The sequence below is a fragment of the Wyeomyia smithii genome, chromosome 3 (assembly GCF_029784165.1).
Source record: "Wyeomyia smithii strain HCP4-BCI-WySm-NY-G18 chromosome 3, ASM2978416v1, whole genome shotgun sequence".
Taxonomy (NCBI): domain Eukaryota; kingdom Metazoa; phylum Arthropoda; class Insecta; order Diptera; family Culicidae; genus Wyeomyia; species Wyeomyia smithii.
In genome coordinates, this window is record NC_073696.1 from 9,134,796 (window position 1) to 9,265,811 (window position 131,016).

Below are 131,016 nucleotides of genomic sequence, written 5' to 3' on the forward strand. Positions count from 1 at the left end.
ATTACGGTTTCGCGCGCGACTTCGCATTTGAAGTGTCAAGCCTTCACATGGCTCTCGTTTGCGGTGTCCGATCAACAGAATCTGCTATCAGCTTTTTGTTTGAAGTAAGGGATGAGTTACTTACTTTACTTTGTTGGCTAACGGACCGTTCACCGGTCTAGGGCTGAACGAATTAGAGATGACCAGCTTCTTCTGTCCTGGGCAGCCGTTCTCCAGTCTCCTCGTATACCAGCAGATCGTGCATCTTCTTATACCGCACACCAGTGGCGTAGCGTGACCGGGTGACACCCGGGGCGGAAAATCCCTGGGTGTCACCCCCACCAGGTTGCAGCGAAATCATATTGTTATCAAAAATTGTGAGAGTTAGCACACTCGTTTTCAATTGCACTAAATCTACTCATTTTTTAAAATTTGGTTGAAACTATACTCTGGGGCAAATTTATAGTTTTCGAGGGTTTCACCTCGACCTCCTATCTCACGAAAGGAAGGAAGGTGGAAGGTGACACGTATGAAAATTTTCCTCATGGACCGCCCCCCACGCTACGCCAGTGCCGCGCACATGCACCGCGTGCGAGGCCTACCACAGAGTCGACACCCTCTTCCTGGTTCTCTACTGAAGATAGTTTTGGCGGCACTCTCGTCAGGCATTCTGGCTACATGTCCAGCCCACTGAAGCCGGCCCCGCTGTATTACCTTCACTATATCAGCATGTTTGTATACCTGGTACAATTCATGCGTCTGCGCCACACTCCATCTTTCAATTTACCGACAAGTATCGACCGCAAAACTTTACGCTCAAAAACTCCGAGCACTCGTCGATCAGCTTCATATCGTAAAGGGCCACCGGGAGTATCAGCGCTTGTTTTGGGCGAGTTTGTAAACTACGGGATCTTAGCTGGTTACGTAGTCCGTAGAAGGCCCCGTTTGCAGCTGCAACTCGTCGTTTCAATTCACGGTTCATATCATTGTAACATGTCACAAGCGTACCAAGATAAATGAATTCATCAACCACTTAAAATCGTTCCCCATCTATCTCCACCTCAGCACCAACACCACGGAAACTCCCCCGCTCCTTACCAGCTACCATGTACTTTGTTTTGGTAGACTTAATGACGTGTCTCAATCTCGCACGAAGGCCTTCTCCACGGCCCTACGGTCGATACCGATTAGGGATGGGAAACCTATCGATAATTATCGATAGTATCGATAGTTGCCGGCTATCGATAGAATCGTTAAGCTTTCCGCGTTATCGATAGTTATTGATATTTTCCTCGCATTACTCCACAATGATGCCAGAACTGGCATAATATATTGGCCTAGACTTTGTTTAAAGAGAATTCGATGATTGTTTGCTTTCACATGAAATCCTCTTTAAAATTGTTTGAAAATTGAGGGATACTCATTTTCGCTCACTCTACCTTATACGGACATCGACAAGATTTCGCCTAAGTGCGAATTATGTGTGCGAATAAACTTTTAAATATTGTGCCTGTCCACAACGGGAGCTACATTTTGTTGTTTTCTTCATCTAGTTCTAGTTGTCGAACTATCGATAATTATCGATAGTTATCGATGGTACTAGGGAATTTATCGATAATTATCGATAGCCATTTTAGTCGATATTTCCCATCCCTAATACCGATGAGATCAATGTCGTCCTCAAAACCAAGAAGCATGTGAGATTTAGTGATGATCGTACCGTTTCTTTACACGTTTGTTCTTCGTACTGCACCTTCAAGGGCGATATAGAACAGTAAGTTAGAGAGAGAGCATCCCTCTGCTTTAGTCCATCAAATGTTACGAACGCAGCTGATGTCTGATGTCAGCGTTATACGAATCAGCCTAATTAATTTCGTTGGAAAGCCGTGTTCCAGCATTATCTGCCACAGCTCGTTTCTTTTCACTGAATCGTATGCCGCCCTAAAATCTATAAACAGATGATGGGTCTGCAGGTTATACTCCCGGAATTTATCGAGGATAAAAATTTTATTCATCGTGGAACGCCCCTGTCGAAAACCAGCCTGGTATTCGTTAACGGTCTCAATCTGAAAAACAGGATACGGAAGAGCACCTTACAGGCGAAGTTGAGCAACGTAATGCCTCGATAGTCAAGCCAATCCAATCGATGATCCTTCTTATAGATAGGGCATATGGGGCTTTCCAACCAGTCGTTCGGCATTTGTTTATCCACCCAGATCCTTAGTATTATCTGGTGGATCGCATAGTACAGTCACTCGCTTTCCGCCTTCAGAAGTTCAGCCGGGACACCGGCCGATAAATTACTTACTTACTTTGAAAAACCAGGATTGCCCGTCTCTAGAATCCACTGCTCCTACCTCCATGATCTCGGTTGTAGTTTTTCAGGTAGGTGTGCCTACCTAATAAAAATGCTTGTTTTAGAGTAAAATAACGGCTTTCCGGAGGGGTAAGAAAGATGTTTTTGTTACGTAACGCTGGTTCTACCTCCTTCATCCCCTATGTTATACTTCGTAACGCTCGAAGATACCCTCCCTCCCCTTATGAGCGTTACGTAATTTATGGATGCCTCCCTAAACTTTTTTTACACCCCTCAGATATTTAAGTTGAATTTGTTCATCTTTTGGATTTGCGTTTCTAATTATAAATTACTTTTCCATTGATTTCTTCATCAACCTTTTCGAATTGTTTGACGTAGAACTACGTCTCACAAATTTTTGCTACGAAACGCAAATTTTTGCATAACTCAAAAACCAATCAAGCAAATTGAACCAAATTTGGCATGAGGAGGTTTTGGGAAGCAACAAAAATATTTCTATAATGATTTGATATCCCTCTCTCCTTTGACAGACAGGGCTCTCATACAAATCAATCACAAATTTATGCACAACTCGAAATCAATTTAGAATGTTTAAAATTATTTAAATAAAGAAAATAAATGAGCGAGACGATGTTTGCCTGGTCAGCTAGTAAGTAATATACAAGAGCTCATTTTATGGAAATTTTAAATTAAAATGAAATCTGCTGCACCCGATGGCACTTCTCGGTATCGTGTCCGGAATGAAAATCGAGTGATCCGCTGCACCTGATAAATGACTTGTGATCAGCTCCCTGTTTTTACCCATGCTGAGCAACCTTATGCTGGACAGCTAAAGCCCTTGGTCTCCCCGGGACCGCCGTTAGGCATTACTTCAGGGAGAGGGCCAGTCGTGCTTTTTAGCACTTACCTCTACGGGTAGCAGAGCAACCTATTCAGGCCAGTTAGCTAACTACTAACTAACTGGGGCATGTCGATGATTTATCGCCAATTGGTGCCTTGCAAAATGTTTACGATCTGTGATGCAGCCTTGATGACCGCACTCCAGATTTCCCTATTCTAGCACATCCTACGCACAATATTCTCTGGCGTGGTGTCCGTCCCACTTATTGCCAGCATTTCGTGCCTTATCCGCTCGAAACGCGAACATGTGAACAACACATGCTCCCTGCTTCAGATGAAGTGTACAAGTGACGACAAATTATTCGTATTAGGCCACACCAAAAAAACACAAGACATGTTGATTTAAACGTCTATATTGATAGTAAAACAACAGTTGCGATTCAAATCGTAAATGTGGTTGTACTCTGATTGCAAAATCAAAACTTTAAAACGATGAACCGAAAACAACTAAGGTAGTTGGAAGCCAAGTCAAACAATAACGTCAGTTCTCACCTCTCTCTGCATGACGCATGTGGGTGAGTGTTTTTATACTTCCGATTTTTAAGTACCTAACATGTTTATGTAGTAATAAATGCCTGCCTCAAGCCGGCCGATTATCACTGCCTAGTAACAATTAATCTAATTCTACATTGGATGGAAGCATTTGAGTTTTCGAGCTAAGGGGCGCCAATAAAATCGCAGTGCTGACCTACTACGGCTGAGTTCAAGGTCCATCCCGGCTATACGTCACGAGATCCCATATGTAGAATACGCGGGAATCGCGATGTAAACAATATTGCACTACCAGCAAGTGGCCTCAAACCCCACCGAAACCTGTGTCGTCCAGTTTGGTGACGATTGCTAGAATGCGAATGTGTGTAAGCAACGAACGACAAAAACAAGTGATAACACTTTCTGGCTGAATCTTATCAGCCGCCTCAGTTACAGCGTAAAAAATACTAAATCCCCTCCGCAGGTCACAGACCGAATCCGACAGTACGTCTAGCCGGCGCCGCCGCCTCAATCAACATCTAACTAATCGTCCGGTTTTTGTTTTTGTCCGTTTTTTTTTTTGCCAGGCTAGCAACACCACTGCCGAAGAGAGTCAATCGAGCGTATCAAGCGAAAACGACACCAAAAGACATCAGTCGCAAGCGATCGCGAACGATGAGCCGGGTACGCACTACGAAGGAGCACGGTTCCTCTGCGAACAGTACGATCGCGACCTATTTGCGTCTATCTTGCTCTGTTCCACGGAGGCTAACAATTGCGGAACGACAGCAGAAGTTCGGGCGAGTCTGGATTTCAAAGCTTTTCGGCAGCTAGTCTTGGAGGGTGTCCAAGCTGCGGAACAATACACCTTCATCAACTTATTGGATAGAGCAATAAGACACAAGTGGCCCCTTCTAGCGATTCTGGCTGGCACGGTATCCCATACCAACCGCAAATACTGCTGGCTCAGCTGGTTGATGATATCGGTCGACTATCCTTTCCAAGACAGAATTGTCAGCTTTCGGCAGATTGAGTTCATGCGCGATTTGCTACAGCACTGCATCCAGCTGGGCTACGTCCAAACACTGCACGATAGTTTGGCCGTGTTTTACCCGGAAACCAATTTCTACAGCTTCGCTAAATATCTGGTCGAAACGACCGCCGGTAACTTTACTCAAGCTACTACCGATTGTTTGCGACAATTCCTACAACACGTCACCGATTGTCGTCTGTTGGAGTTGGAAAAACACGAACTGATCGCGCTTTGTGTTAAACTTCTAACTCTTCATCTAGATCATAACTTCAGTTCGCTGCATCATCAGATCGAGTTGCTGGAATCGTTGGTTGCGTCAGATATTGGCTGCTTTACACAACTGATTGATTTTGCGCTGCTGCTTAAGATAAGTAACATTATCAGAAGCTCCACCGTGAGGGTGATTTATATGAACTATTTTGATCGATCGCCGGTCGACATCCGGCAGGAGTACGAAATTATTTGCGAGAATTTGGTAGCGGCGAAGTTCAACCAGGAAGCCATCCATTATGCCGATTTGTTGGATCTTCCCAAGGAGAGCATTATTTTTGAACACTGGGTTAGCGGGTTCGAAAGTAGTGGCACTTGTTCATTCGAACAGTATAAAAGTGACTTGTTGAGGTATAACTTTGAACCTGAATTGTTGTTGAATTTCTACATTCACATCGCAAATAGACTAGAATACAGTGATGTTTTAAAGTATACCATACTCAAGAAAGCGCTTGAGCTGATTAAAGATTGGGGACTCTACCCGAGTGAGATGTTCGACCGAGATCGTCTAGAGTACGAGTTGGTTCTAGCTTATGTGCGATGTTCGGAAGAGCCATCGAGTCTGGAACTGTATCATTCGTATTTCTACACTAACATCTACCGGCGCGATCGCTACGTTCTTCATCACACTTTTCTGGAACTCAAGGAAGTTGCTGGCATCGATGATTTGACCGTATCCAACTTACCCCTCAGTGAACCGGAGGAGATAATTCATCTGGACTGCTTAATCAATCGTTTGTTGGAGCGAGGGGACATCGTGCAGGCACTTCGTTACCAAGCAATCTTCGAGCAACGCCCGGTTGACCTTCATTTTATTGTATTCTGTATGGCACTAGCCGAATCGATTGTCAGTCTGTACAATCTGTCCAAGGAGGAGCGTCTGATGCTGAACGAAGACTACAAACGAGCGGCGAATCGTTTTCACCGTAGAACGCTACGTTCCAGCCGAATCAGTCAAAGCTCAACCAACACCTCGCTTTGTTCACCACTGAAGCCTACGAACAACGACTCTTCCGATACGAGCGCGGGGGCTTCGGAGTTCGAGGAAGTACCGCCTCGGGAGAAACAAGACATCTTCGAAGCAATTAATGTGAGTAACTAAATACGTGTAGTCTAGCTAACATTTCTTACTAATTTCCTTTCTTCTCTCAGACCCTCGGTGCCAAAATTAAACACGGCCAGGAACTAGCCCAGCGCATCGTTCTCACGTATCGCGTTGCCATGTACCTGGACAAGGAGTACAACGAAGTGCTGAAAGTTCGCGACCCAGGCGGTCTGCTGACCGAAATCATCCAGGAGGAGTGTATTCAAAAGCTGGAAGTCATCAGCGATATCATGACCGCTCACCGGTTGGACGATGGCACGGTTTCGGAGTTTCTTGCGAACGAAATCGTAACTGCTGTCGTATCCTCGAAGTTCTATCTGCTGCAGCACACTTCGACGAGTGTTAAACCGATCGACGAACAGCTCTGGGGATACAACATCGATCGGGAGTTTCATCTTTTCCTAGAGTTAGCTCCAATCACGACATTGCTGGGAAATTTATTGCTGCGATACTGCGATGCCATCAAGCACTATAAGAGGCTCGAAAAATCTCCCGATCGAAGTTCTCTCTCCGAGTCAGTCACTGAAGAAATCGACTTGGAACTGCTAGAGCAGCTGAGAACAATTTTCAAAGACCAAATTCTGTCTCTCAAGAAGCAAAACACAATCATCGTAGCCCTGTTGATCAAGGCTCACGATTGCTTCGTTCACGAGTGTTCCGTCGAGGGCATTGTGGAAGTTCTGCGACGCTGCAAAGCCCTGAACACCACGCTAACAGGAGCGAAGTCCTGGAGTTTAATAGTTAAACTGCTGGTCGGTATTGGCCGTTACCGAGAGATGTACTATTGCTTCGAAACACTCATTAAAAACGATCAATTCGAGTCACTGCTGGGTCAGTTCGACGAGAAGCACACCAATGGCCTTAAAACAGCCATCATCACATATCTACACGAACACTGTCCGGACCAGAAGGAGTATTTCAAGCTGACCGCGCTCCACTTTTTGATGTACAAGGAAACAGCGGAAATGTACGAAACAGAGGCAAAATCTACCATCGCCAGAGTTCTGTCGACGCATGAGAACCCGTACAGCGCAGCGGCTAGCCCAAAAGTGGCAATCGCCCGGTTAGAATGCACTTCTCTTGTACTGTCAGAGTTGAATTCTGCCATGGAAGCATACATGCATGCAGCGGAAAACTACCTGCTGGACAATAAAATGAATCTCGCCCAGAAAGCGGCAAGCAGTGCCGAGTTAGTGGCACTTCAGATTTTTCTGGCTAATAAGGCGCTGATAGAAAAAAGTGAGGAGTCCAGTTCTTGTATTTCTATACTGAACATCAAAAAGGACGAAAAGGGACTCAATCTGGCTTATTGTATCAACAGTGTTTTAAGGTAAGTTTCTTGTAGACTTCTTTTAAATCAGATGACTTATTCTTTCCCTCCCTACAGTGTCCCTCAAGCGTTGATCATAGCCCGCAACTACGACTACGAAATCAGCTGGACAACGGCCCTGTACCAGCATTACGTTGTTCGAGGGGAAACTCACTATCTGGAAGACTTCCTCGATCGGATGCCGCTAACGGACGGAATGGTGGAGAATCTGGTGAAAACATTCCAGCTGGAGCCGTGCATAACACCGGAAATGGAACGCTCTATTGCCGGTCTGGTTGAGATGGTAGAATCCGTTACACTCAAGTACCGTCTGGCGTCGTTGCTCGGTTTGAAGCGAACACTGCACGAGCTTATCAACCAGAACAGCTTGTACTACCTGAAGGATTGCGATTACGGGCGGAAAGAACAGGGCGGTCAGAGTGGTAGCTGAGGGATATTGCAGCCAAACTGGATTGGGATCGATGTTTTACAAGTATTCTGTACTACGAATTATTGTTATATCGAAATAAAAGTAGTTGCTAGGAATTGTGTGCGTAGCTATGTATCGGAAATAACGGAATATATTTACAATAAAGAATTCAAAGCAGTGCTTTTTTAAAAACCAATTCACCCATTTTTTTGAAAATACAATAAATTTCGACAGAACTGAGCCCTTTAACGAAGAAATTCAAATCACTCTGGAAATGTTAAGCTGGCAGTTTTTTCGTCCCATAATTATCCTTTTCAAATGGAAAAGTAATAGAATAAGTCAACAAATAAGGGGCAAGAAATGATGGGGAAAATTTTGTTTGAAAATTCATCTGACAGTTGGCGAATGATTTGCATGCAGATCTAAAAAACCAACAGTGATATTGACATTTTTACGTAATTTTTTTGCTAATCGGCTTTCATTTGTTAGGTGATTAGGTGGTATAGGTAAAAGCGTTTCGTAGAAGTTCTTATTTTAAATAAGAATGTTTTCGCAAGTTTGTGTGATTTGCCAGGAAGAACTCTGAGTCATTCATTATTTTCATATCAACACTGATGTGCATATGGAAGCCAACCTGCTTGTGCTTGGTTGATGGTCCAACTCTGTTTTAACTACCTTTTTTATTATGCCGACAGATTTGTCTATTGCTATATTATATAATAATTTTAACCTTAAGTCGCTGAGGGCAAGGTGAGCGTGATTGTTGATACAGGTTTGTATGTCTACTTCAATTTTCGTTCTATTTTGTGCAGCTAATCTTGGAAGAATCAGCATAGTTTTTTACTGCACATATGGGGAAACATTATAAGCGACATTACCTTACTTTGTATTTCACGTAACTGTCAGTTGCCTTTATTCAATTAGGAGGCGAATATTGTGTTCTTTCTCGCAATCTGATTCAGATCTAGGCTCGGTTAGACACCGTCATCTATTTGAAAAGCTAAAAAATCCTGCCTGCCTCTGAATGCCACCACGGTCTACAGGAGGGTCTAAACATAAACCCCTTGAAAACAGTTCTAATCCCATTCAGTAGACGAAGGAAGATCTCCATCACTCCTCCAGCACTGAAAGGAGTTAGACTGGGCTTCATCAATGAAGTCAAATACCTCGGAATTATTCTGGATAAGAAACTGAACTGGTCTGCACAACTGGATCATGCCGCTAAGGAAGCGACCTTGGCGATCTGGACCTGCGGAACTCTGTTCGGTAAGACCTGGGGACTGAAACCAGACTTGGCACTCTGGTCTTACAAGACCATTGCCCGACCAAGAATCACCTATGCTGCCCTAATGTGGTGGCCTTTTTTTTTTTTTTTTTTTTTTTTAAAGGTGGCGGGGAAATCTGCAAACAGACACCTGAGAAGAGAACTCAGGGTGTGGGGATGAGACTAGGGGAGAGATGCTGGGGTAGTTACACTCCCCCAGACACCTACTTATCCCTGTCCCGGCCCACTAAAACCCCTCCAGTCTCCAGCCCTGGTCTTCCCGGAACGACGGTTAAGTATTACGTCGGGAAGTGGCTTTTGTGCGTGATGCACCCTCTTTACTCTTATAACCTCCTAGCTAACTACCTGGAGACTGGTAATTAGCTACCACTGGCGTGTTGGTGGTTGACCCGCCACACACGTTGCAGCTCCAGAACAATCTGAGAGGCGGCCGCACAGACCGCGTTCCAGATGTCCGGGTCGTCGCACATCCTCCGGACTAGATTGTCCGGAGTAGTGCCAGGCCCGCTCACAGCCATCATGTTGCTCCTCGCTCTTACGAAACGGGGGCATACGAAGAAGACGTGCTCAGCAGTCTCCTCCTCCTCCACGCACTCGGGACACATGGGGGACACCGCGTGTCCGAACCTGTGCAGATATTGCCTGAAACAACCATGGCCTGACAGGATTTGTGTCAGGTGGAAGTTCACTTCGCCATGTCGTCTCCCGACCCAGCCGGATATCTCCGGTATGAGTCGGTGCGTCCATCTGCCCTTTGTGGAATTAGACCATTCCCTCTGCCAACGGAGCATCGAGAATGACCTTCTGGTACCTCGTATGCCCCTTGTGTCACGTTGGTCGAAACACTCTCTGTCCTCCTTGATGGCGATGCTGATAGGCATCATGCCGGACAAGACACATATTGCATCGTATGACACCGTACGATACGCACTCGCAACTCTCAGGCACATGAGCCTGTAGGTACTTTCCAGTTTGCCACGGTAACTGTTAGTACCTAGCGCTCTGGACCACACTGGCCCACCATACCTAAGTATGGACGAAACCACGCTGGCAAGAAGTCTTCGCTTGCTGCCATAAACCGCTGAGCTATTGGACATCATACGAGATAGTGCTGCAATAGCCGATGAGGCCCTCTTACAGGCATAGTCGACGTGACTCCCGAACGTGAGCTTGTCGTCCACCATAACCCCCAAGAGCTTCAGGGATCGCTTCGAGGTGATGGTGCAGTCTCCGACTCTGACCACCGCCTGTTGCTCCGATTTACGGTTGTTCACAACCATGACCTCCGTCTTATGATGCGCGAGCTCCAGTTTCCTGGAGCGCATCCAGTCCTCGACCTTGCGTATACAGTGCGCGGCCGTCAACTCGACCTCCTCGATAGACTCGCCGTAAACCTCCAGCGTTATGTCGTCTGCAAAGCCGACGATCACAACCCCTACAGGGAACTTGAGTTTTAACACTCCGTCATACATGACATTTCACAACACCGGGCCCAGGATAGAACCTTGCGGAACTCCTGCGGTAATTGGGACGCACTTCTGACCCTCCTCTGTGTCGTAAACAAGTACTCGATTCTGGAAATAATTTTCCAGAATCTTGTACAGCGACACCGGTACATGGATGCTCCTGAGCGCGAGCGCTATGGAGTCCCAACTGGCACTATTGAACGCATTCTTCACGTCGAGCGTGACGATTGCGCAGTAGCGTATTCCCCTTCTCTTGCGCTGGATTGCTACCTCCGCCGTCTTGATGACGGAAGAGATTGCGTCCAGCGTGGACCTGCCCTTCCGGAAGCCGAACTGGTTACTTGCCAGACCGTGTACACCCTCCGTGTACCTCACCAGTCTGTTGAGGATGATCCTCTCAAGCACCTTGCCCGCGGTGTCCAGCAGGCAGATAGGCCTATATGCCGATGGGTCCCCTGGCGGTTTCCCAGCCTTCGGCAATAAGACCAGTCTCTGCCGCTTCCACCTGTCCGGAAAGAGACAGTCATCCAGGCACCTCTGCATGACTGCCCTGAACAGCCCGGGGGCCGTTTTTATCGCCAGCCTGATCGCCAGGTTAGGGATACCATCCGGTCCCGGTGCCTTGCTCACCTTTAGGGATTTGGCGATCACGATGAGTTCCTCATTCGTAACCCTTGCCTCCTCCCCTGCCTCGACACGGCTGTCGTCGCTCACGGATTGGATGCTCGGCAGGTTGGCCGACCATCTCTGGTCTATGTCTGAGATACTGAAACGTCGGACGTGAGACTCGACCGCCGGAGGCCAAGGACTTGGCTCGTGGCGTGGAAAGAGTCCCTCGATGATACGCTCCAGCATCGCTGGTGATCGCTCTGCAGGCGCCAGCGCGCCTTTAGTCTTGGCCATTACGATCCTGTAGGCGTCACCCCACGGATTTGTATTGGCACTCGCACATAGCCTATCAAAGCAGGCCCTCTTGCTGGCCTTTATCGCACTCTTTAGCATCGATCTTGCCGAACTGAATGCTGCGCGGCGCTCTGTCCTCTCTTCTTCGTTTCGCGCACGCTGCATCCTCCGTCTTGCACGGAGGCACGCACTGCGAAGGTCGGCTATCGCGTCCGTCCACCAGTAAACCGGTGGCTTTCCATTCCTAGGTTGGCGAGTCCTAGGCATGGTGGCGTCGCACGCCCGCGATAGCATAGCAACTAGTTGGTCAGTAGTCGGGCGAAGCCAACTGTCCCCCTCGCGCTCCCTTCTCATTGCCTCTTCGAATACCTCGGCATCAAAGTGCGATGTCTTCCACCCGCGAACGGTCGGAGTGTTGGCTCTACCCGTCGCTTGCCCCCTCTCGTTGTTGTCTACACTAAAACAGACCGCCTGGTGGTCGCTATTAGTGTAGCCATCGTCTACCCTCCAGTTCTTGATCAGTCCTGGGCTGGAGAACGTCACGTCGATGATCGACTCCGCACCATTTCTGCTAAATGTACTTTTGTTCCCAACGTTGGCCAGATCTAGGTTGAGCTTTGCAAAAGCCTCCAACAGGATCTGGCCCCTCTGGTTCGTGAAGCAACTTCCCCACTCAACAGCCCAAGCGTTGAAGTCGCCCGCCACCACCAACGGCGTTAGGCCCGTTAGCTCCATGGATAGGAGGTCGACCATCTGGATGAACCTTTCGGTAGACCAACGTGGCGGAGCATAGCAACTGCAGTAGAACACTCCGTTCACCTTAGCAACTACGTACCCTTCTTCTGAGGTTGAGACAACCTCCTGAACCGGGAACTTGCTCGTCGTACATATGGCCGCCAATCTGGACTTATCCGCAACCCAGTTACCGTTTCCGGGAGGGATGCGGTAGGGGTCCGATATGACGGCGATGTCCGACAACGACTCAGTGGCTGCTTGGTGTAGCAGCTGCTGAGCCGCGAAGCAATGGTTCAGGTTCAGTTGCGTCACCCTTACGCCCGTGGTTTCGCAGCCGGCTTACCGGCTGGGCACCTGGGGCCTCCCATAAAGTGTTTGGCGTCCCGTTTCCCGGAACATACCATGCACTTGGGAGACTCCCCGCAGTCCTTTGCTTTATGGCCTGCACCTCCACATCGCCTGCACAGCTGGCTCCTATCGGGCCCCTTGCAGGTCCAGGACTTATGTCCGCCCTCGAAGCACCGGAAGCAAATGTCTGGTTGCTGTAGTATGCCCAGAGGACATACCGACCAGCCGACCTTCAACTTGCCCTCTTTCAGGGCCAGGTTAGCGTCCGCCGACGGTAGTCGGAAGGTAGCTACCTGGGTCCCCGCCGGACCTTTGCGGAGGCGGATTGACTCCTTAGCCACCTCCACCCCGCACTTCGCTTTAAGGGCTTGTGCAATGTCGCACCCCTCAGTGATTTCGTCCAGGTTTTTAAGCTGGAGAGTCACTTCTGAGGTGAGTGCCCGCACTTGCACCTCCTTCCCTAGGACCTTTTCGGCTACCGTTTTGTAGGTAGCCCCCTTGTTCTTGGCGTCCTTCCGGAGCTCAAGTATCATCTCGCCAGTGCGAGATCGGCGGATACTCCGCACATCCGCCCCCAGATCCTTGAGCTGGGTTTCCCCCCTCATCTTCTTCAAGACTTCTGAGTACTTCGACCCAACCGTCTTGAGTATGAGGGCATCACCCCTACTCCGCGCCTTTTTGACCTTTTTTGGTCCTCTGGCTGCTCCGCCATCATGACGCGTCGCACCTTCCCGACGCTTCCTACCCTCTACGGTAGTCCAAGGATTGCCCGTAGCCTCCACCTGTGCCTTTTCCGCGGTGGACCTTGAACCGGTTGGCGTGTGTTCCCGTGGGAGTAGCACGACCAATCGTTTCTTGGTGTTCCCGGGGGCCGTTTCCCCCGGGGACTGCCTCGTTCGCTTAGCGACCTGCCCCGTGGAGCAGACCGACGCGAACGAGGGGGCGTCTGTCTGCACCTCTTTAGATGCAGTCGCCCTCCCGGTCCTGGCCGCTTTCTCGGCCGCCTTCACCCGAGCTACGAGTTCTTCGTGCTCCTTTCTGGCTTCATCAATGGTGCTCCGAAGCAGGAGGAGGCTCTGCTTCAGGTCGCCAGCGATGTTTCGCCTGTTCGCCGAGAACTCGATTATGGCATCGAGTTGTTCAGACAGCGCCGCCACTCTTGGCCGCGTGTCCATGCACCTTTCGACGGCCTTGACTAGCAAGGGACCGTCCACCGAGATGTCTGGTGTGGACACCGACGGATTCGCCGTTTTTCCACCTCCAGACTTCGCCGCATCCGTCTCCGCCTTCTTCTGCGGAGACCGCTGGATGCCACCTCGTGCGAAGGGATTTGGTAACCCCTCCGCACCCGTCTCTTTTTGGTTCTTCGAGCTCATTTTTGTTAATTGGGTCCCCCTTCCAGCCGCTATCCTTGTCCATAGATGAGAAGTCGCTTGTATGGTCCCATGGTAATCTATGCCGAAGCAGTGAGGCCATGGGTAAGGGGGTGTGGTGGCCTAAGGTGAACGAAGTGACTGCGCAAGCCAAACTCAAAAAAGTTCAAAGTCTTGCATGTCTTTCGGTTACCAGCGCTATGCGAACAACTCCAACTGCAGCCATGAAAGCAATGTTCTCCCTACTGCCTCTGCATCTTCTTGTGAAAAAAGAAGCAAAACTTGGCGCTCTAAGGTTGCAAAGGAGGAAAACTATACTCGAAGAGGATCAAATCGGCCACCTTCGCATACTTAGGGAGTTCAAACTAACTCCGCTATTAACTACAGTCTCCGACTGGATGGACGTTAGGACCAACAGGTCCAATTCCGCTATCAAAAGCGAACTACTAATTTGGGAAAGGCTAGAAATAACATCCCAATGGCAACAGGTACAGGGTTGTAGACAAGCCAAACAGTTTATCTATCCAAACCCTGGAACCGCCAAAAAGTTACTTTCGTTCGATTATCGTAGTGAACTACGGATAATCACGGAATTCCTTACCGGACACTGTCCTGCTTTTCATCATTTAAAGAAAATTGGTGTAGTGTTTAACGACACCTGCCGATTCTACAAATCTGAACTACAGAGTTCAGAGCGTTTGCTTTGCTCTTGCTTCCTCTAGGTACAACTTCTTAGGAAGCTACCTTTTAACTCCATACCAAATATGGAGCTCTAATCCCAAGCAGGTCATTAGTTTCATCAACTATATTGTACCTTACTGGGGAACAGGTTTACAACAAAACAGTTCTACTCCATCAATGAGTACGAGCAATCCGTAACCTGTGCACAGCAATCGGGGCTAGCCACAAAAGACAATCAGCAAGACTGTCGCAGTGGCATTTCAGTACCCAGTGCCCTTCAGGCATACAGGAATAATCCTGCCGGGTACTGCTGAATCGCTATCTCTATCGCCCGTTTTTTTTTTTGCTGCTGCGCTCAGCCAGAAATTCTGGTTGTATCTCTCTTGCATTAGTTTTGCGTCACCTAGGCTTAGAAGGTGCTATGTGAACGTTATTGGGCTTACGGTGTGATGTAACACCATATCCTTGATCTCCTTCAAAGATGGAGTAAATTCTGATGTTCAAATGATGGCATTACTGGGGCTTATTACGGGAGTCACTTCACGGTGAGAACGAAGTGAAAAGAAAATCTCACGGTGAAAAAAGACGCGTGCAAAGCAAATGGGAATCACTTTCACCGTGCCTATTACGGTTGTGACCTATTACAGAAGTGACTCCCGTGATAAGCCCCACTGTCATTGACCTGGCCGAAAGAAGTCCGTGAGTTCAGGAATAATCGGACTAGCGCAAATTTTGGGAACCCCTCAAGACACCGAATCAGGACAGTTGTAGTTTAATCCATCTGCTACGGAAGAAGCATACCGCGAGGCACACTGGAAAGCAATATAGAGACCTCTACTCAGATAGGAACAGTCTGACCATATGCAGTCAGCAATCATCATAGCTCTCGCGGGCCTGTTATTGTCGATACTGTAGTCGATGTCCTCAAGACTTTTTTTAGGTAAGTATTTTCGTTATGTTAACCTTTCTCTTGCTGATGGCTCTTTCATTTCCAGTGCCTGACCGTTTATGAACGCTGATTTGTCTAGCTCAGTCGTACTGCCTACTGTTATCGATCCAACAGTGTTTTCTCGTTCCTAACACTAAACCCGTCAGGACCCAGAGTATAGGGCTAAAAATAGGATCTTCCATTCATTCAGGGCCTATCATGACAAGTATCTTATCGATAGCAACTCCTAATGGGTCTTTACCTCCTACTACTGGATATCCTAGAGGTAAAGCCGCCGAAGCATCGTTAAAAGTCTGATGAATTCGGAACCGGCCATATGCAGCCAGCAACGTCGGTGCGGTTTTCTTTAGGAGTACTAACTGGCATTCAGCTACGGTTGCTTTAACGTCTACGATTTGGCAGAAACGTGGCTCACCGCTAACATGGTATCAAATCGATGCATGATACTTCGTTTAGCGCCAAGACCGGTCACATAAACAAAGCCTTGGTGTTTCATTCCGATTCAGAACTCGAACTTCTGTTTAATTATACACAGACTTCGCAGCCAACTGTTTAGTATACAGGACAATTGCGGGGCTAGTGCTACGATCCTACTGACGATAACAGTCTTTTTCGAGACGAGACTCGAACCCATGACGACTGGCTTGTTAGGCCAACATCGTACCTCGAGACCAACTGGAAGGCCGTGTCAATTGAATATGTTGAAGCGGGCCACTCTAAAGCTAACCCCCTAAACTAATACCGTATTGAAATTGACTAGATCAATAATTTGTTATTTTTGTCCGGACGGATTTTTAGTCTTCTTAAACTCTATTATTTGTAATTTGAAATCGGATTAACTGTTTCGGAGACATGACTAAAATAGTGCCAAAATATATATTAATAATTGAAGTTAAATAAAGGACACACGATTAATCATCTGATTCTGAACCAGATTGTGATTCATCAGGTTCTGACTCAGATGAGTCGACCTCTGAATCTACGTCTGTTTTTTCTTTCGCTTCATTTTTCAATAATTGCTTCACTTCTAAATGAAGCACTTGATATTGCTTTAAAGTTGGTTCAAGATGCTGGGAAATTAGAAGATTGTGATCAGCAACCTGTTCACGATGGTGTTTATTACGGGAGTCACTTCACGGTGAAATATATTTCACTCTCACGCTCACTTCACTTTTTTAGACCTATTCCCGATTCCACCTCAGGTAATGTGACAAAAATCACCTCCGTGGAGTGAGATTGACAGTGAAGTGAAATTGAGAATAGGACAAGTGAAATGAGATTGTTTACCAGCTCAAAAATCTCTAAGTCCCAGAAAGTCGTTTTTTCCCGTTTTTTTAGATTACACCAGATCTTGACGTGTTCTGCATTTCTAAGACATTCGGCATCAAATAAAAATGTTTTTTTCGGTATCGAAAATTTCCTGAACTAGTTTGCATTTTTTTCATCGGGCAAAAAAATGAAAAATTGACCGCTTTAAGGCACGGATCAAACTCTGATTCGCTTCGTTACCGAAGAATAAATCCAATATTTACCATTAGATCACAAATCAATCAACTTTAAGACTTATGGCAGCTTCGTGAAATCATTTCACCGTTCAAAATGGTCGTGAAATAATTCCACGCGAAACGTCGCTTTTTCCGTTCTCACTTCACTGATATGACACTCATAATAACCCAGATCCACGGCAGATGTCACTTCGCGACGTTTTTCTGACTTACGTGAGTCCCGTAATAGGATTTTGTTCACTTCACTCTGATTTCACCGTGAAGTGACTCCCGTAATAAAACCGATGTTTCGGTTTTTGTTTTCTCGACTGTTTTTCGTTGCAAAATTGTTGCGGATGGTTTAATGGTTTTGTTGCTCCGTTCTTGGGCCAACATCCTTCTCATGGGAAGAATAGATTTCTCAGTAATTTGGTGGCCATGGATAATTTCTTATGTAAAGCTGTGGGCATATTATACCACCAATATAACTCCACGTGCGTCCCAGCTGGTCTCGAGGTACGATGCTGGCCTAACAAGCCAGTCGTCGTATGTTCGAGTCCCGGCTCGGGAGAGAATGTTAGTGTCAGTAGGATCGTAGCGCTAGCCCCGCAATTGTCCTGTACATTTAAAAGTCGGCTGCGAAGTCTGTGTATAGTGAAACAGAAGGTCGAATTCCGATACGGAATGTAGCACAAAGGCTTTGCTTTATAACTCCACGTATAGCTCTGCTGCTTCCAAGCAATAAGCTTTGAAAGCCTCAGTATTCAGTTAGCTGCAGCAAGAAACAGGTATTCTGATTTCATGTCCTTTCTATCAGATCGTTGATCTACACCTGAGTTCGTTTTGGATCTGCAAATAAACGACGTGCGGTGTTTCCATTATTTAAATTGCCGGAGCTATAAGGCTTGGGTCTATCGATAAGCAGACCCACTCGAGTTCGAAAATCGTCCTGAATCCGGTTTTTTTAAGTTCCTTATTTCCTCAATGTTTTAAAATCAAATCGGTATCCGATGTGTATATAACATTCAAAGCTTCAGATCCACGCGTAGAGTGAAGACATACCAAAATTCAATGACTCTCCAATGACTGGTATAGACAACATCAACTCTAGCTCATTGAATTACGAATATGTGGTCTTGCAAATATGACAGCACAACGCCGACGTTGTCTCGTTCAACACATTCGTTAACTTACCGTCCACCATGGTCAAATAGAGCTGATACCAAACAATGATCCTTTTACCACCGATTTTCGTATCAAAAGGCTTCTTATTTCAATCTCTGCTTCCATGCGTTCGTATTCCTCCTCAATCACCTAATAAAAATATATATGATTTAAAATTCAAACCAAAATTAGCAGTATATAACAAAACTGTATGTTTATAGGACAACACGAATATGGTGACCCGGAATGCTCGTTATCCCTAAAAATATCTGCGTCTCTTTCACTGCCTGATAGATGTAATGGTACCAACGAAGTAAAAAACACGTGAGCCTTTATTTTCTGAATTAGAGCCCTGATGCTCTCGCATCGCAGCCCCTTTCGATGGTAAAAAAAGAGCTTTCAGTATTGCGTCAGCATAATAGATTTGCGCCAAACCTTAATATCAACTTCTCTGTTTTTATCTAAAAGTGCTGGTAGCGAACCGCAACGTGCGAACTCGGACTTCGTCGACTTCAAATGCCTCTTCCGGAAGATGATATTAGCACTTTATGGTATGAGAAATACTGATCTTTAAGAGGTTCTCGTACAAAAAGATATGCTTGCTTGCTTACCCTGATTTGAACTATTGTTGATGGAGATATTGCTTGCGCCTGTCCAGAAATTTTGACGGCTTGCCTAATTGAAGTGGCATTATCTTTTTTTCTCATGCTCATTTCGCAACAAATGATAGCTACTCGAAAGTATATAATGCAACGAAAGACAATCGACTGAACATATTCAGTCTTTTTTCTTTTCGTTTGCATGCTGAATTCTTCGAAAGGATTTTTGGGCCGTCCACCTTCCAGTGTTATACTATCGTCCAGCCATGGTTGAAACCTTACCTCGAAGTATTCCGCCTTTTTTGAAGCCTGGTTAAAACTCTTGGTGAAAGATTTCCAAAATAATGTAGAACCTGAAAAATGTAGAAAAATTCCAGGCTTTTGAAAAAAAAACACGTGCCTATTTTTTCTTCGTGACAGAGCATCTTTGATTCTCTTTAAAAATTACTTGTCTTTTTATGCGTGTTTCTATAAAAATAATATAAGAATAGCGTTATTCGATGGTACTTTTTATAGTCATTTAAAAGATTGTTCAAGCTTACCATTACCCATTTGGGATTCTTGGTTGTGTGCACTAGGAAAAAGAATCAGCGGCTACACTTAAACGTTGTGGTCTTCACGTTGTTTATATTCGAAACAGCCGTTCGTGGAGCACGTGTTCCATGCCTACTACGGTTGCATGAAGCGTATGTACCTGATACGCAATCAGGATAATTTGTGTAAAAATGTCTTCTTGGACATATGTTAACAGTTTCTCTGAAGACGTCGATCACTTATGTACGTGCATCCTGTAAAGCTACAAGATGGTCTCAAGTTATGTAAAGCGTAAAGCATGCGATCAGCAACCTTTATTGTAGGTTAATTGAAGGTAATTGAAGGTTAATAATTTTCTGGCATCAACACCAGCAGACATTCTGTGCGGGATGCAATCAAATTCTGTTGTAGTTGTCTAATTTTTACCTCATTGAGTTAACCCCCCACTGCAGAGCAGCGCAAAGGCTGTGATCAGCATAACCGATTTTGAATAACAAACTGCCCTATTAGAACGCATTCACAAAAGCAGTTAGTTCGACTATGTAGAGCTCATATGAAGTCGATTCAATCAATCAGCATGAACAGAATTTCGTCGTCTCCCAGCTGCCAAGTTGCAACATGATGCAACACGCAACAGCGAGCAAACAAAATCGCTTGATGTTACAAGCCGCAATACGGTTAGGGGTTAAATCGTTGCGTGTGTGAGAGCACCATCGGTGTTTATTCGCTGGATACAAAAATCGATTGTGAATTGTGGAATAATTCGTCTAAAGAACATTACAAAATGGTAAAACTGAACAGAAAGGCGTGGCCTATTTCGTAGCACCCTTCGACTATAAAAGAGTGTTTCTGGAAAAACTAGCTACATTCATTAGTCGAAAGGTGAACTGGATGGACCGTCCACAACGTTGACAGCAGTAGCAGCAGATATCAGCACTCAGCAGTAACAGAGGATAGCAGCGGGTTGCGCCTGTGGCTGCCTTCAAATTAAACAAATCACTTGCCCTGTGGTTGGTCACCACGTCTTAAGCCTCTGCCAGGCTGAACGCCAACGCGAGCGACCGGGCGAGATTTTTGCCGTATATCAGCCAACACTTCCTCTAATGGAAAAGTTGGATTCTTCTGTTCAGAAGAATATTACTGTCGGTAATATTACAGAGATGCGATTGCATTATATCTGTTATGGAATTGAACAATTGTTCTTTTGAGGACAAATAAAACACTTAATTTTTAGAAGTAATAGCTTTGGGTACCAGAGTAGCAGTATGGTAACAGCCTCAGCGGTAGGTGCAGCCGGTACTTCCATGAGGCCGATGTTATAAGGAAGTAAATGAAAGCGGCACGGCGAAACAGTTCGGGTGTGCTTAGACGCGCGTCATTTATCGTTGTTGATATTATTCCCCACATGAAACGACGCGCTTTCGTACGATAGCGGCGGTATTAGCGGTAGATGCATTTGCCAACACTTACTTCATTAACGCCGTGTCTAATATTCAATGTGAAAACACCTTTCTATTGTGTTGGCCGTGCGCATTAGGCCTCTGCCAGGCTAAACGCGAAAAGCAGCGTGAACCAATTCGCCCGGCCGTACGTTAATGTACAGCCGCAAGTAGAGCTATACATTAACCTACGGCTGGGTGAATAGAATAGAATCCCTAACTACGATGCCGTTCCTGAATGCGAAACCACTATTTTCCTGCTATCGGAGCATCCTTACCGGTTGAGGGTTTCGGCCTTTCTCCGGTGAAGCTCTGCCTTTTTGACGTAGAACTACGTTTTTCTTTAGCCTACCACATAGGGAACTATTACCGAAAAGGGGACGAAAAATGTCCCTTTTTAAATGCTTATAAATCGGTTTGTTTTCAACCGATTTCCTTCATTTTTGCAGCAATTGTTTAGAAAATTATACACGCATCCACCAAAATGTAGAAAATTGTTGATTGATTATGCAAACTATTGTACTATTGATAATTGTCAAGCCTTGTTTAAACAAAAATTACGTCCTCTGATTGGTCGTTATATGATTGCTTCCCAAGCACGGTCGACAGAATCATATACCTTGCAATTGAAAACATGCTATTTGGCCTGTTTCAGCCGAAGCCGCTCATAATAGTACTAGACAGCCACAACAGCAGTCGTCCTCCCGCAGCAGCAGCACTAGCCCTCTGGTTGGTCACCACGTCTCAGGAGCAGCGCGGTTCTTCTCAGCGTGCCTCGCCAGACTGCCATTATTCCCCCGTGTTAGGGCAGCATGAAGATCGTCATCACCAAATCCAATTTTGAACAGCAAAATGCCTTTTTTCAAGGCAAATAAACAAGTCATTGAAAGTTAATAATTTTTGACAACGTAAGCAAGCATTCTGTGCGGATTCTAACAGTTACATCTGTCGCGGCCGTCTAATTTACAGAAGGTGAAATAGCTTCCACAGTGCATGTTGTCCGTGTATCTTAACTCCCCCACTGTTGGGGCACAAAGGTTGCGATTAGCAACCAATTTTGAACAGCAAAATGCCCTTTTTCAAGGCAAATAAACAAGTAATTGAAGGGTGAAAATTTCCTAGCATCAACACAAGCAAACATTCTTCGCGGGATCCTAGCAATCAAATTCTGTTGTAGTTTATTTAGTTAATACCCCCACTGTTGGGACAGCACAAAGGCTGCGATCAACATAACCGATTTTGAATAACAAACTGCCCTGTTAGAGCGCATTCACAAAGGCAGTTAATTCGAATATGCAGAGCTAATATTAAGTCGATTCAATCAATCAGCATTAACAGAATTTCGTCGTCTCCCAGCTGCCAAGTTGCAACATGATGCAACACGCAACAACGAGCAAACGAAATCGCTTGATGTTACAAACCGCAATAAAATACGGGTTAAAACCGTTGCGTGTGTGAGAGCACCATCGGTGTTTATTCGCTGGAAACAAATATGGAATGCGAATTGTGGAATAATTCGTCTAAAGAATATTAGAGAATTAAACAACTGAAAAGAAGGGCGTGGCCTATTACGTAGCACCCTTCGGCTATAAAAGAGTGTTTCTGGGAAAACTAGCTACATTCATTAGTCAGAAGGTGAGCTGGATGGACCGGACCGTCCACAACGTTGACAGCAGTAGAAGCAGATACAGCACTCAGAAGTAACAGCGGGTTGCGCCTGTGGCTGCCTTCAAATTAAATAAACCACTTGCGCTATGGTTGGTCACCATGTCTCAGTTGCAGCGCGGTTCTTCTCAGCGTGCCTCGCCAGACTGCCATCATTCCCCCACTGTTGGGGCAGCATAGAGATCGTCATCACCAAATCCAATTTTGAACAGCAAAATGCCTTTTTTCAAGGCAAATAAGAAAGTCATTGAAAGTTAATAATTTTTGACAACGTAAGCAAGCATTCTGTGCGGATTCTAGTAGTTACATCTGTCGCGGCCGTCTAACTTACAGAAGGTGAAATAGCTTCCACAGTGCATGTTGTCCGTGTATCGTAACTTCCCCACTGTTGGGGCAGCACAAAGGTTGCGATCAGCAACCGATTTTGAACAGTAAAATGCTTTTTTCAAGACAAAAAAAAAACAAAAAATATTGTGAATACTATGGGGATTTATGCCGTGGTGACGATTTGGGATATTGCTTAGTTGAAATGATGGGATAATAGATAAATGGGTTGATGGATTTGGGATTTCCCATAACCACGTGAAGGTTCCCGACCACAGACATAAATTTCGTACTCAGCACGGCACAAAATGTGAAAATTGTCTTTTACTCCAAGTAGTGCAGTATTACTTTGTAGTGTTGTATTATTCTCGTACGATAGACTCCCAGCCTTTATTGAGAAATCAATCAAAAGTTTAGTAGTGAAATAAGATGTCAAAGTATATGAACACCAAAAACAAGCGTGATGCTCGGAAACGCGCGAAGAACCTGCAAAGGGGAAGTGCGTCGAAGAAACCAAGAACCAGTACTGAGCGTTCTCGGTCCCTGCGAGCCAGAGTGGCAGCAGACGGCGGTGAAGCGAGTTCAACCACTGGTTGGGACGCCGGTGAAGGGCCTTCTACTCGAGGTAGGAGGAATTTAACAATTTTTATAAAGCATCAACTTTTATCGAATACTTTTGTGTACTTATACTTGGAAGAACCAAAAAAAAAATATCGAATCTGAAAAATCACTTCATTTCCGCATCTTTGTTAAAGTAAAAAATGGTGACGTTTAATATCAGTGGGAGAGAGTAGTGTTAGCTTTTTGTAATATACGAATGGCATACCATAAATTAATGTTCTGAAGAGATATGGACCTACAGAATTTTTCAATTTTTAATAAACAATAAATATACTGTTTCAATATATTTATGAATGAAGAGATTTTGGCGTACACATTAGGGCTGATCTTGCAGTATAATCTTCAATATTGGATTGGGGAGTAACTTTAAATGTTAACAGAACTAGTGGGAGTTTGTCCTGCTGCACAAGTTTAGTAAATGATAATTCTAACAGTGTTTGTTAACTTTTGCAGTTAATCTTTTTTATGATTATTATATTGAAATTTTTAAGTAAACAAAAGTGGAATTAAATAAATATTTATAATAATAAATATAATAATAAATATTAATAATGATTAAATAACGGGATATTATTCTTGACGTAGAACTACGTTTTACTTTAGCATACCACACAGGGATGCAAACTGAAAAACTGGGACGAAATTTGTCCCTTTTCAAATGCTTATAGGTCGGTTGGTTTTCAACCGATTCTCTTCATTCTTGCAGCAATCGATTGGAAAATTATACATGCATCTGCCCAAATGCAGAAAAATGTTTGAATCTACGAACTATTGCACTATTGAAAATTGTCAAGCCACGTTGAAATAAAAATAACGTCCTCTGATTGGTCGCTTGCTTGCTGTGTGTATGATATGGTATGATGATAGAGTATGATGTGTGTGTGTGTATGATATGATATGATGTGTGTGTGTCTCTATGATATGATATGATGTGTATGCGTCTGTATTATATGGTATGATGTGTGTGTGTCTATGATATGGTATGATTTGTGTGTGTAACAGCAACAATATCGCACGCTTAGCCTGGGGGCTAATAGCGGTCTCGATCAACTCGATTTCACTTGAGAGAATTCGTTATCGATGTTGTTTTCGGCACATTTTGTATGTGTAGGATGAGTACAACGATACACCGTGCCCCAGTGCTGAGTCGAGAAAATTTCCAGCTCGAAAAGAGCTCCTCGACTCGATCGGGAATCGAACCCGATATCACAACCGTGTTGAAGAGCTAGCCGACCGACATCGCTAACCACAGAGCCATGGGGACCACACTGTATGTGCTGTGTATGGTTTTTAACTCGGCACGTTCTGCTAACTGCTGAATCCGGTTCACGAGATTCACAACCCTTCATTAGTAGACATTATAACTCATTACCCAAGTAAAAATATTGGTTTCATCAAAGTTTTATAGCGCTCAATACAGCCAAAAAAAGCGCTATGAAACTTTGATAAAACCAGTTGTGTTACTAGGGTAATGAAACACTCAATGCATTTGTTAATAGTGTACGTAGTTCTACGTCATTTATGCGGTCGTGTCTTGGATACAACCTCCTACTTTTTTGGCAACTACACAAGCATTCTGAATTTTGGCATTCGAAACTTCTGCTGGCTGTCTGATTTTCAGTGTGAAAACAGCCTTTAACTTTGTTATCTGAGTGCCTGACTACGATTAGGTAATATTGTTTGAATTAAATGTTTACAAAATTTTACAATATTCCTTTTTCTCCCATTCAATAAAACAGGTAATAAGATGCCTTCGTCATACGCAAGTTCACCATAACTCCCGCTATCGGCGTAACACAGAGATGCAATCATCGTCATATTCGATTTTAACTTCAACAACAAACTGTCCTTTTTAGGACTACCAAACAAATAAATTGAAGATTTAATATTTTCTCGTTCTGAGCTTTAACCAAAAGTTCTTAATTTGAATTCGCATGTACATAAACTTTGACTGTTGAAACTTGTTTGCGCCGCAAAGAGTTTGTACTTTTCCTGTTCAGTGAGGTCGTATTTATACGTGCAAACTGAAATTGAGTAGTACTTCTACTTCATTTGCACAGAATTTTACTGCCAATGAGCGGTCAACATTTATTTACTAGGGAAAATGACTGACACGCAAGCAGCCAGGTTATCTCTCTTGTGAAAGTATTCTACTTCAACCTTGCGGTCGTGGCTTTGCACACAACCCTCCTGTGATTTTTTTTCTCCCCGATTACCTCTCGCTCTTTCGTTGGCCAGACGTCACGTAAAATACTTAATACGTATTCCATCGCTGGTCTGAAACAGATGAGTGGTAGCCTTGACTAAAAGCTCACAACAACGTTCCCACGATATTGCCGAGAGCATCCACTTCGGCATCGCTGTTCAAAAAAGGCTGTAAGCGAATCATCTCGAATTATCACGATATAGCTGCGTTAAGTTCTACCTCTTAACTGTTCGAGCTGCCAATTCTACACTTGCTGGCTCAGAGATGTGTACAATACATATCGCCTGATCAGCACGGTTTTATGTCTAAACGTTTGACGACACCAACTCAACCTGCTTCATATCGTTCATAATTCGTCAACTAGAAAATGATCAATAAGTTGATGCTATTGCAACCATTTCTGCTTGGTCCGGCGATTCTCAGGGAAATCATCTTGGATTATTTCTATTTTTGTTGTACGTGAACAATGTCTTCTTCTCGTGAACATTATTCTAGCGTGCTCTGAACTATCCCATGCCGATGACTTGACGCATTGTTCTTGCAACAGCAACTAGAAGCCTTCGATGACTGTTATCAACTAGACCGGATGTCGAACGTATCCAAATATTTAGTCATTTCATAAACACACCCCCGGTTCAATTTCGGATCAAAGACAGGTTTCACACTCTTTTCAACGTTTCATTGTTCCATCCGACATATATTTTTTTCTCTATACATGCTTTTTTTTACTGTTTTTGCTTATAATATAGTTCACTTTCTTGCAATCATTGCTAACTTATAATGTCTCTCATTTTTCTGTTTTGTTTTTTGCCGCAACAACGTGTAAGTATTATCGTGTGCTCTTTTGTTGCCCGTTTCATATTTGCTGCAATTTTCTCTTTTCCAATTGAGGTCTACAACAGTGGTTCAAGTCAAATGTTACCCATTCCACTACGTTTTATTTTTTGTTCATACTATATACAAGTAACCCTTGTATAATGCTTGGTTATAAAGTTTATAATTTTTCACTATCATCGAATCAATGGTTCAAGGGAAGAAGTCTAACCAAAGGAGCAACGCTTGGTTCCGTTATTTCTACCATCGCTGAGTATTTTAAAGTTTTTAATTTTCATTTTTTTGTAATATGCGCTGCCCACCGAAACTTTAGTTTCCGGATCGTCTTTACAAGAGAAAGAGAGAGTGAAAAAAAAACGCCAGAAACCGAGAAAATTCGTCATGTCCAAACTGTTGCAACCTATGTTGTAAAACGCATGGAAGCTGGCCGAACTATGGTAGCAGGATACGTTAGTTTGTTTATATTATCTACAAATATCTGTTTACTTATAAGTTTACCTTCACTAGTAATACAGTCCATTTGTTATGTTGTTTTCACAATTTTTTGTTTATGGTATAGTGTCATATTTGTTCGCAGTTTATTCGCCCAGCAGAAACGCAATTGAAGGAACGAACCTAGGGCTAAACTACAAATGTGTTGTGGGTGCTTGTGTATGTGCTGTTGGAAAATTCACAACGTTTAGGTTTGTGTGCTTGGGTGTTTGAATAAAGAAATGAAACTGATCACGAAACTGTGCGTTCGAACGAAGGATCTTAGAAAAAAAATTACCAGCATTAATTTACCTGTCCATTGACCAAACGGAATAGAATAGGTACTTAACTTTGTCTCTCAAAATCGGTTGTGTTTCTGTTAGTAGGTAGCGCTACTTCCCGGCCCGTTATAGGAAAAAAATTGAACAAACAAATGAAAGTATGAAATTGCAATATATTTTTAGCAATAAATTGCTCTATTCATTTTTTTTATAAAAAGTTGATTGTATACAAGTGGTAATACAGCTACAAATATTCTAGAGTGTGTGTGTATGGCTGGTTATTTCGAATATTGAAAGTTTTAGATGATAGCTAATGTCGGGGACTAAGCATCCTTTCTTTCGTTGGGGTCGTGGTGTACGAGAATGTGTATAGAGATGTGGCATTGATTATTTCTTACTAGCTTAGACTGACATTCCCTATCCTTTCATCCTACATTGACGAAATCTATGACGGTGACGGCGGCTACACAATTCAGTATGACTGTTAATGACGGTAATTGTGACGTTTTGTGTGTGACAATGAATCATTTTCCACTAGTGATCTTATATATTGGCAGTTTGTTTCGCTTAGTTTTACGTTTGTTTTTTCTTTCTTCCAAATTGATCTTTGACTTCCCCTCTGCTTCTGCATCGTCTACATTTTTTTCGATTTTATTCTCATACTACTCGTGGAAAACAGTCCCAATAAATGCGCATTGTAAAAGTGCATAAATGATTTTTAGACTCTATGGCGCTCGTGCATTTACAGTTGGTGAAATTAGTTCAGGGTAGGAATTTGTACACGCAGAGAAGTCGACTGGCAGCAAATTTTTATCCGGATGTTGCTGAATAATGTTCATTCTAGTTAAATTATCGAAAGCTTTTCAATGCGTGTTCCTGTCTATGAATGTTTGTGTTTCTTCTCTAAGGTAATGTGTCAAGGAGCGATTGAATATATCAGCCATTGTTTCTCGTCTATGATTAAAAGCTTCTTTTTATCTTCTTTCCGAATAATAGACAGTTATCAAGATTCCCTAAAATGTATTCTCACAACATGTTCTTTGTATCCGTTACGTAATGTCTAATGTGTATCAGTTTATGCCTGTTGCAGCGACTTAGCCGATGAAATGAAATTGATTAATGTAACTAGTGTTTTTTTTCTCCAGGCGCGTGCCGCGCACTAAACAGAGTTTACTTTTTAAGCATTTATAGGCCACCAATTCTAGTACAAATTACAGTTTCAACGGAACACAACTCATCAATGGAAATTTCAAATCGACTAAACATGGGTGATTGATGTGAGATCATAAATGGGATTGAACACTAGCGCCTTACACAAAATAGCTAAATAAAGTAACCTACGCAGTTTTGTTCTACTGTAGAGAGCAAAATGCACTCTAACCTATCGAATGCTTCAGCTTGGTTGCAGGTGGCAGCGGCAGTAAAGAAGAGAATGCAGAAATTTGCGGAATTTTGCCTAGAAAAGTGCATTCTGTGTTGTAGTTGTGAGTGTTAATCCTGGTCTATTCCCGTCCTAAATTGCTCGCAGCAAATGCAGCAGCTGTACTCATGTTTGATTAGTTGGTGCAGTCGATATGCGCGCTTTAACAGCCTTATTTTTTTTAGAAAAACCTTATTTCACCAAAGTTTCCGATTTATTTCTTGCAAATTACACTTTAGTTTGATATAAATCAACTGCTTGTACCAGTTGCTGCTACTTTAACTATGTTTTCACTAGCAATCGATTACGATTGGTTCCATTATCTAGCTTAAGTTTTTTTTTTTGATAATTTATCTGCTTATGCGGAAAGCCTAAATAATACGCTCAATCAATCACATTCCCATAATGTACTCTCTGTCCGCATTTATTCCTGCTGTTGTAGCTCAACACTGCTTTAGTCCATGTTTTGTCGCTATAAAAGAGCTGTGTCACACCACTTTTAACAATAATATAAATTCCGTACATTTTTCAATTTTTTTTTTCTTTACTTTACTATAGTTGTCACATTAGTAAAATCCAACTGGAGTCGATTGTGTTGTTACATATTACAAACATTTTTTTTGTAGTCGATCATACATCATATAAATGTTCACAGTTTAAAACAGCAAACTACTAACGTTTCTCGCACATTATGCTTCACAATTTGCTAATTGTTTACCTATACACAAAAGTTAAATTAAATTATTCTATCCTCATAAGTATAAATTTATTTACTTGCAACTGCTACTACATATGTCCTATCCGTTAATGAGTGTTTTCGCCTTTTTGCTTACTACCCTAGCAGTAAATTATTACATAGAGATTTTAGCTGTCGCTCGAATACTTTCCGAGCCATCCAATCGCAATCGGTACTCTGTAGTCGCTACTACACGCTACATTACAATATATATTGTGTTTATGTCTAACAAATGTTTTTGTTTTGTTTTACTTTTTTTGTTTTGCTTTAATTACCTAACACTTTGTCCGCTGTCCTACCAGCACAAGACACTAATCGTCGTCAAATTTACCTCTGCGCGGTAGCGGTCAATTTGCACTAGTCATTTTGATTCTACGTTCTGGGGGATGGGGAAGACACCCCGGCACCCGGCATGCATTCTGGTGTCCCGGAAGCCATTATTGCTAACGAAATTTCCTCAAAATTTTATACACTCAATTCACCAAGTACTACGAAAAATAAAAGAGAGGTCTGTTGCACTCACTCGATGACGACCACTGTAGTGCGAATAAAAACAAAGGTACGATTGTTATGGGTAATCGAAATTATCGAAGGGGGCAGAGAGGGAGATAGAACATCCTGAGAGATTGTTAAGATTAGAATTATTGGAGAATTGCATGAGGTACAATTAAATCGAACAATACACGACAACACTATGCAAAAGTGTTACAATTGAGCTTAGGTGCCATGACGGGGTCGGAAAACGTGGTAACTAAACTAAATCGTGAAAAGGTTTTTTTTGTGACAAGTTTAAAAATCCAGACAACAAAATTTTAGTAGCGGTGCATGTGACTTCACTTTATGTGATTTTAAAAACCAGTTGATCTTCATTAGAGAAAAAAAACCATTGTAGTTCAGATCAGTCGGATGATATTCTGTGACTCCGCGCAAAGTCATCAGAGAATTTATAAAGTGACCTAACAATTTATGAATAAAATTTTAACTGGTCTGGTATTTAAGCGTAAAACATGAAACCCGTAGGGATATACTTCCGAACCAGAGCACAGCTCAAACATTGTATCACAACGCAACCGATCAACGGAAACAGACAGGAAAAAACCTAACTAAATGCATGCATTAATCGGTCAAAATAAGTTAGTCTTCTCCGGGGTCATCCGGCCATCCACAATCCAAGGGCGGGGGTGCAATGTTTGTGTATGAGCGCGAAAGACAGAGAGAGAGAGAGAGTAAGTGCCAGAAAAAAGCGGTTATATTCGAGATATAAAATTAAGCAGTGATCGTTGTCGAGATGAGCGAAACATTACTAGGTACTGTTAAGTTAAGTTCACTTTCAGTTATATGTACACTGTGAAAGAAAAACATTCATTTTAGTATGTAAATGCTTTGTTGCCGTAAAAAAGGACTGATGACACGTGGTACTTGGGTTGAAGTTTAGAACACAGAACACAGTACAGGTTGTTAGAGAGTACGGGCATCGAGGCGAGCAGCAGGTGTATGTATATTCGTATTTTAGTAGTGTATTTTAGTAGTAATAGTAGTAGCACAGAGACGATAATGACGACGAACGACGCACGGACGAACGTACACAGCAGTAACACCGTGCTTGTGTTTATGCATGAAAGGAAGGAGAAATTAACTAAACTTACCGTAATCTACGAAGGAAGTGGATGCCAGTCCAGGGTTAGAGGTTAGTGAAGACGCTGCCTGTGGGGAGCTATTCAGTAGTCTTTTCTTATCGTTTGGATTGTACGGAATATCGATGATGGTAGTAGCCGCAGACCGCCCTAGTGTTCCACCGCTTCCCACAAGACCAACGCCACCAATGGCTCCCACGCTGCCACTCACAGCCGGAATGCTGATGGCCGACGAGGTAAGCGAAGCAGATTGTAACGACTGCAGGGAGCTAGAGTTGCCATGGTGCGATGCCATTAGTGAATTGCAGGTCGAAGTTGTCACCAGCGAAGATGCTTGCTGATCCGCGTACGCGTACGCGATATTCAGTACCTTATTAATATGGCTATTTTGACAGTTACTCGACGTGGAAGGACTATTCGTGGTGGTGATCGTGGCCACGTTCGGAGACGGTGGCAACAACCTTCTAAACCAAAAATGGTTTAACGCCGTTTCTGGGGTCATACGCAGCGCCGGATCCCACCGAAGGCAGCGCTCAATGAAATTCAAAAACAGCGGATCGTCGCATCCGTTTAACGCTTTAACCAAACTGCGAGAACCGGGAGGGCCTCTCAGTTTTCCTCTTCGTGAAAAGCCGCCCGTCAGCACAGTGGTTCCATCTTCTAGCGTTTTTACATTACAATACCGTGGGTATCCCTTAGCGGATATAAAGTTTTTCGCTCGCTTCGAATTTTCGAGGATTTTTTTCGGTGGCATACCTATCAGTTCAATAATACATGCTAGCTGATCCGCCTCATCTTCGCCGGGAAGAAGGGCAAATCCAGTGAATAGTTCAGCAAGAATACAACCCAGCGACCACATATCGATCGCCATATCGTATTTCGCCCCGAGAATCACTTCTGGTGCCCGGTAGAACCTTGACTGTATGTAGGTGTATACCCGCTGACGCTCAAAGCAAGACGAGCCGAAATCGATCACTTTGATGCCGGAACGTCCTTGCTGCTTCAGCAGAACATTCTCTGGCTTCATATCACAATGTATAATCTCATTCTTATACAGTGCATCCAAGCACTTTAGTAGGGAATGAGCAAACTTCCGAACCAGCTGTATGCTGAAGCCCTGAAATTTGTTTTTCTTTATCAATTCGTACAGATTGATGTACAGCAGTTCGAACGTGATGCACATGTGATTTCGAAAAACAAAATAGTCGTACATGTGAATGATGTTCATCGAGTTCATCCGATCTTGTGATCGAAGGTGTTTTAGAATGCGAATCTCTTCCTGGGCCTGGCGGTGGAATCGTTTCTCATTTCGGACCATCTTCAGAGCCACATGCTGATGATTTTTATGATCATACGCTTTCACCACCTGTCCAAAACTTCCCTTGCCTATGATCTTCAGCACTTCGTAGCGGTACGCGATATGATCATGAGCGATGTGAATATAAGAGCCCTGTTCGTTGTCGTACTCCGAATTGCTGATACCCCTTCGCTTCTTTGCGTTCGCTCCGATGAAATAGATTTTCGGGTACTGGTATATCTCGTGGTGTTCATACTGAGTGAGCTTATCCATGTACAACAGCATCACCTCTTGTGGAGTTTTGTATTTGGCCCGTTCGTACTCCTCCCCGGTGCCACTAGCGCCACTTCCAACACCGCTGCTACTACTACTGCTTAGCTTATCGCTAGACTGTGCCTTATTATTGCTATTATTATCATTATTATATAGACTACTGCTACTGCTATTGCTCTGGTAGTTATTGTTTTGCTGCTGCTGATGGTGAGCTGCCGCAGCAGCAGCAGCAGCGGCAAACAGAGCACTCGAAGGATTGGATGCCGCTGCTGTGGAGAGCAGATTGGAGGCAGCCACAGCTGCTGCCGTGGTGGCGGAGGCTAGCTGCGATGGGGTCATCGTTATCGTCTTGTCCGACATAAGTGAAACGGCCGCCACCGCTGACGAGGAAGATGAGGCAGCCGCAGCAATGCATCCATTCGCATCTCCTCCGGTTGTCGTTGTAGTTTTAAACGATATACTAGTCATAGTGAGCCGTTCGCTTCGTTATTCTGTGGTCGTTTTTTGTTGTTGTCTTTGAGCGTACACACGATAGGAATTTCCTAACCTGTTCCCATTCAGATGAACTTGAAATTATCCCTTAAAAGCTAGATATCACAAAGGATCATCTCGTACGGATGCGGATTTTTAAGTAGCATATCCTCGCGGTGTAATGATATGATTGAAGCGATCGTTCGCTTTCCGTCTAGGTGTTGATCATCTTCCGGTTTGGTGCCAACAAAGTACAACATGCGCATTAGGTTGGAGGTGGGTAGGCTGGTTGGCTATTGGCGATCGTTTTTTATCTGTACGCTTTACCGCCACGGTGTATCAATTGAATTGGCGCTATGAATCGGCTAAAAATTTTACCCCCTCAATCCGCACGAAGCTGTGAAAGTGAACATCTGTGAAAAAAGAACGGAGAAAAGCGAAAACAGGTATTAATGATCATGTAAATATCCGAAAATTCGTTATCAGATTGAAGCCGTGATTTTTTTTTTTTTTGCTGAGTGCGACCTCCCTTGCCATGGTGTGTACATGCGATGGTTGCTTTTGCAATTATCATTTATTTACTCTCCCGCTGCTTATCTTGCTGACTGCGAAGATAGGCATCCCGATATCAGCGTACAGTAAATTACTTCTGCCTTCTACTTATCTATCGGAAGTCACATCGTACTGGTTTTAGGCCAGTTTTAAATCTGTGTTTTATTAGGGTCTACTACGAAAGGCTGAAACTCAAAAGGCTGAAATCCGAAAGGCTGAAATCACGAAAGGCTGAAATCACGAAAGGCTGAAGCTACATAAGGCCGAAAACACGAAAGGCTGAATCACGAAAAGCTGAAAAATCATAAGGCTGAAATTCACAAAGTTCATTTCTAAAAAAACACTCGTGGCCTACGGCCGACTCGATTGTCCGAGATGTGTGCTGTCCTTACTCGCTATCGCTCGTTCGGACTAAACTAGGGGATCACCCCTATGAGTCTGTCCATTGTGCATAGAATAACACAATTATCCTGACCCTTTGCTTACATTGCGAAACGCATTAAGCTAAAGACTGTTAGTGTTAGTGGGATCGTAGCGCCTAGCCCCGCAGTTGTCCTGTACACTTTACAGTCGGCTGCAGTCTGTGATATAGTAAAAAAGAAGGTCGATTTCCGATACGGAATGTAGCACCAAGGCTTTGCTTTGCTATTGACTAAAGTCGTCAAAATTTGGTTTCCACTGTTTTCACTGAACAGAGGAAAGACTGATGGGTCTAAAGGGTCTAAAGGCTTTAGGTGTGCTATTATCTCTTTCCCTAGGTTTTTTTAATAAAGATAACTCGGAAGTTTTACTAGGTATTTAATATATAACACATAGCTACACTGCAGATTTGCTTTCAACAGAGGAACAAGAACTTTTTTTCCATATTGAAACAGTACCTACTAGAAAATTTTAATTTTTTTTTAGCTAACCTCTAAGCAAATTGCAAAGTTGCAAATAATTCAAATGAATCCTAGGAAGCGTGAAGATTTAACAATCTTTAAAATAGACATAAATGGAAAAGAGTTCTCATCATTACTTCCAAACCTGAAAAGATAAACTTGCCATCATTTCTTTTGGTTTTTAAAAGATTTCCAACACCATTTGAATTCTTTTCTCTGTTATACAACACTGGTATTGGTCCCAGTTTCAAATAACTTCGTTCAATGTGCTTAAAAATATCTTGGATCGATGGTAATACAATGATGTTCTCTATTAAACAAACTTTTGGGTTTAGGTTGAGATGAACGGAATCACTTTCATTTCAAGGTCAACGCATACAAAGCATCGTAATGAATACAGTGCTATGTTTTTTGACTGTTAAATACAACTCTCTTTTTCAAATAATTCCTTGGCACGGAGCAGCAAACGTTCTTTGATGACGTGTTGTAAATCGTACTCTCTACTGATGTTGATGTCCCGATAAATAGCAGTGGCTCCCCAAACAATCACAGCTGAAGAATCCTGGAATCGTTCCACTCCTCTTATCGGCTGGGATATGACGATCATTCTGCTTGTTCAAATCAGCCTCCAAAGTACCTAAATATTTTTTTATCTGATAAAATTTTTGTGAGCAGCGTGCGTCTTCAGTAGCAATAATAATCCGTAAATCTTCTGTTGCTTGAGAGCTACTTATCAAAGGTCCTTTTCGATGATTTTATGCATGGTGTGTTGACTCATGTTCATTTCACAAGCCATTTTTCTTGCCGACCTTGCTAGATTTCGCCGGATACGCTCGTTAACGGCTTTGCACACCACTGCAGTCCGCACACTCCGTTTTTTACCCGGTTTCTGTTTGGGGACAACTGTGCCAGTTTCCTCGAATCGTTTGATGGCCCTGTTATAGCTTTATAACGTTATAGCTTTCTTCTGATTTGTATGTTTTAAGGTGGAAGTGTGTTGAAGTCAAAAATGGCTGACTTCGAGCCACCACATGGTCGACTTCGAATTTTCAAATGCTTACCACTCGGTAATAGTTATTGCGTCACTTGTGAAAACTTATCATCGTGTTTGTTATGGTGACAAAAACAAAAGATAGTGTTTTCATAGATAACGCATTCACTATTCCCGAGTCTAGTGGCACTGAAAATTCATAGTCGACCACGTGGTAGCTTCTACACACTACCACCTTAAGATCTTGTTTTGTTCGCTACTTGAATCCACTGTAATTTTTTTCCCTAAAAAGTGAAACACTGGCTTTATCTCTTACGAATGAAATTCAAACATATGGTGCAATCAAAACGAACACAGCTGATCAGCAGGACAGGGCAGAGTTAGCATCGAAAGACACTCAAATGTGTGTATCATTTTTACGGTGACACCCTGTATACACATACTTACTTACTTACTTTCCTGGTGATACATCTCTCAGGATTTCCAATTACACGTCCGCGGACTTCTCTGCTGCAGTTGATGTCTGACGTTACCAATGATCTGAAGAACACAAATTCGTCAACCACCTCGGAGTCATTTCCGTTGATCATTACGCTACTACCTAGGCGAGCTCTATCGCGCTCGGTTCCCCCTGCTAGCAGATACTTGGTCTTCGACGTATCCGCCTACAATCCGACATTCTCTGCTTCACGTTTCAGCTTGGTGTATTGTATTGCCGCACCCGAAATCTTCACACAGCACTTCCATAGCTCTACACGGTCGATAGTATCGTAAGCGGCCTTAAAATCGATGATTAGGTGATGCGTGGGGACTTGGTATTTGCGACACTTTTGAAGGATCTGCAGCAGCGTAAAGAGTTGGTCCGTTGTAGATCGCACATCCACAAAACCGGCTTGATAACTTCCCACGATCCTCCGTGCTAGTGGCGAGAGACGGCGAAAAATGATTTGTTAGAGCACTTATGTCGAATTCGTTTTTACGGCAGAACTATCCCGTCCCGGACTACGCTTTGCAGCTGAAAAAAACACTTTCCGAGCAGTTGCAATGGTGTGCGTAATATCAGAGGTAACTGTCACTTTTGTTTTGGTCATTATCGCCATTGTCTTTTATCGCATTTGTGCTACCAAAATTTGCCAATTAACTGAAAAATGACAAAATAACAAATTAAAATAAATAAAATTCAACCTAATGTTTGACACGCGAAGAACGATAATCAAAGCTAACCGATTTTGACACATTTTTTTTTATTTTGGCACATACGTGTGAATGTGTTGGTGTCTTCAAAACTGCACTCTGTTTTTTGCGCTGTCCGGGACAGAAAAAGGGTAGTCCGGGATAGTCCGGAAAATGTAAAAAAACAGGGATAGGAAAAAGTGTAGTCCGCTGGGTAGCTACACCGCAAAAACGAAAACGACATTAGTAGGCTGCGTTGAGAAATCTGATCGCTCGGTACTTTTCGGGGAGCTGCGTAGCCGCAAGGTTACAGAGTCCGCTTTGTTAAGCGGATGGTCGTGGGTTCGAATCTTAGTAGAATCAGGCCATTCGATGTCAAAAAGGACTTTAAGTATGAGTTTATTCTCAGGCTCCCCATCACTTACCCTTGCTTTACGCTGAATTCTATAATACCTTTGCGTGACTTCCTCTTAACAAAAAATAAGTCCCTCTTATCAATAAAACTGGCCAGAAGGACGCACGACGAAACTTCTCCTTCGCTTCATCCGTCAAGATTCTTACATTTTTATCCCGACACATATCAGCTCGCGGCCCAATACCTGCGCGAGATGCTGCTCCATTTCCCCACACTCCAGCTTTTCTAAGCAGCGCTTTTCTTCCGAAAAAGATGGGTCTGCTGTCTTCGTTTCACATGTAGTTATGAGGGATAATTACACTGGCCAACACAGGTGTAGCCCTAAAGCTCAAACTAGAAAAAAATGAGAGAATATAGGTTTTTAGCCATTCCTGTGAATTTTGGTGCCCTCAGCCACTAACATTTGTTCAGAGACTTAAATGAGTTTTCTCGAAACATAACGTCGAAGTTACGAATCAGACGAGCAATTACTATGCGAACTCTCACGTAAGTTGACGCGCTTTGGTAATGGCTGAGGGTACCGCAAATCACAGGAGTGGGTAAAAAGCTATAATCTTTCTAGGGCGGCTGTTTCGAGCTTTAGGGCAGCACTTTTTTCACTTTTGTCAACCAGTGTTATTTTTATATTAATTCTTCGAGACACTAACTGGCGTTAAGATTTTTGGGGATGTATATATCATATCATAAGCCATGTCCAGATATAGCAGCTGTGATTTTAAGTACAAGTTTTCCATTGATCTTGAGTGTGATTTGAGATGTAAAATTATGTGTTTTGGTTCATGTATAAATCTTGTCTTTTCATCCAGAGGTATTCATTGCGGGACATTTTATGATGTTCCCTATATCTTTTTAACAACCTAATTAACACCTTCTATAATTTCGTTAATTGATGATTTTTAGTTAAATTGTATGAAAAAGCCGCCCTCAAATCTTTGAATGGGTGTAACATAAAAATTAATTCAACGAGGTGTGGGATGGTGATATACTAAGGTTTTTTTTTTCGCGGATGTTTCAGAAAAGTCGTTTTTTACGCGGCATGTTTTTTAAAGTTTTTCATTTCAAATCTCTTATTCAGAGTGTCAAGCTGATGAAACACGGCAGGTTACAGTGGGCTGGCCATGCAGCACGGATGGCGGATGAGCCGCCGGCAAAAATAATATTTAGCAGAGAACCGGATAGAGGCCGACGACTTCGAGGCAGACATCGCACGCGCTGGATGTGTGCTGTCGACGAGGATGTCAGAGCAGCGGGTGTAAGGGGAGACTGGAGAGTAGCAGCCCAAGACCGGGTTTTTTGGAGACGTATTCTGAATTCGGCATAGGATCTCAACGATCTGTCGCCATAAAAGTAAAGTAAGTATTCAGAGTGTCCGGTGAGGTTACTTAATTCGATTCGTTATGACGTCCAGAATCTCTGGTCAAAATTTCAAAATCATCGTACGGTACATTTTTGAGTAATGCCCTTTTGAAGGTCGTAAAGTACAAACAAATTACTCAAAAATGTACCGTACGATAATTCTCAAATTGTGACAAGAGATTCTGGACGTCATAACGAATCGAATGGTGTGTTATAAAGCTACGTAATTAACCATAGGGAGGTCTGACTTTGTGACGAAAGGCTACCATAGGAGGAGGAGGGGGGCCAAAAAACCTAAAAAAAAGTTACGTCATTTATGCGCTCCCTAATGAGACAACATTTGGCGTAAAGCATCTCAAAACTAATGTATTACAAGCAACGATATTTTAGGACAAATCTTATGTTCTCATTTCGATAAAACCAATCATTTCAAATGGTTCAAATGATAGCAAGGTCAATTTTTGGAACTATATGGAATTAATTCAGAATGTTCAAAATAATTAAATTAAGAAAAAAGGGCGAGACGAAGCTTGCCGGGTCAGCTAGTGCAACAATATCCAAGGATTCCCAATTTGCAAAACAGGTAATGAGTTCTGTCCCAATTATAAAAAAATAGGTTGTGATAAACATGATCTATTACTTGTAAAGTTTCAAGCTTAGCCAAACAAGAGCGATTTATCTGAAAAATATGCGTATGATCACACTAGATTTTGTTTTTCTCGGCATTGAATTTGTTTTCTTTTCAAAGGCAAGAAAATGAACAAAACTGATATCCCAATCGTGCTCCTGGCTTCAAAAACATATGCACATCTTGTTTTTCATTGTTGCTTCGAAGTTTTTTACAAACTCTTCCTCACGGGACGGTTTCTAATTCATCTTCTAATGAATCAAAATTCACTGCTCATTTCGTGACGGATGGATTGTTTATAAAGTTTTCCGTTGAATATAAACAAATTTTGGTTTATACATTGTGATGCATTTAAGCCTCGACATGGTAGAATAATGCACACCAACGTTCTTCAAGTATCCAAATCCCTGGCAATTATTAACAATTGGTTGTACACAAAAATTGATGAACATTCGAACAACCAACTTTAACACGACTTATTTACAAAAGCAAAGAGCACTCGGAAGCCCAGTTTTAAAATCAAAATTCTCCAGGGTTCACCCGATTAACCTAATTAGCACACATGTTAAGCAATTCAAAATTGCACTAATTTCGGCCATTTCATGCCAGATGGTGGCCCTAAGAAAGAACGGAAGTCGATACCCAAAAAAGCGTATCACCTTTCACGGGCGTGATCGTTCAATTATTGTCGCTCTACACACATACACACGTGTACATGCCCGCAAGAAACACAAATAATGAGTGATCCTAGCAAGGGCTTTGTTACCAGAAAGGGTTTATGTGCATACTGTTGAAGAAGCAGAAACAAGTCACCAAACTCCCGAGCAGTCCGCACTGAGTAAGCAAAACAGGGAAAAGAACCTGTTTCTCCTCATTTAGTACCAGCCGGCTGCTGTACAGCTCTTCTACCCAGCAGCGTGGCAACTCTTAGTGCCATACGTGAGAAGATCCCACACGATCAGATCAGAAACACACACCCGGGAGTACCTCAGCGGTGCCCAGCGAAGAAAGAAGCCACAGGGTAGGCAGCCAGAACAGAATGGAATGAAGCAAGCAAGAAAATGAACTTATGACTCGATCGGTTGCTTTACTCGAAGCAGAGCGCTTAAACCTGAACTTGTTACCCCCTTCTTCTTTCTCTTCGCAGTTCACAACATCCACAAACAGCTCAGTACGGGCCGACTCAGCTTTCCTGCCTCTTCCATCGGTTATTAAAGGTTTTATCTGGCTGTTCGACCCAAAGAGAAGTTCAGCAACCGGCCGTCCGTGCGGTCAAATCCACTTTGAATAAATATGAAACAAAAAATGAAGAAGTAAAATCTGCTCTCGCAGACAATTTCACAACTCGGGTGACTGATAATTGTCGATTGATAATATTAATGCACAATTATTATAAAAATAAAAAGTAATTTTCTGTCTGGATTTAGGCAAATCACCGGCTCAGAACAGACGACAGAATTCCAACCTTCTAACTTTTGTTTTTGCCGTTCATGTACAGTGCGTTTGGCGTGGAATCGATATTCAATCGATTCATACAAGCCGCCTGGGGTTTTTCACCCAATACTGACCTCTTCGTGCTACTAACATCAAGCCAGCAACCCCCTCTGCTTCCGCATCTTCCATGTTCTGATGCACGGCTGGTTGCTAGTCTAATAACACTTTGATGTTTTTCGGTCATATTATTTTCATGAAGCAAAAAAAACAACTTGGATCAATACACCTAGAGCGATGTGATCGGGTCTTTCTCATACGAGTTTTGTTATTTGTGGAAAGGGTTAGGACTTCAATGTTCATGTCTGGGATTACAGTTTCTGCTGCTCGACTCAAAATTGGCTCAGTCAATTGCTTTTTTTTTGGACAGAATTCGTTGTATCGAAGTTACTCATCATCATAGTCCTTTAATTAAATTAGAATGCAAATATCGTAATGTTGCTATAACCAATTAACAGTTGATACCGTAATTTCAGGATGGATATTTGTTGTTTGTTTGCGCATCGGATGCTTACTGATGAAAAATAACTTATCTATTTTAATACCAGAGTTAAAAATTCATTCAACCTTTAACTAGGTGTCCAACCTTAACATTAGATTTTGGACAGTCCTTAACAATTTTAATATCGTGTAAAGATATTCTAACTATTAGAGATATTTAACTGAACAGTTTCTTGAATAGGGCTTTATCGATATACATTCAAAATTCTGAAATTTTGCATGTCTTTTGGGCCATGTCTTAAAGTTTGTTGGAATAACAAAGACAGATAATTTCGGAAATAACAGTTTCCAGAACTTAGGGATTTCCGCAGTAATTGCTATACCTTTCTAGGAGAAAGACAAAATCGGTGTGGCAGCTATTTCGACCCATCTCTAATTCATGACAGGATATGCGAGGCTCCTCGCTTTCGTTGTTTTCGTTTTGTGTTATTGAAGTAAAGAATTGCTGCTGCCTGCTGCTGCTGCTGCTGTGGGAAATGATGAAATCGATTGGTGACCTATTAATAGAGCGCTCTGCCAGATTTATTATGATACGGCATCGCAGGGATATGGAAATAACGTGATTGAAGCCGAGCAAATGTTGCTTTTGCAATTGCACAATATTTGAGAATACACCTAACAAATGAATATTTAATTTGGTTTTTCCCCTGGCGGTGTGTAGTTCACGCGCACTCCTAATCCCATAGAAATAGTTCAAATAACACTCACCGTAATATTCTAATTATGTTTTTCAGTACACGGCCAGAAGCGATGAGTTTCACCCTTAGCCTCAATTTTAGTTGCAATAGAAATCCTGTTTCTCTTACGAAACTTTTACAGTCGCTGCAATTTAATGTTTGCTGATTGTTGGTGTCGTTGTCTACTCTCTCCGTTACCGGGTTGTTGTTTTTCGTATTTTACCTGCTGCACCAATATTCTAACTTTCCTTTGTATAATCCAGGAGTGTATTTTTTCGTCGTTTCGGCCAATGAAAAATTCATTGTAGAATTGCTCGCATCGCCATAAAAACGGTTCAGTTTAGATGACAAGTTGTACCTTCGAGTTTGGCTCAGTTCTGACTATCAAAACAAAGACAACTTCTTGAAGCCATTTCCGCCCGAGCCATCGTCACTTTTCCCACAGAAACTGAACTTTTTCACACATTACACACGGCAGCAGCTGTCTGCCACAGCAACCTCGGAGGGACACACAACGGGAAACAATTTTTTCTGCAATGGAAAATCGAAAATTTTGCCGATAAACTTCACTTTGCTTTCGAAATCAGCGAGTGAGCAGCACACGAACATCACACAACATAAATCGGGCCGCGTTGAAAGTTCCGAGTTCACGTTGACGATGGTCACCAATGGGGACGACAGAAACGTCAGCTACTCGCTAGCAGTAAGCAGAGCAGATACATCAAGGAGCCATCCAACCGCGATCCATCATCATTCGTTCGCCGTCCGTCGAGGAAAAAATTAGAGCCAGAAAAGTGTTGCACTAGTGTCACCAACACCGACGCACTTAAGCATACATACACACAGTAGATCGTGATATTCGATGAGTGTGGCACTACGGCCACCAACATCGGACAAACTGTTTTCGATATTTGCAAAGCAGTGTTCGTGCGGTACTGCCGCAACCGTAGTCCTGCACGTACACTACTGCAGGCGTTGCACCGAAAGAAACGCGCTAACCATTGTTGAAAGGAAATTTTAATTCGCACCAGAATATTAGATCACGATCTGCAAATACTGTCGACATATTTCACATAATTATACAGAATTCGATAAAACAAAAACTTGTTTGATTAATGTGCTGCGAGGAAATATGAATCACAGCGCCAGCAAGTCTAGCAGAAGAAATCTCTCAAGAGAAACCACTACACAATTGATGTTAAATTCACATTTCCACGCGTAAAAAGGGAAATGCATAACGACAACACTAGCAGGTTCGACATCAATGATCATGTCTCACCACCGCCGCGCGGTTTGAATAATTCATTTTGGACAAAATCATATAAAATACCGCATATTGAATAATGCGCACAATTTCACCTGCACACTTTTGCCAGTGCATACCCAGTAGCACCAACGCAGCAGCAAAACAAAGCAGGCTAAGAAAACGAAGCAACAAAACGGCAACGAATGAAACGATCCAAATCTCGGAAAGGAGGCAGAGCGAAAAGAAAAAAAAAAATCTCTCGGCCAACTTTTCTTTACTCTGCGTCGCTCTTTGTATCACTGCCAGCCAGCAGCCACCCCCCGTCCGACCCGGACCCGGACACACACTTGATCCGTTCGTTTCCTCTTTCCAAACGCGCTTCCATTCATATCGAAAGCTAAGCTGCTGCTGCTGGTCGACCACCTTCCTCCTTTTTATGCTCTCTGTACGCAACCTGATCGCACAAAATCTCATCAAACACGGCCCGATTAATATGTGATGAACCTTGCCTTTTTCTCACTTTTCCTCGTTCGTTCCTAGCGAACCTCATCGGAGGGCACCCATATTTGTTTCACACTCACTGTTCCTAGAAGTTGGGATCTTCTCCAGTGTGGTGCTTTCCGTAAGCTGGTAAATCATGCACCCGAATGCGACCGCACCACAGCAATGGAAAATTTCGCCCAAGGCAATATTCCAAAAAATCTGACATCCGCTGTACCGCTCCGCAACTGGTGAATGCGACTGATTCTTTTTTCTTTTTCTTCTTTCCAGAGTCAATGCAGGATCCACTTTACATGTTCTTTTCACTCATTCCCTCATTTTTTTCTTGAGACAATAGACACACATGCAACGGATTATAACACAAAACAATTATTTCACACGCAGCAGCTACAGTGGGCGATAGATTGCAACACAAGAACTTCTCGTTTTGCTGCTGTTGCAAACTTAAATTTCGTCTTCTGGGCCACTGCCTCTTTGAGTCAATGACGATAGAATCGACAAAAGCTGGTCCGCCCTCGACACGAGAAAACTTGACTGCTACTCGCACGCACATAAAATCCTACACCAGCAGCGACGGGACAAACATGGCAGCCCAGTCAGCCAGCAAGCAAGCGCATAGGCACAAACTGAACGAAAGTTTGCTTCTTTTTGGCAGTTATGTTTAGCAGTTTGCTTTGGCCACTAGCAGCTGTCTCGTTTTTTCCTGCGGTGTTCACCAATGTAAAGGCTTTCACTCTTTTCTATGCGCTGTCAAACTGAAGTTTCGATGAAAACCGGTATGCTCGATATGCTACATTCGTTCAGTGGCTCGAAAAGTTTCAATCTCTACTATGCCATCCTACACTGGAAATAATTAATACGCCTGTACACGTGATGTTGACTAGCAATACTCAGAGGGAGAGATATGCGAAGAGAGTGTTGTGAGCCAAACGAATATGTCAAAATCCGAACCAAACGAACAAAAGAAGGTATACAGAATTAAACATAAACATAAAACTTAACACCTTCACGGTTTTTGTGATGCACTTTATTATTCCCCAGGATTTCCACCGTCACCATCAATTATACGAGTCGAATACTTATGCACACCTGTAAACGAACGATATTTTTAACATTGGACTACGTCTTCCTTCACTATAATTGCGCAAAAATTCACGGGAATGGTTAAAAACACCCCTTTGGCATCACGCCATGTTTCAAGGGCTAACATCTCAACATATGTGTAAACGAGATAGCACATCACCGCTTCTTTTCATACATCTTTATCTTACTGCTGACAGCGGGCACAAATTAATTTGAGCCCAGGACATGAGTTCATTGTCATTCACTGTTACTCGGTATAGGGATGCCAAAGGCTCGGTTAAAAAGCTGCAAGGAACCATTCAAATATTACATAACGCGGAATTTGGCAATTTTCAATACCCACCCACCCTCACGTAAAGCAATTTTACATGTTTACATGTAAACACGCAAAGTAACGCTTCGCTTCGGCTTGCCCAGAAATCCTCAACGGGACGAAACTTTGGGAAGTTGGGCGGACTTGCCAACTTATATATTCAGCCACTCCATCTTCTCCAACGATCGCCTCGAGTAGTGGTTCAACGCCAGATCCAGCCAAAACACCACGTCTACGGTCTTATGGTGTTTCTCAATGAACGACGCAACTTCCGCCAGGCACTTTGTACTATAAATGTCTTCGACCAGTCCGGAGCGAAAGATGGGCAGCTTTGACATCCCTTTCTCACTGATTGTCAGCCACAGCAGCACCTTCTTAGGGAACTTGGTGTGTGAAATAAACTTCACCTCGGTGCTCACCTCCTTTGTGAGAGAAGTAAAATACGAAGTGCCCTGCCAGACGTTGCCATTCACCACTACCACCCCCGCTTATCGCGATTTTCCGGAAAAATCGACTTGACCATCTCATTCAGGCGCTGCCACTGCGTCATTGCCTGCAGCTCCGAGACTAGTGGACAGAACTGCTGCTTCCTGACATGTATGTCCATGTTCGTCTGGTACTTTTTCACTGTTTGGCCGTTGGCTTCCGACTTTCCGGCCAAGTGCACGCAGCGATGTAGCCAGTTTTCCCTCGTTCTTCCTCTTCAGCATTCTTTGGAGCTTCTTGTCGTTCAGGGTCGTCGGCCGTCCGGAACCGGGGTTACTTTCAATGTTCTGATTGTTGTCCAATAGTGCCAAGAGCGTACACAAAGTTTTGCACCATGTCCGCTTTCAGCGTGGCAGGGTATCGTTCTTTGGACGCGCTCACTTCTGAACATAGTTGATTCATTGTTTTCGCCATCACGGTTATAGCTCGACTGATAAAGCTGTCAATTTTTTCTGCTACTCATGGGTTAATATGATTGGTGCTGCATGCGTAGTTTCGTAAGTGCGTGTAAAGGTAAACCCATGAAAAATCGGTAACTTTTGGCGATTTTTTTACCGTAAACGTTAGGCCTGAAACATGCTGAACGTTAACGTGAGCAATCGGGCGAGATTCTTGTCGTAGGTTAATGAACAGCTCTACTTACGGCTGTTCAAGTGAGAACGATAATCACTGACAAACAGACGTACCACCCCATACAAAATTCTAAGAAAAATGTAATTGAAACTTTCAGCATTTCTAGCGACTATTAATACCTCTCATCTGCTGTTTCTGGAAACATTTTCTAAGTTGCAAAGGGTGTTGTCGTATTTGTTTATTTCGAGTGAAAAAATCAAAGGCTTTCCACACTATATTAATTATTGTTTTGTTGTTGCTTCTATTGCTCCCTTCTCGTTGTCAAGAAGCTGCCAGTTGGAAGTGTTCGAAGCAATTTGTCTTCGGCATTGGGCTACATAGTGATCAGTTTCATCACGTTCATTCATAAAAGCAATTTTTTATTTCCTCTCTAGTGCTTTATTATTAGCTGAACCGGGGGAAATATTAAGTTAAGATGTTAGATTGTTAGCTTGAACTCTGTGTCAGTATAATATTTTCCGCATAGAGTGGAAATGTTGCAAAGACAAAGTGCTAAAAATATTGATTCGTTAAGTAGCTGCACATAAGCGTGTGAGCTTATCGAATTTTTGTTTTGCAAGGTTTTCATGTATAGGAAATATTTCGTGCGTGTTATGTATTATGTATTTTATGTTGCTTAACGAAAGTTGTCAAAATTGTAAACAGTTTAGCTTTTTTCACAGACTCGCGGTTGCTGTATTCACAGTGTTATATTCACTTTTCACAAAATTTGTGCAGTATTATGTACCAACCCGAATCAGGTTTCTGTTGTGTAATCTGCTGATGCGGGCCGGTAATGTCGGATATCGAAGAATCATTTGAAGAAAAACTTCAAAATTTTCGGCTTGCACGACAGGTAAATAAATGCACAATGCTGTAGGGGATGTTGGAGTTCAAACGAATTTTATTCACTAATTTTCTCAATAGTCTGAAGATACCACGCCGAGTAAAACTACAGAATCTGTGACGGAAGAAATGAGCAATAGACGAGGACGTGGCGGGGGTGGCCACCGGCCACCTCCTCATTTAAAAGGAAGAGAAATCGGCATGTATTACGCTAATATGCACCGCGGAAGACAAAGCACCGAGGATCACCAATTCGATGGTCCATCGCAGGGAGACAGGTTGAGCCGTAAAGAACACCGAATACAGAAACTTCAAAGGAAAAAGATGCGTGAACGGATGGCTTATGAAGCCGAGTTGAACGAAAGCGCGGCTCCTCCGGGGCTATCGGGAAGAGAACTCGGATTGTACTATCGGGGTAGACAGACGCAGAAAAAAAAGGAGCGCGAAAAACGTCGCGCTGTGGATATTACGATTCCGTCGTGGCAGATTCAGGAAATACGAACGCATTTGAAGTTGGCTGATGGAATCGATAATGTCAACTTTTTCAAGCACTTTATACATTGCGATGATATTGATTCTCCCTTTAAAAATGAATATCTGAGAGTTATCAACATGAATCTAGAGGAAAATTTGGCGGAGAAAGCTGCATCCTATAAGCACTCGGATGATATGGATCAATCATTGAATGATGAACTGTACGAAGAGTTATTGCGGAAGGAAACGTTTTCAGAAATGAAAAAGTCTCGGGAACGACTGCCGGTACACGGTACTCGTCAAGAGATTTTGGATACGATCGACAAACATCAGGTTATTTTGGTTAAAGGAGAAACCGGCAGTGGCAAAACCACGCAAATACCGCAGTTTATTCTTGACCAAGCAATGGTCGAAAAACGTGGCACCACCTGTCGGGTGCTTTGTACTCAGCCTAGACGGATTTCCGCAATAACATTGTCCGAACGTGTGGCCTTCGAAAGAGGTGAACGCCTCGGGCGCTCGGTAGGATACCAAATCAGATTGGAGGGGGTGAAACCCCGCGGTAGCGGAGCATCGATCCTCTTTTGTACGACAGGCATCGTGCTTACTATCATGCAAAGCGATCCGATGTTGAGTGGCATTTCCCACTTGATTCTGGATGAAATTCACGAGCGAGATGTGATTACGGATCTGCTTCTGGCGATTGTGAAAATGTTGCTTCCCTATAGGCCGGACCTGAAGGTGGTTCTAATGAGCGCAACACTCACAGCGGATACTTTTTCACGGTATTTCAATGACTGTCCTATGGTGGAAATTCCTGGACTTGTGTTTCCAGTGGAGGAGTTTTACCTGGAGGACATTGTCGCAGACTTAAACTATCACAGGTTTAATAATCCAAAGAAGGGTTTTGTGCGGCGCAATCGCTTCAACAATGAATTTCTTGATATGATAGATCCATACGTTAGATCGCTGCGGGGACATTATTCACCGCAGGTGCTGCAGACCATTAGTAACCCTGAAAGCGAAACTAATCAGGAACAGCTGATTGCGGAGTTAATATACAAGATAACGGCATCGCAACCCGAAGGTGCGATTTTGGTTTTCTTTCCCAGCTTAGCACAGATAACGGAGGTTAACAAACTGCTCTCCAATCACCAGCAGTTAGCGAAATATTCCACGTTGGTCTACCCGCTGCACTCGAAGGTTCCGCAGCTCGATCAGAAGGCAGTGTTTTCGAGACCTGCTCGGGGGACAAGAAAAATCATTCTGGCCACTAATATCGCCGAAACGTCGATCACAATCGACGATGTGGTGTACGTCATCAATACGGGTCGCCATAAAATCAACATGTACGAAGATGGCATATCGTCGCTCCGGGATGAGTGGATTTCGCTGTCCAACGAGATTCAGCGGAAAGGTCGCGCGGGTCGAGTCCGGGCAGGCATTTGCTACCATTTGTACACTAGGGCCCGGCGCAGTGTCCTACTTCAGAACACTCCACCGGAGATTTTGCGCGTCGCACTCGATGAAGTAATTCTTAATATCAAAATTCTCGGACTTGGTGAAGTGCATCGGTTTTTGAACCGGTTGCTGGATCGACCAGCTGACAGCGTGATCGCAGAATCGTTGCAATTGCTGAATCGACTAAATGCCTTGGACGATAACCAAACGCTAACCCCGCTCGGTTATCACCTGGCTAGACTTCCAATGGATCCTCGAACCGGGAAGATGGTCCTTCTGTCCAGTATATTCGGCTGTACCGATCCGATCACGTCAATCGCGGCCAGCCTGTCGTTTAGGGATGCTTTCTATAAACCCTTTGGTAAGGAAAAACAGTTGGACTCGGTTCGGCGCCGTTTTGCCGAGGGTCACCACAGCGATCATCTAATGCTGGCCAATGTCATTCACCAATGGAATGGACGCTCTTCCCAGGGTGATGCTTACAAGTTTGCCCATCAGAATTTCCTGAATGTGACAACTTTGAGGCAATTGTGCAACATGAAGCAGCAGTTCTGTGATTACCTGTTTGCTGCGAAGTTTTTGGAGACCGCGGACATGGAGGCACGCGCCAATAATCTTAACTCAGGTAATGACAAACTGTTGACCGCGATTATAGGCGCCGGGTTATATCCAAACGTGGCCTTTGTGAGAAAGGTCATCCGGAAACGGAACAGTCCCGATGGAAGGGCGCTTCTGGCTATCGAAGGGCAGGGACGGGCGGTTATACATCCGTGCTCAGTGAACAGCACGCTATCGGACTTTGAGTCGAAGTGAGGTTTAGTTTTGTGATGTGTTAAATCGAATTTTGAATATGTTTTTCCTTTCTATTTAGCTTTGTGGTGTATTACGAGAAGCAGAAGATTTCCAGCCTGACAATGTTTGATACCACCGTGGTAAATCCGTTTCCTCTGTTTTTCTTTGGTGATAATCATGTCGAAACGGACGGGGAGTTTGAGTATATTTCGATTGCTGGCCATTATGGGTAAGATTGTAATTCTAGCAGTTCCCCAGTTCTAATCTACTGATTTGATATTGTAGACTTCGTTGCAACAAGGAAACCTACCGATTAATTCAGGATCTCAGAGGAGGATTCAACCTGCTGCTGCAGAAGAAAATCTGCCAACCCTCGCCGGTTGACTGGTCGTCGGAAGAAGGCACTCTGCTTCGGGCGATCATTCAACTGATAACTATTGACGGAAAGTTCGATGATGCTTTCGACGATGACGATGACGGTGGTTCAGGGGGTAGCAAAAACCCCGAAGAGATTCTGCTTGATGATGAGGACGGATTTGACTACTATGAAAACGATAATCTGCCCTCTACAAGCAGTGGGAGATAATTAGTTGTGCATTTTGTTGTTTAGCAAAATCTGTTGGATTTAGAAAAAGTCTCTCCGAAAAGGAAGAAACAATGATCGCACTGAATCCCTCCAATCTTATACTGCCCGTCGGCATGCTGCGAGATTTATCCGAGGAGCGTCGAGATTATTGGAGTGTAAAAATAAGTGCGTATGGTGTAGCAATGAAGTGGAACATATTGAAATAAGTGTCTTTATTTTGATGACTGAACAACGAAAGCTGCCTTCCGGTTGGCTGAAGCTTGGACGGTACCACAAACAAGCAACTAAACCGGAGAAAGCTCTTTTTCTTCACCTTCGGTGAAGGACAAAGAATAACAAAAGTGCTTGCTGCGAACCCACCACCCAACTCAATTCGACCTAACAAACATTCGTTTTAATAATGTGGTAATAATCCTCCACTTCCAAATGCCGGTTGTCTTGTCGTAACATGCTGAGAGGTGGATTAAGATGGAAGATGGTATGTCACAGTCACAGAATTATTTCGCAAACTATAATACGCGTAGCGCAGAGAAAACGCTAGCGATGACTGGAAAATCCTGCCCCATTGAATTACTACGAACGGAGATTACACTCATCTCGGTTTCAGTTTTCTTCGCTCTCAGTCTCCCCTATCATGATGCCGTAGCATGAAATCCTAAATTGTTTTTCTATTAACCGCGGATTAGTCTAATCCGGAGGGGAAATAAATTTTCATTTCTCTCGTGGTGTTCTGAGTGTGGCGGGCACAGCCAGACGCATGCGTTCGTTGTGTCCTGTAGTTACAGACTGGCGGTATTTTTAAGATGTAAGCAGAAGCAGCCACCGTTGGTGCTTAGTTCGTGTTAGAACTTCCATTGCGACGAATCGTTCCGAATTTGTGGACTCTAGCGGTTTTTAGATTGAAGTGAAATGTACAGTTAGAAAGTGAGAAATGCGGCTGGTAATCAAAGTATTGCTGGTGGCAATTCTGGGCAGTTGTGGCGTGGTGGGAGGGAAGGATTTTCCGCCAACATTAGCAGATTGGATTGGCCCGGATATACTGCTGCTGCGGTTGGATAAGCTGCTGGATACTTGCGTTGCTAATTATGAGTATTTAACTACAGATTTGCTATTAGGTGTGGCGATTGCAAATGGTAATACGCTTCTGCGTCAACTAATCCTTAAAGGGTACTATTTAACTCATACGTGATCGGTTAAACACTTTCTGCTCTCTTATAGGTCAAGTGAAGTCTATTCTAGCGAATTCAAATGTGTTTAATCGACCGTTCATCGAAACACTTAAGAGAAAGTGCGATTTTGTGGAAAGTCGTATCAACAGTATTTTCAGTTTTCCGAGTGAAGCTAATGCTATTGGTAAGATACTTTTACTTGAGCTGACATTGTTGAACCTTTATTGAAAAATCCATTTTTTGCATAATTTTTATACTGATTCTCTTCAAAAAAGAAGTTTAAATCGTACACTCTCCCCACAATTATGGAACTCCCACAATTACGGATCTCTTTTGTGTCTCATGTTATTTAACTCAGTGAAACTAACGGTTCGGAGGCATGTAACATTTTTGCAGTAAAATATGCCATATTTGCTAGCTATGAACCAAAAAACATCGTTCTTATTCCTGGATTGATGTGTTTTTATAAGCGTGAAATATTGTCTTCCAGAATCTATCAAAATATTTGTCGTTTGTCTCAATCAGCGTAAGTAGCACGCTCATCATTCATAAGGTTCATATGTGATATAATCGCTAATTCTCGTGCAAAAAAAAACTCATACACAAAGATCAAGGTAAGTTCTTCACTATTCATCAAAATGTTGACGGTTAGTAACGATTTTTCTGTAAAAACTAGTTATTTTCTAAGTGTTCCATAACAGTGACCGAGACAAGATAGTTCTCTATAAATATGGATCACTCCGATTCAAATGTGATTTTCACCAATTTAAACAACCTCTCAACTTCTATTGAGCTTTAAATGGAAGCTCAACAGTGCTGAGCCTCTGAAAAATGTAATTTCCAAGGCACGAGGGACAGGAAAGCTACGTAAAGCGGGAAACTGTTCTGATGTACCGTATACAATGGTTCATTGCTACCTTCGGGAGCGACAGACCTGGACTTTCGATCTAACTGCAACCTCAAAAGCCACATAAAATGTGGCCAGGCCATGCGGAATCTTTAATACGATTTGAAATATGTTATTTCTCAAATTACATAGTTTGAATAGGGTTTATTGAATAAATTCGTTGCCAAAAGCTGGTTTTATCATGCTGATCCATAATATGATGCGAATTGTCTCATAATTATAACCGCTCTCAAAAGTGATCCATATTTGTGTATTTGGTGAGTTATGAAATAAATACATTTTCTGAGAAATATGCACAAAACATGGAAAAAATACTCAATGAAGTGAAAGTTCGGGGGATTAAGATGCTTCGGTACGAAACTGACTTCCTTAGTCTCGTACCGCTCGAGAACAACTTTCGAGTAATTACAAGTGGTTAAATCTGGCCAGAAAATTATAGGAGCATTGTGTGACCTCAGAAGTGGAAGTATATGCTTTCGGAGGCATTCCTTCAAGTATATCTGCCTATTGACCGTCCCGTTTGTCACGAATGGGATGCTCCGTTTTCCACACGAGCAAATTGCTTGCCAAACCATGTACTTTTTGGCAAACTTTGACACCTTTTGCTTTCTAACGTCCGCTGGAACTTCGCGAATTTGTGCAGAACGGTGAAGCGGGGCCCCAGAAGCTGCCGGAAGTCGGCTTTTACATATGTCTCGTCATCCATAACGAGGCTATGTGGATTCGTCAACATCTGGGTGTAGAGCTCCCGTGCCGTGTTTTCGCCACCGTATTCTGCCGTTCATTGCGATTCGACGCTGTCTGAGCTTTTTTTTTATAAGATTTGGACCACTGCGACCATTATTTTGATCTTTTGTGGTATACCTCTTCTTTAGTCTAGGTACTCGTGACAGACATATCACTATTGATGGAAGTGATTGTCGTTGTCATATCGCAACCTTTCTCCCAATCAGGCACTGAATTTCGTATGAAATGTATTACCTCATTAGGATTCGCAGACCAGACCTCAAAAGGCTCCAAAGTTCCTTTTCCAAAGGCTCTTATTCTGCGCTGTATTAGTGCACTGCAGTGACAGAGCAAATGTTCTGCGGTTTCACATTCGAACCCGCAGAGACGACAAATTTCGTCATCTGACTGACCAATTTGTTTCAGGTGATGCTTACTTGGACAGTGTCCTGTAAACAGTCCAGTAATTGTCCTTAGTTCCTTTTTATTTAAACTAAGCAATTGCTGGCTTTTCTTCACGCTTGGTTTTATAAAGCGTTTAGACTGGCGTAGCCCTACTGAGCATATCCAGTTCTCTTGTATAGTCCTATGTTCCCAGGTTTTCAATTCTACTTTCAAGGCGCTTGATAACACCCCACAGAACGGTTCTGGGCCAATGAAATCGGTACATGACCCCTGTCTAGCTAACGTATCGGCTTTTTCATTGCCTTCCACTCCGCAGTGACCAGGAACCCAGTATAACCATACTTGGTTCCTTTCTGCCACTTGTTTCAGTGAAAGGATGCACTCCCATACTAGCTTAGAGGTACATGTGAAGGCTTTTAGTGCTTTAAGTGCTGCTTGGCTATCAGAAAAAATGCATATGTTAGCATGCCTGTATTTCCTAGCCATACAGACTGGTGCACATTCATAAATTGCAAATATTTTGGCCTGGAACACTGTAGGCCAACGGCCCATTGGTATCGATATACTTATCCCAGGACCATTTATACCTGCTCCGGTTGAACCATTCATTTTTGAGCCATCTGTGTAAAAGACGACAGAGCCTTGTCGGATATTCGGGCCACCTTGTTCCCAAACTTTCCGTTCGGTCTCTATGATGGTATTGAAAGGTATTTCGAAGTTTGCTTCTGTATTCATCCAGTCTTCGATACCTGGTATATGCAGAGCCGGATTTACGATTGTGGGGGCCCGGGGCCCAGTTTACAGTGGGGGCCCCAGAATAAAACAAACCCGTTTTTTTATCGTACGAGTTAAAAACACTTATTTCTCATTGAAAAGTTACCAAAAATTTGCTAGAATTTTTTCTTACGAGTTTTTTTTTGCAGAGAACTTATTGATTGAATAATCAACATTCAGCTCCTTCAGAATATTGTACTCTCAACTTAACAATGCTAAGTTGGACAGCCTTTCACTCTTCATAGTCGTACGCAACCTATTTTCAATCAGTTTCATCTTAGATAAAGACCTTTCTCCAGTTGCGTTCGAGATCATTAGGCTCAAATAAATAAATGTATGCAACTGCTCGAAATCCGGAATTTTTTTCTTGATATCTAAAAAATAAAAACCTACCGCAATTCGAAAAACATGCGATCCGCAAGCAAAAATTTGCACACAATTTGAGAAAGACTGCGAAAATATAAGGCTACGCTGGCAATAATCTACAGAACCTAGGAAAAAACTAGGGGTAAGCGGGGTAAGACCGCCCCCTTAAGCAATTCTGTTTATAGAAAAAAAAGTTGCGGCTGCAATTTCATTTTTTCTTCGCTAAGAGGTTCTTCTATTCAATACCCGCATTTAAAAAATAAGAACTGAAATTTTTCTTGTTAATTTTCCAGTTTTTTTTTCAATTTTTAAAAATTCATTGAAAATGTGCAGATCTTTTTCATGCGGGGTAAGCCCGCCCACCAGCGGGGTAAGATCGCCCACCATTTTTTGAGGATAAACAATATTTTTAGGGCCGAAACGGTTGATTTTATCGGTATAGTGTCTCTGACAAAGTTGTGGATGGTATTTTTTTTTCTTTTTAAATAAAATATACACTGTGAAAAATCTGAAAAAAAAAATTCTAAGTTTCAACTTATTTTGTTTTCTGATTATTCAAGTTCAGATCAATGTTTAGGTAATTCTTTTGGTTTTCAAAATAAATAGATTTTTCAGAATTGGGGGTTTTCAAGATATTGAATTCATAATATACCTATCTTTAAGCTAAAAATTAAAACTCATTAAACCTGTCTGTATGATTCTTTTGAAGACTTATTATGTATAGAAAAATACTAATAATTATTCTTTCGTTTATTTATATTTTAAATTTTCTATGTTTTTTTTTTGAAGAACAAAATTATCAACGACTCTATACACCGAACAAACCGTCAAAAAAAAATTTTTTTTCAGAAAAATTTAGCTATTAATATTTCTATTACTCCATGATCCAACAACCATAAAATTTTAGCTTACCTTTTGTAGATTTTACAGGCAAAAACATATTTTTTCAAAAAAATTTGAAAAAAAAATATATTTTTAATTCTATTTTTTATATCTTTTCTTTAAATTTTTTTAGAGTGTGTATTTGTTTCGGAAGTAAAAAACTACTATTTTCAATTCTGCCGGAGACGTCATACCAATCAAACAAACCGTCATGGCTCTAAAATTATTTTGGTTCATTAACACCATTTTCACACAGGTTTACTTTTTTCAAAAATAAGTCTTGTTAAAATATATTACTAGAAAAGCTTCAACCAAATCGAAAATGGTCGATTAACATCGATGTCTTATGTGGCTTGGAGTTGCTTTACTGATCCTGTAAATATTCCCTTTGTAGTGTCGAGGCATTTGGGTCTTAAAGTAAAACAACAAGCAGTTGTATACGTGGCGGTTTTACCCCTTGTATAGTGGGCGGCGACTTTACAGATATTTCAGATATGAAACATTTTCATATCTGAACGAAAAAGTAGTCAAAATTACAAGATTACTCACGGCCTTCGATATTCTCGAAAGAAGATAGATTCAGGCAAGCGATTAAACGTATATTCACGAACAAAACAATAGATTTTTAGACTGAAAAACCTTAAGTCCCGTTGCCGCAAAACAATAGCGCATTGACTGGTTGCCAGCTGAAAGGTTGTTTTTGATTATTTCTGCGACCGTTCGCGCACTATCAAAACAGAAAAACGTGCAAAATGTTATGTAATTATACTGTGATAGACACGTTAAAGAAATTTTTCAATTATTTTATAACTTGGTAGTAAAACTACAGTGGGCGGTCTTACCCCGCAGGGCGGTCTTACCCTGTTTACCCCTACACACTTCTGCAGGTCAATAAAATCTGCACACGGACTCTGAAAATCTGCATTTTGCAACGCAAATCTAGTATCCCTGATTCGGACAGGTAAACTTATTTTCGGAATCAACAGCAATGTTTTAAAAAAACTTGTGGATTATCTTCTTTCCTGCTTGATTTCCCATGCGCGCTGGTTCGATTCAAATAGTGTGTTAATGTGTGTCATTCCAAGAGAATCGAAGGTGAAATCTTATGGATGTGGTTGTGATATTGGCGCTCGCGAAAAAATAACACTGAAGGAAAGTTTCAGATTGAAATGGTCTGTTCAAATTTTCTTACTGTAAATTGAACTTTTGATTGATTCTCATTTTTGATAGAGAAAAGAACTTTTTCTCGTTTTGTGGGGGCCCCAAAAATGTGGGGGCCCTGGGCCCCCCCTTAAATCCGGCTCTGGGTATATGTTTGCTTAGCTGGAAATGTTTGAGAATTGCCAGCTGGCCTGTCTGATCTCCATCAGGTACTTTTTTAAGGCGTGTTAGTCTCAATGCACTTTTTTCCGCCTCTAGTTGTACTACCTGGTGGAGCTTTGTACGTGTGTAATCCTTCTCGTTTTTTGCATTTTGAACGAAAGTTTAACTCAAATGCAGTTTGTAAACCACATCTCTAACTGAAGTGTTCGGATTACTCTTAAAAGCTTGAATTTCCCGCTCGTGATCCTTTACACTATACGGAGATCCACTTTGGCCAATGTTTTCTTTCCGGTTGATGATCAAACGCTCGTTGTACCGATTGAAAACGCGAGTTACCGTAGATTGAACCATTCCCAGCTTCCTGCTGATTGCACGATGAGAAAGATTCGGATATTCGAGATATGTGCGCAAATGTTCTTTACGCCTCTTCTGTTCTTCCGACTCCATCTTCACAGCTGAGTACAATTTACAAAGTTTTAACAATACACATTGTACGAATTTTAGCCTAATGGTCAATAGAAAATATCTAATGAGTAGAAAGTTACAGCCATTTGAAAATAATGTTAATTGTTTTTGTACACCCTTTACTAAACTTTGTGCCGTGTTACACCGGGAAAATTCTTTGGATCGGATACAATAAATGATCTCGATCACGACCCTCTCACCCTCTAAATAGAGGAGGTACGGGTCGAGCCTTAGCAACGGTCTTAGAATCCTTCAAGAACGCCTAGAAAGATCTTCCACCGGTCTCAACTCGATAGCGGACTCTAATTCAGTCGATGTTGTTGATGACGATGCACCAGAAAGGATAGCGACCGAGACTCCATGACGTGGTGTAGACGTCGCTCCGGACCTCTACATTGCGGTCTGAACTGGAGACTGATACGAATGCAAACGAAGACAATCGGCGTAACAGGCGTACCCGGCGATAGTCATGGAAGATCCTAGGAACCCAACAGTACGTCGAGCGGTGTCGAATGCCGATTTGACGCAACTTGCTCAGTGGATTGTTTCGGCATCTTATCAGCAGCAGAGCGACTTCGAAGTTGGTTGGCGATCCTCGACCCATATGTTACACATCATATCTCCCATCTTCTCGATGACGACACCGGAAGCCCACTTCCTGTTTAGCGTATACGTGGTTGTTGTAATCAAAGTTCTCGGTTTCTTGCAGCCGTCTTTCATTGGCACTGGAGCAGGCTCGCTTTAAGGTGTCTCCTCGAATCGATTCGCTTGGCCATTCGATTGCGGATTGAACGGGGCTGTCGTGAGGTGCTCGATGCGGTAGGAAGCGCTGAAGAAGGCGAATAGTACTGGGTACCGTCATCGCTTACTATAGATTTTCCGGCATACCCAGCCAAGCGAACAAACTGCGCAGGATATTACAGGTTGCAGCGGTGGTGATGCTCGTTGTTCGATTGATCTAGGACCGCTTGGAGAACGAATAGATAACGAGCAAGTATTAGTCGCCTATGATTGGACCGGCGAAGTCAATGTGGACACGTTGCCACGAAGCGGTACGTCTGGGCCAGGGCATCGGTGGAAGCAAATTCCCCTTCAGCTGAAAATACTGCCGAAAATAGGCAAAGCTTTTCGCTGTATTAAACAGCTGTTGAGTTCTCGGCAATAAAATCTAAGTGTGTGTGGAGGTGGTCGAGCTACGGATGCACACCGGTGGCATGTCTTAACGAAGCTGGTGATATCGGCATCCATGCAGGGCCAGAAGTCATAGCTTCGAGCGATGGCTTTCATATACTGCATGCCGGAATGATGAAGCGATGAAGCTGTTTGAAGCACCGCTTCCTATGCAGCAACGGGATGACGAGTCGTTCGGCAAATAGGATGCACCCAGTCACCACCTGACCCCCCAAGTTTGAACTGAATCCAGCTGTTTTCGACGTAGCGGTGGATTTGGCGGAGCAGTGGACCTGCTTGGGTGCTTTGCGCAACAACTCTGACTGAGATCCTCTTCCAGAATGAGGCTCGCGATGACACAGTCCTTGTCAGGCCGGACGTGCTGGTTGATTAGGCGGGAGAGCACGTCCGTGTTACCGAATTTCTCAATACTCAACTCTAAGTTGTAGAGCAACTTGATAAAGGCGAAGCGTTGCAGACGATTTGTAGTGTGTGCTGGAATCTTCTTCTTGGAACTTCTTCTTCTTGGATGGACAGTTTGCAGTCGGAAGTGCCATCCGAAAAGCATCTTGTGAAACTTTGTGACAAATGGTCCTCGTGGTTCAGTGGTTAGCGATGTCTCCCACACGGTTGTGATGTCGGGTTCGATTCCCGATCATGTGTATGTGATATTGTTTTATTTGTTGAAACTTCGTGACAGCGAAAATGACAGCCGAGGAGGAACTTGCCATAGTAGTTAATGGCCCCCAGAATCGCCACGATTTTGTTTGGATCTAGGCGTAGTCCGCGACAATCGACGATGTGCCCCAAGTATCGGATTTGCTGTTTGCGAAATATACACTTTTCGACTCCGAAATCTTGTATACGCTGTAAAACTTTCCGTAGATTGTGATCGTGTTCCTCCTCCGTTCCACCGCCGACTCAGACCGATCATCGAGCCAGAAAATCCCGTCAGTTCGGCTAGCATTGCGTCGATGTTGGAACGCACCAGGCTGCGGTTGGAGAGCTGCGCTCAGGTCCGCTGAATAGTCTTCGCAGATCCTGATGGAACCGTTGGCTTTGCGGACAACGAAGTTCGAGGCGGCCCAATCGGAATAGTCGACCGGGGTGATGATGTTCAACTTCTCTAGCTGATCAAGCTCTTGGCACGTGTTCTTTGAGCTCCAACTTCACTTTAGTTTTGGTGCAAAAGCCGAGATTCTAGCGAAAAGCTTCCGGAAATGTCGACTTGAGCGCACGCGTTGATATAGCAAACTGAACCGAGCAACTGGATTTGCTTTTGGGTGACACGGATGAGCGCTCACCGTGTGCTGTTTCCGATGGTGACGTCATACTGAAATTCTTCGTCGATTGCTAGAATGCAAACTTGGCACTTTGACAGTACATTTGTAGCATTTGTGGGTTTTGTAGCTGCAATCCCTAGTGGAATCCACCACAGAACCAACAAGACGTTGCCAGTTTCACTAAAGAACGTATCGGTGATAGTTGCTCACGCTTTTCATGTTGCTTTCCACCTAACTTGCGAACCGCTCGCACTTCATTCCGAGTTGTGCTCTCGTCGTGTTCGGTCGCAATTTCATTTCGATCTCGATAGTGCCGACCAGTTAATCGCCTTCAAGGTCACCGTGCATTGTATTGCGTGTGCACTGCTGCTCGTTGCCGTCGTCTATTGAAGACAAAGAAACGCATCATCGCCTATTGGTACCGTACGCCACAGACTGTACGTTGTGTCACTACTGCGAGAGATCCAGTATCCAGTGCTACCGGACTCTTGAGTGAAGGACTGGAGATTGGCATCGCCCGTGCGCTGGTTGCGGTGGAGAGCGGCTGCAGAAGATAAGTAGTTTTTTTTTCTTAGTTTTTTTCTACAATATTATTTGTTGATTGGCATTTTGCGTGTGTGGCTTACGCGTCCAACATGGACGACGAACGCGGGGATGAAAACCCGCTCGTTCTACCGCCTAGCCCTCCCGGATACAAAGTTCCAAGGGTTAAGAATGGAACCCCGCAGGAAGCTACCCATCGGCTTAAGCAGTATCTGGAGGGCAAAGCTGGTATTGGGGCTGTATTTTTCCGGCCAAAAGTGAAAGCATTAAACACAATGCAAATATGTAAAGATCTGGCACGGTTTACAGCCGTGACTGAAATTACCAAAGTGCGCCCGAATAAGCTGCGTGTTTTGGTGTCCGACCTCAAGCAAGCAAACGAGATTGCTGCTTGTGAGCTCTTCACGCGGGAGAACCACGTGTACATTCCAGCTCGCGTAGTTGAGATTGACGGTGTGGTCAGCGAATCGAGTCTGACTGTCGAGGATCTGTTGAAGGCTGAAAAAGGCCTTTTTAAGGATTCTAGCCTTGAACCTGCCAAGATACTTGAATGTAAGCAATTACATTCAGTATCGCTCGACAAGGGTGTAAAAACTTACACCCCTTCAGACTCTTTTCGCGTGACTTTCGCCGGGTCTGCTCTGCCGAGCTATGTGCTCGTGGACAAGGTGCGTCTGCCCGTGCGCTTGTTTGTACCGCGGGTAATGAATTGCCTCAAGTGCAAACAGTTGGGCCATATGGCCTCCCACTGTGGCAATAAAGCACGTTGTGGCAAGTGCGGAGAGCAACATGCGGATGACGCCTGTAATAAGGGTGCTGAAAAGTGCCTTTATTGTGGGCAGACTCCGCATGAGCTGTCTGCATGTCCCGCGTACAAACAGCGCCAAGACAAGATCAAGCGGTCTCTGAAAGAGCGCTCAAAGCGTACTTTCGCAGAAATGCTCAAAGAGGCCGCTGCCACCAAACTGGTTTCCCCGAATCTCTTCGAGGTCGTGCCATCCGATGAGTCTGATTCTGACGATTCAGTTGGGGAATCTTCTTTTGTTGAACCCGGGAAATCTAGGAAGAGTAAAAACCTTTCTTCTCCTAGGCTTCCTAGGAAAGGACAGAGAAGGTCTCCATCTGAAGTGACTGATACTAAGAAACAAAAAAGTGCTGTAGAAAATCCGAAGCAAACTCCTCCGGGATTGGCAAAACTGAATTCAAGTAAGGAGTTTCCGGCACTTCCAGGGACATCAAAAAACCCAACTGTTCCTTCTTTTTCGTCCAAGATTCAGCCAGAATCTGGACTGCTGAAGTTTTCAGATATTGTGGACTGGATTTTTGAAAATTTCAACATAACTGATCCTCTTAAAAATCTTCTGCTGGCATTTCTACCAACAGTTAAAACGTTTTTGAAGCAGTTGACTGCTAAATGGCCCCTCCTTGCAGCGATCGTATCCTTCGATGGCTAATTCATCGGCTGAGATGAAGGATTCTATCTCTATTTTACAGTGGAATTGTAGAAGTATTATCCCCAAAATTGATTCATTTAAAGTTTTGATTAATAAACATAAATGCGATGCATTTTCCCTCTGTGAAGCTTGGCTCACTTCAAATGTAGATCTTAGCTTCCATGATTTTAATATAATTCGCCTCGACCGAGATACCCCTTACGGAGGAGTACTTCTAGGGATTAAGAAGTGCTATTCCTTCTATCGTATTAACCTCCCCACGGTCCCAGGCGTCGAAGCTGTCGCATGTCAAATGACAATACAAGGTAAAGAGCTTTGTATTGCCTCAATATATATTCCTCCCAGAGCACAGGTTGGGCAACGGTTGCTCTTTGATTTAATAGAACTTCTTCCCTCGCCACGTTTGATTTTGGGAGATTTTAACTCTCACGGCGTGGCTTGGGGTTCCCCTTCTAATGATAACCGTTCCTCTTTGATCTATAACCTCTGCGACGACTTCGACATGACAATATTAAACAACGGGGATATGAAACGCGTTCTGAAACCTCCAGCGCGCCCCAGTGCTTTAGATTTATCTTTATGTTCAACATCGCTACGGTTGGATTGCATATGGAAGGTAGTCCTTGATCCCCACGGTAGCGATCATTTGCCTATTCAAATTTCAATTGATAATGGTTCAACTCGCACGCGATCAGTTGATATTCCGTATGACCTCACACGGAATATCGATTGGAAATTATACGAGGAAATGATATCAGAAGCTGTCGAGTCGATTCAACATCACCCACCACTTGAAGAATACAACCTCCTCACGGGCTTGATTCTCGACGCCGCGTTGCAAGCCCAAACGAAGAAATATCTCGGCGTGACGATCAAAGAACGGCCTCCCACTCCGTGGTGGGACAAAGAGTGCTCCGATGTCTACATGGAAAAATCCGACGCGCTTAAGGCCTTCTTTTAGGTGAAAGGTCAACCCGACGACTTTAAGCGGTATTTGGAGCTTGAGACCAAGTTCAAAAGCTTGGTCCGAGCAAAGAAACGTGGATATTGGCGCCGGTTCGTAAACGAAACGTCAAGGGAGACATCGATGAGCACTCTTTGGAACACAGCCCGAAGAATGCGAAATCGTATAACGGTCAACGAAAGCGAGGAGTCTTCAAGTCGGTGGATATTTGATTTTGCCAGGAAAGTATGTCCGGACTCTGTTCCTGCGCAAAACTTTGTTCGCGATGCGTCTCCGGGCCACGACGCGATAAAATCACCTTTTACGATGGCAGAACTTTCAGTTGCCCTCCTGTCCTGTAACAATAACGCGCCTGGGTTAGATAGAGTCAAATTCAACTTGTTGAAGAATCTACCCGGCAATGCCAAGAGGCGCTTGTTGAACTTGTTCAATAAGTTCCTGGAGCAAAACATTGTACCGCAAGATTGGAGGCAAGTGAAGGTGATCGCCATCCAAAAACCAGGAAAACCAGCTTCTGATCACAACTCTTATAGGCCGATTGCAATGCTATCCTGTATCCGGAAATTGATGGAGAAAATGATACTCCGTCGTTTAGACCAGTGGGTCGAATCAAACGGTCTACTATCAGATACTCAATTTGGCTTTCGCCGTGCCAAAGGAACGAATGACTGTCTTGCGTTGCTTTCTACAGATATTCAGCTAGCCTATGCTCGCAAAGAACAAATGGCATCTGTGTTCTTGGACATTAAGGGGGCTTTTGATTCCGTTTCTATTGACATTCTTTCGGGCAAACTTCACCGACAAGGATTTTCACCAATTTTGAACAATTTTTTGCATAATTTGTTGTCCGAAAAGCATATGCATTTTACGCATGGCGATTTGGCAACTTTTCGTATCAGCTACATGGGTCTTCCCCAGGGCTCATGCTTAAGCCCCCTTCTTTACAATTTTTATGTGAATGACATTGACGCATGTCTGGCAAATTTATGCACGATAAGACAACTTGCAGACGACAGTGTAATCTCTGTTACAGGAGCCAAAGCTGCCGATTTGCAAGGACCATTGCAAGATACCTTGGACAATTTGTCTGCTTGGGCTTTACAGCTAGGTATCGAATTCTCTCCGGAGAAGACTGAGACAGTAGTTTTTTCTAGGAAGCGTGAGCCTGCTCAGCTCCACTTACAGTTAATGGGTGAAACGATTTCTGAGGTTTTGGTATCTAAATATCTTGGTGTCTGGTTCGATTCGAAAGGCACCTGGGGATGTCACGTTCGGTATTTGATGAAAAAATGTCAACAAAGAGTGAATTTTCTCCGGACAATTACTGGATCATGGTGGGGCGCCCACCCAGGAGACCTCATAAGGCTTTACCAAACAACGATATTGTCGGTGCTTGAGTACGGGTGTTTCTGCTTCCGCTCCGCTGCGAACACCCATTTAATCAAGCTGGAACGATTGCAGTATCGCTGTTTACGTATTGCCTTAGGTTGCATGCATTCGACCCATACGATGAGTTTGGAAGTTTTGGCGGGCGTTCTCCCATTAAAAGACCGCTTTTGGGATCTGACTACTCGTATTCTCATCAAATGTGAGGTTTTGAACCCCTTGGTAATTGAAAATTTCGATAGGCTAGTTGAACTTAATTCTCAAACCCGTTTAATGACTGTGTATTTCAATCACATGTCTCAAAGTATAAATCCTTCCTCATACACCTCCAATCGTGTCAACTTATTAGATACTTCTGTTTCTACTGTGTTTTTCGATACATCCATGATTGAAGAAACTCGTGGAATCCCGGATCATTTACGCGTGCAGCAGATCCCTAAAATATTTTATAACAAATATAAAAACGTCAACTGCGACAATGCGTTTTATACTGATGGATCACTTCTCAACGGGTCCACTGGCTTCGGTATCTTCAACAATAATTTTACCGCCTCCTACAAGCTCGATAATCCTGCTTCTGTTTACGTCGCAGAATTGGCTGCAATTCAGTATACCTTAGGGATTATTGAAACAATGCTCACGGACCATTACTTCATCTTTACGGACAGTCTCAGTTCCATTGAGGCTCTCCGATCGATGAAGGATGCAAGGCACTCTCCGTATTTCCTGGGGAAAATACGGAAACATCTGAGTGCTTTATCCGAAAAATCTTCTCAGATTACCTTAGTGTGGGTCCCTTCTCATTGTTCCATTCTGGGCAATGAGAAAGCGGACACTTTGGCTAAGGTGGGCGCAACAAACGGTGATATTTACAACAGACCAATTGCCTACAATGAATTTTTAAAATTTTCACGTCAGAATACACTTGTCAACTGGCAGGCCTCGTGGGATAAGGGAGAACTGGGAAGGTGGCTACACAGCATCATCCCCAAGGTTTCCACCAAACCTTGGTTTCGAGGATTGGTTGTAGGACGAGATTTCATTCGCATGATGTCTCGGATTATGTCCAACCACTACGGGCTAGATGCACATCTCTTGCGTATTGGGCTGGCGAGCAGTAATCATTGCGTTTGTGGATTGGGGTATCAAGACATTGAACACGTGGTTTGGGTGTGTGCTGAATTCTGCGGCGCCAGATCTCTACTTGTGGATACCCTGAGGGCCCGAGGAATACAGCCCTATGTGCCAGTTCGTGATATTCTCGCTCAGCGAAACTTGCCATACATGCTACATGTTTATAGCTACTTGAAGAGCATGAAGGTGCCAATTTAACAGCGAAACAAAAAAAAACCATGTTAGTTTTAGTATTAGATATAGTTTCAGCTCGTAGTCGGCAGTGAGGGTAAAGAATTTGCCTTTAGCTTATAAGATATTTTAGACCATAAGGCATTAGATTTAATTGGCTCCGTAAAACATTAATTTGTATTGTGCCGTGTCAAATAAATGTTGTGTGAACAAAAAAAAAAAACCGCTCGCACTTGGTCATACGTTGTCGGGGAATTAATCATCACACTGTCATGTTTGAGGTTGTCGAGGCCTCATATTACTCCGAAAGCTACTCCAATGTCCCGTCGTTCAGCTCTTCAATTTTCGTGAGAAGGCTCCATTTATTCACAAGGCAAGTGACAAAAATAATCTCCCGCAGGGTTCTTCGCATCATGCAGGCATCGGTAACGACGGCTAACTACCGATTCTTTAGCTCTGAACAGGCGCTTGAGCTTGGCAACCCTTTCGGAAAATGTAAAATTTTTCAGCAATTTAGGCAAAATGTAACTTACATACCTCTCAGGTTCAGATGCACCCAATTTCCGCAGAAGAAGGCAAACTTTTGTTCTGTCGTCCAGCTAGCAGCATCCTTCTCGAAAAGATTGCATCCCGAGTACCATGCAGAAAACGTCACATTGGAGTTGGCCTCGAAACGGAACTCCTTGATGATGCTGGCCAAAGAGCCAAGGATAAGTTCCGTGTGATTTCAATTCACGAACATGTCATTAAAGATTTCAAGACAGCGTATGATTTAATTGAGTGAATCGAAAAAAGTTAATTAAGCTGACTCGTGAAACTCAATCAATTTCAACGTGTGTCATTATCAGGTAAGTAACACGAGATGGCCAAAAAAGGGAAGAGAATGAACGATATTATAATTCATCGGAATACCCGGAATGCCCTGTATATGGCTCTAGGATTCTTGAAAAAGAATCGTGAGTGGGAATCCTCCGTGTTTGCGATTCCTTTCACGATTCCGTCACCGAGCTAAAGGTATCCTGGGGATTCTTACTCAGGATTCTCTGCGTGTTAGTAAGGGCAGGTGAAGAATATTCCATATTTTAACATTTTTGAAAATAGACTCCAGAAAACAAATTATTACAAGCAACTATACAATTATTTGCCACATATGACAAACTGAAATGTTTGCGTGTGTAACCAATTTTCTTTTCCTGCAGTTAGCAAAGTACTGATAAATTCGGATTTTTGGCAAACCACCTCTACTGCTCAACAAACTCTGGAACACCGCCCCAGTGCGGATCATCTGAAAACGCGCAGACACCGTAACTCCCTGTTGCATGACTATCTCCGCACGATAGACGCCGGATGGCCAACCGAGCTGCAATCAGGTGTGTACAATAATTTGTTTCGATTGACTCGGCCTCAATTAACCTGAACACAATTTATTCGCTCGTGCTTGCAAAAAACCAGATCAATGCTTATCGGAACTGTTGGTGAATTATTCGGAAAATGATTTCAACTCGACCTTCGCCCCGAACGGAAGGCAACTGCGCTTGAGCTCGGAATGCGCTGCGGCAATGTCGGTGCAGAGTAAATCCTACGGTTATCGGTTGACTCATAAGTAAAATTCAGTTTTGTTTTCAATGTTCCACAATCATAAATTTGCATTTTTTCTGCAGAGTTCTATTTTATCTTGTCCAGGAACGGCAACATTTCTACAATGTCGATGAAAGCATGATACGTGACGCCAACGACCGGCTCTGTGGCCAAATCCTACGTGAAGCTCGCCTAATCGAAGCAGCTAGATTCCCTGGAGCGCTACGGGATTTGTTCATGGAGCAGATCTTCTTGTGTGCATTCGCTGGGTACGAGGAGTTTCGGACTCAAAACTGGCTAAAGGAAATTGTCAACTGGCAAAACCAGGCCGGCTGCTTCAAGAGCTTCGAGGTGGACCTGGGTATGGGAACGAATCAACTACAGGCGGATTGCTCAACCCATATGACCGGCGTCGGTGCAGCTGTGCTAGGGCTGTTCGCGAGACTGCAGCTAGTGGAGTGAAGAAAATGTTTCTATACCTTTCCTGAACTTTTACTGATAACGATTAATGTATCTAAAGTATAAATTAAACTAACAATAAAAGAAATCGGAATATATATAGTTTGCTTGTCTTTCAGTCACGCGCACGACAAACGAAAGTTACTCAAATTGCCTTTTTCCCAAGCAAACTCTGAAGCTGTGGTACACTAAAGTTTGCTATTTTTTTTGTGGGTAGCAACGCAAACACTCCTGTTCTGACTACAAGTTACCTTTGCTTTAAGCCCTCCACTGACCTCCTCTCGCCTGGTATGAAGCCAGTCGTAAGGAAATCAAAGCTAACTGCGTCTTAACTAATATACGGCACACGTGTTAAATTAGCACATGGCTATAGGTTCTGATGCAAGTGCATCGACAAAAACCGCCAAAAACGTAATAAAGGGCGGAAGGCAATTTAGGATGTAAGAAAGACATAGTATCAAAGATATCAAGCATTTTAATGAAATCTAAAGTTAGCCAAACCACTGTCGGTTGATTATGAACGTTACATGTCCAATAAGTTCTGTAATGTCATGGCATTACCATCAAAATTAGGTTGTCAAGTGGAATAAGGCAGTACCTGTTGTAGTTCATTGAGTATAGACTATGAACAAGTCAAGAAAATAATTATAAATCTTTTTGTTCGAGAAAATAAGCAGTTTGGTTTTTTTTAAAGTGTATAGCAATTTTTGTATGCATTGAAATATGTAATTTTTAATAGTACAGTTATTCGATAGCAAAAAGTTGTTTGTTTATTGAAAATATCAATTACGACAAAAGACGTTAATAACAAACATTTATAAAAAATTGAAGAAAACCGGCTGTAACTCGTCAAAACCATTTTATGCAAAACATCATATCGAGTTTCAAGTTAAGCTTATGGCGCGTGACAAGCCGCACTTGAAATCTATCCAACTTTCTCCCTATTACTCAAAGCTCTAACAAAATTTACCAAAATGTTCTCACAAAGTTGTACGCAAAGATAAAGCAATATATTTTTTTCGATATTTTTAAAAATAGAAAAGACGTTTAACCTACACAAGACTTGCTGCACATATTGTACCCCAAATTAATTCTTTAAGTTTGCTACGACGTTCAAGATGTACGAAGAAAGGGATAATTATTTTGCTGATACGTGAAAATTTTAGCTGTTTCAAAAAAACTTAGAGTTTAAGATAAACCCATTTCCGACGAGTGACTTGACTCAAGTTCAATGATTCAAGTTCAACAATTATACTTGAAAATTTTCACGACGAAATTATTCAGTAAGGAACAGATTGATCTTTAATTTGCAATACAGCTTGTGTTAATTATGTTTATAGTTGACTAGTTGAACTTTCCCGGCGATGCTCGGGATCAAAGGTGTCAAAGATAGTTTTTTTTTATATTTCATTGCTGCATTAGCTCAACTCACTTCAAAAATATAATTTACATCTTATACTTCCATCATCACTTTAAGTATTTCAATATTCTGAGAACGCACAGAAAGGAAATACCCGTATTGGATTGTTTTTTGTGATTTTGGGCTGATTTACAGTAACTGGAAGTCACCATTTTGGATTTAAAAATGACGTATGGAGTTTAACTTTCGAAAGTATTGAAATTGTTGGCCGAATATCATTTTAGAAGTCAGAAATTTGCATGTTTCACGTAGTTTTGTGAATAATATCTCAAATTTAGTAATCAAATACTTGTTATTTTTCTTCAAATCTCTTTTCCGAACGTTAACAAACATTTCAATGAAAAAAACACGTGTCATCGCTATAAAACGACGTATGGAGTTCCACTTTCGGAAGTATTGGAATTGTTGGCCAAATATCACTTTAGGTTATTTTCCTGAAACCGGAAGTCGCCTTTTTTTAATCCACAAAACTTCGTAGAAAATAAGAAAATAAAAGATTTTTAATGCTTAAGCTGCCTCTTAATCGATATTCAAACAAATGAATCTTAACCTTTCCTCCAGCTAAATGTCCCAAGAGTTCTAGTTTGGATTAACGTAAAAAAAGGAAAACAGTAAGGCGTCTTACACAAATTACGTAACGCATGAAGGGGGGGAGGGGGGTTGAGTCTGCATTACTTATTGTTACGTAGGGGGGACGGGGGGTAGTAGAGACAGTTACGTAACTGTGATGTTTGCTCGAAATTGAAAATTTGATCAGCGTTACGTAATTTTAGGGGGGGAGTCATGTCGAACGTTACCTATCGTTACATAGGGGGGAAGGAAGTCTGAAATCTAGATCATTAGCGTTACGTACTTTGTGTACGACGCCTAAGGTTAAGAGCTGAATGACCTTCTGGGTAAAAGCTCTCTAATAAAAATCAAATTCAAATTCAAAAGTACAAAAGTAAATCGAATGCCGTAATATGTAACTATTCACAAAACTACGAAAACATCAGAAATGTAAAATGTTTATTCAAGCATAACATGGATTATTCTGCAAAAAAAATGTAAATGATGAAAGAACAACGAACATTGTATTGAAAAAAAAAAAACACAAATAATTGAATTTTGATTGCGCATAAAAAGTCAAGATTTCGCATGTATACGTATAATACGTATAAATTTAAAAAAAAAGTATTTTCAGATGTTTTTCTGTATTCTATATGCTGTATATGGTCCTCGTGGCTCTGTGGTTAGCGATGTCAATTGTCTCCCACACGGTTGTGATATCGGGTTCGATCCCCGATCAGGTCGAGAGTCTTTTCGAACTGGATTTTTTTTTGACTCTGGGGCACGGTGTACCGTTGTACTCATCCTACAACATGCAAAATGTGCTAAAAACAATATCGATAACGAATCACTTGTCATCGCTTTAAATTTTGATTTAGAGGCAAATTCAGCATAAAAAGTCATGAATTTGCATGTTTCACGTAGTTTTGTGAATAATATCTCAAGTTTTAGTAATCATATACTTTTAATTTTTCCTCACATGTCTCTCCTGAACGTTCACAAACATTTTAATTAAAAAAGAATCACATTTCATCGCTTTAAATTTTGATTTAGAGGCAAGTTCAGCATAAAAAGTCATAAATTTGCATGTTTCACGTAGTTTTGTGAATAATATCTCAAGTTTTAGTAATCAGATACTAATTTTTTCCCTCACATGTCTTTCCTGAACGTTAACAAACATTTTAATGAAAAAACAATCAAATGTCATCGCTTTGAAATTAGATTTAAAGGCAAATTCAGCATAAAAAGTCATGATTTTGCAAGTTTTACGTAGTTTTGTGAATAAAATATCAAGTTTTAGTAATCAGATACTTAATATTTTTCCTCACATGTCTTTCCTGAACGTTAACAAACTTTTTAATGTAAAAAAAAAATAACATGTCATCGCTTTAAATTTTGATTTAGAGGCAAATTCAGTATAAAAAGTCATATTTTTGCTTGTTTCACGTAGTTTTGTGAATAAAATCTCAAGTTTTAGGAATCAGATACTTTTAATTTTTCCCCAAATTTCTTTCCTGAACGTTAACAAACATTTTCATGTAAAAACCCACATATCACCGCTTATTTTTTTTGATTTAGAACGATTTCAAATGATGGTGGTGACTGTACACCACTGAGACGGAAGCAATAACATCAATAAGATCAAACGTTACGGAATTCCATTTTTATATAGAAGACTAGTTGAACATTCCCGGCGATGCTCGGGATCAAAGGTTTCAAAGATAGATTTTTTTTTTATTTCATTGCTGCATTAGCTCAACTCACTTCATAAATATAATTTACATCTTATACTTCCATCATCTTTAAGTAGGGTGTCGAACGTCTTCGTCAGTGGTTTTCTTCGGACCTTTTTTGCATAAGATTGCGCCAGTAAAACTACCGAAGAAAACCACTGACGAATACGTTCGATACCCTGCTTCAATATTCTGAGAACGCGCAGAACGGAAATACCCATATTGGATTGTTTTTTGTGATTTTGGGCTGATTTACAGAAACTGGAAGTCACCATTTTGGATTTCAAAATGACGTATGGAGTTCCACTTTCGAAAGTATTGAAATTGTTGGCCAAATATCACTTTAGAAGTCATAAATTTGCATGTTTCATGTAGTTTTGTGAATAATATATCAAATTTAGTAATCAGATACTTGTTATTTTTCTTCAAATGTCTTTTCTGAACGTTAACAAACATTTTAATGAAAAAAAAATGTGTCATCGCTGTAAAATGACGTATGGAGGTCCACTTTCGGAAGTATTGAAATTGTTGGCCATATATCACTTTAGGTTATTTTCCTGAAACCGGAAGTCGCCATTTTTTAATCCACAAAACTTTGTAGAAAATAAGAAAATAAAAGATTTTTAATGCTTAAGCTGCCTCTTAATTGATATTCAAACAAATGAATCGTAACTTTTCCTGCAGCTAGATGTGAGTTCTAGTTTGGATTAAAAAAAGTAAACCAGTAAGATTAAGAGCTGAATGACCTTCTGGTTAAAAGCTCTCTAATAAAAATCAAATTTAAATTCAAAAGTACAAAAGTGAATCGAATGCCGTAAAATGTAACTATTCACAAAACTACGAAAACATCAGAAATGTAAAATGTTCATGCTCGAGATATGGGTTATTCTGCAAAAAAAATTGTAGATGAAAGAACAACGAACATTTTATTGCAAAAAAAAAACAAATCATTGAATTTTGATTCAGAGGCGAATTGCGCATAAAAAGTCAAAGTTTCGCATGTAATCGTATAAAAACGTATAAATTAAAAAAAATATTTTTCGTTGATTTTCTGTATTCTGTATGCTGTATATGGTCTTCGTGGCTCTGTGGTTAGCGATGTCGATTGGCTCCCACACGGTTGTGATATCGGGTTCGATCCCCGATCAGGTCGAGAATCTTTTCGAACTGCAATTTTTCTCGACTCAGCTCTGGGGCACGGTGTATCGTTGTTCTTATCCTACAACATGCAAAATGTGCTAAAACAATATCGATAACGAATTTTCTCAACTAATCTGGTTGATCGAGAGCGCTATTAGAAGGCTGCAATATTGTTGTGCTGTATACAGAAAATCATCTTCAAACATACATTTTATATTTAAACATAAACAAACATTTTAATGAAAAAAGAATCACATGTCATCGCTTTAAATTTTGATTTAGAGGCAAATCCAGCATAAAAAGTCATAATTTTGCATGTTTCACGCAGTTTTGCGAATAATATCTCAAGTTTTAGTAATCATATACTATTTATTTTTCCTCAAATGTCTTTCCTGAACGTTAACAAACATTATAGTGAAAAAAAAATCATATGTCAACGCTTTGAATTTTGATTTAGAGGCGAATTTAGCACAGAAAGCCATAATTTTGCCTGTTTTCGGTAGTTTCGTGAATAATATCTCAAGTTTTAGTAATCAGATACTAATTATTTTTCCTTACATATCTTTCCTGAACGTTGACAAACATTTTAACGAAATAAGAATCACATGTCCTCGCTTTGAAATTAGATTTAGAGGCGAATTCAGCATAAAAAGTTATAATTTTGCTTGTTTTACGTAGTTTTGTGAATAAAATCTCAAGTTTTAGTAAACAGATACTTGTTACTTTCCTTCAAATGTCTTTCCTGAACGTTTACAAACATTTTAATGTAAAAAAATCACATGTCATCGCTTTAAATTTTGATTTAGAGGCGAATTCAGCATAAAAATTCATAAAGTTGCATGTTTCACGTAGATTTGTGAATAATATCTCAAGTTTTAGTAATCATATACTATTTATTTTTCCTCAAATGTCTTTCCTAAATATTAACAAACGTTTTAATGAAAAAAGAATCACATGTCATGGCTTTAAATTTTGTTTTAGAGGCAAATTCAGCATAAAAAGTCATAATTTTGCAAGTTTTACGTAGTTTTGTGAATAAAATCTCAAGTTTTAGTAAACAGATACTTGTTACTTTCCTTCAAATGTCTTTCCTGAACGTTTACAAACATTTTAATGTAAAAAAATCACATGTCATCGCTTTGAATTTTGATTTAGCGGCAAATTCAGCATAAAAATTCATAAAGTTGCATGTTTCACGTAGTTTTGTGAATAATATCTCAAGTTTTAGTAATCATATACTATTTATTTTTCCTCAAATGTCTTTCCTAAACATTAACAAACGTTTTAATGAAAAAAGAATCACATGTCATGGCTTTAAATTTTGTTTTAGAGGCAAATTCAGCATGAAAAGTCATAATTTTGCAAGTTTTACGTAGTTTTGTGAATAAAATCTCAAGTTTTAGTAAACAGATACTTGTTACTTTCCTTCAAATATCTTTTCAAAACGTTTACAAACATTTTAATGTAAAAAAAATCACATGTCATCGCTTGAAATTTTGATTTAGAGGCAAATTCAGCATATTTTTGCTTGTTTTACGTAGTTTTGTGAATAAAATCTCAAGTTTTAGTAATCAGATACTAATTATTTTTTCTCACATGTCTTCCCTGAACATTAACAAACATTTTAGTGTAAAAAATCATATGTCAACGCTTTGAATTTTGATTAAGAGGCAAATTTAGCACAGAAAGTCATAATTTTGCGTGTTTTACGTAGTTTCGTGAATAATATCTCAAGTTTTAGTAATTAGATACCTATTATTTTTTCTCAAATATCTTTATTAAACATCAACGAACATTTTAATGAAAAAAGAATCACATGTCATCGCTTTGAATTTTGATTTGGAGACGAATTAAGTATAAAAAGTCATAATTTTGCATGTTTTACGTAGTTTTGTGAATAATATCTCAAGTTTTAGTAATCAGATACTAATTATTTTTCCTCGAATGTCTTCCCTGAACGTTTACAAACATTTTAGTTAAAAAAGAATCATATGTACTCGCTTTGAATTTTGATTTAGAGGCAAATTTAGCACAGAAAGTCATAATTTTGCATGTTTTACGTAGTTTTGTGAATAATATCTCAAGTTTTAGTAATTAGATAACTATTTTTTATAACTAATGTCTTTCCCGAACATCAGCGAACATTTGCATGTTAAAAAACCTACATGTCACCGCTTATTATTTTTGATTTAGAACGATTCAAAATGATGATGATTACTGTACACCACAGAGACTGAGGGAATAATATCAATAAGATCAAGCGTTACGGAATTCCATTTTTATATAGTAGAAGAAGATGAGTAATAAGATTTTGAAGTTCATTTTTTGAGGTAAAAATTAATTCCTCTGCGCCGGGATCGGGTTAAGCTATTGGCCATTATTTTTGAACATTATGTAAAATCTGATCAACAGTTTTGATTCAAGATATTTTGATATATCGACATAAAATTTTCAAAGTTTTAAAAATTAAACATAGGTTTGTCTACTATCCTTCAAATGCGCTACAGTAAGCCAACTTTTTTTATTTTTTGTCAAATAATATTTGTTTGCTTATGTAGAAGAAAACGAAAACAAAGAAGTAGACAAAGGAGGTGATGATGGGATGAGGACGCAGATGACAGATGTTTCATGCGCGTCATTTATCATGTGTGAAGTTATATCGGAGTATTAGAGAGGGATTTGAATTACCCATCAATGATTAAAAGAGGACAGTACTTCGTTGTTCTAAGCTTTGCTATTGTTAGTAACAAATTGCATAGATAAACTTTTGCATGTGTGAATATTTTTTTGAGCAATCCAGTATGTTTTCATGAGCAATGTTTTTTGTAAATTGTTTTTTTTTTAAATCACATTCATTTTTAGTTATTTTGTATGTTTAGTTTGAATATAACATATGTAACATCAAACAATTGAGAAAATGAAGTATTATTCAAGTTATGAAATTTAAAAAAAAAAATCGTTAGAAAACAATTTTTTGAAAATAATCTTATAATGGAGAAAAAGTATTTAGATATTGGAGTAAACAGCTGTGCAGTGAATCCGTGTAAGAAGTGATATGCAGATTCGTTTTCAAGTAAGCAATCAGTATACGATCTACTGAACGAAGGAGTTTAGATAATTTATTAAGTTTTAAACCAGCGCTGGCCATCTGCATCGAATTGTCGATAGTGTCATAGTTACATCTTTAACTTCAACTCGATATTTCAAAAAAAAAAATTTCATTTTAAATTAAATACCAACTTTTAATAGTTCAAAACGCATTTGAAAGTGGCTAGCCACTACGGGCCAACTAGTTAACTAAATAATTTAACATTAATAAGCCCAAGATTATTTAATTAGTTATTAATCTTATAGTTGCATCTCTATACATACCCACATACGTCTGTGAACGACGTACATGCTCTATTTTCGCTATTTTTTCGTAATGTTTTTTTTTTTTAAAGCTGTGGTGGAATAGTTCAGCAGTTTAACTATCTGTATAATGGTTGTTATTTAATGTGTTATGTTTAAATAGCTTGAGTAGTCCCCCATTTTGTTTCTATTTTGTACCAACAAAGTTTTTTTACTCATGTTCAAAATAACCTCAAATAAATTCAAGAGATTGTTTTTTTGTCTCTTTTTTCACCTTGAAAAACAAATCAACTCTAATTGATGAGGAATCCCTTAAATAATGTTTTGCTGATTTCTCTTCTCGGGAAGAGGGTTAACAAAGTGAGATCATCAAGAGATGCACCCTGATAATGATTTACACACCTTTGCGTTATTTCAACGAATCTTTATGCAATTTCAGCTGATTTTTATCAATTATGGGCAACACATGGGCCATTAAATATGCTATGCTATGCAAATTATGCCTCTCATCAGTCGTTGAACAAAGTTGTCATACGATCAACAAAACACACCCAACATGTAGTGCAATGGTGCGTTCTGCTTCATCAGGTCGAAAGGAAGCAACGACCGGGCTGCCGAGTAAAAACCACATTTTTGCGGCTTCACGTGGCGACTTCGACCGGGTAACGTAACGAACACGCGTGACTGGAGAGCATAACTCTCCTCGTCAATCGACCGAGTGCCGGGTTGTTCTTTCCAAAGCATTTTAAACTAATATTAACACTGGAGTGGAGCACACTTTCGTGTTCATTATCTCGTTGTGTGAATGAAACCTCTCAAAATAGGTTTCAAGTGGAGGATCGCCGGGATAGGAGCAAGGCATCATCAGTCGGTGCGCACGATTCGCGAAGAGAGTACACACAAGCTATCAACAATCGTCTTCATACACTCACTTTCATTCCCAATGTCATGACTGACAAGAAGAGGCTTTATCAAAATAAAAAGTCGGGACGGCGTGCCGCTCATTTCTAATCCTGCTGGAAGTCACATAACAAGCAGGAACCTGAATATTGGAAAAAAGTGCACAAAGTGACATCGGTACTTACGGGTAGAAGGTAGCATCATCACGTGTCGGCACACTTCTAAGCGGAGATAAGCTTAAAACCAGAATAGCCAGTTGGGAATCGAATTACGCATAGAGAACCTCAAAGGGTGATGCAGCAAACTCATGATGGAGCCGAAATTTTGTAATGGGAAAAAATCAACAAAGCGATAAGACACAGATCAGGTCGGGACTCAGTTAAAAGCGGGTGATTGTACAGTTTGTCGGCGATAAGCACAAGTGTCGGGTGTTTTGTATTCGTGGTGTTAAAAGGAGCAATAAGTGCAAATATTGCAGTATAAATCGGCTTCCGTTGGAGCGTCCGTGGACCGTGTGTTCAATAGTAGTTGAAAATGGATTAGTTTAGTGTTTACAACCGGTGTATTGCTTGCTGAGACAGCGTAAGGTGTAAGAATTAACTATGGCTGATCCAACTATACAGACATTTTGCTGTCACAATCGGATACGGTCCCCACCGGCTGTTAAATTAATGGCCGAGTTCAACACCGATTGGTACATTGTAGTGTGTATTATTTCTTCTTGTCTGGGAATCGCTGGTGCTATCTACCAGGTAGGTGGGGGTGTAATAAAACCTCGATAGGGCAGTGTATTGACTTTTCATGATATGTTTATGACTCATAATTCCTTAATCCTCAATACATCCAGTAGGTTGGGGTTACAGGTTCAAAGTTATATGATTTGTAGTCAGATCTTTTTACAAAAAAAAAAATATTTTGCGGTTTTCAGAATTAAGGCCGTTTCATCACGCGGATTTCAAAATTCGTGCGTTCTCTCGCGTAAAAAAGCGACTCCATTGTACGATTCTACATTATTTCTGTTCTATTTTTTTCATGGATATAACTTTTAATATATCCACCCATCAAGTGGTTCGAAAGTGGCCATAAGATGCTTGCGAGTCTAGTTGTCTTATTTCAGGAATGATCTATACTATTCGTGCATCAATAAATTGACAGCAGCATTTTTAAAAGATTTTTATACAAAATAGAATTGTTTTTCGCTTTTCCGTTCACGCGTAATCTCTATTCTACATTTCGATTAGAAACAATCTGATTGTAGTGAACATGAAACTAGCTCTAAATTACTGTTTAAAATGTACGTTTATATTAATATTCCTTACAGACCGTTGTTTTCATCGCCCGACCGATATCAACGCTCACTTTCCAATCCCCCTCTTTGTCTCGTTCCCTCTTCTTCTCTGCTGAGCAATGTTGCCAGAGCATAAGACCCCTACAATCCCCCCCTTAACTTCCTAAAACTAATGAGCTACATAATCCTTGAACTTGGATGGCTCAAATCGTTGACGCTTCGAACGAATTGGCGTTTTATTGCTTTCTGGTGTGATGTCAGGGTTGGTGGATGCAGGTCGACCACCCTCCGAACGAATTGATATTTGGGTGTTCTGTGGTGCGATATCAGCGCCATAGGCTGTAGATGAAGATTGACCATCGTCCAAATCCTCCGACGGTTCGTTCTGATGTGATACTGGTTCAATCGTGTGTCCAGGAACCCTATTCAAGTGTGTGACGTTGCGTCGGAGTTCCGTACCCGATAATGTCGAGCGAATAATTACATCCGATCCTGTTTTCTTTACTACCTGGAATTCTTCGGGCGAATAGTCGGCTTGCAGCTTATGATCTCTCCTCATCCTTTTTACGAAGACTCGATCACCTTCACGAATTTCACTGTATTCTGCCCGGCGTTCCATGTCTGTGTACTCCTTCCCCTTCTGTTTTCGAAGTTTGTCGAAATCCCTCACAGCTTCATCATCGGCATGAACGGGAACACGGGGTAGTTTGGTCTTAACGCGTCTGCCAAACATCAACATAGATGGCGCTTGTCCGGTTACCGAATGATTTGTCGCGTGATAGATCAGCAAGTAGTTGTAAAGTTCTTCCCTCCCATTTTTGCCAAGCTCCTGAGCGATTCGCAATCGTTTAAGAATAGAACGATTCTGTCGCTCTACCTGTCCGTTCATCTGCGGTCAATATGGAATGGTGTTACCCAGATGTATGTCGCGTGTCGTGCAATAATGCCTTGATCAGAGTCAGAATCCCGAAGCGGCTAAATATCATTCGTAGACTGTCAATCGTGTTCTGCGTATCAATACACGTCATCTCGCATACTTCTAAAAATCGACTATAACAATCGACTACAACGAGTAGATATTGTCCCTCCGGAAGCGGTCCTAGATAATCAATGGCTATGTCTTCCCATGGACCGGTAGGAAGTTCCTTACGAACGAGTGGCTCGGGAACATTGGGAGTTGACACTAAAGTACATCCTCTGCAACCTGCCACGAAAGATTCCACATTCGCGTCTAGCTTCGGCCACCATACCGACGTACGTAGATGCGACTCCATCATATTCACGCCAGGATGACCATCATGGGCTGTGTCAAGAAGGCGTTGGCGTAAAGTAGTTGGCACCACTATGCGATCTCCTTGCAGGAGTACTCCTCCAACGTTGCAGAGCTCTACAGAAACGATATGATATTCAATAGGTAGTAAATCTAAGCAATCATTTTCCAAGCAATTGAGAACATTTGAAATTTCTTCATCATCTCGTGAAGCTTTCACTAATTCGGACCACGAAACTGCGACAGTTGAGGCACTCACAGTAGCGATATGTTTGACAATGATTTCTTCTGCAGAATCGACAGGCTCAACAGCTGTATTCGAAAGTCGCGAGAGGGCATCAGCCGCATTTTCATCCCCACGAATATGGACAACATCGTAATCAAAACATTGTAGCCTCAGGACCCATCTTTCTATTCTGGGGCATGGGCGCGACCTAGGAGTAAACAAATATGAAAGAGCCTTACAATCTGTTACTAGATCAAACTTTTTTCCGAGTAAGCAAAATTGAAATTTCTCAACTGCCCAGACCAATGCTAGTGCCTCCTTTTCGGTCTGACAGTAGCGTTTTTCGGACTCCGTTGAACACTTGGAAGCAAAACTGATGACCCTCTGGACTCCGAACTTATCCGTCTGTACCAGCATGGCTCCGAGCCCCGTAGGACTGGCATCCGCAATCACTGCTGTTTGTGATCTTGCATCATAGAATCCTAGCTTCCGCACATCTGCCATGGTACGCTTAATCGTTTGAAATGCCTCTTCGTGGCGCTCTTCCCAAGAAAACCTTACACCCTTCCTGGTTAGTTCTCCTAACGGTTCATCTTTTGATGCAAGATCCGGAATGTACTTATTAAGATAGTTTGCCAGCCCTAAAAAGCTACGGACTTCGGCATCGTTAGATGGCCGACGAAAAGATAAGATTGCAGCTACTTTTGCGTCCGATGGAGCTATGCCAGTTTGGCTAATTTTATGACCCAGAAATTCAACCTCTTCAGACCTGAACAAACATTTGTCCCAGTTGAGCTGGACTCCCCTATTCTCTAGCCTATCCATAACTTGTTTGAGTCTAGCATTATGCTCCTCCAGGTTTTTTCCTACTACGAAAATATCGTCTAAATACCAATGTGTTTCATTACAACCACATAAGATTTCATCAACCACTTTTTGAAATATTTCTGGTGCGGTGACAAGGCCAAAAGGAAGGCGTATAAATCTGAACAGGCCTTTCGTAGTTATGAATGTAAGAATATCCCGAGACTCCTCATCAACTAGCACCTGAAGGAAGGAGTTTTTTATGTCTAACTTACTCCAAATCTGCCACCTCCCAGCCTAGCAAGTATCTGTTCGATGACTGGCATTGGATGATGCTCACGTAGTACCGCTTGGTTCACTCTTCGGAAATCTACACATAGGCGGAGCCCTCCACGTTGTTGGACCATTTTTAGGTTCAATAATGTCTCGGTTAAGCATCTCGTCAAGTTTACGGTTTACCTCTGCTTCAAGCGGTATCGGGAGTCGACGGACAGGTTGCACCACGGGTTCAACGTTTGGTTGCATGTGAACATGGACTTCTACATCTTTAATGCAGGCAAAAGGATGCACTGTGTTCACTTGGTTCACATATACTCCCACCTTCATTACCGCAAGCTGTTTCGCAGTTTTGTCGCCGAGTAAACATTTTTGTCCTTTTTCCACAACATAAAATTCAGCGATTGCCGATTTACCATTTATCCGGATCTCTGCTGTGAATTTACCACGGATATTTAAGGGGGTATCGTTACCATATGCAAGGAATGTGCGATCTGTCTTTCTGGAAGATGATAAAACTCGAACTTCTGCCCTTTTCAGACGCTCCCAAGCATCCACGGTCAGCATATTGGCATCTGCCCCTGAGTCGACAAGCATTTCTAACTTAATTCCTCCTACATCGAACTCAAGAACGTTGTACTGATTCCCAGAGAAAAACGCGTAGTATACCTTGTTGTCTTCTGTTGATTTATCGGAGGCTACATCGCTGACTTCTTCGACTGCGCGAATTTTCTTACTGGGGTAAGGACGAGTGTGAGGATCCTCGTGAATGCCTCTGTCTCTACGCGAAAATTTGCATTTGAATTCAAAGTGCCCAATACGCTTACAAAATCTGCACCGCTTTCCTTTTGCAGGACAATCTTCCGAAGATGAGTAGTGACCGGTCTTGCCGCAGTAGAAGCAGACAACATTTGAAAAATCTCTAGCCGCAGGACGTTTGGGGCCGAAGGCTTCCGAGATACCCCTGTTTCTACCGAATCTCTGCGTAAACTTTTCCTTCACCGGATACAATGTCTTCTCACCAACAGTTTTGGACTCAGTTTTCAAATCATTCAACTGAGAAACAACTCCTTCCAGACTATAATCAATTTCCACGATTTAATCTAACGTACGATCTTTCTGCAACAACCTGCGGCGAAGTTCATTCGATTGACACCCTTCCACTATAACATCCGTCGCAGACGAACCATGTAATGAGCAAAACTTTCCTCTGGCAACTGTCTTATTTGCCGAAGACGATGACGTTCCAAAATATCTTGTCTTGTTGGCTGAAAATAGTTATCCAATGCCGAAATAGCCACATCATAGTACTGCTTCTTGGTTGCAATCACCAGAAAATTGCTTGCCTCCGGAAGGTTGCAAAAACCTTGTTCAACTGTGGACCTCCCAAGTACAATAGCTTAGCGCGCTTCTTGAACTGGTCATCGATGTCATTCGCTTCGAAATATCGTTCGAGTGAACTTTTCCAATCTCGCCACTCATGGTGGAGTCGAGACTTCGCAATGTCCTCGCAACGGAATTGTTGTACTGGTCTTGAATTGTCCATCTGAAATAAAACATAAGAAATTGAATTTTCACCAAATTCGAAACATTTGCCCCATGTATCTTCATGTTGCCCCTTGCATAATCATTTGCCCCATGCATTATCACAATTTACCCCATGCATCATCATTTGCCCCATGCATCATCATTTGCCCCATGCATTACCATTTGCCCCATGCATTATCATTTGCCCCGTGCATCATCATTTGCCCCATGCATAATCACTAACTCTAAAAAGAAACATTCAACTACCTCCCTAAACTCATCATGCAACTTCTGCAAACAACAACCCCTTTTTCTCCTTACAAAAACAACAGAGTGCCATCTTCAAATGCAACTGAAACCAATTTTCAACACCAAGGTCATGAGCAACGGAGAGTAATTTTCAAAAGCAACTCAATCCATCTTTTAACACCAATACAAATGTTCCAAGTCGGCCGTCGTCTATGTGTGCTCACTCTCATTTTTTTAGTTCTTTTTTTCTCGCCATGATCAAGTAGAGAAAAAAAACGCCAGAGCTCTCACTCAGCCACGCAAATGTACTGGCCGAAACCTCCATCTTAATTTTTTTAGAACGAATTTCAAAAATTAACAATTTAACAACATTTTCCTAATGTATTCTAATTCTTATAGCTCACACTGATTCACCGTCGTCGCCAAGTTGTAGTGAACATGAAAGTAGCTTTAAATAACTGTTTTAAATGTACGTTTATTAATATTCCTTACAGACCGTTGTTTTCATCGCCCGACCGATATCAACGCTCACTTTCCAATCCCCCTCTTTGTCTCGTTCCCTCTTCTTTTCTGCTGAGCAATGTTGCCAGAGCATAAGACCCCTACACTGATTAGATTTGCTATTGATAAAAATTCAGAGTAGCAATTGTGCAAAATTTACAGAAATTGATTCTGGATATCTGCTCAAACAAGCCAGAAGGGAAAAAAATCTGTGTTATATTCTGCGTCGGAAAAGACACGAATGATCACATCGTTTGTTAAAGTTTGATCAAATTCCTGATAAGCCTATTCCGCTAAATTACATAAATGTAATTCATCCGAAATTTGCAGACGATTTCAGTCTAGAAACCAAAATTTCTACTAGCACATTCATCGCATAATTTGTTCATTTTCTGACTAGTTGAACCGTTCAAACTTTGAATGTTTTCAGCGTTGCTCGGAAAAAAAAGTTTCAAAGTTCAGAATCAAATCGTATTAGATTAGATATTAGATTTCAAAATTGCATCTAGTGGTGATTTCCGGCATTTGGTCATCATCAAGGTTCTGGAAATGCGTACATCTATTGGTAGGCATTGGTCTATTGGAAAACCGATAGCTGCCACCTTGGATTTAAAGTTGTCGACTGGAGTTAATCCTCACTTTCTGAACATCATCATTAGATTTCAGGCTATTTCCCAGTCGCCATCTTGAATTCAAAAATAGAATCAGCTTCCAGAAACTGGATGGTATTTGTCCAATTTTAGGTTGTTTTCCAAAAACCGTAAGTCACATTGTCGGGTTTCCAAACAGTGTCTTGGGTCGATTTTCAGTTTCTGGGCATCCTACTGGTTCTGGTAATACCCTTCTGGGTGGTATTTTATATAACCAAAAATTGCCATCTTGGATTTCAAAATAGTGCCTGGAATTAATTATCGTCCTCCGGATATCATCCCGATTCCGGAAATACTTCTATTGCTTGATTTTCGACTATTCTACGTTTTTTTTAAAAAACCGCAATCTTAGATTTAGAAATGACTTCTGGGATCAATTTCGGGCCTTTCGGTGTCACGAATAATGTGTATATCGTGTTTTTAGCCATTTGGGGGTTATTTTACCATTTTACCTTACCTTACCAAACAGTCCCAAGATGTGGTGTTACCTTTGCTGTACGTAAGAGTCATCTTCATTCCACTCGGTAAACGGCTACAGTTCGCCAGCTTTGCAGTCTGCGTAGGTCGTATTCCACCTGATCGATCTATCTTGCCTACTGTGAACCGCTCCGTCCCGGAACAGCAAAAACACAGTCCTCCGAAGGAAGAAGCGTCAGCAAGAGGACCGAGATCGCGTAAAGATGGAAGGTCTGTACCAAGAAAGAACGGGAGAAAGAACGAGTGCCACAGGAGTGTTATCCACAGCGTGGAGAAGGCGAGTGAACCAGGAGGGCTTATTACGGATGTCACCTTACGGTGAGAACGAAGCGAAAAATCTCTGGGTGAAAAAAGACGCGTGCAAATCAAATGGGAATCACTTTCACCGTGCCTATTACAGTTGTCATCTCACCGTGAAGTGACTCCCGTAATAAGCCCCAGGATCTTCTTGAGGAGCCATTTTCTGTTCACATCGCTAAGATTGGCAGATTACGTCGGCCGATAGTCCGGTAAAGATGGTTCTTGAAACAAATCCGTCAGGGACGAGACGGAAAGGTGCACAGCGGACAAGGTGGATCAATCAGGTGAGAGACGACCAGCGGACCCTATGCAGATTACAGAGCTGGTGAATTGCAGCCATGGACCGAGTCGAATGAAGACTACTCTTACGTACAGCAGAGGCCACTCGACGGCTTGGGACTGTTTAGTAAGGTAAGTATAGTCTACCCAAGTAACCAAAAGTTCGAATAAAAGTAGAATTCATAGGCTAATCAGCCAATCTAACGATCATGAATAGAATTCTATTCAGCTCCATTTTTAAGTAACTAACCGTACTTTCAAGTTCGCATTTGTTGAATAAACTTTGAGTAGCATGCAAAGCACCTTCTAAACCGAACTAGAAAGTTCACATTAAGTTCGGTTAGGTCGCTGAACAGAGCGCTATTCAGCTTGAAAAGAAAACTTCAAAATACCTAAAATAAAAATCAATTTGCAATTTTTCAATTTCCTCACTCATTAATTTCCTCACTTCCGTGTTGCTTCAAATCCCATGATAATCATTTACTGGATAAATTTAGATCAGAAGAATAATATCTGGCTTCATTTATTATTAAATTTTATATTTTTTTTTGCAACTTACTACACAAGCTTCGAACTCGAGTCCTCCCTCTTTGAAGCCTAGATTCATACCACTGCTCCGTTCCTGCTATATGAGATCAGCATCGATTTTACTCGATGTCCTGATTTCTCTTCATTACCGACACGTTCATAGCTAGGAACATACCGGGTCTCTCTTTCAGCTTGAAAGTTCAGATAAAGTACAGGTGGAACCTCATGCGAACTAGGAAGTTAAGAAAAGGCTGACGCGGAACTTTTTCTGAACTTTCAAGTTCAGAAAAAGTACACGCAGAGCGCAATGTGAACTTAAGTCTGACAGTTCTCTAGTTTGTTTTGATTTTGCTGCAGTTCGGTGGTAATGTAATTGAAAAAGGTTGTGTACGCAATATTTTCCTTCCAAACGTTTATCGAAAATTTATTCTGGTAAGCAGTATGTACAAAATATGATAAATGTTCAAAATCAATAAAAACTTTTTCGCTCAATAGATATGCTGTGTGCCGCACACAAGGTGTCCGAGAAATGGTTTCGGACTTCCAAAACCGGCGACATCATGCTGTGGTCTACATAAAAAACACCCAAGATTTGGGCAAATTGCTTAGGAATGAAAGCATCACGCACAACAAGTGTCTAACGGGAATTCACAGCTTATATCCGGTTAATTTTTTCGTTTGACCTGCATATTCATAATTGATTTCCTGTAAGGTAACAAAAGAAAATGTTTAGATAGAGAAACCTTTAAGCACCCTAATATTACCTATTGGAATCATAGCTTTGTTTTCTTTTTGCCATTAATTTAGATAATAAAATTCCGATGATAATAAAATAGACCACATTTTTTTGTTTTTGAAAAACTCTTTTTTTATCACTAATCCTGAAGCAAACTTCACTTTCGCCAAAGTAGAGTAAAGCACGAGTCAGAACTTAACATGAACTTTGAAGTGGAAATGAAGTACGACATAGACTTCTTCTGAACTTTCGTGCTGATTAAAGGTACGGAAAAAATACTAACCGAACTTTAATTTCCGGCGGCTTTAAGGTTCACGTGTGAACTTTGTGTGAACTTCAAGGTTCCAACGAAGAGGAGCAAGCAGCTTCTCCTGAACCTTCGTGCTGATTAGAAGTACGGATAAAATGCTAACCGAACTTCAATTCTAAGGGTTTTAAAGTTCACGTGTGAACTTTATCTGAACTTTAAGGTTCCAATGAAGAGTAGTAAGCAGCTTCTACTGAACTTTCGTGCTGATTAGAAGTACGGATAAAATGTTAACCGAACTTTAATTTCCGGGGGTTTTGAAGTTCACGTGTGAACTTTAAGGTTCCAATTAAGGGGAACAAGCAGCTTCTCATGAACTTTTAAGTTGCTTTTAGGTGTTAACGGTACTTTATTTAAAATGAAGTTCGGTTTGTGAGTAATGTGTCTTGTTGTTCAGCAAGAAAGTTCCGCGGAACCAAATCCGAACCTTATGTGAACTTCTAAGTTCGTTTGTTGAGTGAAATTCGAACTTCTGGTTGCTTGGGTAGCTACATGCCCAGCCCACTGCCATCTGCTGTGTTATATCCGCTTAACTATATCCGCCGATTTGTACACCTGGTACACTTCATGCGTCATGCGTTTTTCCTAGTTTGCCGCCAAGGATTGAAGCCTACGCCCAAAAACACCAAGAGCTCACCGATCGGCCTTTTTGAACGTCCATGATTCATGGCCGTAGAGAGACACTGGAAGGATTATTGTTTTGTAGAGTGCAAGTTTAGTACGGGTTTGCCGACTGCGGGACCTCAGCTGGTAACGTAATCCGTAGAAGGCCCTGTTCACAGCTGCTATCCGCCTTTTTATTTCACGGTTAACCCCGTTGTCACATGTCACTAATGTACCCAGGTAAATAAATTCGTCAACTACTTCAAAAGTTTCCCCATCTAACACCACCTCAGCACCAACATCCGTCGGGGACTACCACGCTCTTTACCAGCCACCATGAATTTCGTTTTGGCAGAGTTAATGATGAGCCCTATTCTCGCAGCTTCCCTCCTGAGAGGTCCGAAGGCCTCTTTCACTGCTCTACGGTTGATACAGTCCCCCCACGATTATGGATCACTTAAGAAGATGTATGAATTCGAAAAATTATTTCTGACCAATTTTATTGTTTATAAATAATCTTTAAATGTTTTCAGTCACAGAAATATGTAATCTTTCACTTCATTGAGTATTTTTTCCATGTTTTGTGCATATTTCTCAGAAAATATATTCATTTCATAACTAACCAAATACACAAATATGGATCACTTTTGAGAGCGGTTCTAATAATGAGACAATTCGCATCATATTATGGATCAGCATAATAAAATCAGCTTTTGGCAACGAATTCATTCAATAAACCTTATTCAAATTATGTAATTTGAAGAAATAACATATTTCAAATCGTATTAAAGATTCCGCATGGCCTGGCCACATTTTATGTGGCTTTTAAGGTTGCAGTTAGATCGAGAGTCCAGGTCTGTCGCTCCCGAAGGTAGCAATGAACCATTGTATACGGTACATCAGAACAGTTTTCCGCTTTACGTAGCTTTCCTGTCCCTCGTGCCTTGGAAATTACATTTTTCAAAGGCTCAGCACTGTTGAGCTTCCATTTAAAGCTCAATAGAAGTTGAGAGGGTGTTTAAATTGGTGAAAATCACATTTGAATCGGAGTGATTTATATTTATAGAGAACTATCTTGTCTCGGTCCCTATTATGGAACACTTAGAAAATAACTGGTTTAAAATCTGTCCACGTGGTATGTGGATGGCCCCTAAGTCAGGTGATCTCCAGGTGGATTTGTGAATATCTTTGAGGGGGAAACTGGTACTTTGGACTACCATACCACGGGAGGCCGCAAAGTATATGCACCGATGGCCATTATCACGGTGTATCTGGCCCGATTACCGGTCTGTACATTGCGTCCCGTTCTATCTGAGCATTCATGTCCCCAAGGCGATTTTCACGTCCCGTCGCGGCAGCTATCGTAGACCTGCTCCAGTTGCGCGTAGAACGCTTCCTGCTCGTCGTCGGGTCTTCCTCCATGCACGCTAATGATGCTGTAATTGAAGAACCGGCCCTTTATCCTCAACTTACACATCCTCGCGTTGATCGGCTATTACCCCATCACGCATTGGCGCATCTCACCTAGTACTTTAAAGCCGGTTCCCAGCTCGCTGGTGGTGCCACAACTCAACACAAAAACAGGAACCTTTATTTTTCCAAAAGTGTTAAGATTAGAGATTGATTTTCGATTACGATCTTTCGGCGTTCTATGATACGGTAAGGTTTTGGAGTTGTATAGCGGTGAATCGTAAGTCAGGACATTTTACAATCATTTGGTATCACTGTAATTTTTCGTAATATAGTCCGGAGGATGTCAAGTGTTGAAATATCTTCATATGTAATTAGTCAATTGAATGTTTCTAAAAACAATTTTATCATGCTGTCACCAAATATAAAGTCAGTTTTTAATAAAGAATAGTTTTTGTTGTCGAAAAATGAATCGCTTCTAGACAACTTTGATGAAATTCATTATTACAACATTTCAGATTTGGATACGCCACGAGGATAGCCAAAGTCAGCAGGCCGGTATAACACGGCAAAGATCCGGGCTCGGTACCGGCTACGGCACCGGACGCACCATCATCGTCTGGCTCGCGGTGGCCGATCTGTGCGCTTCGTTGGGTGTATTCATTCGTTCGGCTCTTTGGAAGTACATCAAAAATGTCATTCCACCGGCTAGTGATCATGACGATACGACGAACGTAATATTTTGCGCCGTGTCGTCGGCTTGGATTCAGTACTTCTACATGTGTACCTGGTTGTGGACGCTTTGCTACGCAATCAACGTTCGGCGGCTGCTTGGTGGATCTAGTGTTTCGGTGCGAACATACCACCTGTGCGTGTGGAGCATATCGGCGGTGCTGACCGCAACTGGGTTGACGGTTTTGTACGTTCCGGATGCAGAGTAGGGTTTTGGGTTTCGATTTAAACTAAGAAAGGAATAATCAAGGTTTTCCTATTTTTAGTTGTCACAACGTACAAGACATGGGTACTGCCTATCTTCGTATACTGCCGAACTACTTAACCACTTATGGACCGATGGTAGCGGTGATGGTGGCTAATCCGTTGCTCTACTATACTGCGGCTAAGGATGTGGACCGACAGCTGGTGGCGCGGTTCAGTCAGATGACGTCGACCGAGCGCGATCTCATGACGAAGTTCAAGATGAAGTTCTCTCTAATTAATTTTGTATTCTATGCCTGCTGGCTGCCCAATTTGGTTAACGGAGTCATTCTGTGGACCATGTGGTACTCTTTACCGTTCCAGACCATCATCGTAGTGTGGTATGTTATGGCCATCACGAACCCTCTGCAAGCGTTTCTGAACACACTCGTCTATCAGAGGTGGAATTGCGTTTGGCCCTGGCAAAGACACGATACGGATAGTTTTCGAAGTAGAAAAGTATGGTGCATTGTTTGTAAAGTTGAAATAGACGATTTTGATTGTGTATTCTTTTTAGCGTCGTAGCGGCTACCTTCATGCGACAACCGAAAGTACTCCACTACTTCAATCGCAGGTTTTCAAAGGTCACATTCCATCCACATCAGCCGCACAACAGCACGAACCGCCGACGGATCTTATTCCAAAGCCAACACTTAGTGTAAACACTTGTACGATGGTATGATTATGGTGAGCCTGCTCTGAAACTAGTTGTAAGCCGTTTAACAAATTAGTTTTAGGACTGCAACCGATTTGCGACTACTTTCGCTGCCAAATGACAACTGTAAGAGAATTTTCTTTTAGTGCTACTTTAGAATAAAACGATTCCGTTTGATTTGATGCTTAACTGTTCAGTTTGTGTTTGATTCTTACAAAAATAAGAAAAGAAATTACATCTACACAGCTCAAACACAATCTGTCTGCACGAAGGGTGAATGATTTTCTCTCTGTTAGTAGTCATATTTTGCTAAACTAGATGTTTAAGATCGATCGGTGTCTCACCGAGCTCTGCGTAGTTGATTAAAACTAAACTATTTGCGGGGCTTATTCAATCTCGAAGCCGAGCTGTTATAGCGAAGGGCTTGAATTTTCCAAACTTTTCAAAATAGACATTTTATCCGACTCACTGAAGCCCCGACATAAAAGTGAAATAATATTTGCCTTTATTCAATAATGCTAGACTGTAGAAAAAAGTAAAAACAAAAAACTACGTTTCCTTTTAACGTTTTTTTTGTACTGCGAAAAAAAAGGGAGACACAATAAAGTTCTAAGCAAATTTCATTTTCGGATTGATGGCCAGCTAGAACGAAAATAGCTTAAAACGCTTCCCTGCAGAATCGAAACGAGTTTAGTGTTGCTTGCTTATCTAATTACTTTCAAGATACCTAAGTTTTCTTTCGTGGGAAGAGAAAATGCTCGAGTCGCGCTCCCACAGGGGTGCTTAATATCCAGATCTTGTGCGCGAAGATTTGGTGAGGTACTGCTTCTCGCTGCGATCGATACGATCGTGGGAACGCTCGCGGTGATCGCGGCCACTATAGGACGGCGATATTTCCTGCAAAAACATACCGATCAATAGTTGTCGCTGGACCCTAAGAATGGCGGTTTTTGTGTTAGAGTGATGATGAGTGAACCAGAATACTTGTTAGATTTGAATTTCTTGAAAACACTTACAAAAATGGGAACGCACTGGACAACAAATTATTAGTGAGGAGAGTGAAAGTTTACCCCAAATGGTTGAGTATTCATATGTTAAAGAACCACCTAGCAAAAGCATAAGCCTTGTGACGACCACTCAAATAGCGTAGATTTTTATTCATTCCAACTGATGACATTGATTAACGTTAACATGGTTCACGTCTTTCTTACCCGCAAATGATGATGCTTGTCGCGATGGGAAGGTGTTAGATCATCTTCGCCGTTGGTCAGATGCAGTTTAGCTGCCTTTTCCTCCTCGCGACGGCGTTTCTCGGCCATCATTATCTCCTCTGCTCGGTCCTACAATGGAAACAGAAAAATACCTCAGTTTCAGGGGCTTCTTTAGGAAATTTTGCGACATGTTTCATACCCTTTTTCGACCGAGTTTGCGCTCCTTACGGAGTTCCTTCTCTTCGAAGGTTTTATCGCGTTTGTCCTTACTTTTACCGCTGCGTTCCTTCTTGGACTCGGATGAGGACGATGACTGCAGGATACTGCCAATGATGTCGTCGTGTTTACTCTAAAACGAGGCGAAAGAAAAATTTGTTCCAATAGCGAACGCAAATACCTGCGGAGTTTTTATTCCCGGTTGGCGTGAGAAGGGAGGCGGAAGTCGGAATTCAACCGTGATTGTTGTGCAAGAAAAAGATCAAGGAGTTGTTTATCCCTTCTCGCGGATGAGAGTGACGTTTTTGAGTCACCGTTTTCCATTGATTTAGGGTTTTGTCAGTGTGTACGTGAATTCATCATCAAAATAATTTTTTACTAGTGTTTCGAAAAACTACCATAGAACAAGCATCGTAGTCAAAACATAAGAATTGAAATTTTTGTTGCATGTCAATCAGTCAGTAGAGTTCAATTTATCAAAATTCCAAATCATACTAGTGTGTCATCAACTAACCTCCGAAACCCCCCGAGAGCGGTAAGCACGGCTAGGTTGTGGTGTGTGTGTGTGATACGTACCTTGCGCGTACCCGCGGACGGAAGAGAGGAGTACAGAGGGTGAGTGCGGTATAGCGATCAGGCATCACATTCAAAACAACAACAAGGGAAGACCGAGTTGAACGAGGTTCGTGGGACTGCACGGTTTTCTTCAGTAATCACTTTTTTTCGTTGACATACAATTGCGGTTGAAGGGCGGCAATCGGATGTCCTGCTGGTACGAATTCCTGCTTGAAATCACTTTTGTTTTGACACAATAATCAACAAATATGATTTAAATCGTTTTATAGTTTTTTTAACGGTGAAAAGTTTCACGCGACAACGAATGACCAGCTTTATATTAATTTGCGTATGACGTTTGTTGGGTTGAACAAATTATTCACGACAATGATTCTAATCTTCAGTCCAAAAATATTACGGATGATTAGCAAAAATTATTTAATCAATTACGAGTTGACCGCGAGTTTAAATTTCTATCGAAGATAAGAAGTAACAAAACTTTAATACGGTTTTATGATTTCTATCACTTTTTCCGCTTCCTGGTAGATTAATAGTAGATCTGCTCCAGAATCCTCCAGTTCTCCAGTGTTATCCGGGTTGAATGATCTCAATGTTGTGTCCATTACCATCACTTTTTTCCATCGTTAACGGGTTTCGCATATTGAAACACATCAGGCCTCTGTGGCGGGTTACTTGTGGTTCTGTCGCGTTCATCGATTTTTGTTATCTTCGGAGCTACCTTTCGATTTGATTTGCGTTTGAATTTTTCGGGATTCAGTTTTCGATAAAGCATCCAATATGCATTCCAAATTAGTCCCCAGATGTTTTTCGTGTACTGTTTGTTAATTGTGATGCCAAAAGATATGTATCCTTCCTTTTGACTGCATTTTCTCAAAAGAATTGTAACATAACTGTATTCATACAGGGTTGTGATCCTCTAGTTTCGGTTTCAAGTATTCTCCAAGATTTTTCAAAGATTTCCTTCAAAATAGCTCCTCCTTTGATGGATATTTTCAGTTTTTCCTCCGCATCGGCAATGCAAACTTTTCACCTACTTCCGAAGATGTTGTAAACATGAAGACAAACACATAGTGTTTTTTCCTCTTGGTTAAAACTAAACTTATGATGAATTTCCAGTTGCAAGTTTACGTTTCCATCGTATCCGATCGCTGGCACTGCTGCAACCGACTGTAGTAGCTGTCAATTTCTCTGCTTGATTACAACACCACCCGTCGACCGTAACACTTAGCACCTGCTGCCGCGTAAGGAGACCAACACCGCCAACCGATATCGTCCGTCCGGTCACATCATCCTCTCGCCCAATCTCTTCAACTGTTTTGCTCTCACCACACTTTGGTTTCTTTCTCTAGCTTTCTTTCTTAGCACTGTGAAGTGTTTTTACACCAGAATACTAACCTTGGAGCTGGAACTTTCCAGTTTGCGTCGTTTCACTTCTAGAAAAAAGAAATTCAATTGAGATTTCCCCTAAAAAGCAATGGAAATCCTCATTACCTCTATCATGTTCCGGTGGATCCTGACTGCGACGGTGCTGCTCATTGCTCGAGTTGGATACCGAGCTGAGATCCCGTTCGCCGCGCTCTCTCTCCCTTTCTCGCTCACTAGCTCGTGATTCCCGCTCGGTGGTTTGCTGTTGTTGTTGCTGCTGCTGTTGCTGTAACTGCAGTTCGTATTCCACGGCGGCAGCTGCTGCTAAAGCGGCTGCAAGTCATCATACAATGCTATTAAACTCGTCTCGAAATAACAGCACTTGATCTTACCTCTGGTTTTATCTCGTCTTTTCTCCTTATCCTTCTCCCGTTTGCGTTCCGCGGCTGCCTCTTCCCGTTCGCGTTCTTTCTCACGGGCACGCTCTTCCCGTTTAATATCCTTGGAAGATTTTTCCTTCGAGCTGCTGATCGATGTCTCGCGAGATTCCCGCGCCGGTGTTTCTTTCTTAACTTCGCGCTCGATGATCTTCACGTCTGGACTACTGAGTCCACCGCTGTTACCGACACTGTTGGCAACTGAGCCGGAGTTTTGCTGTAGCTGCTTCGAAGATTGGCTGGACGACGAGCTGACGGAAACGATAATCTTTTTCTCCGACTTAATCTCTTTGCGATCTAATCAAACACAGAAAAAATTATTTACTATTTCCCCACTTTAACCGAATTTTCCATCCTTACCAGACTTGCTATCCCCGTTCATGGCTTTCGTCTCCGGTTGCTCCACTTTGACCGGTTTTTCCGACACCTGGTGGAAATCGCTCTCGCGCATCATCTGGCCGGCCTTGGCCTTCAGCTGACCAATGTAACTGGACGCCAGTACAAACAGATCCTGTCGCTGATTCTTCTCCTCTTCGCGCACTTTCTCCACCTTTTTCTCTATTATCTGCGCCAGCTTGGCCAACACCGGGAAATGTGGTAAAATGCGCATCAAAATGATCAACGAGTTGCGGATCTGCATGTAGTCCTTCGAGTCCAAACAGAAGACCATTGCTTTGGTGATCTTGTAGTGCCACTTGTGGCACACGTGACGATAGTTTTCATAATTCACGTGATCATTCGCCTCCGAGAACTGATTGCTAACGCGGAACTTGGTTACAAAGCCAGGATAGTTAGAGCACTCGCGATTGAAAGTGCTCTGATCGGCATGCCAGCGCATTACCGTTTCCAGCATGGCGCAGAGAAAACGACCATAGCGAGTGGCTTCATTCTCCGTGCAGGATGTGACCGAGTAGGTAATGTCACAGAAAATCTGAAATTATTTAAACCGTTGAGAACGTGTGTAATTTTTTTCTATTGCAAGGGGGAAACTTACTCGATCATAGCACAACAGGGTGGAAAAGTTGGCTGTTTTAAGACTGTGAATGGTATGCACAAATTTGGCACAGTAGTGGGCATCCAGCGCGGTGAAGGTGCAACGCGGGAATAGACACAGCTGCAGAAATTGCGTGATGGTTTCGTTTTTCGCAGATTTGGCGGAACGTGACAAAAACCAGGAGTCCTTTTCGCTGGTCAGTCGGTGGATGATTTTGTCAACGTGCTCCTGCTGTTTCTTCCGTTCGTCTTGCAACTTTTCCATCAATGCCGCGTGACGTTCCTGTTCTTTTTTGTTCTTTGATGCATTCTGTTCTTTGGAATCCATCACGGACAGGGACAACTGCTTCAGTTTGTTGATCTCACGTTGGTAACTCTCGGATGGTACCTGCAGGTCGTACATGCTAAGAGACCAGAAGCTTACCAGGAACTGCGGACTGATGTCTTCCCATACTTTTGGTGGATGCAGCGGACGAACGGATTCGATTATCGGATTCATTACGAACGCCGTTGCTTCCAAATACTTAGCCATCTTTTGGGAGGTAGATAGCTTCTTAGGGTTCTGGTCTGCCTTACGAAGTTGATCGTACTTTTGCTGTAAATCCAATTTTTTGTGAATTATCCTCGACGAATTATAACCCTATAAAAAACTTACACTGATTGCATGTGAGAACATCGGACGGGCCAGGAAGAAGGCTACGTCCGAGTGGATGTGATACTCCTGCAGCATACTATGAATGGTTGGCAAGCGTTCGACGTACTCTTCCACCGAGTAGGTCGATCCGAGGAACGTTCCGAACTGGACGAGAGTGTCTTGACACTGATCGTACAGTTTTCCCACAAGCTTCAGATGACTGGACGCCGTTTCACGATAGATGACACAGTGCTTCTGCTGGGCAATCAACAGGCACAGCGCCACCGCCAGATCGTTACTGGCCAAGGCATCCTTTAAGCGCTGGGACGATTTTTTCGTGTTACGCACCTGACTGAAGTAACCGGCCTGCGAATTGATTGTTTAAAAAAGTTTATTTTAATAATTAATCAGCAGCATAAACGTTATCATAACCTGATCATTACTTACCTCGCCTCGCAGCAGCTCCCCGCCGCACATTGCACTGATTTGCTCGGCCGTCATCTCTTCGGCGGCCTCAATACCTGTCATCTTTTGAACCACCTCCTTCAGAATCAACAAATCCAAGCTAAAAATTGTAACATAGAAATTTAAACAGTGCCCTTAGTTTCCAGCAATTCCTATCCTCACCTTTTGTGCGCCTTCAGCTGATTCGCTACATACTGCAGCAGCCCGCTCAGTTCGATGTTATACTTTTTATAGATTGCGCCGCAGAAATTGGCTAAACTTTGCAGCCATAGTGAGATCGACGTTCCGTCGTTTTGCATTGGGTTACGATCGACTTGTTCTAGCGACTCGATCAGACAATAACCGAGCACGTCGTACGATAGCGATGTCAGATACTTGAGAGAGTCCACTACTGGAGTGATTAGATTGTCGTAGATTTGAATTTGCAGTAGAATCTGTAAGAAAACAACATTAGAGCGGGACCGTTCTTTGGAAGAAATATAAAGGTTACATAATCGAATAAGAATCCGGGTGCACAGTGACTTAATTTGCCGATTAGTCTACCCACGGGTTTGCTATTTTCCTTACTGACTCGCTTCATCAGAGCCTTTATCTGCTTCTGAGCATTTCCTCGGCGGCGAATCAATTTCGGTTGCAGCAAATAAGTGTCATTTTTCCAGCGGGCGTACAAACTGTACCGATACTGGTATGGATAGAGTTTAACGATGGACCAAATTTCCTCCGAAACGCAACAGTTGCAGTCCAGGTAGGAAAGTGCTGGTAGGATGGCAGAATCCAACAGCGAAAGGATATCGTAATAGAGCGGTTCATTTTCCGTTTTCGGCCCGGGGGGATTCAGGGGATCCACATTCATTTCAGTCAGTATAACTCGCACCAAACGTAGCAATTTGTACAGTAGAACAGAATCGTAGTGCAACGAAGGCCCCAAAGCGATGAACATTGGAAACGCATGATTACGGAGTTTGGAAATTGTGGTCACCGGTGGTGGCGCTAACTTGCTAAGCCCATTGCTAATTGGGCGGCCTTTAATATTGCAGGGCAGTGCGCATTTCAGGCGGTAAACTGGCTCGATAATCATATGCAACAGGCGACAAACGGCTCTGGAAATCTGTTCATTGACCATGACAGATTGCTCGGGAAGTTTTTTCAACAATATCTGAGCCGTGTTCCAGTCTCCGATGAGCAGAAGTGCCTCACAAAGACCCCACTTTTGATTGGTGGAGTACTTTTCCGGGGTTATTTCCCTCTCCGGCTCTGGTTCTTGCTCTTTGTCTTTGTTGGTGGAAACAACGTTCAGCTTACGGACAAACTCCTTTGCTTCGGCGACTTCCGTTTCCCACTCAGTAATTATTGATTTGTCAGTGGGACTCAACTAGAATAATAAAACATAAAAATCTTAACCATAAACATAGCTCATAACTTACCCAAGCGTAAATCTCATCCAGTCTAATAACACCGTTCTGCAAGAGTAATGCTGTCACTTTGAAAAGCGATTCCGGTGCTTTGCTGTCGGCAAAATGCCGATACTTGTAACCGAGAACCTCGCAAATGATGTTGCCATCGTTAATATACGCCTGAAGCAGCGGAATGAAGATTTTATCATGCTCCGGGCGGGTCTCGAATGATTCTAGAATAATATCCAGCACACGGTTGGGATCCAGGTTGAAACAACCGATCAAAGATTTTATTATTTCCAAGATGCCTTGCACCGTAATCGAATCGTTAAAGTCTTGATTTAGTTCCGTGATAAGTTTAGCGTAGCCTTCGCTTTCTTCCCGGAACAAGTTGAAGCGGCGTTGCTTATAGCTGAAATTATTAAACAAACTTTAGTATTCCCTATTACTAATTAAGAGAATCAATGCTTACTATAGTTTAGTTTTAACTTTGATAAATTTCGTGTAGAAGCTCCGATTTTTTATCGTACCCACATCCTGCAGGGTGTCAATTTCCAGTCTTTCTTTCAGCAGCTTCTCCGACAAAAAGCGCTCCGTCTCCTTCACGATGTAGCAAAATGCCATACGCTCTTCACTTGGAGCTTCATTTCCCGTTCGTTCGCTGCCAGTGGTGCCACTATTTGCAGCGGTTTCAGCATCCAGGATACCAAAAATGTCCAACAATATCGAAGGAATGTCTGGATGTAAACTGGCCAGCTCTCCAAGCATCGCCAGAACGCTTTCCTTTTTGATGTGACCGCGGACGCCATGTGATACTAGTTCGTAGATTGCCCTCGAGACACCCGATCTCCGGTCGTTTTTGGCGAACAGAGGGCTGGTGTCTTCCTTCAGTAGCGCTTTGCATTGTTTCAGACTGCAAGAAATAATTAAAGCTTATCGATCTCGTTCAAAACATTCAACCAAAACTTCCGCAAGTTGTTTCTCAAGGCTGCTGCTTCGCGTGTTTACTTCGTGCGTTCTGCGACAGAGGCAACCATCAGACTGGAAGCAGAAGCACCAATAAAAAAAAACGCTATCGAGAAGAAAACTTCTTTTTGCGATCTAGAGAAAAGCGACTTTTAATTCACGATTTTCGCTGCCTAACCAAACTAGATTTCGCCGATCTTCACCAGCTCGTGGAAGCGCATCACTTGATCTACACTTTGCCGATAGTTTCGAGTGGAAATAACAGTATTTACAATTCCGATTTTCCATTTCTTTCCCAAGATTTCCAGATATCAGAATTCAACATTTTCGCGATTACTGCTAGGTTTGACGTTTTCGGCGGTGTGCGTGTATGCGCAAAGAGGGAAAAAAGAGAAGCGGAACGATTGTCCAGATGGCGCGTCGGTCATATAGAGGTCCGTAAGGCAAAAGCGGTAAACCGATCTAAACTGCATATCTGCTGTACAGTTTTGGCTGCGTCTGTAGAATATTTCGGAATTTTAACCCTTTCCCGCTCATGGTGACTCTAGAGCACCAAGAATTATAATCATCATATCTTGACATAAAATAGTTTATTGTGCTTACGATTGTTCCATAAACTTTTATATGCTGCCTCAGAGCATCACTGGGCATTTTCTTCAAAATTCTACAGTTGACAGTAATTTTAGTTAGTCTACAGTGTTCAGTTTGAATTTTCTCGTGAAGCTATAAATTTTTATGATAGACCTTGTGAGCGGGAGAGGGTTAATTTTAGAAAGATTAGGAAATTTGCGTTCAAAAGTCAACATATTATTTGGTTTAGGTTGCACAAATAAAAGTTAGAAGTGAGCTTTTAAGAAACGACATTTACTATGAACTTTCGTAACTAGTTTAGTCTCTTGAAATGAGAATGGAAACTCTACAGTATTCGTAAAAAATTTCAATGATTTTCAACACTCATGACTAAGGTTGAATGTGATTCTTTGATTTAGTATTGATGCTTATTTGAATATTTTCTGAAGTAGAATACTTCTCTCAGGAAGTTCGGCTACATAGGGATGTGAAATGAAAATCTAAAACCGAAAAAAGTGAAATATATGTCCAATTTCAAATGCTAATAAATCGGTTAGTATTCGATGGATTTCCTTCGTTCTTGCAGCAATAGATTGAAAAATCTTCTAAGATTCTTCCCAAATGAAGATAGTTGTAATTTTATTATTCAAACTATTGTACTATTGAAAATAGTCAACCCTGTCAAAACGAAAAATTCGACCTCTGATTGGTCGTTATATGATTGCTTCCCAAGCACGGTCGGCAGAATCATATACCTTGCAATTTAAAATATGCTATTTGGCCTATATATAAGAGCTTGTTTCAGACGATTCAAAATGAACTTTTATTCTTCATTTAAAAATCGAAGGATAAGGATATAAAGTTTTAAAAAATCACGTTTTGCTCAGGAAATTACACTCTTCCAGATGATACATAAAAATCGAAATTCCGTGAATAGCTTAACAACCCAATTAAAAATGCTTAGTCTTTTTTAGTAACGGTAAAATATTATCAAAAACATGATAATGAGGCAATCCACGAGACAGTTGCGATCAGCTGATTTCAGTCTATTTTCAACTTATGACAGCTTTATGTATGTATGATCATGATGAGTAGATGAATATTGGTAGCAAAGTATGTAGCATTGCCATATTTATAGTTTAAGTGCATCCAAATGATATATTATGAGATGCGATAATTTTTATGTCCTAGTTGTTTATAAACAAACCTACTCGCTGGCAATTTTTTTTCCAATATGGCCGATTCTGCTTTTGACATATCGTTACACCATGTCTTTATACATCATGTCTACTCGCTCGTCAAATTTAACTCTAAACTGAGTGAGATGTCACTCACTTTCGTTAAAAGTGAACCTACTCTGAACAGAGTTTTTATGATATTACTCATTTATGGGTAGAGTCACCATGTGTCAGAAATTGCCCTTTTCTTAAAAAACCGCTTTAAAATGAAACTGAGTGAAAGCTACTCAGTTTGCTCGTTTTGACTTTTGATCCCTTTGATGAATGAAACTGCCAGAGGATTGTTGCATAAAATTATAACAAAATCACAATTTTTTTTCAAATCTTTGTATTTTGCATATACATATATGTAATAAAAAAAAACAAACCTTATTAAATCATTACCCGGTCAACATTGTTACGTAACATTATATAGATTGTTACGTAACAGTGTTACGATGTTATGTTAGTTTAACGTTAGCTGGAAGTATGTGGAAGGTTTCTTTTTCCCATTTTTTTACATAACATTGTAACATTACAATGTTACATTGGGGTAACATAACTGTAACATTGTAGTTATATTGAAGCAATGTAACCTTATGTAACATTATTATTTTTGTTACGTAACAATACTTATATTGATGTGATGTAACGATATTAATGTAGCTATTACGTAAATTAATAGATTATTTCCTGCTTTTAATGTAACATTTTATATATATTTTGTTGAGTTTTTAATCATTTCTGCAAAATACTAAAATATAGTCATGTCAGACCAAATCAATAAAACTTTAGTACCTAATTGAATTAACCCTTTATAAGGCAGTGGCAACTATATTGCCACCAACAACTTTCGTTTTTTTCTGCTTCATAATTACGAGTTATGATCAGTGATCAGAAATGAACAATAAAATTCAATGACATTTTTTTAGCCTCGGCCCGTTAAAGGGTTAGGTAAACTTTTCGGCGGCCTAAATAGGTGATTTGAAAATGAAAAACCACTCCTCTTAAAAATTTGCGAGAATTCCGAAAACCGCGTAAGTAAAAAAAAATCGTGTAAAAAGACCGTGAATATTCTTTATACTACCTTACTTATTTCATCTGTATATTTTAATTGTTCCTGCGGCCTTGTTTCACTGCCGACTACCGACTGGCAATGAACATCCATCGCGAGAGGGATAGATCTAAAACCTAAGAGTATTACACACGATTTCACTCAGCTGATCAGTTTCATTCGTTTAGGGTGAAGTCCCGGTTAGTAAAAGTTGGCACTCGAGGTGCACCAACAGAACTATCTTGCGACTATTTGCATGTCGCATCACCAGCAGCAACTGAAGCCACGTTGGTAATTGGCGCAAGCGAAATGAAGAATGCACTATGCTTGGGATGGGATTACTATCAGTAACTACTTATAGTTATAGGTAAGGAAAAATATCATTAACTATTAGTTAAGTTTTGAGCAAATAAGCTATGATGTAACTTCTTGCACTGAAAAATCCCCGACAAATAAATTTTCTCATCGATGTTTATCATGGTGGTTATTTTATTTTTGTTGCAATTAAGTGTTATTTACCTATATAGATTCGAACATGTTATGTATATGAAAATAACGAGAATTCAAACGGCTTTGATTCAAATTCTGATCAATAATTACTAATAAATAGAAAGGTAAACCGTCTCAACGCTGACTGTCACTTTTTTCAACACCTGTTGATTCCTACAAGTGGTCCTACAGAATTATTGAGGAAGGCGAGAGTTTCGAAAAAATCTGATTTATCTAATTATAGTAAAAAAGCGTGCGATATGTCTTGACGTTTAGTGATTGGAATGGCAGTTTCAATAGTAACTATCATAGACCACAATTTGGGCATGAGGGTTGCAAAGCCTCAAAATAAAAAATAAAGGAAACGAAAACAAAATTACAAATGAGGAAAACGTAAAAAGAGTCGCCAACTTTTTAGAATTATTGAGAGTGCAAAATGATACGTTGCTTCTCGGGAAAAATATTGGAGGGGTAAAAAATGCCTTGCCTGGGTTGAGAACTGTAAAGGAACAAAATGGTATATAATAATCATACTTTTGATTACATTAACTATGATAATTCGATTTTCATTCTGAAGTGTTCGAAGTTCGAATGTTCGAAGATTTAAAACGGTAAATCCATTTCCAACTTCTTCCCAAGGTGAGGAGAGAAGCTTTCCAGCTTTTTTTTATTTTTCAAATGAATTATTTAAAAGAAAACAATTATACAAGCAACCCCGGAACCGGAACCAACAACCAGACCCGCACGATACTCTTTGGGCCCGAGACAACTATATATGCCAGTCCGTAATATCTCGACCCAGCACACAGGAATGGCATCGCTGTCAACTACCATACATTTGACGCGTTACCAATATCACTGGCACTGGCAACCGAAATATGGTCAGTTTACCCTTATCTTATGTTGGATCGGGCAAACCGGCTTAATGTTGACTGCAATTATTGATAGCATATCAGACAGTTTTAAACAATTTCTTAAGGTTTTTACATGGTATGTGATATTCTAAGTGATATTTAGTACATTAATTGTGTCCGAAAACAAAGTGAAGCAAGCTGTGACAGCAGAGAAAGTAGTTTTGAGATAAACGGTACAGAAATAGATGTTCGTAACGCTTGAAGGCTACCATACCATTCCCTTAGCCCAGCAGCGGAACATATTGCATATGCTGCTTACCTACGGCAATGGAAAACCATCAAATAACAAACCATCCTAGCTTAAGTTAGATTTAATTTTAGCTCGTAGTCGGCAGCGAGGATAAAAAATTTGCTTTTAGTTGTGAAGATACTTTAGAGAGTAAGAAATTAGATATAACTGGCGTTGTTAAACATAATTTTTGTATTTGTGCCGTGTCAAATAAATATTAGAAAAAAATATACTGGCAAACAATATTGAGGAGAGCTAGACATGAGAATTGATCCTGCGTGCTGACCTTACTGAGCTCCGTTATAAATCGCCGTATTGCTGAGAAGCTTCTCTCCGCCCCTTGAGAAGATGTTTGAAATGGATATATATTGCGGTAACCTGTAGCATCTCAGCGGAAGTCAAACTTCTTCCGGTAACCTAAAGTGGCCAGACGTCCCTTCGAATGTTTTCATTGTACAGTAAGGTTTTTAACACGGTTGCTTTCTTCAAAAACTCAAAAATGGTATAAGATATCGACTTCGTTCCAATCACGTTTTCCGTTCTAGGACAAAGATTTCAAGAATAAACGCTTTTTTGGTTTAACCCTCTAGTGCCCAAATTAATTTCTAGACGGGCTTCGGTAAAATCACTATGAATCATTAAAAACACTTTTGAAGTATTTATTGAAGCTTTTTAGAGGTTTGACTGAAGCCCGCCAAATGGCGACTTCGGGCACTAGAGGGTTAAATATCGAAAATTTGTTATATTGCATTTTGGTCTTTGGACTGACCACCACCATATTCAGTCAAAGTTCGCACGTTTTGGGACGGTTCTCTACGTTCTTTTTTTAACTCAATTTAGTCTTTTTTACGCGGTTCCATACACATTTGGAACGTATCCCCGCGTAAAGAAACCTGACTGTGTTTACTATACTTTAAATTTCAAATACAGTATTGATGCGCTTGAAATGGAACACCAACATTACAATGTTACTAATAATTAAGATAAATGTTACGTTACATTTTGATTACCTTGAAATGTGCATAATTAATAACAATCGCAACGTAACAATTACATTACCAAAAGGATATTTCGTTACATTACAAGTGAAGCATTTTTGTTACATATGCAATGTACAATGTAGGCAATGTACGTTAAATACTGTTACATAACAATGTTACCATTTTTTTAGTAACAGTTATGTTGTAATTAGATAACTTTGTAACGTAACAATGTAACTTCTGTGTTACAGAACAGCAACATTGTGTTACATTCAATGTTGACCGGGTAGTGTATCTTCTGCCTTAGCTGCTTCATTAAAAACCGCAGCAATACGGTTCACTGTTACCCGGGAACTGTGACTTGAGGTTTTAAATAGTACACATGCCAAAAAATCCATAACCGTTCTCATATCTGGGGGAACTCTAATACACAAATAAAAAACAGTTTTTTCAAACAACAATACAACACGTTTTTCCAAGTCAAAGTTGCTCAATTTAGAGTAAAATTGAAGGAGCGTGTACGATCGGTTGCACTTTGGACGCAATCCGGATCCAGAAGCGTGAAAAACAAATGTTATCCGATCGGTAGCTCTAGTATCACGAATGCCAATCCTAAACACAACAATAAAAAATCACTTTCGATATTATTGCCGACAATAAACAACAAACAATAAATTTGATATCCGGAGTGATTCGCGATTAGGGCTCAACTAACAAAATGTAAGCGAATCGTTTTATTACACCATTGGTTCCGAAAAGACTTACAAAATTCATGGCAGGAATCCTTTTTTTTTGTATAAATCGATAAAATTATATAAATCAAGTTTTCAGTGAAGGGCGACAAAACAGTTTACCCAAAACAAAAGATACTTTGGAACTAGGCTCTTTACTTTGTTTTGAAGCAACGGGCTTATTTGCGAAATATTTCGTAAACAGACGACAGTTAAGGGCGGATCAACTTTTGTTTTCAAAATAAAGGCGCATTTAAAGAGGCGCAACTGAAGAAAAAATAAAAACAAAGCGAAAGAAAGATGGGCGTATCTCGTTGTCAGAATGCTTTAAGGCGAAATAGAGGTGGGCGAATCTCGTTGAAGGCTTTAAGGCTCATTTGAAAAGGTTTAGAAGAAAAGCGCAGATTTTAGTCATAAATGCACAAATTTAATGATCTATATTTAGGAAACTATAAGACAGGTTTATTTTAAGTCGATTTTTGGTATTGATGTTAATGTTAGTCACTTCCTTTGAAATTACGATTTGAAAATGTACTTGCAAATTTTCAAACTGATATTCCCCAATGTTTGTTAGTTGCGCGCTTATCGCAAATCACTCCGGAATATTATTGCCGACGATAAACAACGAACAATAAAAAATCACACGAGTTTTAAGACCAACCCTATTCGATTTTCCGTGATTAGATCACTTTCAGTATCCGAGACGGGCATGTTTCAGAAGGGACAATTAATGTTAAACGTCAACGTAAAAACAAAGCGTCTCGTTTGTTGGTTGACTTGGATTTTTGGACCCGGTACTCGGTAGCAAAACGGATTATTCTACCTTGAATTTTGTTGATCTTTCAAACCGAAAAAACTGCTGTAGTAATTCCAGTTTAGGAAGCATACAAAGTAGTACAAATCACAAAAATGTCAACAATTATCGATCCGGTAAGTTTGCTGCGGTTATTTCTCGGATTCCATTTCATTAGGTTATGTGTGACGGTTTATGTTGTTTACGCAGGAACTACGCACAAAAATCGACACTGCCTGCCGGACGGCGGAAGAATTCACTAAGCTGTACTACGAAAGTGTGGACAAAAAGCGACATCAGATGGCGCGGCTCTACATGGATAACGGGTTGCTAGTTTGGAACGGAAATGGCGCAACCGGAAAAGACAACATCCAAAAGTATTTCCAGGAGTTACCCCGGTCGGAGCACGTAATGAACACTCTCGATGCGCAGCCGATTGTCGATGATGCGGTTTCGTCGCAGCTCACCTTCATCATTCAGGTTGCCGGTACGGTCAAGTTCCAGGATAATCCCACAAAACCATTCCAGCAGACATTCATGATTACGGCTCAGGGTGACAAGTGGAAGATCGCCAGCGATTGCTTCCGGCTGCAGGATGCTATTTTTTAGATTATAAGTGGAACAATGGAAATGTATACATATTTTAACCAGAAAAACGAATTGATCAAAAGAAACATTTTCAATTTAGTGTTTATTCAATTCATATTCATTCAGTTTTTGGCTTCTTACTGTCCGGTTCGTCCTCAGTGTTGAAAATCGGCTTCGGTTGGGTCTTGCTGTACGCCGGAGCAATCCAGTAGGGATTTTCAGCTGCTTCCTTAGCGTACTTCAGAATAGCTTCACGAGGATCTTGATCGTCTTCCACTCGCTTACTGAGACCCAGATTTCGGATAACGTAAGAAGAAAGCGTACCTCCAGAGCTTGCCACACGTCCGCCCTGACCGCTTGTGATTGGCAGATCTGGTCGTTTAGATTTAACCGGATCGAGGCGATCCTTTTCGAGTTTTTTACGATGCGAACGTGATTTTTCCTGGCGGAACATCGGCAGGGCATGCGGAGTGATAACTTGAGCGGCACCCACCATTTCCATGTCCTTCCGCTTGCGGTAGGTTCTGACGACGCACAGCTTCGCACCACGCATACTGCGCTTTTCGTCGTACAGACCGCGGATGATTCCGTTGCCACAGCCTATGAAAATCTGGTTAAGCTTCGGATGCCAATGAGTTCGGATTATATGCGAATCGGTGATTGGAATTTTAGTGACGGTTTCGAAGGTTTTAGTGTTGAAAAAGTACAGATTGGACAACTTTTGTCCCTTCGGCAGGGATTCTCCTGTCAGGATCATAGTATCATCTGGACTGAAGCAGCAGTCTGTGGTGTCGTAGCGTGAGAATAGGTTCTCGAATACGTGTAGAGGTTTTTTAAAAGCTCGCATGTCCCATAGTTTCAATGTTTCATCGGTTGATCTTGTGGCAAGGACTTGGCCAGCATAGGAGAATAGAACCGAGGAAATGTCACTACCTTTTGTGTGTGCATCTCGAACGCAATGCGTCGTATTAACAAACATTTTTCGGGTGTCCCAGGTTTGGATTGATCCATCACTGCACCCGGCAGCTATGAGGGTAGCGTCCCTGTTGTAGGCGCAAGTTGTTGGAATAGTTTTCAAACCGCCCTGGGCTCGAGTTTTAATTACATTTTTTTGTTCCTTTGATCTGGCAAATACCCACGTTCTGAGGGTAGAATCCATCGCACTGGTTAGAAACTCGTCCTTATTGATGAAATTCCAGCTGCCGCCAGTTAAACCGGCCACGTGCCCTTTCGTTTTAATCATGTCGGTTATGTACTGATCTCCCTTAACACACTCCATCTTCTCAAATCCATCCCGATCCAAAACTTTGGCCTGTGAACTACCGGACACCACTAAAATCATGTCTCCGGTGCCGGAATAATGCAAGTCCCTAATCGGGTGGTTCTCGCAAGGTTGCAAAGTGCGAAAACTTTTCATTGATTTGTCCATTCCGGAGAAATCCCAAAAGTTCAGATTGTAATCTACCGATCCGGAAGCCAACCGTACTCCGGACGAGTCCGCTGCAAGTGAAATAATTGCCTTCGAACCGTGGCGCATTTCAACCTCGTGTGAGTTTGGAATCTTATTTATCGGAGCGTCTTCATCAAAATCGTCATCATCATCATCGTCCTCGTCGTCATCACTGTCATCGTTGTCACTCCTATGTTTGCGTTCTTTTTTGCCCTTTACCTTTCCAGATTCTTCCTGTCCACCGGCACTGGTCATCAACGACGGCATCGGTCCGATCGTGTCGGATTCGCTATCCTCCCCGGCAGACGATTCGGAAGCGTCTTGTTGAATGGCATTGGTGTCATACTCCGCTCGCGGTGCGTTCTGTTTGGCCTTCTGTATCATTTCATTGATGTCGAACTGTTTGGCCTTCCGACCGAAGCCGCTAATACCCATTAGTTCCTGCATGCGGCTGTTCTCCAGGTCGGTGGAAATGCGATCAATATCGGTGTTGGAAGAGGACGATGGTTCAGCTGGTGCATCGCTGCGGCCGAATGAGCCAAAGCCAGAGGCTGAAAATTAAAAAGCGGAATGAAAATAATCTTTGGAGACTGAATGAGTTTTGCGTACTTGATGTTTCGGGAGCATTATTTTCTGACGAAGTGGGTGCTGTTTTCAGTTGGATTTTACCAAAAGTTATTTTTCCCTTGTTCATCGCTGATGTACGGCTGATAATTTGTAATTTTATGTTCACAATTTTTTACTAAGGTCGCATTATCGACCGCTATTCTGTTATTTTTATTTGTTCTGTCCGCTTCTGCTGTTCCTGTTGGTAAACAAACAATCCCTCTTTCGGTTTTTGAAGCAAGACACGAGTTGATGAATGGCTGCGTACTCGATGGTAACCCGAGCAAAAGTTGACCTTCAAATTCGTGTTGAACAGCACATAATATGAACGAGCGACACAGAAAATTATAACAAATTTTAGAAAATACGACTTTTTAAATACTACTGCTTACAGAAAGCCGAATGCAAAAAATGAAACATTATTGAAAGCTGTGGAGTTTGCCCAAAGGACATTCTTAAGTCTTCTAGATAAAATAATTCGGCGGATGGACTTGCGGATCGAACCAAACGGAACTGCTTAATGACTGTTGCATGAGCGGTACGTTAGATGGGGGTCAAACTGTGACGTAGATAACGTAGAGTTTGCGCCAATGTTAATCACGCCTGCTCAAACCCTGCAATCTGCTAGTTCAAGACACTCCAGAAGCTTCCTGGTGAGGAAGTCTGCCTGTTGCATCGACGTTGGGGCATAATCGACTCGTATCAGGTTAGCCTCCAACAGCTCCCAAACGAAGAAGTGCGTACCTCCAGAAGCCTCCAACAGCTCCCGAACGAAGAAGTGCTTAACATCCAGATGCTTCAGGCGTCCGAAGTCCTTCGGGTTCGATGCTATCTTAATTTTTAACTCATATTGTCATGGTAGGTGATCGGACCCACTGGCTTGAATCCGAGATCTTGAAGCATTCTGACTCGATTTCTTCATCTGAGAGTCGGCACTTTACAAATTCCAAGGACAAATTATCTCAACGTTACCAGTAGGTGGTAAATCACGTCTACCACGTTGATGACAGCACCCGTTCCCCGATATTCTCTCACCAGGCGGTCAAAACGGAGAAAATGTTCTTGGTGCCGGTTCCTAGTCGCAGCGCTAGCATCTGTCCTTTTAGGTGCATCCTACTGGCGATGCTTTTCCACTTGAAAACGCGGGCTAAAGCGTTCCAAATCTAGGCTTCTCCTGCACGTAGTTATTCCAACTGGAAATCGTGTATGCGAGACACCACTAACGACTTACACATTTTGTCCTGTTTTCCTATCTCTAGCGTTTATTCTTCTTAGCAGATTTTACGTCGTTGTTATCGCCGTTCATCCCGCAGCTCCAGCAGGTCAACAGCCTGCAATTCTACGCACTCGAGAAAGTCGTACTCCTTCAACAATTCACGCATACGGAACTTTCATGCCGTAAAGTTTGTCCCGTCGAAAAACGGGAGCATGAACTGGTCTGGCTTCGCCTCATCAGCCAAAATCTTCACTCGCGGTCAACGTTACTGGGCCCATAACCTAAATCAATTCGGCGGTTGGACTTGCGGATCGATCCAAAAGAATTAGGAAACGTTAGTTTTAGGGAGAAAACCAAATCACGTGTTTATTATTCAAAGTTTCAATTGGAAAACAGGAAATAGCAAAACGGAACTGCCTAATGACAGTTGCAAGAGCGGTACGTTAGATGGGGGCAAAACAGTGACGTAGCTAATGTAGAGTTTGCGTCAAGGTTAATATACTTATCACAAGATGCCGCACTTGTAAAACATAAAATCAACGTACATTTCAACACAGTTTTTTGCTTTTTGACGTTTTTTTTAGGAAAATATAGTTTTCATAAATGAAACCAGTGTTGAAAGAGGAAGTTTTTTTTCTAAATGTTATTGGTAAAAATTCCGATCAGGAGGAAGTTCTACTTACGGGAGGGCGTGTTTTGGAAATGTATTTGTAAAATTGTCATCGTTTTAACCGAGCAACGATTCCATGAAATTTTTATGAAAAATTCAACTCATGAACTTTTATTCTGACTGTTCAATTTGTCTCTCGAATGGGGTAGATCATTGGCAGGATGCAAAAAAATCCATCTTAAAACTTGAACCTTAAATTTTTTTTTAGAATATTTCTAAGCTCCTCGAATCAATCACCATTAAAAGAATTTTTAATCGAATTATCAGTCAACAAATCAATAAAGTATTTTTAGCCAAATCATTTTAATGGCAGCAATGAACATAGATAACCCTGTGAAGGTTTATTGTATTTTATTGAACAATATATAATATATAATATATTATTATACAATTTGAATTGATTGAACGTTGAATTAAAGCTAAACGGTGAGATAGCGAAGAAAGAATACTTTTTTGCCAAGCCGCTCATTCTATTCGCGTTACGACCGAAAGGATGAAGAATTCGGTAGATTAGGCCCCGTGCACCTATTTCCTGTTTTGTCATTGCGGCTCTCTGGCTAGCGATTCCACCTGAATGAAGAGATAGAATTGGAAACAAACGACCATTTTGAACGACTTGACTGTCTTCGGCTATTCGTAAAACATTTGTGTTGAGCAATTTGAGCAATCGTTGCACTCAGTTCACAATATTTAAGAAAATCAAATATGTTCACAGAATGAAATCTGAACTTTACATTCCAACTCCCACCTTACAGAGCGTACGCTTGAACGGCCACGGTCAGTTTTTCCAGCTTTTCACTTTACTACTAGACTCCCCACCCCGGTGTTCCGTTATCGTTTGCGAAACCCGGAAAAATGCTGACCGCGGTGTCGGACGATGTGCCGCGCGCGTTTCAAAGCACAGTATACATAAAGCTTATGTACGGCGTTTTTCGAATGCAAAAATATTTCACTCGTGAAGTCGGCGACTTTTACTTGTTGACTTCCATTCAGTGGGGTACCCTCTTCCCCCTTTTTTTACCGGGGGAAAGTATTTTAAAGCGTTTACATTTTCTTGCACTCTGGTTTCATTCTCCAGTTCTAACTTGACATTGACCTTGATTGCTTTATGTACTGGTATACTTTGAGCTAAATTTGAACTGACTGTTTTCGAATCCCGGGGCGTCCGTGATGTTTTCAAGGAAACCTGATGCGGTCAGTTGGAATTTGACAGGGCGTAGTGAAAACTATAATACAATGAATATCGCGCCCGTCCAAGCCGAGCGACCTTCGACGTTGCACGGCGTTCGTGTGTTTTCTAGGAGATGTGTTTGGAGCACGCATCGCACATACCGTGCCCAGACCCGGGGAAGGGACTTCCGACCGGCATATGGGACAACTTATACTGGTTAGTATGTAGCTTGCTTCTAAAGTTCAAAATCACTTACGTTCGAGGGCGTCACACTACAATGAAATGGAAATTTAAGCAGAAATCGTGCAGAGATTTCCACTGGGGACAGGTCAAAGGATTTACCTGGCTAGCAAATCGGTCAAAACAAAGGGTGACGGAAAACAAGGGAAAAAATTTATTACCGCGATCGTGTAAATAAAAATCCCTCCGGCTGATTATTTTTCTTGTAATGTCGTTAAATTTTTACGACCTGTGGTCTTGTTCGCACCGAACGTTATAATCCAGCGTCATGTCTCAAATTTAGTGCTATTCGTTATTTTTTTTCTTCTTTGGTTGGTCTGTTTCAGCCTCAACTGTGGCCCCCCTCGCTCAACGGGGTTTGATTTTCGTATGCAAAATTTGTCTTTTTCGTGATTAATTACGATCCTTCGATGGGCTTTCTGGGCTACTAAATTAGGTGCGATACTAGGCGGTGTTATTGCGCCCGTTTGGGCATTTTAATCGAGCAATTTATTTTCGTTCGAGGACACGCGCTTCCGGTGGTAACTTCAGTTTCAATTACGGGAGAGGTAACGCACCGATTAAATCGGGAGTAATTGTTTTGAAGTAGAATACTTCTCTAAGGAAGTTCGGCTACATAGTGATGTGAAATGAAAATCTAAAACCGAAAAAAGTGAAAAATATGTCCAATTTCAAATGCTAATAAATCGGTTAGTATTCGATGGATTTCCTTCGTTCTTGTAGCAATAAATTGGAAAAGCTTCTAAGATTCTTTCCAAAAGAAGATAATTGTAATTTCATTATTCACACTATTGTACTATTGAAAATGGTCAAGCCTTGTCAAAACGGAAAATTCGACCTCTGATTGGTCGTTATATGATTGCTTCCCAAGCACGGTCGACAGAATCATATACCTTGCAATTGAAAACATGCTATTTGGCCTATATAAGAGCCTGTTTCAGCCGAAGCCGCTCATAATAGTTCTAGACAGCAACAACAGCAGTCGTCCTTCCTTAGCAGCAGCACTAGCCCTGTTGTTGGTTACCACGTCTCAGGAGCAGCGCGGTTCTTCTCAGCGTGTGTCACCAGACTGCCATTATTCCCCCCGTGTTGAGGCAGCATGAAGATTGCCATTAGGAAATCCAATTTTGAAAATCAAAATGCCTTTTTCAAGGCAAATAAACAAGTCATTGAAAGTTAATAATTTTTGACAACGCAAGCAAGCATTCTGTGTTGAATCCTAGCAATTTAAATCTGTCGCACTCGTCTAATTTACTGAATGTGAAATAGTTTCCACAGTGCATGTTGTCCGTGTATCTTAATTCCCCCAATGTTAGGGCAGCTCAAATGTTGCGATCAGCAACCGATTTTGAACCGCAAAATGCCTTTTTCAAGGCAAATAAACAATCAATTGAAGGTTAATAATTTTCTGGCATCAACACAAGCAGACATTCTGTGCGGAATGCAATCAAATTCTGTTGTAGTTGTCTAATTTTTACTTTATTTAGTAAATCCCCCACTGTAGGGGCAGCGCAAACACTGCGATCAGCATAACCGAGTTTGAATAACAAACTGCCCTGTTAGAACGCATTCACAAAGACAGTTAGTTCGACTATGCAGAGCTAATATGAAGTCGATTCAATCAATCAGCATGAACAGAATTTCGTTGTCTCCCAGCTGCTAAGTTGCAACATGATGCAACACGCAACAGCGAGCAAACAAAATCACTTGATGTTACAAACCGCAATAGAATACGGATTAAAGCCGTTGCGTGTGTGAGAGCACCATCGATGTTTTTTCACTGGATACAAAAATCAAATGCGAATTGTGGAATAATTCGTCTAAAGAACATTAGAAAATGGTAAAACTGAACTGAAAGGCGTGGCCTATTTCGTAGCACCCTTCGGCTATAAAAGAGTGTTTCTGGGAAAACCAGCTTCATTTATCAGTCGTATGGTGAGCTGGATGGACCGTCCACAACGTTGACAGCAGTAGCAGCAGATATCAGCAGTAACAGAGGATAGCAGCGGGTTGCGCCTGTGGCTGCCTTCAAATTTAACAAATCACTTGCCCTGTGGTTGTCCACCACGTCTCAGGCCTCTGCCAGGTTGCAGCAACGCCAACGCGAGCGATCGGGCGAGATTTTTGCCGTACATCAGCCGGCACTTCCTCTAATGGAAAAGTTGGATCATTTTGTTCAGAAGAATATTACTGTCGGTAATATTACATAGATGCGATTGCATTATATCCGATATGGAATTGAACAATTGTTCTTTTGAGGACAAATAAAACACTTAATTTGGAGAGTTAATATCTTTGGGTACCAGTAGCAGTATGGTAACAGCCTCAGCGGTAGGTGCAGCCGGTATTTCCATGAGGCCGATGTTATAAGAAAGTAAATGAAAGCGGCACGGCGGAACAGTTCGGGTGTGCTTAGACGCGCGTCATTTTTCGTGGTTGATATTATTCCCCACATGAAACGACGCACTTTCGTACGATAGCGACGGTATTAGCGGTAGAAGCATTTGCCAACACTTACTCCAGTGAAGCCGTGTAAATTTTAAAAGTGAAAACACCTTTCTATTAGGCCAATATTTATTTACTAGGAAAAATGACTGACACGCAAGCAGCCGGGTTTTCTCTCTTGTAAAAGTATTTTACTTCAACCTTGCGGTCGTGGCTTTGCACACAACCATCCTGTGATTTTTTGACGTTGACTAACGTCTATATCGAAGTTAGGCCCCTGAATTTGAAAATCTAGTAATTCAACCAGGGAAAACCAGAGAAAAGTGGTCAGGTTTTGAGCGCCTATTTTGCAATCATCTATAATCAGGTTTTCGAGGTTTTGGCTTCAATCGATCAGAAATTCTTCCACGGTTAAATTTATGTAACAAAAACAAACTTTTGTTTGAGATACACTATTGAAAAATTGGTAATTAATATCGATTGTCTAAATCATACCGCGCAGCCAATCACTACCTCTCTTCCCAAGCACAGTTGACACTAACGGATACAATCGATCTGACTTTGTTGTTATTGTTGTTGTCACTTTCTGTTTCCGATGTTTATGCTGCTGCTAGCGGAAAAAACCTTGCAAATATGCATTTTTTTGTTGGTGTTAATATTACGACAGCGGCCGGCGCCCCATAATTCTGATTCCAAAACCGCACCAGTGACATGCGGACGCTAGGTGATAGCAGCTGAAAGGAGGAAATACAAAATAGTACCGGTCATCTCGTGCCGGTTTCACCCGTTATGCTGGTGGCTTTAGTAGTAAATGGCTACTGCAAAACACTTAAATGGCTGGAATTCTGGACGGACTAACCAGGAAACTATAATCGGCAACTGGCACCTTTTGTTGCCTCGAAATTTTGGTACAGAAGCGGCTAACTGAATTTTCTGTTTTACCAAATGCTGCTGCTAGCGGAAAAAACCTTGCAAAAATGCATGTTTGTGTTGGTGTTAGAATTACGACAACGGCCGGCGCAGCTTTCAAGAAACATTTATCTCTACCATTCCATCATCTATGTAGCCCCTCCTTCTTTCTAATTATCTGACGAAACCTTGGTATAAAACGTATCGTTCGAACGTTTCACCTCATCAGTTTCATTATTAAACCGTACCGGATACATACGGACGCTCGGTGTTAGCAGCTAAAAGGAGGAAAAACAAAATAGTACCGGTCATCTCGTGCCGGTTTCACCTGTTATGCTGGTGGCTGTTAGTAATAAATGGCCACTGCAAAATACTAAAATGGCTGGAATTCTGGACGGACTAACCAGTAAACGAGAATAATCGGCAACTGGTACCTTTTGGTGCCTCGAAATTTCATTACAGAAGTTTTGTAAAAGAAGCGTTGCAATTCCCTCTACTATTTGCTTCAATGGAATATATATTTTTTTTATAAGAATACGGTAGTCAACGTCATGCGGTCGTGTCTTGAATACCACCCTCCTACTTTTTCAATACGATACTTCCACTACACTAAAAGTACATGTGCCAAATGTTCGGTTCAGTAAAGTGTGTAAAACCGTGTTTAAACATATCCAAATTGATTTGGGTCCTGACAAACTTATTCTTGAAGTAGTATAAAATCAGTGTGATTTGAAAAAGGGTTTTTCGCACATTGGCGATGCAGGATCACTGCTAGTAACTGAATGCAAAAATGGCCGCAAAAATTATTGTGATGCAGAATTTTAAAAGAAGGATTTCCAAATTTTTTTTTCAGTCATTTGTAGTTTTGTAGTTACAATTATGTTGATATGTTCCTTCATAATTTTTTTTATTGTTAACAGTCCATAACTAACCATTGCTAACAGTACATTGTTCTCTTTTCGTATGTTCTCTTTTCGTATGTTGAAAATTGCAAGGTCGTGGACAATTTTTGAGAGTATTCATTCATAATAGTTTATTACTAATGATTACAACTGGATACGGTTTTGTTCTGGTTTGACAAGTAAAGTGCCCAGTTTTTGATGGTGATCATGATTCAAATCCCAACCTAAAGTCTCGTAAACTCCCAATGCAGAATCATCAGCTATATAAAATCTGTAAAATGCAAAGCGAGTCGAAACATTAGATCTCAACTAATGCACACTTTACAGTGACGCATGAGAGGCTTCCTTATGAAAAACCGCAGCATCCACTTTGCCCCTGAGAGATTCTGTCCGCGAGTTCTGTTACGATCTGGTGCAGTGAGGCACTAAAAATTGATTTCTCTCGTCAAACATGATTCGTTCCGATTGGGGAGTGATGAAGAAAGAGAGGAGTATGCATCGCAGCAGGAACGCCGTGCATCAGTGACGGACGTTTGTTTCCGCCCGAATGTGAACCTCACTCGCGCGCAAGCAAAACGGTAACGATAAGATACAGAGGCGAGCACCACAAGATGTAGGTTTTATCCGCGTGACACATTCTTGTCGGCTCGGGTTCTGTGGGTTCTGCGTGATTTCGGACGCTGGATATATAGCAGAGCAGACAGAGAGTGCGAGAGAAGATGGTGATAAACTCATTTTCCTTCGTGCTTACTAATGGGCAGAAAATTAACTTTTAATCTGGCGTTGTTTTTCGAAGTTTTTTCTGCTTCTAGTCAAGCATCATAAACTCAGGAAGAGCGTTCCGCCGCGTCTGGCGGAGGAAATTCCTTGATTCGGCGTGGAGAATGACAATTTTTAAGTCAGTTTCTTTCTGGATCAAATTTGACATGCGTAATTTTTCCAAAGGAAAATATTTGACATATGTTCTCGAAAAATCAACACAGCCCGGGAAAAAACGCTAGAACCGTGTCGTAAATTAACCTCCGTGCTGGTTGAGTTTATCAACCACTAAGATAGTTCCTTTGTTCGCACGAGTGTTATCGGAAAATTATTCAAATTAGGTTCTGCCACTGAAGTGGCTTAGCAAATGTTATTCTAGCAGGCAGCCACAAAACTTTAAAAGCTTTACCTTGTTGCCTTCCACCGAACGATGATTCCAAGGTGTCGCTTTTGTAAATTTTCTCTGCGCCCCGTCATTATCGAGAATGGCATTTGATAAGACACCAGCGCCGGAGGTTGAACAGCGTGTCCTTACTGTAAGTTAGTCTAATCGCGTCGTCACGAAACCTTTTAACCCCTGGCGGGCGTACGGCAACGCTAGACAAATTGCCCTTCTTCGTGGTTTATCTTGGTCCCAGTAGCACTGAAAATGGAAATTTTGACTAAATTGTTTTTTGATAACAACACAACCGTCCCTTCAGTTTTCATCGGATTCTCGGGCAAAAGCAGAACAGACGCTGGACCATGGGCACACTTCCAATTGGACACGGCAAATAAAAATAGATTTGCTCGGTAAATCACAATCGGCATGTCGACCTGCAGCCGTCAAAGGTCAAGCTATACATAACCAAAACTAATGCAATAGAAAACATATGGTGCCTACATGTGTTATGCTGCTCCTGTTCGACCAAGGCAGAATATAGTAAGGAAACAGGAAGAAATTGAACGGAAAACTTATTTTTAGTGTGAAATATTGTTTTGTGGAAATTTATTAGGAAAGTTACATCATTGATGTTGCGTGCAGCAGAATGAAAAAGGTAGAACTAACGAGAATCATTTCGGGTCGCGCAACACAAATCGAATAGATTTTATCTCGCCACTCAATGTTTACTCATTTTTCCGCTATCACCGTCATATTTCACTGGGTTTATATGTATTTTAATAAACTTTAGAATGAATATTCATTAGACAGGTGAACTTATTAATAATGGACTCGGGTGATGGCGAACAGCAAAAAAAAAAGCCAAAAAAAAGGGATACAAATATTTGCTATGCGTTCGTTCCATTCGTGAGCTCTGATCAGGCGGATTCGAGGACATTCCAGTATCCTTATCAGTAATGCTTTTGTGGTTTTTATATTTAGTGGCTCGCGGGTGCCGTCCGTTTCGTAGCGTGTGAAGTTGGCTATAAGTCATAACGAATGCTACCACAGCTGAGGGCGGTAAGATTATTGTATGAATCGGAATTGAGCATATTTTATTTAAATGTATTCAGCCATCACGGATTCCGAGCGGGTGGCCCGTTAATCCTTTGTACTTCACTGTGTGCTGTGTGCGGGGGCGTGTGGATGAGAGGATGTTTGTGTGTTCAGCGAATTCGTGCCATATACCCTTCTGAGACAGTTTTGTCAACCTTAGTCGCGACTGGAATACTATTTTGGAATGGATAAGTAAAGAAAATAAGGTAATGGTAAAGAATTAAATTATTATTAGTGTACTGGAGATACTTTATTATAGAAAAATCTTTGCGAAAATGAAACGCAACATTTGACTTCTAATTAAGATTCTTTAATCAGATGATATAGTGTGACATTACACACAATTTAAGTTTTGCCAAGATAATACTTTTCATAATCAAGGTCTGAAGGAAAAGCAAATTTATGATCGTTGGCAGTATGTTACTGCAAGCCAAGGGCAATGTTTTCAGCGCTCATAAAAGTTATACAAAAAATACGTTGATTTGAGTTGATATTTTAACACATTTTTGTAAACCAAAAGCAATTAAAAGATTATTCTGCTTTATTTTCTGCCCACGGCGATGGCGGAATGTGGAATAGAAGATTATCTCCATATGTAATCGCTACAAATTTTTTTTGTTGATTTGGTTTGTTATGAGCTCATTGAGCGTTTTAGATTCTACTAAGTACTAAGACGCTCAATGAGCTCATAACAAACTAATTCAACAAAAACGTTTAGCAGCGATATCAAAAATAAAACAAAAATTGATTGATTTCTACTATCACGCAAAAGTTGAATGGTGCGAAACCAGTACAAAATTGTGCGTTTTCAGCGCAAAAGGTGATGTAATTTGGAACCAGTACAATGATTGCGTGTTGGGCATAACGCAATTACTGCTCTAGCGTTTTTTCAATGTATTTGGCAGCTCCTAACTACTACACTTAAACAGTTTCAACTGGTATCAAGCAGCATTGCAAAGCGAGCGAGAAGCTAACCCTTTCTCCTCCTTTCTGCTTGAGAACGAGACATATGCTACGCTTCTCAAGTCTTTTGCACACACGCTTTCGAGATACTCTTTCTTCTTCATGCATTCCCCGCAGCAAGCACGCACCCCCAGTATGAATGACACTAACAACACTAGTATCAAGTATGTACAGCACGGGTATCTTGCTCATTTCGTAAAGCGACGAGACACGAGACCTTGCGCGTCGCAATACAAACCGAAAAAAAGCGAAAGAGCAACCAGCAAATTGTTTACGACGTGTCTAGTCTTGTCGCACCCGCACGTACATGGGAATTCTACGAGCGAGAGAGAAATTTCTCTCGTCGCTTGAGAAAAAAGCTGCACAGGATGAGAAATAATAATCATTCACAATTTACAAGTGTTGCCATAAAAAATCAGCAACGCTTTTGTGGCTTTGTGGAATGGAGGGTTTTCGGTAAAGCTACCGTTGATTACAAAATGTTGTGAACAGAATTTTGTTTCGTTATTTTTTGCAAATCATTCAATGGTACTTTCAAATGACCAAATCCATCGAGATAAATGGATCGAGCATTATAGCTATATAAATCTAGTGAGTTCACAAGTTGTTGTTCGCTGCTTGCACTGCTCCATGAGTAGCAGTCACTAATACACTCGACGTGAGAAATAAAGTGTCGATATATGATACATATTCTGATTTCAATCTGTGTCAATGTATTCGCAGTACAACTGTTGCGTTATCCTTTTCACACATTTATTGTGCGATTTTAGTGCAAAATTTGTGCGAATCGGGAAGACACAATGCTTGTACAAGACTTGAACTTTTGCGTGTACAAAACTGAAAAAAAGTATAGTTGAATTCAAACCAAACCTATTTTAAAGATTCTAAACTTTACTTTATGTAATATGGAATCTGACAATCTATCTATTCGAGAACAGTAACATGTATAGAGGTGGCGCTGTTTTGAGTATGCTGTTTTTCGATCCGAATGAGTGTTCAAACGTTATACTTTCCATCGAACCGGTTCTCAACCCAATAGTAGTGAGCGAAAACCTTCAGAGTGTACGTAAAAAATCAGTAATAGAGCTTTAGCCAAAGTGTAAGTGTGTTAGTGGTCTGCGGGGCACACAAAGTTTGACAGCCAGGCGAAAATGAACGTAGAATATACTGAGCAAGTTGTATTTTTCGTCGTTAATCGGAATTATAAAATAAAATGATAAAACATTCTCTGTTAAATGAATGGCATGATACAATATGTTCTCTGTTTATACGTTACAGTGGTTAAGTCTCGGTATCAAGAGAAAATACGGAAGACCCCTACCAGTTACAACAGAAAAATTTCTTACAGCACACTTTACCGAAAAACGTTGCTTATTTTGATATTGTCGAATACCTCATTCATCGTGAGAATACGTACCCACGGGAATGCTTTAAGGCCTTTCGAAGTCTTGATGCGTACAAAATGTTCCAAGCAGGATAGTTCCAGTTCATGGGATCTAAACTCGTAGACTCGATTATAACGATAACCTTATCACCAAAATGCTTCCGAAAGCAACTTGGAGGTAAATTTTGACTTGCAGCTCGTGTATGCCAAGTGATTAAATGTTTCAATCGTTGGTAAAGAACAGAAATACATGTTTCAAAATTTGTTGCCGTATGGCAAATTGGAATGTCTGCCATATGACTAAGCAAAGTTAAATCCAAATTCAACCTGATTCGTGTCAATGTTAGCAGTAATACTTGAAAGTTGGATTTTTTACCATCGGGCAAGTATGGTTCCGAATATTCGAACAATAATTGGTCAAACATGAAAGTATTCTAATTTTACCTCCAATAAAATGGCGGTGGCAAACTACGATGTGCTTCAAGTTATTAGCCTTCAAATCATCCCGTTTCAACGCGGACAACCACTTCTGTTGTCGTAAAGTCGATAAACGTATTCTCTCTTCCGTTCTGTGGACAATTGCCGAAAATCGACTGAATCGACATCCATCACGATCCTCACGAAAACTGTATGCAACCACCGCACGAATTTTAGGCACTGTAAAAGAATTTTGCATTTTATATTCTTCCGTCACATGAATCAATTATTTTGACACACATAGAATCGTTTTACCTCCTTCTTGTATAAGATAAATGATGAAAAGTAGTAAAAAACAACCGTAGAAATACTTTTTTCCTTTAATATTTACCTTTTGTGTCAGATGTTTTAACGGAATGTGTGCCCCCCAGAAGTCGTATGTGTTAGTGTGAAATGATCTATGGCGATCAAAACAATTTTTTTCATACACATACCTACATCAAGTCCCAAGTAACACACGTTGGTATAGAATAGTTGACGTTATCTATTCCATGACATCAATATCACCAGAAAAGCGCAAAACATGAAGGCTAGTAGAACAAGTCCCGATTACTGCATGAAAGCACGCCAACTTGATATAATTAAGTGGCAAAATACATCTCGAGTACTAATACGGCAATGCGCAAATCTGTTGCGATGACAACTGTTAACCAGCGCATACGCAAATGTGTTGTGTCTGCGCAGTGCAACTAGATCGACAATTGCTTTTATCAGTGGCAGTTTTAATTGATTGTAAAATGATGACAAAAAATAAAATTAAACCTTTCAAAAAAGAGTTGTTTTTTTCGCTTCAATATTGAAAATTGTTTTCGCATAGTTTCAACGTTATCTGGATATAAAATCTAACAAAACTAGAAAACGTTGTTAGATATACAATAACAAAAAAGTAGGAGGGTGGTATTCAAGACACGACCGCATGACGTTGACTACCGTATTCTTATAAAAAAAATATATATTCCATTGAAGCAAATAGTAGAGGGAATTGCAGCGCTTCTTTTACAAAACTTCTGTAACAAAATTTCGAGGCACCAAAAGGTACCAGTTGCCGATTATTCTCGTTTACTGGTTAGTCCGTCCAGAATTCCAGCCATTTTAGTATTTTGCAGTAGCTATTTATTACTAACAGCCACCAGCATAACAGGTGAAACCGGCACGAGATGACCGGTACTATTTTGTTTCCTCCTTTTAGCTGCTAACACCGAGCGTCCGTATGTATCCGGTACGGTTTAATAATGAAACTGATGAGGTGAAATGTTCGAACGATACGTTTCATACCAAGGCTTCGTTAGATAATTAGAAAGAAGGAGGGGCTACATAGATGATGGAATGGTAGAGACAAATGTTTCTTGAAAGCTGCGCCGGCCGCTGTCGTAATATTAACACCAACACAAACATGCATTTTTGCAAGGTTTTTTCCGCTAGCAGCAGCATTTGGTAAAACAGAAAATTCAATTAGCCGCTTCTGTACCAAAATTTCGAGGCACCAAAAGGTGCCAGTTGCCCATTATAGTTTCCTGGTTGGTCCGTTCAGAATTCCAGCCATTTAAGTGTTTTGCAGTAGCCATTTACTACTAAAGCCACCAGCATTACGGGTGAAACCGGCACGAGATGACCGGTACTATTTTGTATTTCCTCCTTTCAGCTGCTATCACCTAGCGTCCGCATGTCACTGGTGCGGTTTTGGAATCAGAATGATGGGGCGCCGGCCGCTGTCGTAAAATTAACACCAACAAAAAGATGCATATTTGCAAGGTTTTTTTCCGCTAGCAGCAGCATAAACATCGGAAACAGAAAGTGACAACAACAATAACAACAAAGTCAGATCGATTGTATCCGTTAGTGTCGACTGTGCTTGGAAAGAGAGGTAGTGATTGGCTGCGCGGTATGATTTAGACAATCGATAATAATTACCAATTTTTCAATAGTGTATCTCAAACAATAGTTTGTTTTTGTTACATAAATTTAACCGTAAAAGAATTTCTGATCGATTGATGCTAAAACCTTGAAAACCTGATTATAGATGACTGCAAAATAAGCGCTCAAAACCTGACCACTTTTCTCTGGTTTTCCCTGGTTGAATTACTAGATTTTCAAATTCAGGGGCCTAACTTCGATATAGACGTTAGTCAACGTCAAAACTGAAGTGATATTGGTTACACTGCAAGCGTTTTGTTTATCTTTTGATGGCGCGTTTTGACGCGCTCCGAATAAATATAGAAATCGTTCATATAATTTAAATATAATTTTGATCAAGTAATTTTAAGTTGGGTGTTGAATGCTACGACTATTGTACTAAGGAAATGCATTTTACAGGTACGTAGTGTTGTTATTAGATGGTGTAATGTCTTACGAAAAGACCAAGTGATAGTGATTGTCATTCTTGAACTCATGTTATTAAAAATATCTCCAAAACCAGAAAAAACGAGCTTGTTTTCGAAATGCGGTTGTATTACTGATGAAAAACAACTTCAAACACAATATAGTAACACAAGTTTTCAATTGCGCTTGTAGTACACTTATATGACTACTTTCGTTGTTACTTATTTTCTAACATGTTTTGTGTGTTACTTGGGTATAAGTATCGAAAGAAGCTCAATACTAGTCTTGATTTGCGAATTCCTATCATCTTTTTTGAACCCGATTTCCAGGCAATAGTTTCGCAGAAACAGGCTCAAAGCTTACATTTACTTTTGTTATGTTTTTAGACAATGTTTGAAATTAAAATGTTGAAAACGATATTTTCTGTTGTTTTATTGAGAGTTATTCTAATTTTATTGCAGATTACTTCAAACTTAGGTAGGAAGACAGAACTGCTGATTTACGGTAAGCACGATTATGAAAAAACTATTGAAGCCAAGCCTGATGGATAAATATATAGCCTGATAGAAAAATGAAAATTACTCCAATGGAACCAAAATTATGCCTACATGCGGTTGCTATGGAAGCCAAATTGAAAATGAACGTAAAATCGCTCTTCATGTTATTGATGAAGTGACCGACTGCTTTGTTTATACTCATGGTGAATTATCGCATCGTAAGGTTTACCTCTTGTTTATATTTTTTGGAGGCGAACGGCACAGTGGTTTAAAAATATTTTTTCCAAGTTGTTCTTGAACTGTTCTTCAAAACAGCCGAAACCAACAGAAATAAAAGCATTTCTGAGACAACCATTACACAGTGCAACAAAAATTGACATTTTTTCTACCTTGGTTTCTATATATAATTTTTTTGTGTATTTTGATGCGAAACTAAATTTTCCCGAGTTTGAACATATTTCAACTCAAGGGGCAACAATGGCCCCATTTTGAATTTTTGAGAAATCGGAAATTTTTGATGTTCATCGACGCCATTTTGTTTGTAGACAAAATATCAAAGTTCTAAGAGTTTGTCCACATCTTAGCATCTTGTTACCCATCTTTAAAAAAAAAAAAATAGATCTTAAATCTTACTCCAAACTTACATTCATAGAACATTATAACACAATAATCAACAAGGCAAATAGTATGCTGAGCTTTATAAAACGCTTCGGCCATAATTTCCAAGACCCATACACAATCAAACTATTATATATGACATACGTCCGACCAATTCTGGAATATTGTAGCATTGTATGGAATCCCTATATTGTAACACATGAAGAACGCATTGAATCTGTCCAAAAACAATTTCTTTTGTACGCGCTTCGTAAGCTAAATTGGACAGCATTTCCCTTACCTTCATATGAAGCACGCTGCATGCTTATAGACATTAGGGTGGGGAAAATGATCGATTTTCCAGAACCAAAGTTTTTTGGTTCCTTTTGGGGCCCCAAACAACCCTAAACTTACCGGAAGTCGATTGGTTTTGTCTCCGCTTGGCGCATTGCATTTCAAATTTGTATGGAAATTCATATGGGAAAACCTACTTTCTAGAGAGCTCAATAATACCCTAATAATGCACTACATTATGTTAAAGAATAGTATTTTAGATGGCTAACAACTTTGCCGAAGACACTGAAGAGCTATGATGTCCATAAGAAGAGCTATAGCTGTTCAAAGTTGAGTATGTCGATTTAAATGCAGAAAATCTTGTTTTCTGCCAACATTACCAATGTACCGGTGTCAGCAGGATTCCCCTCCGAAGTAACCTGTCGTAACGAGTTTATACACTCAACTGGATCAAGCAAACAAACTTAGGTCAACATTCTAGGCGTAGGTAGAATCTACAACGTGTTTCTGAGGTCACTTCTGATGGAAATCTGACTGACGCCGGTACACTACCATTTGAAGTCATGAAACCTTTGGTTTGAGCCATTTTGAGCTCTTTAGAATGGAAAATGCAAAAAAGTTGGTTTTTCCATACAAATCTCCATATAAATTTGAAATGCAATGCGCCAAGCGGAGACAAAACGAATCGACTTCCGATAAATTTAGGATCGTTAGGGGCCCCAAAAAGAACAAAAAAACTTGGTTCTGGCCTTCTGCTATCAAGTTTCGTTTTTTCCATATAACGATTCCCCACCCTAATAGACATACAAGCACTTAAAAATCGTCGCGAACTTTCAATGCTTTACTTTATCAATGACATTATTTCTCAACGCGTGCAATCTTCTAAATTATTATCGAAACTAAATCTTTATGCACCCAGTCGTCAAATAAGAAATCGTAAAATATTTTCGGAAAGCTCTCACAGAACTAACTACTGAAAAAATGGCCAATAAATCGCATGATGCGTCACTATAATCAGCACTGCGAAAATATCGACATCACTATGGGCAGAAATCAAATCAAAAATCGACTAACTACTGGAAATAATGTATAGAATATAAGTAAACATTGTCTTATTATAACTGTAGTCTAGATTTACTTGACGAAATAAATAAATTAAAAAAAAAATAGGACAAAAACTGAGTTCAAAACGGTGATTCTACGAAAACGGTTTTGTCACAGTTCGAGTATGTTTCACAAAGCTAAATAATTTCGAGCATGTCTGAGTGAAAAAGTCTTCAGCCGCTCCATTTCCTCCAATGACCGCTTCGAGTAGTGAGCCGACGCCAAATCTGGCACTTCGTACTATAAATTTCCCCGTTCACGGCCAGCCCGGAGCGAAAGAAGAGCGGCTTTGACATCCCTTTCTCGCTAATTGTCAGCCATAGCAGCACCTTCTTGTGAAACTTGGTGTGTGAAATAAATTTCACCTCGGAGCTCACTTCCTTCGTGGGAGAAGTGAAATAAGAAGTTCCCTGCCAGTCGTTGCCATCCAGGGTGGGATAGGTCTCGTCGTCCATCACCACTGCCACGTCGGGATTCGCCACCGGGACAATCGACTTGACCAACTTATTTAACCGCTGTTGCTGCGTCATTGCCTGCAGCTCCGAGACCAGTGGACGGGACTGCCGCTTCCTGACATGTATGTCCATGTTCTCCAAATACTTTTTCACTGTTTTACCGCAAGAACCAACCTCCCGGCCAAGTGCACGCAGCGATTCAGCCACTATTCCCTCGGTCTTCCTCTTCAGCATCCTTTGAAGCTTCTTGTCGCTCAGGGTCATTGGCCGTCCGGAACCGGTCTTTCTTTCGATGCTCTGATCATTGTCCAATAGTGTCAAGATGTTGTAGATGGCGGAACGGGCATACCCGGCGTCAAAGTGCCGCACGATGTCCGTTTTTGACGCGACAGGGTAGTTTCACATTTTTAGCCACCACAGTTAGAGTTTGACTGATAGAGCTGTCAGGTTTTTTATGTTAACTCATGGGTTACTATGATTGATGAGCCATGAGTAGCTTCTTCAGTGCGATTAAAGGTAAACCCATGAAAAATCCGCAATGTTTGTCCATTTTTTTTACCGCAAACGTTATCTTGTGCGGAATGGGTTTAGTAGCTTACATGAAATAAGTAATAATGGCTCTCTTTGGCTTTATAACTATGCTTTCCCTTACGACCAATTATGAAGTTCTATGATGAAAATAAGCAAATAAAGCCATCGAATTCGTTCCATGGATAAAACCCATCCCTTCCGAGGCCACATAATTGTGTAGGTAGAAGGTGACTGAAGTAAAGCCTTCTCTCGCAGCGCAGCTGATAGTAAAAATAAGGGTGACAGCGAAAGGATCATATCAACTTAACCCTCTAGTGCCCAAGTTAATTTCTAGACGGGCTTCGGTAAAATCACTATGAAGCATTATAAACACTGTTTAAGTATTTATTGAAGCTTTTCAGAACTTCGACTGAAGCCCGCCAAATGGCGGCATTGGGAACTAGAGGGTTAAGAAAAAACAACTTTGTACATTTTGTTAATTGGCCCAAAAAATGACCTTTGTGAAATTTCAGCGCAATCAGACATGGTTTAGGAGTGCCACAAAGCCCCTAAAGTTGTGATTTTTTGACCCTCGAAAATGTATCAAGGGGGCAGAAATAAGAAAATCGAAAAAAAAAACTTTCGATACCAGATGACTTAAAAATGCATAAAACATCAAAATCTGGTGTTGTCACAAAACAAATTTGACCAAATTAGTCTCTCTGAGACTTAACCGTTTTTGGGCAACTGTTGTCCTAATATTGAACATTTTCGAATTGATTTCTAAAATGACAAACAAATCGCTCCAAGCCACATGTAAATTATTTTATTGTTTATTTGGGTATCTTAAAGTTGATTTTTCATTAGGGAACATCCATTAATGACATAGCATTCGAAGGGTAGGGGGGCTTGCGCAGTGACGAAATGTGATGAGGGGGAGGGTGGGGGTCATGTTAAGCTACGTGACAAATAGAAAACTAAGAAAAAAAAATCGATTTTCTGAATTTTACAATGGTGGTTTCTAAAACAATTTAAATGAAATTTATAGTGGTTTAGGAGGAAAAATGCTTATACCATGGAACGGGGTGAAATTGATCAATTTTTATAAAAATTTCCAATTAACTAGCTTCATGTACTTTTTTCCTGAAATAGTATAATTTTAAAACAAGTACAGGTATGTGCTCCAGGAAACCTCTATGGCTATTGGTGAAATTTCTATCGTCTACTTCATGAAATAAATTCGATAATTCTATAAGGTACTATGAGGTAAACTGGGGTGAAATTGATCACCATTGAAATCCATACATTCTTTTGGCAATGTGTTTTTTTTCGATTTGCTAAAGATAAATGATGATTTCTGTACTAAAAAATACAGCTAGTTTGGACACGCAAATAACGATTTTCAGGTTAAAATTGGTTTATTTTGGTTCACGAGCTGCTTGTTGCTAAATTTGCTCTTATTTGATCGTCGTTAGACCGATTTCAAGTCGATTTGTTGCAAATGCTCAAAAACAAGCTCTGAAATTAAAATCTTTGTGGTTCCCTGCAAATTCATGGTATGTAATGATCATTGTTGAAAATTACATTTTTTGAGCTTTTATCAAACTTTACTCACTTCTCCAAATTTAACGTAATTAACCCTAAACTAAGATTACTTTAAGTAAATTCAATACTTTTTTTTTGTTATTTGGAAACTTGCTTGATCAAATTTGATTGAGTTTTGAATGAGTTAGAAGAAAAATGAATGAAAAATTGCACCGGGCATGCAAGGGTTAACTTTGACAGGTATGTGAATCATGCAAAAGTTGCGTTTAAGGACACGTTAACATTGCCTAGTGTTGTAAGAGCAATATTTTTGATTAGTATTTTTTATCACGAATTTTCAGGTGATCAATTTCACCCCACTGATCAATTTTACCCCATTCCACGGTACTTATATGCCTGTTTGTCATCTTATACTTGATATACAATAAGCTTTCGTAAGGGTGGTGGCAAGAAAACAAACATAAACGAATCGTGAAATTGGAATTACAAGGAAAATCTTTGACAAACAGTAGTTGCTATTTCATGAAACTCTGTGTTAAACCGTCAGATAACATACCTACATACACATAAAAACAAGTCTTGATCATCCGCTGCAGTATTTTGCACAAAACTTTGTGTATGTTTCCATTCATGTTTATTATGTTTTGTAAACACTTTATGAAAAAACTAGTTTAAGATGCCTAATAAACATTAAAATAATTTATATGTGGCTTGGAGCAACTTGTATGTCATTTTAGAAGCCTCTAAAACTCTCTAAAATATTTTATATTACGCCTTCGGTTGTCAAGAAGGTCGATTTCCGGCCAGATTTTTGTTTCGGTATATCACCATATCTCAACGTTTTATGCGTTTTTAAGTCATTTGGCATCGTAAAGTTGGTCTAGAGGTACGATGCTGGCCTAATAAGCCAGTCGTCGTAGGTTCGAGTCTCGATACTGCCGCAGCAGTATTGCTAGAAAAATTCAATGCTGAGCCGTTCGTCAGATATTCAATCAGTTTGAGGCAAATAGCTTCTCCTACCAGTATCGTAGCGCTTTTTTTCCTTGTTGGGGATATTATACCACTGCGACCAGTACTTAGATCTATTGTGGTGATCGTAGCGCTTTACGTGCTTCAGAAGAGTTTTTCCCAGAAAAAATTCCTATAAATGCCATGTGTCTAGATATTTTTAGAAGCAAACTAGGCATCTCTAGAGAATAAGTTTTGAAAAAGTGGATTTCCTCATATAAAATCGTATGGAAATTTTAAAAATCGTGCCCGAAAATATAGTTCCACCGATCGATCTAAAAAGATACACAGTTGTTATAGGACCTATAAGAAACACGAAAAGTGCATGGGAGCGATAAAACAACACCATCGCTTTTTCCCATATAACCGTGTCCCAGTCCAATACATATACGTTTTTTTAATCACGTTTTGCTCAGAAAACTACACTTTTTCAGCTGATATTATGTATCAGCTGAAAGAGTGTAATTTTCTGAGCAAAACAACCGTGTAAAACTTTAGGACTTAATAAGAAACACATGTCAAACACCTTCACGTATCTGGTATCAAAGTTTTCATCATCGGTAACTTTGTTACTGGTCCTAAATTTGGAACATGGCGAAAATATAAACAATTAATAAGGTAGATCTTTGTTTTACACTCGAATATTTGCGGGAACTGAAGTCCGTAAGTGAACAAACATACAAGACTGAATGTCCATAAAAGCTACCTATATCATTCTGAGATTTGAAAAAGGCCCTTCATTGTTTCGCTTTTGTAATATGGAAAGCAAGACATCGCAACATCTGCTGTGCAGTTGTGGTGCATTATTTAAACGCAGATCAAGGTTTCTTGGCAGTGGCTGTTTACAGCCCAAAGAAATTGGTCTTTGGATCATGGGAAGGTGATTGGCTTCATAAACCATATTTTACCTAAAACCCAAATGACACAGAGTTAAATGGTCTTAAGATAAATAAATAGTAATAAATAATAATATTTTACCTGACTAGGAGCGTGTCTGTGCGGTTACCTGATCTTTCAACAATAGTGGTCATTGTATTTTGCAATGAGACACGTATAGCAATTAACTGGGATATATTACAAAAGTTCACATAAATGGAGAACGTAGTTCAAATTCCCTAAAAAAAATAAGAAGGAGTGAAGATAAATGTGCAGGTGCATGGTGCATTGGGTGGAAGAGCGGGTTTAAAACTACAATGATGTAAAAATGTAACCATGTGACCATAAACCTCGAATCACGACAGAATCACACATTTGTTCTTTAGAGTACTTTTCACCAGAATATGCTCACAAATCTTTCGTACTTTGTTTTCAAATCGTTGAAACTATGATGTCAAGTATGAAACCTACACATTCATGGTGACTTTAATCAACGGATTACTGGCATTATACCAAACATGAGAAACGAAACTTTATTATTCCCAGCCGTAATAGAAGACGGAGCTCGTGGTGTAAAGGGCCCTGCGTGGCTGCCCGCTTTAGTCTTGACCTGGGCTCAGGTCAGATTTCTGACAACATCTTTGAATTCTTTGTTGAGGCTGCGTCTGGCTCTGCTGCGAGGTCACACCGGAATCCAATCCAGCGGCCAACTCACTTTCACGTTTCCGAATTGCCGTTGATATCGGCATGTCTCGCTGGCGTACTTACAATCACATTCGAGTTAAATACTCAGATTTTGATGCGAAAATAATTTTTCTTGATCCGTGCACCTATGTTATTATTAATGCCGTCTTCCGACGCTATCTTCTTACACTACTTCTTATCAACTTACACTACTGCTTGTTCAGCTCCTGTGAAACTTAAGGGATTTACTGGGTTTTGAGCGATTTGGTTTTGTTGATGTTGATGTTGAGATTTGCCGAAAAGATGCGTTTGGCCAGGCCGTTCAATTTATTTCGGAGCGTTGTTATGCATGCGGCAGTAAAAATGAGAAAATGATGTTTGGCTTGGTAGCGTCCAATGGTTTGAAAATGCCTCCTGTTATTATTACTGGTGTTAAAATCAATACCATAAACTCCCAGATGGTCTCGAGGTACGATGCCGGCCCATCCAGCCAGTCGTCGTAGGTTAGAGTCTCGGCTCGGGGAGACTGTTAGTGTCAGTAGGATCGAAGCGCTAGCCCCGCAATAGGACACCCGAAAAAATGTTTAATGCTAAGAGATGGCGCTGTGGTGGTAGTGGTAGTAAAATCAAAATTTGCATGAGCATTTTGCTTAATGACCAAAAAAACTGCTATTACATACCCTGTTTTCAAATAATTCGAACTTTCTAGAACTTACTTTTACTATATGCAATCAATTTTTATCAAAAAACTGGATTTTCCTATACAACTTCATTGAGTCAATGAGTCTAGAAAGTTAGAACAATATAAAAACAGGATAACTAATAGCAGTTTTTCCGATCATTAAGCTAGATACTCGTGGAAATTTAGATTTCACTACCACTACCACTACAGCGCCATCTCTTAGCATTGAACATTATTTCGGGTGTCCCATTGTCCTGTACACTAAACAGTTGGCTGCGAAGTCTGTGTATAAATAAACAGAAGGTCAAGTTCCGAATCGGAATGTAGAACTAAGGCTTTGCTTTTCTTTGTTAAAATCAATACCGAAGTGCTGGGCGGGTGCTACAACAGGATGGAGCGTCATCTAATCGGACCCAACACTGGCTGATGGAAAATTTAAAGCTATGGCCGAAAGATTTGTGGCCCTATAGCAGCCCGGGCCTTAACCCGTTGGATTATTTGATTTGGGCGTACTTTGAAGCAAGAGCCTGCAAAACATCTCACCCGAGTGTGAACACCCTAAAGTCTAA

The 131,016-nt window shown here is 41.3% G+C and overlaps 8 protein-coding genes across 16 annotated transcripts in view; 5 read left to right on the plus strand and 3 right to left on the minus strand.

Moving 5' to 3' along the window:
• Positions 1–8,010, plus strand: part of LOC129729540 (uncharacterized) — a 27,773-nt gene extending 19,763 nt beyond the window's left edge. The window contains exons 4-6 of the mRNA XM_055688177.1: positions 4,255–6,060; positions 6,123–7,405; positions 7,463–8,010. Of these exons, the coding sequence (XP_055544152.1) occupies positions 4,255–6,060; positions 6,123–7,405; positions 7,463–7,835 (3,462 nt within the window). The 3' untranslated portion in view covers positions 7,836–8,010. The remainder of the gene's footprint in view (positions 1–4,254; positions 6,061–6,122; positions 7,406–7,462) is intronic.
• Positions 8,011–26,257: 18,247 nt separating this feature from the next.
• LOC129727738 (dual specificity tyrosine-phosphorylation-regulated kinase 2) lies at positions 26,258–44,014 on the minus strand. Of its 6 annotated transcripts, none has more exons than XM_055685854.1 (4): positions 43,500–44,014; positions 41,704–42,203; positions 30,979–33,420; positions 26,258–29,820 (listed from the first exon to the last, which is right to left on the minus strand). In XM_055685854.1, exons 3-4 carry the CDS (start codon positions 33,002–33,004, stop codon positions 29,798–29,800), a joined length of 2,049 nt encoding a protein of 682 aa, XP_055541829.1. In that variant the 5' UTR covers positions 33,005–33,420; positions 41,704–42,203; positions 43,500–44,014; the 3' UTR covers positions 26,258–29,797. The 6 variants fall into 6 exon arrangements, with proteins under 6 accessions (XP_055541829.1, XP_055541835.1, XP_055541830.1 ...); XM_055685860.1 differs by having other exon boundaries at positions 26,258–29,868; XM_055685855.1 differs by having other exon boundaries at positions 43,464–44,014.
• Positions 44,015–46,538: 2,524 nt separating this feature from the next.
• LOC129730763 (ATP-dependent DNA/RNA helicase DHX36) lies at positions 46,539–50,530 on the plus strand. The gene is made up of 4 exons (XM_055690322.1): positions 46,539–46,769; positions 46,841–49,503; positions 49,566–49,715; positions 49,772–50,530. Exons 1-4 carry the CDS (start codon positions 46,710–46,712, stop codon positions 50,070–50,072), a joined length of 3,174 nt encoding a protein of 1,057 aa, XP_055546297.1. The 5' UTR covers positions 46,539–46,709; the 3' UTR covers positions 50,073–50,530.
• Positions 50,531–50,814: 284 nt separating this feature from the next.
• LOC129730764 (UPF0764 protein C16orf89 homolog) lies at positions 50,815–67,329 on the plus strand. The gene is made up of 5 exons (XM_055690323.1): positions 50,815–51,205; positions 51,291–51,425; positions 66,394–66,564; positions 66,647–66,797; positions 66,856–67,329. Exons 1-5 carry the CDS (start codon positions 51,004–51,006, stop codon positions 67,232–67,234), a joined length of 1,038 nt encoding a protein of 345 aa, XP_055546298.1. The 5' UTR covers positions 50,815–51,003; the 3' UTR covers positions 67,235–67,329.
• An 8,860-nt stretch (positions 67,330–76,189) lies between these two features.
• LOC129728006 (G-protein coupled receptor 143-like) lies at positions 76,190–89,568 on the plus strand. 2 transcript variants are annotated; one of them, XM_055686357.1, is made up of 5 exons: positions 76,190–77,076; positions 88,274–88,692; positions 88,754–89,189; positions 89,248–89,417; positions 89,468–89,568. In XM_055686357.1, exons 1-4 carry the CDS (start codon positions 76,927–76,929, stop codon positions 89,410–89,412), a joined length of 1,170 nt encoding a protein of 389 aa, XP_055542332.1. In that variant the 5' UTR covers positions 76,190–76,926; the 3' UTR covers positions 89,413–89,417; positions 89,468–89,568. The 2 variants fall into 2 exon arrangements, with proteins under 2 accessions (XP_055542332.1, XP_055542330.1); XM_055686355.1 differs by having other exon boundaries at positions 89,248–89,568.
• LOC129728005 (THO complex subunit 2) lies at positions 89,558–98,011 on the minus strand. 3 transcript variants are annotated; one of them, XR_008728609.1, is made up of 16 exons: positions 97,915–98,011; positions 97,149–97,589; positions 96,707–97,088; positions 95,773–96,654; positions 95,445–95,716; positions 95,265–95,382; positions 94,839–95,183; positions 94,185–94,778; positions 93,551–94,121; positions 93,146–93,487; positions 92,880–93,086; positions 92,784–92,821; positions 90,796–90,945; positions 90,597–90,725; positions 90,113–90,282; positions 89,558–90,056 (listed from the first exon to the last, which is right to left on the minus strand). XR_008728609.1 is itself a non-coding variant. In XM_055686354.1 (15 exons), exons 1-15 carry the CDS (start codon positions 97,965–97,967, stop codon positions 90,169–90,171), a joined length of 4,638 nt encoding a protein of 1,545 aa, XP_055542329.1. In that variant the 5' UTR covers positions 97,968–98,011; the 3' UTR covers positions 89,558–90,168. The 3 variants fall into 3 exon arrangements, 1 of the variants encoding a protein (XP_055542329.1); XM_055686354.1 differs by having other exon boundaries at positions 89,558–90,282; XR_008728610.1 differs by lacking the exons at positions 89,558–90,056; positions 90,113–90,282; positions 90,597–90,725 and having other exon boundaries at positions 90,806–90,945; positions 91,389–92,821.
• A 6,558-nt stretch (positions 98,012–104,569) lies between these two features.
• On the plus strand, positions 104,570–105,302 carry LOC129727262 (NTF2-related export protein). The gene is made up of 2 exons (XM_055684907.1): positions 104,570–104,756; positions 104,830–105,302. Exons 1-2 carry the CDS (start codon positions 104,736–104,738, stop codon positions 105,226–105,228), a joined length of 420 nt encoding a protein of 139 aa, XP_055540882.1. The 5' UTR covers positions 104,570–104,735; the 3' UTR covers positions 105,229–105,302.
• LOC129727261 (gastrulation defective protein 1 homolog) lies at positions 105,284–107,497 on the minus strand. The gene is made up of 2 exons (XM_055684906.1): positions 107,267–107,497; positions 105,284–107,208 (listed from the first exon to the last, which is right to left on the minus strand). The coding sequence occupies exons 1-2, from the start codon at positions 107,349–107,351 to the stop codon at positions 105,326–105,328; spliced, it is 1,968 nt and encodes a 655-aa protein (XP_055540881.1). The 5' UTR covers positions 107,352–107,497; the 3' UTR covers positions 105,284–105,325.
• Between the last annotated feature and the right edge of the window lie 23,519 nt (positions 107,498–131,016).

Bases quoted from the DNA above. Each gene is read 5' to 3' on its own strand.
- LOC129727738 (XM_055685854.1), bottom strand. From the start codon at position 33,004: ATGACTAGTATATCGTTTAAAACTACAACGACAACCGGAGGAGATGCG. The intron at 29,821-30,978 runs GTAAGTTTAGTT...TATTTTTCGTAG, and splicing joins CACTTCCTTCGTAGATTACG to TACTTGGTGAATTGAGTGTA.
- LOC129730763 (XM_055690322.1), top strand. From the start codon at position 46,710: ATGTCGGATATCGAAGAATCATTTGAAGAAAAACTTCAAAATTTTCGG. The intron at 49,504-49,565 runs GTGAGGTTTAGT...CTTTCTATTTAG, and splicing joins CTATCGGACTTTGAGTCGAA to CTTTGTGGTGTATTACGAGA. The intron at 49,716-49,771 runs GTAAGATTGTAA...TTGATATTGTAG, and splicing joins TCGATTGCTGGCCATTATGG to ACTTCGTTGCAACAAGGAAA.
- LOC129730764 (XM_055690323.1), top strand. From the start codon at position 51,004: ATGCGGCTGGTAATCAAAGTATTGCTGGTGGCAATTCTGGGCAGTTGT. The intron at 51,206-51,290 runs GTAATACGCTTC...GCTCTCTTATAG, and splicing joins AGGTGTGGCGATTGCAAATG to GTCAAGTGAAGTCTATTCTA. The intron at 51,426-66,393 runs GTAAGATACTTT...CTTTTCCTGCAG, and splicing joins GAGTGAAGCTAATGCTATTG to TTAGCAAAGTACTGATAAAT.
- LOC129728006 (XM_055686355.1), top strand. From the start codon at position 76,927: ATGGCTGATCCAACTATACAGACATTTTGCTGTCACAATCGGATACGG. The intron at 88,693-88,753 runs GTAGGGTTTTGG...TCCTATTTTTAG, and splicing joins TTGTACGTTCCGGATGCAGA to TTGTCACAACGTACAAGACA. The intron at 89,190-89,247 runs GTATGGTGCATT...TATTCTTTTTAG, and splicing joins ATAGTTTTCGAAGTAGAAAA to CGTCGTAGCGGCTACCTTCA.
- LOC129728005 (XM_055686354.1), bottom strand. From the start codon at position 97,967: ATGTTGAATTCTGATATCTGGAAATCTTGGGAAAGAAATGGAAAATCG. The intron at 95,717-95,772 runs GTAACCTTTATA...GTTTTCTTACAG, and splicing joins CCGGATTCTTATTCGATTAT to ATTCTACTGCAAATTCAAAT. The intron at 95,184-95,264 runs GTAAGTAATGAT...ATCAATTCGCAG, and splicing joins GGGAGCTGCTGCGAGGCGAG to GCCGGTTACTTCAGTCAGGT.
- LOC129727262 (XM_055684907.1), top strand. From the start codon at position 104,736: ATGTCAACAATTATCGATCCG. The intron at 104,757-104,829 runs GTAAGTTTGCTG...TTGTTTACGCAG, and splicing joins TGTCAACAATTATCGATCCG to GAACTACGCACAAAAATCGA.
- LOC129727261 (XM_055684906.1), bottom strand. From the start codon at position 107,351: ATGAACAAGGGAAAAATAACTTTTGGTAAAATCCAACTGAAAACAGCA. The intron at 107,209-107,266 runs GTACGCAAAACT...TTTAATTTTCAG, and splicing joins TAATGCTCCCGAAACATCAA to CCTCTGGCTTTGGCTCATTC.